This window comes from Coptis chinensis, chromosome 6 (assembly GCF_015680905.1).
Source record: "Coptis chinensis isolate HL-2020 chromosome 6, ASM1568090v1, whole genome shotgun sequence".
NCBI classification, from domain to species: Eukaryota; Viridiplantae; Streptophyta; class Magnoliopsida; order Ranunculales; family Ranunculaceae; genus Coptis; species Coptis chinensis.
The window spans coordinates 63,104,350-63,248,528 of NC_141461.1; the positions used below are offsets into that span (position 1 = coordinate 63,104,350).

At 36.2% G+C, this 144,179-nt stretch overlaps 4 protein-coding genes and 2 long non-coding RNA genes across 15 annotated transcripts; 5 read left to right on the forward strand and 1 right to left on the reverse strand.

Moving 5' to 3' along the window:
- Positions 1–24,704: 24,704 nt before the first annotated feature.
- Positions 24,705–27,403, forward strand: LOC147493892 (uncharacterized). Its single transcript, XR_015200317.1, has 2 exons — positions 24,705–24,776; positions 27,188–27,403. It is a non-coding gene; the product is annotated as an uncharacterized LOC147493892 (long non-coding RNA).
- Positions 27,404–32,260: 4,857 nt separating this feature from the next.
- On the forward strand, positions 32,261–36,809 carry LOC147493893 (uncharacterized). Of its 4 annotated transcripts, none has more exons than XR_015199828.1 (5): positions 32,261–34,568; positions 34,688–34,979; positions 35,055–35,257; positions 35,398–35,477; positions 36,587–36,809. It is a non-coding gene; the product is annotated as an uncharacterized LOC147493893 (long non-coding RNA). The 4 variants fall into 4 exon arrangements; XR_015199826.1 differs by having other exon boundaries at positions 32,261–32,493; positions 34,485–34,568; positions 34,688–35,257; XR_015199827.1 differs by having other exon boundaries at positions 32,261–32,493; positions 34,497–34,568; positions 34,688–35,257.
- Positions 36,810–63,349: 26,540 nt separating this feature from the next.
- LOC147493894 (uncharacterized) lies at positions 63,350–64,360 on the forward strand. The gene is made up of 2 exons (XM_086567969.1): positions 63,350–63,611; positions 63,696–64,360. Exons 1-2 carry the CDS (start codon positions 63,350–63,352, stop codon positions 64,358–64,360), a joined length of 927 nt encoding a protein of 308 aa, XP_086424095.1.
- Positions 64,361–65,783: 1,423 nt separating this feature from the next.
- On the forward strand, positions 65,784–66,664 carry LOC147493895 (uncharacterized). The gene is made up of 3 exons (XM_086567970.1): positions 65,784–66,194; positions 66,236–66,327; positions 66,400–66,664. Exons 1-3 carry the CDS (start codon positions 65,784–65,786, stop codon positions 66,662–66,664), a joined length of 768 nt encoding a protein of 255 aa, XP_086424096.1.
- Positions 66,665–66,757: 93 nt separating this feature from the next.
- On the reverse strand, positions 66,758–75,778 carry LOC147493896 (uncharacterized). Its single transcript, XM_086567971.1, has 2 exons — positions 75,445–75,778; positions 66,758–66,834 (listed from the first exon to the last, which is right to left on the reverse strand). The coding sequence occupies exons 1-2, from the start codon at positions 75,776–75,778 to the stop codon at positions 66,758–66,760; spliced, it is 411 nt and encodes a 136-aa protein (XP_086424097.1).
- A 46,018-nt stretch (positions 75,779–121,796) lies between these two features.
- On the forward strand, positions 121,797–124,916 carry LOC147493897 (uncharacterized). Of its 7 annotated transcripts, none has more exons than XM_086566346.1 (8): positions 121,797–121,935; positions 122,150–122,238; positions 122,407–122,563; positions 122,812–122,864; positions 122,971–123,023; positions 124,314–124,417; positions 124,501–124,716; positions 124,849–124,916. In XM_086566346.1, the coding sequence occupies exons 1-4, from the start codon at positions 121,931–121,933 to the stop codon at positions 122,843–122,845; spliced, it is 285 nt and encodes a 94-aa protein (XP_086422472.1). In that variant the 5' UTR covers positions 121,797–121,930; the 3' UTR covers positions 122,846–122,864; positions 122,971–123,023; positions 124,314–124,417; positions 124,501–124,716; positions 124,849–124,916. The 7 variants fall into 7 exon arrangements, with proteins under 7 accessions (XP_086422472.1, XP_086422471.1, XP_086422470.1 ...); XM_086566345.1 differs by having other exon boundaries at positions 124,318–124,417; XM_086566344.1 differs by having other exon boundaries at positions 122,407–122,547.
- Positions 124,917–144,179: the final 19,263 nt, after the last annotated feature.

The window sequence follows — 144,179 nt, forward strand, 5'->3', positions numbered from 1 at the left end:
TTTATAGTAGGACGACCCGGGGGTCCTTGTACTTAACAATTCCATTATTTTCGGATAAAGTTGGGAACCGTCGGGTTAAAAGCGTCTTTAGGTATGTTTGTCTTCGCCTAGTAGTAGTGCCAACTCTTTAAGAAACTTAGCGTGGTTAGGTAGCTTTTTAATAGCTTCGAGAAAAGGAAGGTTTATCGTTAGATTCTTGAAAACGCGTTCCTAATTTCCTCAAAGTTTGTATCCCCGGGTTAGCATGGCTAATTTTTGAGGAACGGTGGTTTCGCTCTATATTTTCGCGATATGGCTCTACTTGCGTGTAACCTTGGCTTTCGGTTTCTTTGGTTGTGATTTAACTAGTACCTCTACCGTGGTAGGCTCCTCGGTTTCTATTGCGGTATCTAGTTCGATATCCGGTGTAGGAGAATCTTGATGGGGTAACTATATAGCGTAGTTACTTTGTTATCAACCACTCTTCTTAACGGAGAGTGGTGATGGCATTTAGGTTACCTACGATTGTAGTTTCCGCATACTAGAATTACCGTTTACCTCAAAGGTTTGTGTTTCTTTGTTTTAGGGTTTGGTATCGCTTGTCCCGAAACACGCCTTTTGGTTGGGCTTTAAGCTTGGGCTAAGCTGTTGTATGCCCCGATTTATGGATTGTAAAAATGTTGGTTTGATTGAGTCATTATGCGGAAAAGTTGTTGGGTAACTTGTATAAAGGCGTCGATACGATCCGGTTGTGTAGGTGTAGTGGTCGCGGGTGGTGCGAATTTGGAACTATCTCGTTGATTATTTATGGGTGGGTTGTGATAGTTATTATTATTAACCGAACGATACCTCTATTGGTATTATAATTATTATAATTATTTCGACCTTGTGCTTGACCTTGTCGTGGGTTGGCGCTTTGGTTGTTATAATTATAATTTATAATTCCCTTGACCTTGTCCTTGTCTAGGTGGAGCTTGGTTATAATTGTTTGCTTGCCTAACGTTTTGATTATTGTACCACGGAGGTGTTACTTGTTGATTATTTCTCCAATGAAGTTGGGATGTTGTCTCTCGCGGGCGTTAGGAATAGGATAGTTATTAATAGAGTAAACATTATCTTGTTCGGTGGTTGTTGTTCATAAGCTAGAGGACAATAATCGTCGTGGTGCTCTGGACTCAAACAGAAATTACATGGGTTGGAGTTTACATTCATGACGGGGATAGGCTTTTGTTGAGAGAAATAGCCTCTACTTTTTAGTTAGAGATTCGATTAGATTTTTAAGTTTCGGATCGGTTTTCTTCTCAAACATACCGTGACCTTGATTGTTGAAGAAGAACTAGCTCGGCGGGGGGATATCATCACTACCCCCAATTATTATTTCGTTTAGTTTGGTCTTCTAAAAATTTGTAAGCCTCAGGCTCCTTTACTTAGGAAACTACCCCATTCATTATGTCAAGGACTTCTTTATGGTGGTGTAGAAGACCTTTGAAAAGGCCACGAACTAACGTGTCTTTAGCTAAGTTATGATGTGGACACTCTATAAGGAGATCGGTGAAGCGATTCCATGCCTCGAGAAAATGATTCATGAGGATTACGCCGGAAAAAATGAATCTTTGAAAGCATCTCATCCGTCTTTAGGGGTGGGTAAAAATGTTCCATAAACACTAAACAAGTTTAGCCCACGAGTCCACAATTAAAGGCCAAGGTTAACCAAGGCGCCTTTATCGGCTAATGTGAAAGGGAATACCCTCGGTTTAATTTGTTCCGCACCTACCGTAGGATGATGGAATGTTGTAAGGACTTGTTCAATCCTACGCGTGTCAGCCGATAAGGTTTTTCATGGTCTAACCCATGAAAAGCGGGTAACAAATTAAATATGTTTGGGGGATTCGAAAATCCCCCAATCGGGTGCGCTAGAGCGATGCACGATTTAGGGCTATCGCCAAGGCTTTGTAGAAGTCGGGAGAGGAGTCTCTCTTCTTTCCCCATTATGTCGGTGGTGTGTGTGAAATAGTAGCTAGAGGTGTAGTGTGTGGTATACTAGATAGACTTGTTTGTTGCCGTGTAATTACGTTTGTTGTTTTGTTCGACTGCACCTTAATCTCATGCAAGACTAAGTTGAGCTTAACTAAACATGCAACACTCCAAACAATTCGATATACTAGTAGAAAACCTCTAAGCGGAAATGCGAGGTATGGAAGAAAGGAATACTTGATAAGCGTCCTTGCTTCGCTTATGAATAGCGTCTTGTTAATGCGGCGTGTTAGGTGTATATAAGAGATTAGAACACTGAAAAATATGAAAGATCAAAGTTTGAATCAAACCGCCGAAATCCGAAAAATTTAACCATTGGGCGATTCGGCTCGCGTAGATAGTGGTGATCGCTCGAGTAATTGTCAAATTACAAGTGTTTTTTAGCTGGTCGCGCCCAAAATGGGGCGGTCGCTTCGGTGTAAATTCAATTACAGTGTTTGAGTGTTTGGTCGATTGCTTGGTATGGGCGCTGGCGCTTGGTGGTAGACGGAATTCCGATAACTTAGCGGCGGAATCTCGGTATTTAGCGCTCCGTATTTTCTCGCGGAATTTGTCAACGCTGAAATGGGGAACCACAGTATGAAACAAACAAGGGTGGGTGGGTTTAATGGGACTTAAAAATGACTACTTCTACAAGGAAAACAATGCTAAAGTGTAACTAAGATGGCAGCGGCGCCATTTGATAACTGTAAAATGAGTAGTTTACCTACGAAATGAACGATGGATTCAAAACGTAAGTAAACTAAAACTGGACTTTTACGAGTCTCAATTATCAAAGCTTCTACTCTCTATGCGAATTGCACTAAGTGGAGTAGGAAGTTCGTTCCACTCCTAGTTCCCTAGCATGGATTGTCTTCTAAGTCTAAGAAATCAGTCTTAAGTCAATGAGAGCTTTACGAAATGTTATGCTAACAAGACGCGTTATTTTAAATTACGAGATATAATAAATAACAAGATAAAATATAAACTAAAGTTAATCTACGAAAGCTACGGAAATACGATTGTTGAACCTAGATAAATAAATTAGAGGGGAATTGAATCCACCTCGAATCCAACTTAACGACCTAGCGTAGAATGTTGTATCTCAATTCTCACGTTCTTACGGCGAGAATTCCGAGTTCTAATCCCTAGGGTTCATGGCATTCCTACCGGATACTAACTAGCATGTGAGGTCGTCCACCCATTCTCATGGCGAAACACGACCTTCTAGAGTGGAATAGATTCTACAACCAATTCTATACTAACCACTAAGTTTTCATCAAGGCTTCATCAACCCCTCTAATGGAGGTTTTAGCCTTGAGTCATCAAAACATCATTTCCCATATTATTAGAACTAAACATAATATCAAGATTCGAAATTTACTTAATCTAACAATAATGAATCTAATTTAATGGTTTGGAATGAAATAAGAACAAGAATTGAAATCAGATCTAGAATGGAAATAACCAAATTCAAATTGACAAACTAAATATTTTATTTATCTAATCAATCAAGAACAATGATTCAAGAATTTAATCTAAAAACAGAATTGAAATGGAACTAACACTTAATTAATTAATAAAACTAGATCTAGAATTCTATATATTAATTTAGGTCTAACTAGCTACCATTAACAAAGAGTGAAGCTTTTGTTTTTATACATCCAGATCCAAAAATCGTGCATGGGCTTGGAGCCATGTTTTGGGCCAGAGAATCAGGCCCAAAACCCAATTCTTTCAGTCCAAAAAGGCCTCTTCAGCTGCAGTTCGCTTCAACAGACTTTTCATCCACTTCTGCTCCTCTGATTGGGTCAAGGCTTGAACCATTGGAAAGCTCTTTCCGAGCCGGTCGTTTTGACATAAGGTAGGCCCAATTCCGAGGTCTGAGTCTAAAGATATGGTATTCGGAAGTTCTGTTGACTTTTGCATTTTTACGCACGCGTGGACTTTGACTTTTCATCTTTTGACCAGGCTTTACAAAGGCTTTGTCTTCTTGAATCTTGGCTTTTAATCACCGAACTCCTTAGTAACCAACCATTGCTCCTTTATCTCATCAAAGTGGCACATTCCTGCACATAATTGACTTTGAAGCCTGAAATACATAAAAACACGCAGTCAGTCTTAACTCTTACTTATTACTCACATAATTGGTCTAAAAGTATGACTGCTAAGGGGTTAAAACTACAGTTTTGGGCTCTTATCACATAGCATGAGGCATAAGTTCCTTCTTATGCCTGTTCTAGTTTCCCGTATTATGCTTTGTTTCTTTCCTGTTTTTGGTACACGTTTCACGGATTGGATTACGATCGCGACCTAATGTCGACCCACCAATAGTATTATTCGATCTTTCCGTGCAATGACTTGGCATGGGTGGAGGATACAACCTCATCAGGTTGCACCCTACACCCCGTCAGACCAAGTGGCTCTTAATAGGTTAGCAATAATAGATGATAAATGGCGGGAAGCGACAAATTATCATGGCATGGCAGGGCCTTGAAATGAACCTCACTTCTTTATAGAAGAAGAGGATGAGGAAGATGATGAGTAATGGGGAGATAAGGTAAGTTTTCATTCTAGTTAGTAATGCGCTTATGTCCCAAGCAATTTCATTCTTGTTAACCCCATAATGGGTTGAACTTCGTATAGAGTTAAGCGTAAGTTTTATTTCCTATGTTAGTATGCGTTCTAACTTTATTTTGCGAGATGTTCCGAATTTCACACGTTTCAATGGTATTTTTCCTACCCTCTTTATTTACAATACTTTGAGGATAAAGCATGCTTCTTGTTTTGGGGGCATAGAAACACATTATAATTAAGGCATATGTTAGGATATAGATATGTATAATATGCATTTGTTTTCTAGTTAAAATTTTAAAAATTCAAAAATATAAATAAATAAGTTCATGCTATACACTTAGGAATATTGAATTTGTTTTCCTTCTCTATGCTCTTTACAGTCTAGAAGTCTCACGTAGCTTTTGCATCAGAATAATTGTTAGAAACTTAGGTTAATATGTAGGTAATAATCTTTGCATCTATCTATAAATATATTACATGAGTATCAATGATTATTAGCAGTAAGTTTCTGAAATCTAGGCTAGAGTACTTATTCTACAAATCCTGTGAGAATATAGCCTAAAGCCTTATATGAGCGAAACATTTGAGAAATGACACAAGGGAGAAGTAAAATCCGGATAGAGAAATCACATGTCCACTTGCTTGATCACTAAACCATATCCTAAGCGAGAATTTAGGCCCTCTTTGGATCGATATAGCCATAAATTTAAACCTATGAATTATTTTCCGCTAGTCGCCCCTCTGAGCCTTTCTTTAGCCTTTCATAAACCACAAATCCTTTACCCTGTTACAAAAACAAAACAAAATAAAAAATTCAACCTACCCAATCTAGAATAAGTCTGAGAATAGAATGAGGAAGAAAGAAGAAGAGAAAAACCTGTGTAAACAAAAGTTAGTTAATTGCTTCAGAAAATAAAGAAAAGAAGTTTCCATCCAAAGAAAAGAAAAATAAAAATAGAAATAAAATAAAAACTCAAAAAAAAAAAAAAGAATAAAAGGAGTCAAAAGCCAAAGAAAAAGAAAAAAAATATGGCTAAGGATGAAAACAAAGTATAGAAGCAAAAGAAAATAACAAGGTTTTCTCTAAGTTACATAATATGAAAACTCTATTATCTCAGACTTGTCCTTTTTGAATATCCATTTCTTTCCTTCTTAAACCATCTCCTAATCCCCCTTGACACCTAATAAAGACCTCTAGCTCAATTAGGAATAGGTTAGTGTGATAGTAAGTGGCAGATGTGTTTGATCGACTCGGCTTCCTTGTTGTCATTGAGATTGTAAGGTAAAGTGTGCCCACCTGCGACAATCGGAGTAAATGAACTTGAGTGGAAAAATTAGAGTGTTGTATCTTGACTATTATTGTGAGAACCTATTTAAGGACGCTATTCCGAGTTTCAGAATCGAACCTGCTAGGCATTTCATAGTATTACTCATTGTATATATGTTTATTGTAGATGATTGATTATTATGCATATATTAGCTTAGGTTTTGACTTGATTACTCTATATGCATTGCTAGTGAGAGGTATAGTTAATTTAGAGCATGCATAAGGAAACAATAGTTTTATTTCTTAGTCGTTGTAGTATAGATGAAGTTTGTGAGTACCTTCACTGGAAAACTCTCACGAGGCTATAACTCGTCCACTAGGGAATTCCTAGTGGTTTAAGGCCTTGTTGCATATGGTCAATGCAATCGCGACTCAGTAAACGAGTAGATAGAACTCCATTTTTGGTCACTTATTCTAATTTCTCATCTTTGCTTGAGGACAAGCAAAATGCTGTTTGGGGTGGTTTGATAAGAGCCCAAAACTGTAGTTTTAACCTTTATAACTTGATCATACTATTAGACCAATTATGTGAGTAATAATTAATAGTTAACACCGATTCACGAAGTTTTTATGCATTTACGGTTTCAAAGTCCATTATGTGTAGAAATGTGCCACTTTAGCGAGATAAAGGAGCAAAGGTCGGTTACTAAGGAGTTTCGTGATTAAAGGCCAAGATTCAAGAAGACAAAACCTTTCTAAAGCCCGGTTAAAAGCTGAAAAGTCGGCGTGGGCGTAAAACAAAGACACAAAGTCGTGAGAACTTCCAAAGGCCATATCTTTACACTCAGACCTCGGAATGGGGCCTACCTTATGTCAAAACGACCGGCTCGAAAAGTGCTTTCCAATGGTTTAAGCCTTAATCCAATCAGAAGAGCAAAAGCAGACGAAAAGTCTGTTGAAGCCAACTGCAGCTGAAGAGACCTTTTTGGACTGAAAGAATTGGGTTTTGGGCGGATTCGCCCAAAACATGGCTCCAAGCCCATGCACGATTTTTGGATCTGAAAGTATAAAAACAAAAGCTTAGCTCTTTGTTAATGGTAGATAGGAGGTTAGAAAATAAAAGTAGCTTAGAATAGAAAGTAGCCATTAGAATAGCTTCTAGATCTAGATTTAATTATTTTTAATTAAGTTTAGTTTCAAATCCAATTCTTGTTTTAGATTAAACTCTTAGAATCATTACTCTTAATTAGTTTGATTAATAAAATAGCTAGTTTGTTAATTTCGATTCTTGTCATTTACATTTGTGTTAGATCTGATTTCATTTATTACTTGTTATTCAATTCTTAGTTATTAATTATATTTTAATTATTGTTTAATTTAGATTAGTAAATTCAATTCTTTATATTATGTTTAGTTTTAATTTAATCGGAAATGATTGCGTAATGATTCTCGGCTAAACCTCCATTAGAGGGGGTTGAGAAGCCTTGATGAAAGCTTGATTCCGATTATCGTAGAGTCGTCATAATTTCCCTCCCACTCTAGAAACGATTAGTTCACTATAAGAATGGGTTTAATCGTTCACATGCTAGTTATGAATTGGTAGGAATGCCATGTGTAATTAGGGATTAGGAAGAACCAATTGTTCTGCAAAGCAGTTCAAGTCGGATTTTGACGATTCGTCGTTAATAAGATTAAGTTGAGTTAAGGAGGAATCAATCCCCCTCTAACTCGTTATCATCGAATCAACGTAGCATTCCCATAGTTATTTTGATAATCGACTAGTTGCATCTTGTGGGTAGTTGCTTCGTAGTCTAGTTGCCACTTCGTAAATCTCTCATTAGACTTTAGAGTTAAGAGTACTTATACGTAGAGAACATTAACATGCAGAAGGACTAGGAGTGGAAAGAATCACTCTACTCCACTATATCTCATAGGATTGAGAGTAGAATCTTTGATAAATATAGGCACATAGATTAGTTTTAGTTTACTTACGTTTTGAGTTTTATCGTTCATTTCGTAGGTAAACTATTTCATTTTATGTTTTATCAGGTTTGATTAGTTGAATTCGATTTAAGTCTAGAGAGTTAAGAGTGGACGAATCCTTACTCATTATATTGCATGATTATGTTTTGAGAGTAAGAATATTGATATAAACACGTATTTACGTAAAATGATTATTTGTGTTTACGCATAGATAGTTAGAATACATAAAATAACTTTTATCAAATGGCGCCACTGCCATCTTAATCTCGTTCTAGACAAGAATTCAATTGCTTGAATCCAAGGGGCAATCCCCCATTCTCTACCCACCCACCCTTTTAATTTTTCATTCTTATTTTTTGAATTTTCGAACTGTTCACTGTTTCAGGCATAGGGGCTGCGGATTCACAGAGAAAAACACTGCGGTGAAGATATTTCTAAATTTTTGAAAATTCTGAAAATTTTCATACATAATATTTAATGTGTTGTTGATTTACTGGAATATTTTCAGATTTTTCAAAGTTGGTTTACCTTGTGAAAAAAATACGATCTTTACAGTGCTGCATTTCAGTTTTCACACCATATGTTCTTGAAAAACAGACAAGTAAGGTTACTTAGGGAGTTCTAAAAATTCTATAATTTTTACAGGAGTATCTATCCTAAGTCAGGAGTTTGTAGTAAAAATTTGACGAGTTTTTGATTTGTTTTGACCACCTAAATAGTAGAGTGTTTCCAGTGTGTTTCTGCAGTGTTGCAAACACTTAATATCTGGAACACCAGCCGATAAGGAGAGGTTGTAGAACTCCAATTGCTCTAAAAGTTTTACAGGACAAAGTAGGATCTGTCAGGAGTCTCCAGTAAAAATTTAGCAATTTTTGGCTTTGTTTTATGGGTTAACCATTCGGTTGTTTGTATTGTGTTCGAAAACTGTTTCACAAACTTTGCAGGGCAGTAGAGGGACTTTTATAGCTCCGATTCATCTGAAATTTTACAGGCTACTTGATAGATGTCTTATAAAATTACTGTTAAAATTTCAAATTTTTTGGAGTACGATAAAAGGCCTAAAACTCGAAAACCCTGAAGCGCGACCGCTTCAACCCGACCGCCCAAAAACACGGACATTCGAAAAAACAGAGGGCACCCGCGCCCTCGAAGGAAAATTCAGCGTGAACAGCCCAATTTTCACAGGTTAGTTCAAATTTCTATTTCTTAAAGTTATTCAGTGTTTCTAACTTGTTAAATACATTGAGATTGCGTATACAAGACGCTATTCAAACGCGTAGCAAGGAGGCATTTAGGTACTCCTTCTTCCACTCCTCTTCTGTCAGAGGAGTTTTAATTCTAGTATAATTAGGCTTGTTTTCATAGAAATAAATACAACACGCCTATCTAGAATTTCACACACTACACTTGCATCAATGGCTAAAGAACAAGAGACTCCTCTCTTTGATTTTTATAAAGCCCTAAACGATGGCCCTAAGTCGTGCATCGTTCTTGCAGACCTAGTGGGGGATTTTCGAATCCCCCCTAATATATTTAACTTGTTACCGGTTTTTCATGGTTTAGACCACGAGAAGCCTTATCAGCACATGCGTAGGATAGACCAAGTTCTCACTACATTCCATCATCCTAGCGTAAGTCCAGATCAAGTTAAACTGAGGGTATTCCCTTTCACCTTAGCCGATAAGGAGGCGTCTTGGTTAACTGCCCAAACGCCAAACTCTGTGGACTCATGGGCTCAACTTGTTCAATTGTTCATGGAACAATTTTACCCACCACTAAAGACAGATGAAATGCTTCAAAAGATTCATTTCTTCTGCCAGAATCCTCAGGAATCCTTTTTAGAGGCCTGGAATCATCTCACTGATCTTCTCATTGAATGCCCGCATCATAATCTTGTGAAAGACACGCTTGTTCGTGCCTTCTTCAAGGGGATTTTACATCGTCATAAGGAGGTTCTAGATATCATGATTGGGGGTAGTTTTCTTAGTAAAAGAGCCTTGGAGGCTTATAAATTCTTAGAAGATCAATCTAAGAAGAACAACAATTGGGGAGGTAACGATTCCTCCCGCTCCTCTCCTTCTTCTCTTGAGGTTAAATATGATCCCGAGCTTAAAACTCTTATCGATGCCCTCACTAAAAGGTAGATGTCATCTCTGTTCAACAACAACCCACTCCAGTCATGAACATTAACTCTACTCGTTGTAATGTCTGTTATAGTTTTGAGCATTCCGACTTCTATTGTCTTCTTGTCTATGCACAAACACCACCACAACCATCACACTTTAACCAGTTAACTCAACATCAAGGACAAGGGAACTTAGGTGACCAGAATAGAGGTTTAGTACCCATTACCCAGAACTATCAACATCAAGACATGAACGCTCAACAAGCTTTAATTCCAATACAACCATCTACAGACAAAGTAGTAGTGACCTTGTTGGAGAAACAAAATCAAATTATGCAACAAAACTCCAACTTGATGAAAGATCGGATGATTAAAACTCTAATATCAAACCAACCGATGCAAATGATGCAGTCTTTGTGCCAAAAGGTTATTGACATGTCTTCTAACCAAAATAATAACCAAACCGGCGTGTTTCGAGTGTCAAGGCGATTGCTCGATCCTAAGTCAACAAAACATCGCCGAAATAAAAGTATTCAAAGGTAATGGTAATATAAACCAAGGGGACCTGACATGATCCACTACCCCCTTCGTTCAGAGCGAGTAGTTGATAACCAAGTGACTATGCCTAAAGATTACCTGCTAACTAAAAATGATACCATACCAAATACTATAATAGAAACTGAAGACCCTACAACTGTAGAAGTACCAGTTAAACCACAACCAAAAGGGCAAACATTACAAGACCCAATAATAGAAAGTGAAGACTCTACACCTGTAGAGGTTCCAATATGGATACCTAGATGGAAAATAGATAGAGATAAAGCAAAGACTAATAATACTTTTATCCCTTCTGTTAAAAATAGCGATAAAGCACCATATCCCCAAAGACTAGTTGTGTTTAAAAAGGACGAGAATTTTGATGAGATTAGGGAAGTGTTTAAAAATTTGACTATAAACCTACCTTTTCTAGAAGCTATAAAAGTCTACCGGACACGCTAAGTTTCTAAAAGAGTTGTGCACCAAGAAGAGGAAAACCAACATACCCCACGAAGCATTCTTAACTAAACAATATCCCTCTTTATCCGAACATAATAGAATTGTTAAGTACAAGGACCCTAGTCGATCTATCTTGACAATGCACCTTAGGTGATACCTTCATAACAACTGCTTTATTAGACACGGGGAGTGTTAACTTACTCCCTTTTTATTTATATAAACAACTAGGTCTAACAAAACTTCAACCAACCAAAATGACTTTGCGGTTAATGATCGTTCTATTAAGTATATCAAGGGTGTAGTTGAAAATATTCTCGTTAAAGTTCAGGATTTTTACTATCCAGCCGACTTTGTTATTCTTGACACAGAAGTTGCTCATGATTCCATTCCCATCATCTTAGGGCGTCCTTTCTTGGCAACCGCTAATGCCCAAATCAATTGTCGGGATGGCTCAATGACTCTTTCTTTTGGAAATCTTTCTGTAGAAGTTAACATGTTTAGACAAAAAGAGGGACAACTAGGTTTGCCTGTAGAAGGGGAAGTGAATTCCATTGAGAGTTTTGTACCTCACATTAGTGCGGCTAACACTTTAGTCCCCACACTAGTAGATACCCCTCTTATGGAAGAAGACAAGGATCACAATTTCTACTCCCTAGACGTAGATAACATCAAGGAGGATTTCCTTCAACTCTTTTGCAACCCTTCTTTGCCGCCTCGCGAGTTCTCTCCTATTGACATCCATTCATCTCTTGACGCCATGACGGAAGAAGAATTTTTCGCCCTCTATCCCAGTGATTCTTCTTACCCACCTATTGAGGAATGTCTTGCATATCTCAAGGCCTCTGATGATATAGACCTAAGAACACTAGTTGAACACCATTCACCCACCTCACATCCTCATGTCACTCATTCACCTTCCATCACGAATGTTCCTCGCCCTCTACCTTTTCAAAGAACCATTGAGTTTGTCATTGACCTTGGCGTTTCTCCTATGCTTTATAACTATCTAAAACTAACTGGTGAAGAAGTAACACCCAAGGACAAGCCACCTGACACTTTTTCATTTTTTCCATTTTTTCCTTCTCAAAATTATCCACATCCTACGTATCTTCCACAACCATCAATTTTCTCACGTTCATTTACTTGGCATCCCCTTCGTAGGAGGACAAAGAAGAAACCTGTATGCTTTCGATTAGGGTTTTAGATCTATAAGGCTTTGCTCTCATTCCACTAAGCTACGTCATAGGAAATCTTGGTGCTTAATTCTATTTGATGGTGCATTCCATGTTAATTATTTGTGGAAAGACCCACAACTTTTTCGATTGTTGATATATGGTAAACTGCATTTTAATACACATATATTAGTAAGTCTAGGGAATCTGACTTTAAAAGACCCAAGTTTTCATACAAGAACAACTTTCTGGAGTATAGGCCAAACAAAATTTTCAAACTTAAAAAGAGTTTTCCAATTTTGTTTGGGGGTGGCGTATTTTGGTATTCATTTCAAATTATGTTACCACCCTAAGCTTTGTCATGTTTACTCGGTAGAGTTTGTTGTTAGTTAGTACGCATACCGGTTTAATTGTGCTTCATATTATCATATCATCTTTACAATATTTTCATTCACAGTCGCCAATTTTTGCCACGTTTTCTATGGTAAATTCTTTCCTTATCTCTTTTTACACTTTGAGGACAAAGCGTTTGATTGTTTGGGGTGGGATAGAAACATTTGCAAAAATTAGACACTTTTAGGATGTAAATTACGACTTTTATTTATAAAATGTTAAAAATTATAAAAATTAGTTAGTTACATAATTTAATTGTGCTATTGAATTGTTTCATGAACCCCTTCTTCCAAATTGTTTGGGGGTGGTATAGAAACACGATGTAAATGTTAAGCACATATTAGGTTGTATATTACGTATTATTTGTCTTAAAAATAATAAAAATAAAAATAAAAAGTTAATGCTATACACTTAGGAATATTGGTATTGTTTCTTTCTCTATGCTCTTAATAATCTAGAAGTCTCACGTAGCTTTTGCATTAGAATAGTTTTTAGAAACTTAGGTTAATATGTAGGTAATAATCTTTGTATCTATCTATAAATATATTATATGAGTATCTATGATTGTTTGGCAGTAAGTTTATGAAATCTAGGCTAAAGTACTTATTCTATAAATCCTGTGAGAATATAGCCTAAAGCCTTATATGAGTGAAACATTTGAGAAATGACACAAGGGAGAAGTATATTCCGAATAGAGAAATCACACGTCCACTTGCTTGACCACTATACCATGTCCTCAGAGAGAATTTAGGCCCTTTTTGGATCAATATAGCTAGAAATTCTAACCTAAGTATATTTTCCGCTAGTCTCCCCACTGAGCCTTTCATTAGCCCTTTCATAAACCACAAATCCTTTACCCTATTACAAAACAAAACAAAATAAAAAATTCAACCTACCCAATTTAGATAAGTCTGAGAATAGAATTAGGAAGAAAGAAGAAAAGAAAAACCTGTGTAAACAAAAGTTAGTTAATTGCTTCAGAAAATAAAGAAAAGAAGTTTCCATCCAAAGAAAAGAAAAAGAAAAATAGAAATAAAATAAAAACTCCAAAAAAATAGAATAAAAGGAGTCAAAAGCCAAAGAAAAAGAAAAAGAAAATATGCCTAAGGATGGAAACAAAGTGTAGAAGCAAAAGCAAATAACAAGGTTTTCTCTAGTTACATAATATGAAGACTCTATTATCTCAGACTTGTCCCTTTTGAATATCCATTTCCTTCCTTCTTAAACCATCTCCTAATCTCCGCAACACCTAATAAAGACCTCTAGCTCAATTAGGAATAGGTTAGTGGGATAGTAAGTGGCGAGATGTGTTTGATCAACTTCGGCTTCCTTTGTGTGTCATTGAGATTGTAAGGTAAAGTATGCCCACTTGCGCTTGACAATCGGAGTAGCAAAACTTGAGTGGAAAAATCAGAGTGATTTTTGTCTTGACTTTTATGTGAGAATCTACTTTAAGGACGCTTATTCCAAAGTTTCAGAAACGGACACATTCTTGCATTTCATAGCATTACTCATTGTATATATGTTTATTAAGTAGATGATTGATTATTATGCATATATTAGCTTAGGTTTCGACATGATTATTCTGTATTCATTACTAGTGAGAGGTATAGTTAATTTAGAGCATGAATAAGGAAACAATAGTTTTATTTCTTAGTCGTTGTAGTATAGATGAAGTTTGTGAGTACCTTCACTGGAAAACTCTCACGAGGCTATAACTAGTCCACTAGGGAATTCCTAATGGTTTAAGGCCTTGTTGCAGATATGGTCAATGCAATCGCGACTCAATGAAGCGAGTAGATAAAACTCCATTTTGGTCACTTATTCTAATTTCTCATATTTGCTTGAGGACAAGCAAAATGCTGTTTGGGGGTGGTTTGATAAGAGCCCAAAACTGTAGTTTTAACCCCTTAACAATCGTACTTTTAGACCAATTATGTGAATAGTAAGTAAGAGTTAATATTGATTACGTGTTTTTATGCATTTCAGGCTTCAAAGTCCATTATGTGCAGAAATGTGCCACTTTAGCGAGATAAAGGAGCAAAGGTCGGTTGCTAAGGAGTTCTGTGATTAAAGGCCAATTTTCAAGAAGGCAAAGTCTTTGTAAAGCCCGGTCAAAAGCTGAAAGGTCAAAGTCCACGCGGGCAGAAACAGTGCACAAAGTCAGCAGAATTTCCGAACACCATATCTTTGGACTCAGACCTCGGAATTGGGCCTACCTTATGTCAAAACGACCAGCTCAAAAAGAGCTTTCCAATGGTTCAAGCCTTGGCCCAATCAGAGGAGCAGAAGTGGACGAAATATCTGTTAAAGCCAACTACAGCTGAAGAGCCCATTTTGTACTAAAGAAATTGGGTTTTGGGCCCGATTTTCCGGCCCAAAATATGGCTCCAAGCCCATGCACGATTTTTGGATCTGAAAGTATAAAAACAAAAGCTTGACTCTTTGTTAATGGCAGTTAGGTTAGGAAGCTAATGTTAATGGAGTTTAGGGTTAGAAAAAGATAGATCTAGATTAGTTTTTAGATCTAGATCTAGTTTTTACATTCATTCAATTAGTTAGTTTAGAATCATATTTAGTTTTTAGAATAAAGTATTAGTTCTTCATTTCTATTTAGATTATTGCTTAAATTCTTATTTAGATTTAGTTGTCTTAAATTCATAATTAGTTATTCACAATCTTAGTTCTAAATTAGTTTTAATTTCAGTTTAATTTAATTATGTCTTATTGTTATTATTGTTCTTGTGTTGGGAATGGTAGTATAGAAATTTTACATCAAATCATTACTCTCACTATTGTTCCTTTTGGGTTTGATTAGTTGAATTTGATTTAAGTCTAGAGAGTTAAGAGTGGACGAATCCTTACTCATTATATTGCATGATTATGTTTTGAGAGTAAGAATATTGATATAAACACGTATTTACGTAAAATGATTATTTGTGTTTACACATAGATAGTTAGAATACATAAAATAACTTTTATCAGTAGTGTACTCTGAAGTCCAGCAATTGAAGTAGAACCTTAATATCATGGGGAGCAGATACTTTATAAAGCAACAGCTCTTGAGGATAGTGTTATTGAGGATGATCTATTGGAGCTGGAGAAGGATTTCTTTAATGATGAGCAGCTGTAACATGAAGTCTCACCAGTCTTTCTTCCCCGGCAAGTGGCAACAAGGTCGGTCTCAGACCAAGGGATGCAACTCAAATGAGAAAGGGAAGGATAAGAACAAGGGTTCTAGAAGGAAAGGGAAGAGCAAACATTAATCACGTCTAAGTTAGCAATATGGAATGTTAGGGGACTGAATGACCTCAATAAAGCTAGGTATATGAGTAAATTTTGAGTTGAGAATAAATTATGTCTTTTTGGAATGTTGGAGACTAAGGTGAAGATAAAGAAGTTATACATCAACAATCTTTGTTGTCCAGCATGGTCTTTTGCGAACAATTACGACAGCAGTACTAGTGGGAGAGTTTAGATATCATTGGATCCTGGAATAATTTCGTTGGTGAAAATTATGGAAACTGACCAGCTCATTTACTGTAAAGTGGATTTACTACCTACGATGAAATTATTTTTCTTTACAGTTGTTTATGGTAGTAACTCGAGGGTAGATAGATTGAGATTATGGAGTGATATCTGCCATATTCACACAGGGATACAAGGTGAGTGGTGTGTGGCAGGGGACTTCAATAATGTTCTGTATTCTTTTGAAAGAATTGGGGGAGAGGCTTTGCATCATAAGGAGACTGCCCCTTTTTCTGATTGTCTTGTTCAAGCTGAACTTTATGATCTGAAAGCTACTGGGGGGTTCTATACATGGACCAACTTTGCCAGAAAGTGGTATAAAATTGACAGATGCATGGTTAATAGTTACTAGAGCGCTACATTCTCTTTCTCTTATGCTGAATTCCTTCCTCCTAGAACCTTTGATCATTCCCCAATAGTTGTATCGATTATGCATAGAGTTTCTGCTAGTCTCCCGTTCAGGTTCAGTAATTTCTGGATTCTTCATCCGGAATTCTTGACTATGTTTCTGACCTGCTGGAATGTATTAGTGTATGGCAACCCCATGTACATTCTTACCCAGAAGTTGAAGCTGCTAAAGAGCAAACTAAAGGGATGGGCCAAATTCTATTGCTCTGACTTAACTAGGAAGACAGAAGCAGCAAGGAAAGAACTTAAAAGCATACAGAAGGAACAACAAAGTAATCCCATGGATGGTCTTTTATGTTTAAAGGAAAAGGAAGCCAGGACTACTCTCTGTCGGCTTATGATTATGGAAGGGGAGGACCTCAGGCATAAAACTAAATGTGATTGGATGAAATATGGGGATAAATGCACTGAGTTTTTTCATAAGATACTCAAGGAGAGAAAGGGCAGAAATATAATCTGGGTTTTACAAGATGCTGTTGGAGTTCGAAGGGAAGGTCAGGAGGAAGTTTCGAAAGCCTTTGTTGATTATTACAAGGGGTTGCTTGGACAACCTTCACTAGCTAGCTGTGATACTACATTCCTTGAGAGCCTCCAAGAGTCCTCACTATAGATGAGGCTAATTCTATGGTCTAAGAGTTTTCAGAGGCTGAAATCTAGAGAGCTCTGTTTGTGATGGATGATAATAAAGCACCAGGACCGGATAGGTTTAATGCTCACTTCTTCAAGAAGAACTGGCTATATGTGAAAGATGAGTTTGTAAAAGCTATTATCTTTGTATTTTCTTTGAAGTCTATTCATCGAGGCGTGAACTTAACACACTTAAGTCTCATTATGAAATGTGCAAATCCTTCAAGAGTTGAAGAGTTCCTCCCTATTACCTGTTGCAATGTTATCTATAAGTGTGTATCGAAACTACTCACTAATAGGATGAAGCCTTACATGTCAGAAATCACCTCCATGCATCAATCTACTTTCATACCCAGCAGATCAATCCAAGACAACCTCCTGGTGGCGCATGAATTGGTCAGAAGTTACAATATAACTCATGGGACTAAAAGAAACTCCTTAAAGATTGATATTACCAAAGCATATGATACAGTTAGTTGGGAAACTATTAAGAAAGTGCTGGTAAGATTTAGATTCCCAGAGAAATTTGTTGAGTGGACTAAGATGTGCTATTCCACACCATACTATTTTGTCTTAGTCAATGGTACACCCCAAGGCTATTTTGCTGGTAGTAGAGGGCTCAGGCAAGGGGACCCCATATCCCCGTACTTATTTGTCCTAGTCATGGAGGTGCTTGGTGGTATGCTGAAACGTAATGTGATGGCGAAAGAAATTTCTTACCACCCAAAGTATAAGAAATTAAATATTACACATCTTTGCTTTGCAGATGACATCTTGATGTTCTGTAAGGGTGATGAAACAACTATGAGGGCAGTGAAGAAAACCCTTGATGAATTCACTAAGTGTATTGGGCTGAAGTTGAGTATGTAGAAGATTACACTCCTGGCTGGAAGTATGAGCTATCATGAAGCACAGGAATTGGTGGACATAATGGAAGTGCAACTGGTATAGCCCCCCATTACTTATCTTGGGCTCCCACTCACTACATCTAGAATGAGGATCAAAGAATGTCTTCCTTTGACAGAAATGGTTACTAAGAGAATTTCAAACTGGAAGAATAAGTCTCTCTCTCATACATGAAGGCTCCAGTTGATTCAGTCGATCTTATCCTCTCTCCATGTTTATTGGGCAAGAACCTTCATATTACCCAAAAAAACTTTGAACGACATTGGTAAGATTTGTAATAGATTCCTTTGGGCTGGTCCGGATATGACACCCAAAATGCATCATGCTAGTCACTTTCTCATTCGTCTTAGGAAAGATCAGGGTAGACTGGGGATAGTAGACCCGAAGACATGGAATAAGGCTGCCTACTGTGGCCTCGTGTTTAAGATTGCAAGCTATGAAGACTCTTTATGGGTTAAGTGGTCAGTTGAGCATCATATCAGAAAACAACACTTCTAGACTATGAAAAGTCCAGCTGATTGCTCGTGGGTCTGGAGGAATGTCTTAAAGCATCGGAAAGCTATCCAGAAGTTAGTAAGACACCAGATAGCAAAAGAAGAGCAAACTTATGTATGGCATGACCCTTGATGCCATGATACTCCTTTACTACAGTAGCCTGAAGCAGTGCAACTCTTACAAGTACCGGAGAACGCTCTAGTTAGAGACCTTATTTCTGATGGGAGATGGAACTACCTAGTTACTAGTCTGCCAACTAGTGAATTAAAAAAGAGCATCGAGGATACTGAGTTGAACCCTATGCTATAACAAGACCAGGTCATCTGGACTCCAACAATCTCAGGAAGATTCACAGCCAAATCAGCTTAAATGGCGCTGAAGCAGACTAGAACAAAAGTCAAATGGTATAAAGTGGTTTGGGGTAAGCTAGTTGTTCCTAAGCACTCCTTCACTGGTTGGCAGCTGTTTGTGAATTGTTTACCAATGTAGGATAGATTGGTTTGGAAGAAAATTATTACCCAATCTACTTGTAGTTTCTACAACTCATCCAGGGAACACTCTAAGCATCTTTTTTTTATATTGTATATATACTAAAGGTGTTTGGGCAAGGGTGAAAAGATGGTTGGGCTTGAGCACGCAAGTTAAGTCATCAACTGTCGAGTGGTATAACATTATGCGGATTTGTAGAGCTGCCACTATGGAATCTGAAATTGTCAGAGTTGTTGTCTGCGCCACTATTTATGCCATCTGGGTTGAAAGGAACTTGAGGAAGTTTCAACAACAGTAGCGTAATGAAGATCAAGTCTGCGAAAAGGTGAAGAGGGATATGAAGTTATATCTGCGGACAGTGTTGAAAGAAGTCCCGGACACGGTGGCAGCCAGAATTCTTCTCGATAGGATGGGGATACAAGCTTCTTTTAAGTCAAGTGTCCCAATCTGGTGTAAATGGTTTAAGCCTAAACTAGGTGAGTTAGTAGTTAATACTGATGGATCGGTCACAGAAGAATTTAATGGGTTTGGAGGTGCGATAAGAGATGAAGCTGGAGTTGTTCAGCTAACGTATACTGGGAGTTCTGTAAAAAAGTCGATCATTACCCAGGAACTCTTAGCTGTTGAAGCGGGAATGAAGGGAGCTATTTGTATTGGGGCTCGACGAATAACAGTTTGTTCTGACTCTAATATTGCAGTAGGGGCGATAACTAGACGAGAAGAGCCTCCTTGGTATTGTCTTAACATTATTACTTCCATTCAGCTCTTGAAATAATAGTTTGATCTGGTTGATTTTAAGCATGTGTATAGAGAAACAAATAGGGTAGCTGATTACTTCTATAAGTTATGTAAGTCTCATAAGGATTTTGTTTTCTATTTTCTTCCTCCTTTAGACAGTGATCTAACTAATATTGTAATGGAGGATGCGCAAGAAAAAGTGTACTTGAGATCTTGATTAATACAGGTTGAGGTCTGCCTAATCCCTAACTTCTTCAAAAAAAAGAAGGCCAAGCTCTGAAAGCTAACCTTCATTAGTTTAATTTTAATAAGCTCTCACCCATTAGATAATAAATTAGTTTTCTTCTTTAGTTTTAAACCTAGTTATTATTTTATTAGCCTAGCCACTATTAATTCAATCCAATCAATTTCTAATACAAGTGTTCTTTAATTATGTCTTCTTATCCTTATTATTATGTCAATGATAGTCTAATGAATCATAGCTAAACCTCCATTATAGGGTTTGATTAAAGCTTTGATGAAGACTTGATGTGTTAGTATTGAATAGTTATAGTAAGATATTCCACTCTAGAGGGTAGTTAATTCACCATGAGAATGGGTTTCAATTGCCTCACATGTTAATTATTAGTTAGTAGAGATGTCATAAATAATTAGGGATAAAAAGACCTAACCTTTATGTGAAAACATAAAGATTAGGGTTACAACAACTCCGTACTACCATATTAGGGATTAATCAAGGTGGATTTCAAATCTCCCTAATTCCTTCTCATTGCCATAGTATAAGTTAGAATATCTTTAATATTAGTTCTCACCATATTAGTTCTATTAGAATTATTACTCTCATCATATTATTGAATTGCTTAAGTTAGTGAAATTATTACATTCTAAGCGATTAGGAGTGAAACGAATCTTTACTCGAGTTATTGCATGATAATTGAGAGTAGAAACTTTGATAACAGTAGACTTTAAATATTTTTTACTTCTGCCTAAGTTTAATTAGTTAAGTAGTAGTAAAAGCTTGTTTTTCGTATTATCAAATATCATATAGTAGGTGAGCGCAGTAGTAGCTCTAACCCACCTCGATTTCGGCATCTAGGGAATATGGCCATGGGAGAAGACAAGTGCAACTGACTGTGAATCTATTTCAAGCCAAACCCTTGTCCAGTTTCTTGCTGCCGCACATTCCACTGCCAAAATTAATACATAACACTCCGCATCATAGTTAATAACTATCCCCAGTCCTTAGGCAAGTACGCCGAGCAGGTCACAATGATGGTCTATGAAGGTTAGACCCACTCCCCCATGACCAGGATTACCGAAAGAGCTACCATCATAATTGCTCTTGACTACTCCTGCCTCTGGTAGGTACCAGTTGACTTGTTGAATTTCTTTTATCGGTTTGGGCTTGCATTCAATCTCTAGTAAGTGCAGAATTGCTAATTCATTGACAGAATTGAACATGAAGCTCTTGGACAATCTATCCTTCGTATGGATTCCTTGCCAGACCAACTTTCTAATATAGCGATGATTGAAGTTTGAGTCCTTCTACCTCTACGAGTTTCTCATCTTCCATATTGCTACCATCATACTCAGTACTACTGCTGTCCATAATTCTTTGATCAGTAGGCTTACTTGATTCTCCACTTTTAGAATTTATTTCATGTCGATGTTTCCACTAACTAAAAGTGCATTCAACTGGAATAAGTTTTTAATCCATTCCCAAAGAGCCTGAGAGTTTTGACAGTTCCAGAATAAATGATCAAAACTTTCTTCATCTTCCTTGCATCCGTTACAGTGAGAGGCTAATTGAATACCTTTGCTTGTGACTTTGTCGTCTGTTGGTATGATTTGATGTAAAATCTTCCAAGCAAATCCAGCAGTTTTGGGGTGGATAAAATTGTTCCATATGATGTGATGCCACCAGACAACATTCCCCTTTTCCCTGATGGTGTCATAAGCCGAGAGAACAGTGAACTTGCCTTCCTTGTCAGGCATCCAAATTTGGCAATCAGCAAGCTCAGCGTAAGGTGGTGGTAGAGAGAGAAGTTGCATGCTCAACATGTCAAAGAAATGGAGAGTTTCAGTAGGGAAGTTCGACTCGCTATTCATAATCAAGTCCTTGACTCTAGATTTGAGATTTCTCCAGTTGATGTGTGGAAGCAAATCTAAAACCAAACTAGGCCCAGCCTAAGCATCTCGCCACATGTCAACTGAAGTGCCATTTCCAATGGGCCAAGAGAGGTGGTTTCTCATGGATTCCAAAGCCCACTTAATCCCAGCCCAGATAGAAGAACATTTATAGTAGGCAAGCCATTTGCCATTTTTCATTTTATACTTCTGTTCCATGTACCTAGAGCAAGAGTTATCCATGGTTAGAAGTTCCCAGGCTAGTTTCATGAGCAGTGACAGATTCAACTCCTTGAGAGACCTGATGCCTAGCCCTCCTTCTGTCTTTGGTTTGCAGACTTTTGCCCATTTGAGAGTAATGGACTTCCTTACTATGGGATTACATACCTGACCATATGAAATTTCTGATGGCTTCTTCTTCTTCTTTGATGCTTTTTCGAGGCCACTTATAGATTCCCATGTTGTAGACGGGGATGCTATTCAAAATAGATTGTGTTAAGACAACTCGACCTGGAAAGAGAGTAGCCTTCCAGCCCATCCACTTGATCTCTTTTTATCTTGTCCACCAAATTTTGGTTGTTGGCAGGAGAGACTCTATCCTTGAAGAGAGGAACACCCAAATAGTTTTTAGGAAGGTGTCATTCTTTCATATCAAACAAGCACTACTAAAAAAAAGGGGTTGTTGTGTCGATTTTTGGTGTGTTGGGTATGTGGGAAACCAACACATCAACTTTTTGTGTCGGGTTGAGGTTCATTTGTATTAGGATCAGGTTTGTTGTGTCACTTCATCGAAAACCGGCACTACAAGTTTTGCAATTGTGTCAGTTATACTAAAACTGACACTACAACGCAAGCTGTTGTGTGGCTTGGGTGAAAAATTTGAGTGTAGTGTTTTCTATCTTAATCAGACCGACACATCAAAATTTTGTGCTTCCCAAATTAAGATCTAACTTAATTTCGCGATCCAAAAACCTAATTTCAAAAAAAAAAACAAGAAACCCAAAAACCCAAACTTGAAATCTCAGGGTCGCGAAATTGAAACCCACTTCAAAAACAGACGGTCTCCTTTCTCACACCCACCTCCTCCACTCTCTCTCGCGTTCGTCGATCAATTAATCCCTCTCTGAATTGGGCATGCATTTTTCTAGGCTTGGCACCCTCCCTCTCTCGTTCTAGTGCTTCAAGTTCAAGAATTTCATAGGTGAGTTGGTTTCTATTTGAAGAAATCACTTTGTATTTTATCATGGAATTGTTTTTTCGAATTTGTGGAGTTTATTTTGAGGTGATAATGTCTTTAGCCATTGATTACATTGTCGAATTGATTTTTGAGATTGTGAAAGGTTATACCTTTATTGTTGTGTTGTGTATTGAATTTTTCTGCGAAGAATCCGAGTGCACAACTTGAGTGCATAAACCTTTACTGTTTATACTATTAAGAGCTAGCCATAGTCTGTAGGGTCCCTCCTGATTAAAGCTTTGAAGCCTTCCTAAATCAAATGTATAAAATTCCGTGGTCAGTTCCTAGACTATTTAATTTACAGTTATGAAACATTATAGTGAACAAAAAGTGGAAACCTAAGATAAGATACTCACAAAGTTCATCTATACTATAATGACTAAGAAATAAAATTACTGTTTCCTTATTTATTCTCAGATATCTATACATCTCACTAGCAATGAATACAGAATAATCAATTGGAAACCTAAGCTAATACGTGCATAATAATCAATTATCTATGGAAAAACATATATATAATGAACTATGCTATGAAATGCAATAATATGTCTATTTCTGAAACTTTGGAATAGCGTCCTTAAGTAGGTCCTCACAAATATGTCAAGACAAAAACACTCTGATTTTTCCACTCAAGTTTTGCTCACTCTAGTGCGCAGTGGGCACACTTTACCTTACAATCTCAATGACGTACAAGAAAGCTAAAGTCGTTCAAACACATCTGCTACTTACTATCACACTAACCTATTCCTAATTGAGCTAGAGGTCTTTATTAGGTGTTGCGGGGATTAGGTGATGGTTTAAGAAGGAAGGAAATGGATATTCAAAAGGACAAGTCTGAGATAATAGAGTCTTCATATTATGTAAGTAGAGAAAACCTTGTTCTTACTTTGGTTCTACACTTTGTTTCCATCCTTAGCCATTTTTTTCTTTTTCTTTGGCTTTTGACTCCTTTGATTCTGTTTTTGGAGTTCTAACTTTTTATTTTATTTATTTATTTTTTTCTTTTCTATGGATGGAAACTTTCTTTTCTTTTCTTATTGAAGCAACTAAAAAATTCTTGGTTTTCCACAGGTATTTCTCTTTTCTTTTCTTCATTTCATCTCTATTCTCAGACTCATTCAAAAATAGGTAGGCTGATTTTTATTTTGTTTTGTTTTTGTAAAATGGTAAAGGATTTATGGTTTATGAAAAGGCTAAAGAAAGGCTCAGAGGGGCGACTAGGGGAAAATAATTTCATATAGGTTTTAATTTACACAATAGTTAGTCTAGTTTTTTAATGGGTATAATTGGAAGTAGACAAAAAGTGTGTAGAATTATCGAGATAGGATGGTAATACTTATGAGGATTTCTATTATTATATTAGATTTTTATTGGACTCGTTTTGTCAATGTGAATTCATTAATATTATGTACGCAAAGATTGGACCCAATTATCACAATTGGTGGAATAGTGCGCTTAGTGAATGTGGGGAGCATACAAGCTTAATTAGTTATGATATTAGTTATGATAGCGTCTTAACGAAACACTGAGTATATTAGTATATGGTGGATAAGGTAAGGGTGGTTGAAAGTAGAAACGGGTTAACAACACCTTAAGTATTACTAACAAAGGGGTGCTAAAAACCGACATTACTAAAAAAAAAGGGTTGTTGACGACGAAGCGAAGTGTGAGAATTCAAATTCACTTGTAGGAATTGGTTTTGCTTCTCAATTTAAGGTGAGTAGTCTATAAATTTTAATGGATTAACAATTGATTTTTTTTTTTTCTATTTGTTAATTGTTTGACTTAGTTTATTTGGATCTATGAGATGAAAATATATTAAGTTGCTCGTGAGTAAGCTTGGATTTTCGATGGTAACCCCGTGTGAAAGTCAATGTATTGCTTGAAGTGTTTATATGCCTGATTTTTATTTGTTTTGAAGTATCTTGAATAATACATATATGAGAACTATAAATTTTTATGTTATTGATGTTAAGATACTTTGGTTTTCCTTGGTGTTTCTATGGTCGAGCATCGGCAAGGCTTTATTTGCTTGAAGTATTTCATGTTAGAACCTTTGGATTCTGGGAAAAGTTGTTTATAGCTATGGGTTAAAAAGCTTGCAGATTACAATTTTAACTACATGATATTGTTTGGATTGTTAAGCATGGGATAGCTACTAGCGCCAAGGTTCTCTTTTTATGTGTATGAACATAGTTTAGGAAATATTCCTAATTGTATGTTTGTGTGTTAATCCCTAGTCCGCCACAACTCCTTTGATATGAAAGTCATGTAATGACTGATTCTATTGTATGAAAATTCCTCGGGTGAATCTTTTGAGGTGTAGTGAGTAGTAAAATTCTTTGCTTGATCACTAAGGTGTGTAGGGTTAGGAAATTCCTTGGTTACGTTGTATTGCCTGAGGTGTGCTTATATATTTTTGGCCCAAGTGTTGCTCTTAGCCCAAGAGTGGCTGTTGTAATATTTAAGATTTGATATATAGTGCGCCAACGTATAGATCCTGTCTTCTCGGCGTTCTGTGGTCCTAGTCGATATCCTGACAACGATGGATGCCTGTTACTGAGAGTGGATTGGGTTATATAGGGAGACACATGGATATATGTGTCAGTCACAGCCGTGTGTAGAAGTGACTATCGTGGTTGTGGCTGGGGATATTTGTGTATAATAGCATAATGAATTTGGATATGTTAACAAGTTTCACTTGTTTAAAATATGCTTTATAGGATGGTAAGTATATTAACCTTCCTGTAGGGGTGGATTACCATATAAAGATTTTTGGACAAGGTAAATCTATTTTATTTGTTGGATTACTTTGATAAAAGGACGCCTCACACTGTATAGAGGAACTAACAGTCATGATGTAAATTATACAATGTTTTTAGTACATTTTAGACGCGCTAGAGAAACTAATGCCTTCTAATGGAAGGAATTAAATTGTCTTGAGGCGTAAGGGTTATTTAACTGTTCTGGCATTCGTCGAGACGGTTAAGTAACTGGGTTAAACAATGAGATATCTATATTGTTATGATTTTCAGGTTATTACATGATTTAAGTTTATGAAATGTTGAAAATACAGAGGAGACTCTGCCGAAATATTTGTAAGATTTTTCTGTCTTTGTTTAGTTTTAGTTTTGCTTAGTTAGTCCGATCACGTCCCGAGTTTCATAATGACTGTAGATGCCACGTGTCTTTGGTAATCAGTCATTATGAAATTTAGGGTATGACAATTACTTACTATTTTCTAAACATGCAAAAGCTACATGGTTTATTTTGGATGCATGACATTCAACGAAGTCCATTGGTTTTGCTTCTTGTCTCGCAATGTGAACCTTTAAATGTTATCAGTGCTTGGGGCATATACCATATTCTATTTATTGTTGTCTGGTCTAGTGTATGAACCTTCGTTCTTCTATCGTCCTAAGTTATCAATTTCAATGTTCAAGAATTGCGTGTGTTTGAGACTTATTTGCATTTGTTGTGTTTTAATTGTAGTTTAAGTTTGTTGATTCATTATCATGAGTTGATTCTAGGTCTAATAATTCTACATTTCTTGTTTTTTTTTCTAAGGTGTTTTTGATTGTTTTGCTTCCCAAACATTGTATCCGACATAGAAGCTTTTTTAAAAAATTGTGGAAAAGTATTTATTGTCTACATCATTTTTACAAGTTTCTAGTTCTTGAATTTAATTTTGTTACCTTGAATATATATATTAGCAACTTAATAGGCCTTATTAATTTAGTTCACGAACATTTTTTTATGAGTTCATCGACTTTAGTATTTTATGTCTAAGGATTTATCTACTAGTGTATCACGACATAGAAGCTTTTTGTATCCTTATCTTTGTAGGCACGAAGGGAAGAGTTCTTATAGTCTAGTTCAGCCTTGGTAATATTCTCATGGATGAATTGTTATCATGAGGAGTTTTCTAATCCTTATTGGTTGGTCGTAAACTTGGGTTGCTAAGAATTGATGTCTAATCTTGAGGAGTCTTCTAATCGTTATTGGTTTCGTAGTTTTATTGTTACCAATTAACTAGTTCTTCTTGATGTACTATACTGGATTTTGTAGCTTTACGATATATTGAATCTAAATAGTTCTTTTGTTTGTTTTTTTTTTCTTTTTTGTAGATTGAACTTAATAGAACGGGGCTATGATGGCTGAATGGATGCATGGATATACTAGACGTGAAATCATTTTCTCGCATGGTGTTAGGCTAGGTTGAATAGATTTTATTTTGCAGGTTTTGTAAACATTTGAAGTTGTATTTCGGTCAGTTGGTTGTTTGTAAACTGACGTTGGATAATGAAATTATTTATTAATGAAATGAAATTGTTTTTGAGATTGTTAGTTATGTTATATTGATGTGGATGGCAAGTTGGATAATGAAATTATTTATTAATGAAATGAAATTGTTTTTGAGATTGTTAGTTGTGTTATATTGATGTGGATGGCAATGATTTTATACAGGTCAATTGTTGTTCTCCATTTTTTTTTCAACAGGTGATCCACTAAAACCGACACAAGAAGGGATCCAATTTTGTGCGGTTTAAAGAATAAACGACACAACAACTCTATTTCTTGTGTCGGTTTGTGTTTTCCCCAGAGCAAATTTACAGTTGTGCAAGGCTAATACCGACACAAGTAGTATACCTGTTGTGCCAGTTTATATTTAAAAACCGACACAAGTACTATATCTATTGTGTCAATTTGATATAAACTTGTTGTGTCACCACTACTTGTGTCGCTTTGTAAATAAAAAAAACCCGACACATCAGACTTGTTGTGTCCCTTAAAAACCGACACAACAAGCCTTTTTTTTAGTAGTAAAGGCTTCCACCTTTCTTCTCTTGGTAGCAGTCATGTTACCGAGAAGCAACTTGCTTTTACCTTTGTTAATAAGCTGACCAGCCGCCCTTTGGTAAGAATCCAATGTGTTCCTCAAGTGCGCTAGGCCTTTCAAGCTTCCATTTGCAAATAAAATGATATCATCCGCAAAAAAGGGGTGAGAAGGTGACAAACATTTCCCCACAAAAGCCATAGGGTGATTCTACCTAAGAATTGTAGCCTTATTATGGATCTGCTAAGCGTGTCCTCGGCAAGAGCAAAAAGAACAGGAGACAGGGGATCTCCTTGTCGGAGTCCTCTCCCTGTGCCAAAGAAACCACAAGGTCCTCCGTTTATCATTATAGAGATTTTTGCGCTGTTGAGAACATTCTTTATCATGTCGCTGAATTTTACGCTGAATTCGAATTTGTGGAGAGCCACAAAAAGGAATTCCCAGCTAAGTGAATCAAATGCTTGAGAGATATCCAGTTTGATGACTGCATTTCCGCCCCTTCTTTTGATATGCATGTCATTGATGAGTTCTGATGCCATGTTAATGGCAGTGCTACCTGTTCTTCCGTTCAAGAAACCATGTTGCTCACAACAAATAATTCTCGTGGCAATGGAAGTTAGCCGGTTAGCAAGAATTTTTGTAACAATCTTGAAAATGAAGTTACTAAGGCAAAGAGGCCTAAACTGACCAATTTCCACAGCATTTTTTCACTTGGGAATCAAAACTAAAAAATTTGAGTTCATGCCTTGAGGGATGATATGATTTGAGAAGAATGAGTAGATGGCACGACACACATCAATTCTAACAATGCTCCAACATTTGTGAAAGAACATGCCCTAGAATTCGTCAGGCCCCAGAGAGCTGTTGGGATCCATGCTCTGTTGTCGTGATCTCCGTCCAATCAGGGATTGCAGTAAGATATTCATTTTGGGTGTCTGTGACCAGATGTGGGATATGGTCCATAAGCTTTTGATTGTGCTCTACCGGTCTTGCATTAAACTTTTCTTCATAAGATTGAACTAGGAAGTCCTTGATGGAATTTTGGTCTTGCATAATGGTGCCCTCAGTTGTTCTTAATTCCTCGATGAATACTTTGGCTTGGCAAATTTTTGCTTTATTAGCTTGGAAATAGGCAGAATTTATGTCTCCCTCAATCTCCTCTTTGATGCATGATCTTTGTTTCCAAATGTTGGCTTCAGTTTTCATTAAATGATCAATCAGTTTCTCCGTTTCAAGTTCCCGAAGATGCATCTGAAAATCCAAAGGCTCCTATTCTTGCTGTTTCTGAATCTCTTTGAGTGATAGATTTGCTTGCTTGAGTTTGTCTTTGGTACCCCAATAAGTTATCTTGTGCCATGCCTTCAGAGCGATCTTAAGTCTCTTAAGTTTGTGCATCACTAGTCAAATAGGGCCATCAACAATAGGCTCATTCCAACTCTTTCTCACCACGTCCATGAACTAGGTATGTTCCAGCCCTATGTTCCTGAATATGAAAGGAACATTCGAAGGTCTAAGATTTTTGTTGCACCATCCGATGACCGACGAATGATTAGAAAACTTCCTTTGCAGAATTTTGCATTTCCAATTTTGATTATCTAAAAGCCAGCTGTTATTAACCAAAGCTCTGTCTAGCTTTGCCAGAATCCTCTTATTCCCTATCCGCCTATTACACCAAGAGTACCTGAGACCTAGGGGTGGTGGTGTCAAGAAGTGAGTTGTTATTAATGAAGTCAACGAACTCATTCCTGGCTCTCTGGTTCGGATGTCGACCTCCTTTCTTCTCTCGTGCTTGTAGCAACAATATTAAAAGTCCCCAATGGCAATCCAAGAACTCATTAACCATACAACTAATTGAGGTGCCATAAAGAATCAAATCATCACACTAGAACACTAAAAACTAGAAGAAAAGAATCTAGGGTTTGTGGTATTTGGCTCTACACAATCATGAATTACCCTAAGACCTCCTAACCTCCACAAGGAGTGTTAGATCAATAAATGAATAAGAAGAAACTCAATCGGGGATTTATACTAGAATATGATAGAAGAAAAAAATAAACTAAAACATAAGAAAAAGGTTTCATCTCCCCTCCCAAAAGAAGAGAGATTAGCTCTTCATACTATGATATGAACACAATATGAAAAGGAATAGTCTTTATTGATCTAATGGTGAAAAAGGCCTGAACTTTCTTCTCTCTTAATTTTAGATCTAAGATGCAAAAACTAAATTTCCTAGATTATGTAAACTAAGGTTTTTGTGCCTTATATATTGGCTTACATGGTCGTTTGGATAGAGATTCGAATCCTATTTTTATTTGGTGTAAAACTCTTTGGAATATTTCTAGAAGCAATCCTAAAAAAGTTGAATTCAATTGGCCAAAAGTTGGAAGTGGCCCACTTTGGCTTGTAGGCTATTTCCCAAGCTGCAGATTCTGATAGCTTTAAGTTTCCTAATTCTTGTGAAACTATGAATTCTTTTCCATGTTGATCTCCTCTTCCTATGAAGTTGAAATTAAGGCTTTGAGATCATATTTAAGACTCTTCAAACTCGTTTATTATCCTCTTTTAGAGTCCCATTAGGCTTGGCACTTATGGAGACAAATATGACGTTTTTGCCATAGGCCTTTAGCTATAATTCCCAGTGCTCCTTTTTGACTTCTTTGACTTCTTTTCTCTCCATATTTCACATTTAAGTTCTTTGACCTGCAAAAACTAAAATTACATCATATTAGAATATTTAAATATAAAATGGAGACTAACATATACATAATTGGGGATATAAATCATTACTTTTGAGCACTTATCACAGCCTCCAACTAGCATTTTGCTAGTATCTTAGAAGTGTTCAAAGCTCACAATACTAATTAAATAATAAACTAACTCACTTAGAATTTTTTAAGTAGCATGTGATTTGCATTTACCATATGCAACAAGGCCTTAAACCTTTAAGTTACCCTTAAAAGACGAGTTATAGCCTCGTGAGGGTTTTCAATTGATATACCCACAAAATCAATTTTACATATGAACTATGGTGAAATCTAGAGAAAACAATTTTTTTAGTTAAAATGTCTAAATCAAAAGGTTACTATTTATCACACCCATGATCATAAAATATTAGGTTAAGATTCTATTAATAAAGATAGAAAAGACTGACTAATCATCCTAACTAGAGCTTATTCATTTTTAACCATGTTGATTCCTTTCTATTTAAGCAACGATGAATTCAAAATTGAAGTAAACTAAACTTATCCTTTTACGTGGTTGATTAAATTTCTACCTCACCTTTGGATTGGATTAGTATTTTGACTTCAAATCTTACAATTTCATACACTCACAAGAAAATCTCTCTCAGATAAGTTTTCTATTTACCTCCATATGCAGGGAAATGAGTAAAAAGTAGAACATCCCACATATTTAGTCAGAAAGACGGAAATTTGCAAATATATAAATAAAGTCTCATGGAAAGAATGTCAATCACATTTGAAGTGTCAGGTCCTTCACTTTAGCATCCTCTCACCTATTCTACACTTCATATTATACTTTAGTGATAAGTCTGGGTATTAAGACGGGGATTAGGACAGGTTAACAAGAAAAGGTAAAAGGGATTCAAATATTTCAGAGAATATACTAAAGACCATTTTGCTTTTGACCTTCTTTGAAAATTTCTTCACTTGTAAACTACAACACTTGAACTCTATCACTACTTCTACTCAATTATTTATATTTCTTTTCTTTCTTTTTCTTTTTTCTTTATTTTTCTTTAAGCAAAAGGAATGATTTTCTTCATTTGACTTTGGTAAAATTTCCTTCAAAATCTCCTTCGTTCTAGCTTTCTCTTTAGTTTTTTAGAAATCCTCAGAAATATGGGAAAGGCTAATAATATGGGGTATACTCCTTATCTGGAGTTTGGTTTAAGATGATTGGTTTAAGAATAAAAGGCTTAATATATAAGGCACAAAAGTGGTTAACATGATAATCCTACTAGGTAGGATAAATTTTTTCGATTGGTTCACTACTTTTTGCACTAAGGGAAAAAAGGGTTTTTTGTGATTTGTTTTTAAAATATTATTTGATTAATCGATTCTATTCGAAACGGTCACAAATGGCAGAAAATGGTTTTTATGACTGTTGTAGAAGCCCTTTTGTCACGTGCACCCTGACAACTGTGACAAATGGCATTTTCATTTTTTGGCCAAGCACACAGAACCTAACCCGGGCTATTTGTTGTTACTATTAGGCCGAAACAGTCACTAGTGGTATTATTTTTCGTCACTGTTCTAACTTCTAAGCCCATAGCCCATGAAGATAATTAGTTTCTTTTGAAACTACACTAAAACCCACTATCTGTAAATAAACTCATCTTATCGTTCATAGCCATTCAGTCATTGCTCTCATAACTCATGACTCTCATCTGGTCCATTAATTTCGAAGCTGACGATCAATTAAAGCTCTTCGATTCAGATCTCATTCTTTCGCACTCAATGCTACTCTCGCTCTCTCTTCTTTGCTTTAGGGCATGCCGATAGGTGAGAATTTGGTTAGAGGTAAAGCTTCAAAGCTTTGGACTTTATGGTTGTTATCTCCAGATTCCATAACCAGGTTAGCCAATTGGATACAAATCCATGTTACTATTTCGAGCTAATTATTTATTAATAATTGTTCTTGACTACTGTGTTAATCGTAGTGACACAAGCAGACCCTATGTAATACCTGGTTTATTGATTTATTAATTTAGCTATTTAATTAATTGCAAGAATTCGTTGGTACTATTTTCTTTTGGACTTATCTAAGTATCATTGGTATTGGACTATTGGAATCTATTCTTTGGAATTGATAATGTACAAAAAGTACATTTGTAAATAAGTGATTTGGATGAGATTGTGTTGGCCTTAGTTCCTATTGACGTTTTGTAGAATAAAATGGTTAATTAACTGGTGTACCTTGTACACATGGTGACAAGTTGTTACCTTATTAAGTTCTACATGTTTCATTTGAATGAAAGTTGTTGATGATGTGGTGGTTTCTCACACGTGAACAGAGTATGTTATGGAATTGGTCAATGGTATAAGAGTCATGGTCACTTAGCTTGGGACTTTTGCAAATGATAAGATAAAAGTGCAAAAGAATGTTAGTGGGAGTTGTGCATACTGGGCATTTTGCTTAGAGGAACAACTGCAATATATAACTTCTTTTAGTGAGTGATTCCATTAAATATTCATTTCATACATTGAGAAAGAGAGAGAGGTGCTTAATATAGTCAGTTCCATTTCATTTTATTTGAGTGCGAAGTGGTAACTTAATAAGACGTGGCTGATATGGGTGGAATTGGACTAGGGGAAATTAAGTACCTCAGTTTATTGAAAGATATATCATTGCCTCTCTTAATTAGATTTGACGAATTACATCACCTTAGATGACTCGTTTTCAGTGTTTTATTTCTTTCTTTCTATCCATCAGGTCTGCATATATTATTTATTTTCTCTGATTTGTTGAGGATGACTTATGTCCTTTTTTATTTATAGCTGTAAAGTGGTTGTGCATTTATCTTCTTTACCTATTTTGCACAGGATTGAATACTTCCAACCATCAGTCATAGACTTCTCTTTGAAAATATCATTTTATCATTATCTGGTAGTGATCGAGGTAGAATAGATATCAAAGTTTAAAGTATAGTCTCAGGTTTCAATTTCAATCTCCATGGTGGTATACACCACACCTCGTATCATCTTAAAGCAATGTTACTATTTTTAGTGAGTTTAATCAAGAACTTTTACAGTCTTATTTATTAAATTATAATCAAACACTTGTATAGTACTGAAGGAATAGTGATTGATGGTGGTGGAAGGTTATATTCTAACTATGTGCGTAATCATCCACACAAAAGCCTTGGTCCTAGTGACAAGTGTAGTGTACTACCAATTCTACCATTAACGTTGAGGTGAAAGGTGGATAAGGCTAAAATATTCATTTGCCCAATTAGAGTTAAGTGGTTATCTCATCCATCCATCATCATCAATAAGTGAAAATTATCTAACTGGGTATCTCTTATTATCTAACTGAAGATGTTATTGTGAATGAGCGATAGTAATGGTGCAACTTTTTACTATGAGATTCCATACCATATTTATTAATTTTCTTTACTAATTTGATGTTTAATTGTATGTGAGAGGTGAAAGTTTATTTATTTTGTGTTTGAAAACCTATTCTTTAGATGCATTTTAACTATCTCATGTGTTGTTATTTATAAATTAATTTACTTTTTTCATTTTTTCTCATATGATCCAAGTTTGTAGGTTTTAGATCTATTTTGGATTGCTCTACTTTTTGGTTTTTGTGCTTTACTTTGGAAACTTAAGACACAAATATGGCTTTAAACTTTTATGTGGTTGTGGTTGCATTACCATGACCTAGAACTTTTTGGGTGTGTTGTCACGCCTTGAAAATTTTCTTGTGGTTAGTGTTTTGGAATCTTAATTTTACATGACAAGTCTAGTAGTAATAAATAACTCTTTAGCTGCCAAATATTTTTATTGGTTATATGCTATGACTTGCTTTGTTGTAAACAAATCAAGGGCTTTTGTGTATTTAAGTTTCTAGTGCAGATGGCAACGTGGGTAGAGATGACGAGATACTTGGAGCGGTTAGTAGTCAGCCAGGGGACGCGTAAACCCCTAGTTAGTTATTTTTTTCTTATTCTTCCTATTAGTTTTTTTTTTTTTTTTTTTTTTTTTTTTTGAAGTTATTACTTTCATTTATGTAACTAATAAATGTCTAATTGTTTGATGCATGTGAGGTTCATATGTTGGAACTTCACTGTTGGCTTTTTGCTACTTGTGATTATGCGCAGTCCGGTACATACTATCCTTATAGCTGTTTTCTTCTTATTATTTTTGCCTTTTTCTAGTATATGAGAACAATACGTAACTGTTACATTTTGTGGCTATTGCGAGCATATGCTATGAGGACCAGACCCACAAGATAGTTTCCTTGATGAAGCTGATGTTATGAAACCCAACTTGATAGCTCCTGGAAATTGTATATGCCTACTTGGAGTTCCCTAGGGACTGACTCGGTTGAATTTCAAGGTAAACTTTTGGTTTTCTGTTTTGCTAGGTTATATTTTGTCATTGGTTGATTGTTAAAATGAGGGCATTCCTTAGAAGTTTACTCAAAAAGAGATGTTTGAAGGACTTGGTTGATCATATATGGAGGATATGCTATTACTGTTATTACAAAGAAAAATAGTGGAAGGTTATTCCAATGAAGAGAGCAGTACCAACAATTCTATACCACTATCCATGCCCATACGGAGCATTCGCAACCCTGGCTACACACCTCTACTTCTCTGTAGCATCTTATCATGGTATCTTTTTTTTTCCTTCGTCTTGCACACTTCTATCACTCTTTATCTCCAGCAGAAGGGTATTTTTTTTTCCGTATCTTCAATCTTCTTACCTTCTACTAATTTTTAGAAACCTAATTTGTAAATCATGGGGTTTGTAGATTCGTTGGGTTTGTTTAAAAATAATGTTGAAAGCTCTAAACTCTGCCAAGAATTACTCTGCATCCATGCTATTCATCAGGTTTGTTAACCTCAACTGACCACGATAATTTGAAATCTAAATGTACAGTAAATACGAAAACCAAGTTGGATTGGATTTTTTTTTCATATCCAATTGTTAGGTTCTTGTTTGCGTTTATTTGTATTTGTTTTCAAGAGCTTCTTGCACTTTAATATGCACATCTCACTGGTAAGGAAGGAACTATCTCTTATATTGCCTTTACTTTGTTTGGTCATGCATGAGTGGTTGTTCTTGAATTAGATCTGCTTAAAGGTTAAATCAATATGAAGTAGAAGTGGGCTTTCGTGATCTTGATCTCTTTGTAGTTTAATACAATATATGAAGGTGGTTTTCATGGTCTAGATATTTAAAACAAAGTGTTCTTGTGACTGGGTGTTGAGTTTTTTGAGTGTTAAGCTATAGAGTGTTGAAACAAAAAAGTTGAGCGAGGTTCCTGATATGAAGTTATTAGAGGTAGTTGGGTGTTCTTGTTTTCTGTATATGGTTGTTGGTAAACACCTTTTCTGGTGTAGTGTTGAGGGAATGACTGCAATTTATGATAGCGGATGTTGAAAAATGCAAGTGATTGGAAAGCCGGGATGTGCACTCCAATTTTGTTAAGTAGTATATACATGTTCAGGGAGTTCTAGTGTTCTTAGTAGGGTATCCAGTTTGTAATTAATAACTTTTTAACGACTACTAGCTTTACAACTTTGATAGAATTAAGTAGTGTGGCTTAACCAATACTCATATGGCCACCTTGTTTTGCATTTAATATAGCTAACCTTTATTTTTAATACCAAGAAGTGTCTTCAGTATATATAATAAGGATATCACTTGGTTAATAGAAAGGTTCCATAGTGTCGCTTCACCTAGTTAGCTATGTAGCAGCCACTTGATTTCTGTTTGGCAAACGTATCAATCCAATGACACTTGGTAGTTGAGTCTAGATTAGATTTTTGTTGAAAGGATTCTATTGATTTATGACATTTACCTAGTGGTTCTTTCGGGGAATTCAATTAGTAACAGGTCTTAGTTGCTTGACTACATACCACATAAAAGTAAAATTCTAAAAACAAATAATACGTTGATTTGATTTCTAATAATTTTCTTTTGTTTCTTTTTCCAAGCTGATTGTGAAGATCAGTAGTTGCTCGCGCATTAGGCCATGCCACTTACTTAGATTCAAGCCATTATCCTCAAGATGAACCACTAGCTGGCTGACATACATGTGACTTTGGCGAGATTGGGATTATTTTTCTTTTGAATTCAGATGTATCCTTTTATTGGATTAGAATGATTTGGAATTAGTGTTTATGAATGCTATTTTGAAATAAAGTGGGTTATTCAGTAGTTTGTGTTTGTTCAGAGTTGAAGTGCACTAGTACAATTTGAGTTCATTGTGGAATCTTATGGTTCTAATTTTTTTTAAAGAAAATTAAATCATTTATCATGCTTTTAAGACAACTGTCATGAAAAGTGTCTCCTTTTGTGACACTTATGAATTCAATTAACTATTGTTTTGCCAAAACAGTCACAAAATCTATGTTTTATGGTGACGGTTTTCCAATATTTGTCACCATTTTTTGTTGGTGGATAGGCTTCTCTAGAGGAACCATTTGTGACGGTTTTGGGACAAAAATAAATGACCCCCACTCTGTTACGTTTTTGGAAAAAAATGACAAAAGACTTTTTGTCACTAGTTTTTAACAGTGACATAAATCCTTTTTTCTTGTAGTGTTGACTTATCAGTATGATATTCCGCTTTGAATAGACTACAAGACCTAATGGCTATCTCCCCAATTGATGCCACTTCGTGATTGACCAAATCAAGAATAAATGAAACTATACAACGAATTTAAGCAAAGAAAAATGGTTGAGTCAACTTGGACTCAGATTTACGTAAAGGCTCAAGTCTCACAGGTCAAGTCTTTGTATTAATTCTCTAGTTTGGTAGAAGTTTAAGTTGCTTTTTCATTTGAAATTCCTCTAGTGGTGTATTATATGAACTTACTCTAGACTAAGACTTTTATCATTGAGATCTATTTCTAGTAATAGAAACTTAGTCTAAAAGACTTACTAATCCTGACTATGACTTATAATTTCCAATTTCATTAGTCAGTTTAAACGATAAAAAAATAGTTTTCACCTCGAATCACCATAATTCACATATAAACTTTCCAAATATTGTTATTAAAATATTGCAAAATTTTAATTCTCACCCCTAACTAAATTAGGCATTGTCCTCAATGACTAAATAAAATAATTGAAAGCTTACTATAGTTTAAATGATTAGAGACGGAGGGATATTACCTTCAATGCGTACAAAATTACATCAGCTAAAATCTGTAGAATTTATATCCTTAACAAAATAAATAAGAGTAATAATTCATGAGGATTAAAATTACTATAACGACTAAATATTTGTCATGTGCTCATTTCATAGAGTTTCACGTCTCTGAAAAGGCGGAGAAAAAGTGATAGAGTGGAATAATGAGTCATATGTACAAATGACATGATTGAAAAATAAAAATAAAAATTAAACAATGAATAATAATAATAATAATAATAATAGCTTAAATCAATAGTTTCATTGTTGAACGGAATACAAGATTTGTCTCTGCCTACAAATAAGAGTGATAAAACCATAATAGACAATCAAGTACATGAGTGATCATATTATTTTTGAATAAATACTGGAATACATAAGCCTAGATAAAAGACTCTATTTCGATTTTGGACGACCTCTCTTTTGAACTGATGTTTCAGCTTTGTTATTCTGGAGCATAAGAATATGTTCCATCAACTCCTTATGTCACTGAATACTCATCTCCTCCTTGTTTTTCTGATAATTATACAATTTGTGCATACCCTAAATAGTGTTAAACCCATGTCTCGCACATTTGGATCCATTTGAGTATCAAAGACACTAGTGTTTTCAAAGTAAGGAGGTGGGGAATCAGGGTCGTGATGAGCTGGTGTCATACCAAAAACTGGTTAACCCTCGTCTGTGAGTAAACTAAGGTCCCAAATTGGAGCAACGGGGTAACTTAACACTATTCTAATTCCATGGTAGAGTTTCCATGAATCTTGCACGCAGCTAAAATACTTCTCCACAGGATTTAACTAGTTGAAGTGGCATTTCAATTATGAAGTTATATGCTTCTTGTAACCTCCCCACTCTACCAAGGAGATCGACAATACATCCATAATGTTACAAAACCCATAATAACAATTGTCAATTTAATGACAGAAAAGGAAGTTGACATAGAGGAAGTTAATACATAAAAAGGTACCCGCAATTTGAAATAGAGCGCCTGTAGCTGCATAGCTCTGTCTTTTTCAAGCTGAGGCAATAGCATAGGAAGCATAGTGCCAAATGATATACGTCTTTTTCGGCACCTGACTTTGTTCCCTCACCAGACCACTTTGTTGCACCTGATTTCAGATCTAGATCCCTGTTGCATCATATCCACTTCAGATGAAGTCTGAACTTGGTTCTGTAAATTCTTTACTTATTCCTCTTTATTTTGAAAACAGACATTTTCTTCTTGGTTAGAAACTTGCCATTGAGGGAACGATTGATTTGCTATAGAATTATTTTTCGTGGGGCAGTAATCCTAGATAATTTTCAAATGCAAATTATATTATAGTTCTTGGGTGAAAGCTTATTTTGTAGCATTAAACTTTGCAGGAGCCTCAACTGTTGCCATATCTTGCTGAAAAGAACTCTAAAAACTATGACATTTCTTTGGAGGTAGTATGTTCATCTTATATAGTATATTCTTATACTCACACGGCTTCATAAACCCCCTCTAATGGAGGTTTAACCTTGTTTTATTGGATCCATTAATCTAAAATAGTGAATTAAAAACATAAATAATAAAACAAGAATTGAATATGATGAACTAAAGCTTTATTTGATAAGGTTTTAATGGAGGCCACAATGCTAACCTTAATTTACTTTACTAAACCTAAACTAAACTAATTAGAGACTAAGGGGAGGAAGGAGAGAATAAGTTTAGCCTTAACCCTCTTTATACAGGAGAGGGTTAGAGTTACATTTTCGAGCATATGCCAAAAAAGAGAGACTTTGGGCCTCTAAAGTGAGCCCAAAATCCATTAGGTTAAGTCTAAAAAGGCCATAACTGTTGGAAATTATTTTAGTTCCCTTTTTGTCCACTTTTATAGCTCTGATTGAAGTCTAGGTTCATTCGAAAGTTTATTCTGAGCCGGTCATTTTGACATAAAGTAGGCCCAATTCCGAGGCCCGAGTCCAAAGATATGCCCATTTGAAGTTTTGTTGACTTTTCTGTTCTTTTTCTACTTGAATTGACTTTGACTTCCCAAGTTTGACTAGGCTTGAAAAAGCTTTTTCTTTTCGATTCTTAGGCTTTAATCATAGAACTCTTCTAGCAATCATCTTGACTCGTTTTCCATGCAAAATGACATCTTTAAGCACATAAATAGCTTCAAGACCTAAAATACACAAAAACACGTAAATAATACTAAGTCTTATTTATTATAAACATAATTGGCATAAATATAATACTATTAAGGGGTTTAAAATACACTTTTGGGTGCTTATCAATTAGTAAGCCTGATTTAAGTGAGATCAGTAACTCGTTGATGCTGGCGGGGTTCGAGCCCCTGACCTCTGGTATCATTACCCAAAGGTTTTACCGACTTTGTGCTAGTCGGCACCTGCAAGAAATATATATATATATATATATATATATATATATATATATATATATATATATATATTTTTTATTATATACTATATATGGCAGGCTGGTTCGGGTCGGATTTGGGACTAAACCGACAGCAGAACCGACCTAAAACTGATCGGTTCGGTTTGGTTTGATCAGTTTTGTCGATTTGGCCAGTTTTATGCATACCCCTACATAGAGTAACAGGAAAAAGTGCTAAAAAGTCAACGGTCAAAGTCAAAGTCAACGGTCAAAGCCAACTCAAAGGTCCAAAAAATCCAAAACTCAAGAAACACTCTATGGCTTCAAGGACCAAGGACTAAACCATTTGCAATACAATGACTAAGCACAAAAGCCTCAAAAGACCAAAGGGCTCAAATTCCCAAAGACATGGGCTTGGGCCCAACAAAATTTGATCTTATCTACTAAAAGAAGGCACATGAAGGTTCTAGATTAGGTTAGATCATGGACCAAAATATCGCCGATATATCCGATATATCGCCGATATATATCGGTATTTTGGTATACCGATATCGATATTTCGACATATATGGATAAGATTTGATATGAAACTTTATATCGCCCGATATAATCGATAATATAATCGATATATACATCTTTTTGACCATTTTAAAATATAAACCGATACAATATACCGATATATATCCGATAGATATTATATTTGATATATCCAATATTTCCGATATTTTAAATAGTTTGTACTTGGTTACCAAAAAAAAATAGATATATAAATATCCCCATATATTTAAAATAGGTATGATTGGTTAAGGTGGGAGAGGGGATCAATCCTCACATATATCGTTTTATCCCAAAATATGTAATGTTCAAAATGTTTTTATCCCCTTGTAATGTTTCAATTTAGTCAAATTATATGATCAATAATATAGAAAACTCTTATTCTTATTGCTTTTTCAGGATACAAGCCACTGAACCAAATATCTTAAAAGATGTGTTCTAAAGCCAAAAAGGAGACAAAAGGAACCTCATGGAACAAAGGGGAGACAAAAGGAACCTCATGGTTCGGGGGACTAAACCGCCGGGTTTGGGACTAACCGCCATCTGGAATTCTATCGGTTTATATTTTTTTGGAACCGAACCGAACTAACTGGGTTATACTAACTGAACCGAAATAAATTTTAGCTGAATCGATATCCGAAAGGAACCGACTGGGTTACGATTTAACCGATATTAACCAACCGGTTTTCATATATTTTAAATTCAATCAATTAAATATGTATATTTTAGTATATATTATATATGGCGGGTCAGTTCGAGTCAGATTTGGGACTAAACCGACGACCAAACCGACCCTATCGGTTTTCATATATATCAACCCAAACCGAACTATAAACATAACCGACCTAAAACCAACCGGTTCGGTTCGGTCTGGTCGGTTTTGTCGGTTTGGCCGATTTTATGCATACCCCTACATGGAACAACTGGGAAAAAATGTCAAAAAGTCAACGGTCCAAGTCAAAATCAACAGCCTAAGTCAACTCAAAGGTCCAAAAACTCAAAAGCTCAAGAAACACTCAAAAGCTTCAAGGACCAAGGACTCAACTCTTTGCAAGACAATAGCTAAGCACAAAAGCTTCAAAAGACCAAAGGGCTCAAATTCTCAGAGACATGGGTTTGGACCCAAAAAGGCTTGATCTTATCCATTAAAAGAAGGCAGAAGAAGGTTCTATATTAGGTTACTGATCAGTCCCCAAATGTGCGTTTTATTACCTTACAATGCTTCAAATATGCCCTTCTTATGCTTAATGAACAAACAACTTATAGCTTTTGCTATCGTTTGCAGGATACATGCCATTTAGGACGTATATTCCTAAAACGTGCATTTTAGAGCGAAAAGGATTGCTATTGACGCTGCTTGGGAAGATTCCAGCTTAGGAGCAAAAGTGCCGAAAAGTCCAAGTCAATCTCTGAAGGACTCAAAGCCAAAAGCTGAAGACTTAAGGACTTAAAGCCAAATCAAGAATTCAATTAGATGGGATTAAGTCAAAAGCCCACAAAGCTTAATCTTATCCTCAATAAAGGGCAAATATGTAATTGGTGTCCTATATAAATGAAAGAGATATAGAGAATTAGTTACCAATGTTTTAGGGTCCAAACCATTTGGTTTGTTAGGAGTAGAAACCCTAGAGCTAATCTTTGGTCATTAGGAGTAGATAATATAATTTAAATTAATAGTGTAATTTGTTATTTACTTGTTTTCCATTTTTATGTTCTTCAAGCTTTAAGTGATTAAATCAAGTTCTTATTTTCTCTAATACAAGTTTTCAGTATTCTCTTCAATACAAGTTTTCTTTACTTCTTTATCTTTGATGCAATTCCATAAACACTACTCATACTCATTTGACAAGTTTAAATGAATATAACTTTGTGAGCAAAATATCCATAAAAACCAATTTTATTCCATGTTTTGATTCAACAACAAGTTAAAATCAAGTTTTAAATACATCTACCAATCAACCAAGAGTTTCACATTAAGAAATCATTTCAATAAACATTAGAAAGTAGGAGAGAAGAGTTAGAAGTCTAGTTTTTACACCATCAATCCATTCCTTCTTACCATAGATTCAAGATGAACAACACACACTACAAGAAAAAGGGTTTTTACCAATATTTTTATTACCGACATTTTCATTTCGTTCCAAAAATATACCTTTTGGCACGTTTAAATCATCGCTACTAATCTGTTGGTTTCAAATGTTAAAATGTCGGAAATAGTACTATAAATTATTTATCATACCAAATTACTCTTTTTATATTTGAAACAGTGCATTGCCGACGATAAAAACGACGGAAATAAGTATGTACATAAGGCGACGCTTGATTTCGCCACTAATTGTTTTAAATTGGTGACGCTTGTATGAATCGAGGGAAATAGTGATATATTTACTGATGTTTTAAAATGTCGGGATTTATATTTTCGATTTCACAGGATTTTGATTATAACCACCGTCAAAGTTTGATTTTTCACGAAAAATAGAGAGGGAAGAAACACTTTTTTTTTTTTTTCAAAATTATTAAGAGAGAAAAAACACCCAAAACACAAATACAGTAGAATGGCTCTAACTGTCGTTCTCCATTCTCTCTCCAGGTACTTTTCTCTTGTAATTATTCTTCTTTCATTTTTTGATTATTTTTTTTCTTCCCCTTTCTAATATTCTCCAAAATTTTCAAGTTCAATTGTTAAAGCTAAAGTTTTGGTGTAGGTGCTTCATTTCGAATTCGGTTTGTGCTCCTTCTTCCTTCATTGAGGGAAGGGAAATCTCTGGTAAGTTATCGAGTAAAAGTCATTCATTGAACTTGGTTATGAAAAAAAGAAATAGAAAATAGTAAAGTTATGATTTTTCTTTTCTGTTTCTTATTTGTAGAGACAAAAGAATTATCAATCAAACTTTAAAGAGAAAAGATTCAATTTTTTTTTCTGGAACAAAAGATCTAATTTATTTTTTATTGTTAGTTTATTAGTGAAAGGACTCTGCAAGCGGTAGCCATTAGCTCAAGTAATTATTTTTTTGCTAGTTTCGTTTAGTAATAAGAAAAGTATGGTGTTTTCATGTACTCTGAAGATACTTTTTTTGTGCGCTTTATGTATTTTGAGTTTTACTTGTTGAATTGGTGTGTTTATATTGGTTGATGGTTGTACTTCTTGTTAACATGTGTTGGGTTTGTTGGTCTGTGTAATTTTATACAGTGTAGTTTTTGATTCGGGACTTGAAGTGATCTGATGATTATTGAAATAGATATTAATTACATTTGAACAAAGTATGATAGTATGGTTTGGAACTGCAAGTGTGAGGTTTTGTGTGAAGAATGTATTAGAAGTGTACCATAAGATATTTAAGATGTGTCGAATTAGAGGTCAGTATGAATGGATGGGTTGGGGTGATGGTTTGTTTAGCATTGGACATTGTTGGATCTAGTTAGAATGGCTTGTGCGTTTGTGTTTAGGTTAAAAAAGTTGCTACCTACTGTTTTAGTTTGGAGGACTTTACAAAGTTCCATCTGTTACTGTTTCGACACTTAAAAATAATGATGATTAAAACATTGCATTCAAACAAAAAAGATATATAGTATCTCCAGTGTGAGGCCTCTTTGAACCTACTCGGGCCGGAGTGGGTAGGGTAGGGAGTGGAAGGCACTCAAATAAAGTTCATGCTACATCCATTCAGGGCTCTCTGAGTTGGGGCAAAGCTCTTTCTTTTTCCCAAGTATCCCTCTTACAGTCCTCACTAGATGAGTGAGGGAATCCAAAAATAACTCTTAGTGCTTGAGGATGAGGTTTCCCTCGTTGTTTTAGGAACAAAATGAAAAACTGGTGATGTAGATTGTGTTGTGCTTGTAATATGTACCTTGTTATATGTTTCACATCTAAAATTGCACCAATAGTTAGTTCCTTTATTAGACAGTTTAGGTATTGATTATTTTCCGTAGTATTAGAATGTTAGAACTTAAGTTAACGTGTTTTGATGTGATCTAATGAATAGTCATATACTTTTTACCCACTAATTTTATCATTTTGTGCTTGTAATATGTACTCTACTGTATGCTTTTCATTTGAAATTCCACTAATAGTTGTCCTTCCATTAGACAAATTTAGGAATTGAAAATTTAGGAACGATACTTGCTTTTAAGAGATGCAAAGAAATATTAATTATTATTATTTTGAATACCTTTTTTGCATAGGAATGAATATGGATAAAAGTTGGATGAATACGCCGCATAGGCCTGAATACTTTCAAGGTCTTAAAGATTTTATTACGCTTGCCGCCAATCATTTAGACAAAAAGAGTAGATGTCAGTGTCCATGCAAGAAGTGCAATAATAGGTACTACTTGCACATTGATGTAGTAAAAGATCATTTATTTGATTCGGGTATCGACAAAGATTAGACTTGATGGGTACATCGTGGTGAACCTTTTGAAGTATTGAGCGATGATGATGACAATGATGGTTCGGGTGGACATTTTCATGGGTTGGACGACTTGCTTGCAGATGTAGCACCGACTCCTAGGGACATTTTGGAGCCCAGAGTGCAACATTCAGAAGCATTTTATGTTCCTAATACAAGAGATGGGAATCCATAACCATTTTCTAAACTTTTGCATGAAGCTCGACAGCTTTTGTATCCTGGTTGCAAGAAATATAGCACTTTGGATTTTCTCGTAAAGTTGTTTCATCTAAAGATAATTAACCGTTGGAGCAATAAATCGTTTGACATGGTTCTCAAGTTATTTAAGGATGCATTACCAGATGGTGAAACACTCCCGAAGTCCCATTACGAGGCTAAGACGTTATTGCGAGGCTTAGGACTTGGTTATGTTGGTATACATGCTAGCATCAATGATTGTATGCTCTTCTAGAAAGAAGACCAAGATCTTGAAAGTTGTTTAGTTTGTGGTGAACCGAGGTACAAAATTAATCAAGGGAAATGTAAAAAGATACCACAGAAAGTCTTGAGGCACTTTCCACTAAAACCAAGGCTTCAGAGATTGTTTATGTCTAGAATTACTGCTGAAGACATGAGATGCACAAAGACAAACGAGTTTGGGAGGACAATGTACTTAGGCATCCGACAGATTTAAAAGTTTTAGAGGATTTTGACAAGGAACATCCATGGTTTGCTACTGATCCTCGCAATGTTCGTCTTGGTCTTGCAAGTGATGGGTTTAACCCTTTTGGTGACATGAGCAGTACTTACAGCATGTGGCCCGTAATGCTTATGTCGTATAATTTGCCGCCTTGGAAATGTATGAAAGAACCATTCATTTTCATGTCTCTGCTTATACCTGGACGCAAAGCACCTGGAAATGATATTGATGTTTACTTGCAACCGTTGATAGAAGAATTATTAGACTTGTCGCAAAATGGGGTGGAGACATTTGATGCTGCGACAAATAAATTTTTTGTAATGCGTGCAGCAGTATTGTGGACAATAAATGACTTTCCTACATATGGAAACTTGTCCGGTTGGTCCACCAAAGGTAAGATGGCTTGCCCGAATTGTAACAAGGATACATTTTCTTTGTACTTGAAGAATGGGCATAAGCAATGTTACATGAACCACTGACCGATTTTTGTGGCCAAGACATCCTTTGAGAAAGCGTCTCAAGCAATTACCTAGTGGTATTGGTGGCAGCAAGTCTGAACCAAAGAAATTAATTGGTGAAGATGTGAGGTTACAACTTCTGCATGTCTAAGAACAAACATTTGGAAAACATCCAAATAACAAGAAGAGAAAGCGTACTGAGGTCGAGTATAATTGGACAAGGAGGAGCATTTTTTTTTGTTTACCCTATTGGCGAAGTCCTAATCTATGACACAACCTCGATGTTATGCATATTGAAAATAACATTTGTGAGAGTGTTATGGCAACGTTGTTACACCTAGAAAAACAAAGGATTCAGTGAAAGCTCGAATGAACTTGGAAGTGTTGGGTATTAGACTAGAGCTACATCTGATTCCTAGGGGCAATAAGTTTGTTATACTTTCTTGTTATACATTGTCACCTGTCGAGAGAAAGAGCTTTTGCGAATGGTTGAAGACGGTAAAGTTTCTTGATGGTTATGCATCAAACATTTATCGATGTGTCAATATTAAAGAATGCAAAGTATCTGGAATGAAGAGTAATGATTGCCATGTTCTTTTACAACGAGTTCTCCCAGTTGCACTTCGTGGTTTCTTGGCTAGTGATGTATCAAGTGCATTAACCAAGCTGGGTTTTTTTTTGAGAACTATGTTGCAAGACATTAAAGCTAGAAATGCTAGAGAGATTAGAAAAGGATATTGTTGTGATACTCTGTAAGCTTGAGTTATTATTTCCGCCAGCGTTCTTTGATGTCATGGTCCACTTAGCAATGCACTTGCCATATGAGGCGATACTTGGAGGACCAGTTCACTATCGGTGGATGTATCCAATTGAGAGGTGATGTTTGTTAGCTATAATTTAATTTGTTTGGACTTATATATTTCTACTTGGAATTCACTTGTTTAAAGTCTAAATAGGCTTTTGAAAACTCTCAAGCAATATGTTCGTAATAAAGCACACCCAAAAGGAACCATTGCTGAAGCCTACATTGACACTGAATGTCTCACATTCTTCTCAATGTATCTAGAAGGAATTGAAACACGTTTCAATCGTGAAGAGCGGAATTATGATGGTGATCATTCTAAACAAGTCAAAGGGTTGCATGTTTTCACACAGAAGGTTCAACCATTAGGAGATCCCCAAATTATCAAACTTAGTGTGAAGGATTTCAATAAGGCTCAATACTATGTGTTAAAGAATTCATAAGAAATATCTTCACATTTGAGTAAGTCCCCAACTTAGTTCTTCGACATTGTATTTATTATATATGAACATATATGTAATTTTTTATTTTAAATACACAGTCAACACATGGTTAGGCTTAAAAGACAAAGTCTGCATGAATTAGACGAAAGGCAAGAGCGACACTTTGCTGAATGGTTTAAAAATCGCGTAAGTATTGGTTGAGTTTTTCAAGTAGTTCCTTTACTTGAGTTTGAGAATTTTGTATTTGTATTATTTTTTTTTATCAATATAGATGCAAGTAATGTGTAGAGAGAAATCTTCTTAAGCAAGCTACGAACTGTATTCATTAGCATGTGGGCCTAATCATCGTGTGACCCGGTATAGTGGTTGCATTGTTAACGGAGTTAGATTTCATACCAAGGACCGCGAGGCAACACTCCGAACCCAGAATAGTGGCGTGGTTGTAAACGGCGAACACCAGTAAAAAGAAATGGATTTTTATGGTGTCCTAACTGATGTTTTAGAGCTAAATTACCTATTTGGAAACCGAGTTTTTCCTTTCAAGTGTGAGTGGTGGGATGTTGAAAATAGAAGGACGGGAATAAATATAGATGACAATTTCACTAGTGTTAATGTCTCAAAGAAGTGGTATAATGATGATTCATTTGTGTTGGCGACCCAAACAACTCAAGTTTTCTATTTGGAAGATACCAAATTGCGTGGTACTTGGCAAGTTGTGCAAAAGTAACTCATCGAAATGTGTATGATGTTCTAGAGAAAGATGAAGTAACTATTCCAGAGAATAATGATGAGGCTTATCAACAAGAAGAGCAGCTTGGAAGGGAAGAAATCCAAAGCGAAGGTGTTTCACTTGTACAATTAAACAGGGAGGATGTGGAGCCTGATGAAGTTGATGAGAATGTGGTAAATCAAAATCTGATGGTTGTGGGCAATGACTTCATTGATGATGATTCTGAGGTTGAAGAAGATGATACATTACTAGACTATTACAGTGAAGAAGAAGGGAATGCTTCTAGTAATAGTGATACCGACATTGATTAGAAGTTCATGTAATAACATTATAAATCATGAATGAGTATAGTATTATTACTTCTAATTTTTATTATTATATTAATTTTCTTTTAGTTATTCTTCTTTTTATTTATCATTTATGGTTTTCACCATTGTTATTTGTCAATTTATTGCTTATTGATATTATGGGAATGCATTACTGACACTTATTGAACTAATCTATATTTCTCGCCCTAATTTTTTGTTCTATTTAACATTGTGGTTTTATTATTTGTGATTAACCCTTCATGTCTCTTGTGTAGTTATGGGACCTGGTCGTCTTCGACGTCCATATGCTAGTGAGCAGCCTCAATCCAGTCAGGGTGGTTCTTGTATGGGAGATAAACTCATTCTTTTTATTTGTTTTAATTTACTTTTTTATTACGTACAAATACCTTACCTTCATTCTAACTATTTTTTGTGTTATAAATAGCTTCTCCAGCCAATCGTAAAAGGGTTAGAGGAAGGGCAAAAAATAAATATCTTACAAAACACATCAAGCGGGGTGGCGGGAAACCAAGAATAGAGATTCTTCATGGGAAAACGAGGCCTATAGGCGATTGGAGCCAAGAATGGATTAATGAGCTTGGCATGATATCTAAGTATTACATGCCCCCTTTTGCCCATAAGTGAAAAAAAGCAGTCTATTGTTGCTCGTCTCCAAAGTGGCATCTAGGGAGAACTCTCTATGGGTAAGAAGGAAATAGGAGCGACAAGTTAGAGGTAATCATTTTTCGACTATGAAGATCCCAAATGGATGTTCATAGGTGTGAAGATTGTCCTTAAAACTAGAAGGCTTGCAAAAAACTTTATCAGCCAGAGACCGGCTAATGGTCTAGATACTTACCTATGGCATGACTTCTTGTGCAGTTCAAAATTTCTCTTGTACAACCAATTTGTAATTCAAGCTTGGAGTCAGCTTATACGCGTCCTATGGTATACAACCCTTGGTCATCCCCATATTAGATACTATCATTATTTGTATTTTTAAGTATTTATAGAATTTCAATTTAATTAGTACTTTTAGGTGTTTTAGGATAATTCTAATTTTAGGGTATTTATACATTTTACGGTAATATTAAGATATTTCGATTTAAATGTTTCTATTTGCATTAGAATTGTTTTTACTTTTACACTAGGTTTTCTATTTTGGAAGTTGTATTAGCTTATAAATTGAGTTGTAGCATTTTAGGCCTTTAACAATAGTCAGAGTTGATGATTAAAAAAGTTTTAGTTTAGAGAAAGGTTTTCTCTGTGAAATTGTGAACTCTTGTGTGAGAGAGTTCATGGTCTTCGCAAGAAACAAGGTCGCCGAACCCCTAAACTGACAGTCATATCTTACACATATGTGTCTAGTGTCCATCATAACAGATGGAAATCTTAACCACTTTCTTTAGATCCCATTTAGGATCAATCTCTTTTCTTTTCTTTTTTCTTTTTTCTTTTTTTTTTTGGATAAGAAAAAATTTCTTGATAGCTTCTCAAGAGATTACATAATTTTGTCATGGGGACCCTCAACAATGAAATTACACCACTTACCATGCCCAAACTACACCACCCGTAGCATATTCCACATATCTGCACCAGATGCGTACACTACACACTTTTTTCTTGGATATTATTTTCTGGAAGTATGCTAACCCATGACAGTTTGATCCAACAGAAAACTCTAAACTACACAAAATGTTGTTTATGAAACAACAGTAGAGAGAATTCAAGCACTTGGTTCTATGGATGTACCTACTAAAGTTCTCAAGAGTTGTATAGAGTTAAGTCAAGAGTCTATAGGCATTCACACTAACACTAGGAATGCTAATAGAGAGTCGAGTATTTTTTAGAATCACAAGGGTGGTCAAGAATAAATAGGAAATTCTTGTCTGTTGATCTCTACACTTTGTGGCAATAAGATTGATTCTCGTTTCCGTTTGGTGTAGATTCAAGTCCTTACTCACGTCTTCGTGTGTCTAATTTGAGAAAGGATTCGAACCAACCTAAATACTAGGACAGCGTACAACTTTATTGTGCTCTAAGTAGGGAACTAGTGAGTAAGATTCAATTTTAGATTACTAACTAGGTTTAGTTATGTCATGTAAATCCTAACGAACGTTTAACTATGCGGAATACAAAAGACGGTAAAAACTAAGATGTTTCCTAAGATATTTAAAGAGAAAGAAGGGGTGGAGAATCATGCTGCTTATGCAAGGTTATATTATCCTATCTTAGTATCGGATTATCACCATCTCTAAGCTGTTTGGGGTTCATTATCAAACCCAAACCACTTGAGTGTCGATCCCTAGCGAAATGGACTCATCTCTAAGTCCATTTCCCTAGCTTAAGAATTTGAATTGGGGTTTCATCTCTGAAATCCCATCTCAACTCCTGGACTCATAGAACTTAATCCTGTCAAATCTGGAAACAAGAAGCTAAGTAAGACCAACACGCGCGGCTAGCCCAGGCATAGAAAGGGAGGTGCACGCGAGTTGTCCTTCACTTCCAGTCCTCAAGTTTGGCCGGACACTACCATTTTGGGGTAGTGTGTTAAATGCGTCCTTAAGTGTAGGCAATGAATCCTACTACTACGAAATCTATACGAACCCTCACGTGAGCATCATTAACCCTCCACCTTGGAGGGTTTTAGCTCATGATCCTTGGGATTAAGATGAAAATTACAAAATAGATATGTAAATGAGAGAGAGAGAGAAAAGATAAACAAGATATAACAACCTGTTTTTCTAATTAAGGAAGAAAGAAATTTAATTTCAAGACTAGAAAGTGATGTCCACCATTAACATATTACAAGTTTTTTCTCTAAAACCCAAAACTAAAACAAACTAAAAATTAAAACTAAGTATTAAAATGGAACAAGAGTCAAGGGAGTTAATATAGTGCATCCCCCTTTGTTTGTTTTCTTCTCTATTTGAGAGAAATCTCATTTCCTCCCACGTGAAACAAAAAATCCCATTTACTTCCTTCTTACTCCACAATCCAAAAACTTGACACCTTGCATCCTTTTGATTATTAGCACCTAATCTCATTAATTACATGCAAGGTGTCAGTTTGGCACCAATTATTTGCATTTTTGTCTTGACTTGCATGATGACTCATCAACTCTCGCGGGCCCGCATGATGGGTCCTTGTGCTGTGTCCAGTGGCGGTCCGGTTTTTTGGCATTTTTGCAACTTCCTGCCACTGCGTAGAGTTTGCCGCAGTAATCGTCTGAGCAGCTCACTTGCCGCATTCGGAGTCCTGGTTCAAGAGATATGAGCTTCGGCAGTTTGATGCTTTTGTGCACGTAATCCCATTTCTGACTAGATTCTGCATTGTTTGAGTCTTTGGGTTTTAGTCTGGATTTGTTGGGATTTACATGGGCTTGATCGGAAGGTTTATGTATACTCCATATTCCGTGCTTAAATGCTGGCTTTATCATCATTTTTACATTAGTTGCTCCATCCTGCAAAAAGCATGAAGATGCGATTATTTCATGATTATTAAACACAAAATTGACCGAAATATTACGTCTCTACGGGGTTTTATAATACAATTTTGGGTGCTTATCATCTGTACAATAGTCACTACAAAATAAATAAGCTGAGGGAAATGATGCGGTTTCAAGGCCTTCATCAATAAGATCCTCAGGTTGCCCAGAAATTGATAATGGATACTAAGCTCTATACTAAAACAGAGCTCACAGAGGCAGCTCAATCAGTAGATACTAAAATTTTTCTAAAGAGAATTGGTGTTATCACCAACTGAAGACAAAGACTACCAAGTGCTACTCGTTGCTGAAAGAAGGGATGCATACGGTGAAGATAATGGTGAATTAGTGATACCCTCTTAGGTTTTACAGGTGGACCTAACAAAAACTCAGTACTGGTACAAGAGTTGCTAGGTATCAAACATTGTCTAACGGGGAGTATTCCGATCCACTGGAGCTATAGTTGTGCTTGACTCATTGGACAAATAAGGTCGAACCTCCATCGTATTGCATAAACTTGGCAAAGGAGATACATCATTTATGCACATGTTTTCAGCAAGTGAGTTCTACGCATAGTAATAGGGAATCTGTAACAGAGTTGCAGGCTACATTGCATCTTTTGAAGTCATCATTTGTCCTCTAAAATTGACTTATTGTGTCTCCAGTGTTGCCTTTTGATTCCCCTTTAAATGAGATATGAACTTCTATTGTAAATGGATGATAGTACAGGGTTATGAAGCACCGACACGTCTCTAAGGGTGAAGTATCGGTGTCCGACACACGTCCGATATGTGTCAGATACGCGACTTGGAGTATCCGATTTTCTAATTATTTTTTTAATTTCTGACACGCCGGGGACACGCCAGAATAGTAATCTCACGCATACAAGAGATTTTTGAGAGAGAAAAGAGGACGACTTAGTTAGGTTTCAGCCCCTCCTCACACTTTTCTTATATAGGAAAATAGTTAGTTTACAATATAGAAAGCCCAAAAAAATCCGGTTCATGCTTCCGCTGGCTCCGTGCCCTTTCTGTGATGGCTATACATATATATTATTCAAACGTGTCCATGATGTATCCGTGTCCTATATTTTTGAAAAATGTCATGTCCGCATATCCGTGTCTTGTCATATCCGTGTCGCGTGTCAATATCCGTGCTTCCTAGTTGGAGCATTGATGTTCAGTTCTATTCTCCTGCACACCTGCTCTTGAAAGGGGGAGGTGCTTTTTCTCGATCTTATCTCCAATCTCTTGTTTTATTCCTTATAACCGCCGCTTCAAAATAAATGGAATTAATGCAATCCCTCGGTGCATGTTATGCGTTAGATGGAATAGCCTGTTTTTTCTAGCTATTAGTTTCCTTCATGCAGGTATGGTGGCTGGGGTTCTAGTAGGCTTTGTTTGAGAAGGTGAATGACGAATCCGAGTGATCGAAGGTTCAAGAACTGAGCGAATATTCAAATGTCTATTCGTGTGATAATTTCTTGCACTTTTGGTTGACACTACCTTAACCTTAGTCAGTAAGGAAGGGGGGTGACTATTAGATAGGGACTCCGAAAGTTCATGTGAAGAGGTTAGTAGAAGAGATCATGTTTCCGGGGTTGGAGTCACTGAAGTGGACGATAGGCAAGAGAAGACCTAGGAGTGGACCTGACAAGCATCAGATTCATATTCTATAGCCAAGCCGGAGAGTCCTTCACCACTCCAAAGTACTAATAACTAAGTTAAAGAGAGAGCAGGGCAGGCCATATACGAAAGTGAACTATAAACTACTTACCAGAGACCATAGGCAATGGACGAAAGACCAGCTGAAGAGCATTAGTCGCTGAGGAAGCTAGTGCGCGTAGACCAAAGCTTAGTGGAGAGACCATACATAGGCATGTTCCAAGACCAGGTTCTTAACAAGGGAAGAGGCGGTATGGCAGGTTCGATTAGGAGAAGTTAATAATCAATGATTATGCGGAAGGTCAAGCAGTAACGAATGACACAAGCAAAAGGGTCAAGCCTATTAGAATTTGTTATTGGAAATGAGGAGGAAGCCATCTGTCATAGAGGGCAATCCTAAAAGACTGATTTAGACCTGATGGCTTACCATTCTTAGCTTCTGATGGTAATTCCAGTCCATCGGAACCATCAATCATAAGATTAGCCAATTAGAAAGTGTGTGCTCTTCCAAAGCCTCGTTAGCACGCCAAGAAAGATAGCAGACTCTTTCCCATCATCCACTGTTTATGCTTACTTTTTCCCATCATTATTATGTAATTATAAAAATGTTTATGATGATTATCCTCAATGAGTTGTACTTTAAATATATTTTGCCATATCTTGCTTGGTTTGACATTTCAGTGGATATGAACTAAATGTTGTCATATTTTGTTTGCAGGTTCTCTTGCGGTTTGGAAGAAGCAATTTATATGGGTTTGTTTGGGCATATTTCTTTTGGGATATAAAGTACTATGTGATAAATGTTAGATGTTCAGACAATTTCTTTTGATGTTATATATATATATATATATATATATATGGAGAAAGTGAATCATATTACTCTTAAATATGGAGAAAGTGATCTTTATAAATTACTTTTGGGAATGTTGTTAGTTAAATTTGGCGTGGTTGGATTTAAATTATTTATATGATTCTTTTAGATTTTGTGATTGAAAGAAATGAATTCATGTAAGTATATAATTGAATAAAAACAGGGTAAAAAAAAAAAAAAAAATCGGCGCTTTGTCAAAGCGTCACTAAAAATAAATATATAGTGACGCACAAAAGCGTTCCTACAAGCATATAATTTGTGACAAATTTAAAAAACGTCGCCACAAGTTCATTTCCAGTGACGGTAAATAATGTCGCTATATCGATTTAGTAACAAAAAATATGGTATTGTTGCCATGAAACAAAATGTCGATAGTAGAAGCTTACAACGACAAGAAGCACAACGTCATTAAAAGTTAATCTTTAGCAACGATAAATAACATCGCAATATTAATTTAAGTAGCAAAAAATTGGTGTTCTTACCACAAAATAAAACGTCGTTACTAAACCATCTTTACCAACGATACATATCGTCGCAATACTAATTTAAGCAACGAAAAAACTGGTGTTCTTGCCACGATATAGAACGTCGGTAATGTTCAGCATTTCCGACGTTTTCTTGAATCGTAGCCAGAATATAGTTTTTGCCACATTTTAAACAATCAAATACAAAATATATATACCGACATTTTTTTGGGCATTACCGACATTATAAAATGTCGTTGATGCTTAACCTTTGTCGACGGTGTTTTTTTGTAGTTTCAAATCTTTTGCGACTGTACTTCTTGCGACGACCGAGCGACGATCATAGAAACGTCGCCACTAACAATTACCGACGTTTTTCTTACTTTTTCCGACAGTTTGTTTCATCGCTAAAACTCTTATCTGTTGTAGTGACAACGCTACACTTACCACTTTACAAATCTTCAAATGGCGCCGTCGTCATGGATCCCAATGGAAAAAGGAAGATGGAGAAAAAATTCACTCATTGAACTCTTTTTCTCAATCTTATTTTCAATTTTTTTAAAGTTTTTTTTTTCCTTTATTTCGTTAATGATGTTTTTTTTTGCTGTTTCCAGTACACTTCTTAGCAAACGGAGCCCGAGAATAGCACGAGATGAATAACCGAAAACTGCTAGAGAAAAACGAGCGTAAACGGAGAAAATTCACTCGTCTTTGCGCTTTGTCACCCACCTACACGTGTCCGCACATGTCGACATTACACCACAAGATATCATTCATTCCGTGCCTGCGTGTGACAAAGCGCCCGCTTTATTCACCCACGCCACGCCTTGATTTTTTCAGAAGAAGATTCCGTTGGTTCAAAATCTTCGTGTGTAAGTCACCTAGAATTCCCCTAGTCTTTTTAATTCACTTTTAGTAGATAAAAAGTAGATAGATTTGCAAAGTTTTGAGTTTTCAAAACCAAAAATTCAATTAAAAAAGCAATTTAAAAATAAAAAATGTTTATTAATTAAAATGAATTAGTAATCCATCAGCAAAGTTAAACATTAAAATTAGTTTAGTAGCATGTTTAGGTTTAATTTTCTATTAATTGTTGTTTATGCATGATTACATTAAGATAATATCATATAGTTAAGTCAAAATACAAAAATAATTAATTAGGATACACTACAAAAAAAAAGTCAATAAATGACGGCTGTTATCTGTCATTTTAACACAAAAACTTGTGCTTTCAGCTGTTGCTAGGGCTGTCATAAAAATGGCTGTGGTTTTTGAAAAATGACAACTCGGGACACTTGGTTTCATATAAAAATAAGGACGGCTTTTAACACTTGTTTTGTTATAATGCAAAACAATGGCCCCAGACACTTGCATATGTAAATTTCATCCCAAGATTTTATTATTAATAAACAAGATCTTATGGTCGTCGTTTATAATCATATCTTCATCTTGCTAGCATCTTCAGACCTGAAATATTTTTCTTGTTTTTTTTTTTGGTAAAATATACTAATATTCATTTCCACTAGCATATAAAAGCAACATACTTAAAACTACTTAAAGTGAACACAGTAACTGAAAAGAAGTAAATATTTTCATTTCACACTTAAAGAATACTCGAAAACTCGATCCCAAGTTACATTTTTCTATACAAGCAATTGTTCCAAAGAACTTAAGAAAAATAATTCAAAACACATAACTTGTGCTGGAAGCCTTCCATGCGCGTGTACATCCCATTTCGACATTATGAAAGGTCTTTCGTCTCAACTTGGTGTGAAAGTCTTGAATCGCAACAATCCGGCATGCATTTTCAGATACATCACCAAGCAATGTTCAACAACAAGAACTCTACCACCACGCTTTGCAACTCAAAGATTTGAAGAGATTGACACAAGGGAACCAATGGTTGCCTAGATGCGTAGTTGCCTACAACAAAAAGAAGGTGAAGTAGTAAGGAAACTTTGTACATTTTACCCTGCACTATGAATTCATGTCAAACTCGACAACAATCGAATTCATGTCAAATACAAGAAGTTATCTCAAAAGGTTTATAAATATGGTCTCAATAGACAACAGTCTCTTCATGGAGTCATGTCCCCACATCATCTTTCTTGACTTTATAGACCTAGCATACCAAGGTTACATACTAACCAGGAACTTTGTATCAACACTTGACTTTGTAAATTAGTTCCTTGGGGAAATTAGCTATAACATAAAGACAACCAATACCATAGGACGGTTCTAGTTAGGTTCATGTTTGCATCAACCCAAGTGTATAACAAATCCCAATGAAGGAGAAAGATTAAAGACAAACATATATAACTAATCCAAACTGTCAGACTTTTTTCAGCACGGCCCTAGGGGAAAATTCTAACTATAAATATATTTATCCCTTTAGAACAAACTTTGCAAACTGTATGATTTGCATTACCATTAGGCTTTTAGTTGAAATCCCAGGTTTGGTGTGCGAGTTTCAAGTGTCATAACATGGTCAAAACCTTGTATGAGTCAGTAAGTGTGTGACATGGAAAATAGCACAAGAAAGAAAGAAATAACATGCACACACACCAGAGATGGGATTTAGGTGCCAGAAGTTTATAGAATTATTTCTAGTATAGAATTGCAAGTCCATAATATTTAATTTCTGTTCCTTCAATTATCATTGCATGCTAATTAAAATAATACAAGGTAGCTACAAGTAGAGAATCATTTCAAAACCAATTCAAAACCCAGCGCAAAACAATACATGCATCAGTCACGGAGTCAAAAGTAAGAAGTGTGACACAACCTAAGATGCAGTAGAAATTGTATCAAACAAGAGATGAGTACATAATAGAGAACAAAATATTTAAAAGTACCTTGCTCTTTGATGACAAAGGAATGCAATATAAGGGGATAACCAATAAGAGCAACGTCTTCGAAAAATGAATGTCATTGTTGAGAAAGTTTCAGCCAAAGCTTCCACATTCTTCATATTAACTGCAACTGATAGATTAGGGTCCCCTTTCTGGATTTAAACTCCACATCTGCACTCAAGATATAGTATCACAAAAAAAATACAACAAACGGTTAATAATTAATAACATGAGAATTAAGGGAAATGTACCCCCCCCATCCCCCCCCTTCTTACTAGTAAAGAATGAAATTGGGAAAAATAACCTTTGAAAAAGTCAGAAGTAATGGGAAAATCATGGTAGCAACTCCCTCCGACTATTCATGCTGATCTTGGAAGTTCATAATTGCACAATCGAGGCATGAGATAGCAACATTGCAAACGTCGGATGGGACCGAAGATGGACCTAGAAAAAGAGACTCTCAATTAATTCACGGATAAGGATTTGTTGGTGTTTTCAATTGTCATATAAACATTGCTCAGACTAACACCAATTTCTCAATTAGGATTGCTTGAAGACATCAAAATTCCATGCTCATCCCTAGTTCCCGACTCCATATGCCGTACTTTTCTTTTTGCTTATTCTAGAACATATCCTGAATATAGATATAAACCCTTAATCCCCTACTTTCCTGTTAAAGATGGGAAGTGATAATGAGAATAGAATCCAACACTTTCCATCCAATGATGGCCACATTTTAACAAACATAACTTAATTCAAAATGGGAATTGATCACGAAATATGCGGCCAGGCTACCATGACATCCCAAATTGACACCCATACCAAAAGGTTAACCTCTATCATGGAAAGAATGTCCACAAAAGACCAACTCATTTCAGTATGTATACCCTTGTCAAAAGTCCTTTGCAAAACTAAAAGATTCAGGACCGTTAAATAAATGGCAAATTAAACACAACTTTTGACAAGGCTAGACCCAATGGATAGCGTTGATTTTTTTTGTGGAGGTGATATCTTTGATAGTAACATCATATCCACCAAAAACAGTAACTAAATGGTTGTGCAAGTTCATTTTTTGGTATGGGTGTCAATTCGGGATGTCATTTAGTGGAGAGATAGAGATGCATTCAAGTATAAGCTACATGATCACCTAGAAAGCTACACCAAGTATCCCGTTACACACTGCCCAACAATGGTCTTATTTGAGCCCAAAGGCACCAAAAGGCATGTCTCTCCATTCCGCCCAAATTTTCGACTAAAGATAGATAATAACTTGATTTAGATAAATGACGAGCGCTTGTTGTTTTAACCCGACACAAAGCTATACTCCAATGATATGATCTATTCAACTATCACTATTTTATCTTATACTTTTCATAGGAGACTTCAGATTACAATCATATAATCAAATCTATTAGTGGAGGTCAATTAATGAATCAAACTATACTATACCAAAAATAATATTTTTCATGTAATTTCTCATTAAAGTCGTCACTAAACAAAGTTAATATAATAGGACTAAGAATTGAAATATACCTTCTCAGCTTGGATCCCAATCATAGGATAAGCAATGGCTTCCTAATCAAATAAGCGCAACAAGCCGACAATTAATCGAGAGCACACCCACGCTGAATGGGTTTAATGATTCTTTGAAGATGCATTGATTTAAGTGTCAGAAAAAGAGAAAATAGAATTTAAGGTGGAATATGAGTTCTTGAGAGCATACGATGATCCCTTTATCCGAGTGGTTGAAAAACCCAGTTTGCCATATGTCGCATCATCTACGCCTCATGAAGAACAACTACTATCACACTCATACTCTCTTGGACAATTCAATGACGGGTTACTACATAAGTTTCATGATGGTTTACATAAGCTTTCTCTTATCATTCTGCATCTTACATTCCGCATGCATCATATCATTCCGTTTGGGGGTAAATGCTCTACTATGCTTTTCTGTATTGATCCCCAACTATTTAGACTATTAGTATATAATTAACAGCATATTATCCATCTCATATGCATAGTCTTGGAGAATCTGACTTAAAACGACCCCACATATAATCTTGAATATCTAACTATAAAAGATTCATATTATGTATTCTTGATGCATTCCTAGGAAGTGCATCATTAAGGTAACTGGACCACTCCACTTGGAGTGTGTGGTTGTAAGTGTCGGAGCTTTGAGTCCGCGTATACTTGTATATTCATTGTTAGTACTTTTACTCGTAGTTTGAGTAGTGCTATACAATTTTCTTTTTCTTTATTTTACACTTCTTTTTAGAATAGCTTCTCTATTCCTATCATTTACGATTCCTATTATTGTTTCCATTTCCCTATTTTTCTGTTTTTACATAAACATTTTTCTTTCAATCTCACCTTTGGCACTGAGTAGTCTTTCCTCTATAAAGAAGAGATGTGAAACAAAGCAGAGGGCGATGGGGATTGAGTGAAGGTGTCTTACAGTTGTCTCTCATGGTTGTTTAGCATGCTTTGTCTTATATAGGCATGCCAAACCATGGGATGGTTAGCAACTGTGGCCCTTTATTTTCGAAAACTTTTTCCTTCTGTGGGCAATTTCTAATTGTTTCAAGTTTCGTCTTACAATCTAGTTGGAATGGCTTTAACTAAGACTAACTAGAGAGTAGGAGAGGAGAGACTAGATTATCTAGAAGTAGAGCTAGTCCTCTTCACTAGATTTGCCTACTTGCAAAACAAAAGGTGGAAGATCTAGGGAGGCCAAACCATGGGATGGTTTGCGATTTGAGTCACCTAAATTCAAAAATCTTTTCCTTGTATTAGGAGGATCACTCTCCTCATAGTGATTTTTCTTAGTAGTAGTTTCCTCTTTTTCTATTATTATTTTAAGTAATTTAGGAACAACAACCCAAAAGGCCAAAAAGAAAAACCCATCTCTTACCCTTTCAAAAATGTTTGTTTTTGTCCGTTCTCATAATAGATGATTCTCGTTACAACAATAGTTAAATGATTTATCAGCTTTACCCATAGAGGAATGGAGTTTTAGTTAATGGCGACCTTAAATGGGCGATTATATCATTAAGGGTCAGATGGAGAGAGAAAAAACACGAGAGAATGAGAGCACAACCCCTAGAACACCTTCTAGGAATGTAACAGTTGATGAGGAATCAAAGAAACAAGAAACTGAATTTGAAAGGCTTTATGGGAAAGGATCAATTGAAAGACTTTTCCAATGAAGAATGGTCAAGATTCACAATGACCTATTAGTCCTACGAGAGGAGGAAGAAGATGCCAACATGACTGTTGACATCACACATGAGAGAAATATCACCGGAACATGAGGGCTGAGCCCTGAGAAAGGAGAAACTGGTGAAGTAAGCCAAGGAAACACGCCATTGCAAACCCTAAAAGTAAGATCCGAGAAGCTAGGATCTGAAAAAAAGAATGATACAAGTACTGAAGCATTGACAATCAAGTATGTGGAAACAAGGCAGCATGAAACATCTCGAAGTATAGAGAAAACTGCTTCAGATGTACATAAGGCGCAAGATGGTACCTTCAAAGCCAGGCAAGTTGTTATGGCTGAGTCAGAGATAATCAACTCTGGAAGCATTGGTGTGGAACATGTCAATGGTGCTCTCTGATTACTAAAAGCTCTTGGATAGCAGCACAGGGAACCAAAGAAACGCTCACGAAGCTGCAACAAGATGTTGAGACATCCTTCAAAGAGCCTAGGGGAGCGGGAGTGGAAGAGACCAATGCTTCAATGAGTATCACAGTAATAGGATCTAGAACAAGGCAAACGGCCAAAAGTGAAACTACACTAGATGCCGAAGCAAAGAATCCATCGGAAACGAAGAGCACGTGGGCTGATATGATTGGTGGGAAGTCAGTGGGTACTGATGAACTAACATATATTCCCCCAGTGATTGTCAATCGTAAGGCTGTAGTACATGTCAACAGCTCCCAATTTGAAGATCTTAACAAAAAATTCGAAAAAATCATTGTTGGATCCTTTGTTGGGAAGAGACTCAACTATAACTTTGTCAAGGGCATAGTGAGTCGTACATGGAGAACAAAGAATTTTATCATGAAACCATATGGCGAAACTATGTTTACGTTCAAGTTTATGAATGATGACGAGAGGATGGCAGTGCTAGATACGGGATCATTTCATATAGCCAGCCATTTGTTTGTTGTTAGGCCTTGGAAGCTTTTTGTCGAGGCAGAAACACGAGAACTAAAGACAATTCCTATATGGGTTGTGATTAAAGGCTTGCCGATGGAAATGTGGAACAAGCAAGGCTTTAGCCAAGTCGAGAGTGCTATCGGAGTGCCAATGTTCACCGATCGATTAACACAAAACATTTCTCGAACTTCCTATGCTAGATTATGCGTGGAAATTAACACAAGCTGCAAGTACCCAGATGATATACCTGTGATCTTGGATCAAAGAAGAGTGTATAAAGTGACTTCCGAATACAACTGGAAGCCTATGAGGTGTACAAGCTGTGCGGTCTTCGGACACTCTGACCAAAGTTGGCCTAAGAAGAACAAGGGGGAGAGAAATAGTGTTGAACAAGTTTGGTTGCAGAAACCTCAAGCCAAAGAGGGGGAGTTGGAGTCAAAAGGTGAGATGAAAAAAGATCAAAAGCTTAAAGGAAATATGGTAGCGGACAATGAAGTTCAGGAAATTCATGATGTTGAGAACGAGTGGATGACGCCGAGCAAAAAACATAGATGCAAAAGCCCCATGATACAAGGAGAAGGGTGCTCAAGACCACCTGAAACAAGAGATGAGCAGAGTGCTGGTGGAGAAGAGACTAAAGAGGAAGAGAATGAGAAAATACTGAGACAGAAAGTGATTGAAGCAATAGATGAAGGCAATGAGTGTGGGGAAAAACAAATGCAGATGAAACAAGGGGAGATGCAAGTGGTAAGAAATGATGAACAGGGTATTGAGGACACTACAAAGCAAGGGGTGAATGATAAGTACAGAGAGGAAAAAAAATCAGAGAAAGGGTTGGGCAGTATGGTCAAAGAGAGACTGGCAGAGAATCAGATGGTAAAGTATGGGGAGAGCAGACTCAAGGTTAGTACTAAAATAGACAAAAATATGATGAAGAGAGGAAGCCAAGTTACAAAGCAAGCAACAAGAACATCACAGAGAATTCTCGGTAAAGAAGGGGCAATGAAAAGCCCTTTGAAACTTTCTTAACCTCTTAAATGATAAGTTTCTCGTGTTGGAATGTAAGGGGATTCAACAAAGCTTTTAAGCAAGTTGAAGTCAGAAAAATGGTTAGAAAATTTGAGATAAGTGTAATGGGGCTGGTAGAAACGAGAGTGAAAAAGAAGAATCAAGACAAAATTCTTAACAAAACTTTCACAGGATGGAAAATGGAGGGAAATACAAATGGAGATGAATTGGGTAATATATGGTTCTGCTGGAACCCTAGAGATTGTGAGGCAACGTTATTACAAAAGGACTCATAGCATATTACTATGGAAGTGGCTACAATTGCAGGTGAGGAGATCATAGTTTTTGTTATGTATGGGAGTACAGACTTGAATACTAGAAGGCATCTATGGAGGAGCATGGTAGAGCTGTCATGCATTACACAGAAGCCATGGATAGTATTGGGTGATTTCAACTCAATCTTAAATGCTCAAGAGAAGGTAGGGGGAGTTGAAGTGAGAAGTTCTCATTTCGCAGACCTGCTAGATTGTGTTAATGCGGCTAGGCTAGTGGACATCAAGTTCAAAGGTAACCTATTCACCTAGAGTAATAAGCAAGATGAAAGAATAAGTTGTAAACTTGATAGGGTGATGGCAAATGCGGAATGGATAGGGGAATATGGGGATCATGAGGCTAAATTTTTTAATCCAGGAGTTGTCTCTGACCATTCTGCCGTAGTGGTAAAACCGATTAGTATAAGAAATAAAAAACAGAGAGAATTCAAGTTCTTCAATTTCTGGTATCGAGAAAGAGAGTTTATGAGTACAGTTGAAGAAGCTTGGAGGAGTGAAGTAGTGGGGAACCCGATGTTTGTATTCATGAAAAAACTAAAGATAACCAAGGCAACACTCATACATTGGAATAGAAGAAGAGTAGGGGATATGGTTAACAGAGTCAAAGAAACAAAGCAAGCTATGGATGTGATACAAACTGAACTACAAGTACAACCTTTGGATCGAGTACTAATCAGGAAAGAAAGAGAAGCTATCCAAGTACATGTTACAACAGTTACATTAGAGGAAGACATGTTTAGACAAAAATCACGAGATCAAGAGATAGGATCAGGAGACAATAATACCAAATACTTCTTCAAATCTATGCAAGCCCGAAGAGTTGTAAACAAGATCTCATGTATAAAAGATGGTACTGGGAATGTCATTCAATATATTAATGACATTGGTGATGAATGTGTGGCATTTTATAAAGCTCTATACAGCCCAAGAAACATGCAAGAAGTTAACTTCTTAGGGTACCAAGAGATAGGGTCACGCCAGTAGATTGACACGGTTGATTATGAGAGATTGCAGAAAGAGGTTACTAGGGATGAGATCATAGAAGCCTTGGCTTAAATTGGTAATGACAAAGCTCCGGGGAGTGATGGCTTCTCCTCATTCTTCTACAAGTGCACTTGGAGAATCATTGGAGATGATTTCATAAAAGCAGCTAAGAATTTCTTTCACTCCAAGAAAATGCTGAATGAGGTAAATTAAACGTGTATTACACTTATACCAAAAGTGCAAGTCCTTACATAACTTGGGGACTATAGGCCTATTGCATGTTGTGGGGTGATGTACAAATGCATAACAAAAGTCATGACAAAAAGAATGAAAGACTTGATGCCTAAAATGATCAATCCTAACCAATCAGCTTTTATAACTGGTAGGAGTATACAGGATAATATTTTGCTTTCTCATGAAATTATGTTTAATTATCATCGAGATCATCATCCACCTAGATATGTTGTAAAAGTGGACTTGAAAAAAGCTTATGACTTTGTGAGATGGGAAGCCATAGTCTTTGTAATGAGAAGAGTGGGTATACCAGAGAGATTCATTGCTTGGGTGAAAGCTTGTGTGGAAACAGCATCTTAGTCTATAATGATTAATGGCTCATCCGATAGATACTTCAGAGGAAGTAGAGGGATTCGATAGGGTGACCACATATCACCTTCTCTATTTGTTCTTGTCATGGACTTATTTTCTGACATCATGCTGCATAGTGTCAGGATTAGACAGTACAAACTACATTACAAGTGTGTAGATCCTGTGATTACTCACTTGTCTTTTGCAGATGATCTGATGGCCTTTATGCATGGTGATGTACAATCTGCTATCAAACTCAAGGAGAATTTACAAGTTTTTAAGAATACATCAGGGCTAGAAGTTAACCTATAGAAGAGCAACATTTTCTTTGCAAGACTGGATGATGCTACAAGCATGGAGATTGAGCAAATTTTACAATTTGAAAGAGGAGTGCTGCCTGTAAAGTACTTGGGTTTGCCGTTGATTACCACAAGGTTAAGATAGACTGATTGTTGTCCGTTAATTAATAAAGTTTCTAAGAGAATACAGAGCTGGAAAGGGAAGTTACTCTCTTATGAAGGAAGGCTGAAGTTAATAAAAGCTGTGTTAAATAATTTGAGCGTGTATTAGTTGGCCTCATTCACTATACCATAGAAGACTTATGATGATATCAATAGATTGTGTAGGAATTTTTTATGGTTAGGGCTGGAATGTGGGCAGTCCCACGCACTCATTGGGTGGGATGATCTGTGTCATCCTTATGAAGAGGGAGGATTGGGCATTAGGAATTTGGCAACAGTGAATCAAGCGGCTACTATGAAACATATATGGAGGATTGTAACAAGGGCTGACAACTTGAGTACATAAGAACTTGATCAAAGGGAGAGACTTCTGGATGATGAAGGTTCCACAAGACTGCACGTGGAGTTGGAGACACATACTCAAGGAAAGGAAAGAGGTAGCAAACATAGTGAGATACCATATCAGCAATGGGAATGAGACAAGTTTCTGGAATGAACCTTGGTACCCTACTGGAATTCTGCGAGCAAAGTTTCCTCAAGCCTTGTTATACAGCAGTACATGTCATGTGAATAATAAGGTATCTGATTTCATTGAGGAAGGAAGATGGAGTATCCCTCAGCACATACAAATTCACCTTTCTGAGTTTCTTGGGGAAATTGATCAAGTAGAGATCATGGGCCAGGAAGATAGAGTTATATGGACTGCATCAAAGCATGGTGAGTACTGTACAAAAGAGACATATGATAACTTGAGGAGTGTAAAACAAACAGTTCAGTGGGGTAAGTTGGTCTGGTTTTCAAACAGAATCCCTCGCCACTCATTTATTAGCTAGATGGCTATGAGAGGAGGGCTCAAGACCTTGCAGAAGCTCCAGGAATGGAAGAAAGTACCAACAGATACCTGCGTGCTATGTTGGCAAGGTATAGAAACAGGGGCACATCTCTTTCATAACTGTACGTTCGACACTCTGTGTGGAGTGCACTATTACATAGAATGGGTTTTGTTCGAGTAATGGACATCACATGGCAGGAAGAAATTCAGTGGATTGAAATGGTGACACGAGGTAAAGAATTTGAAAAAGATGGGAATAGGCTTGTGTGGAATGCGTACATGTATATGATCTGGAAGACACAAAATGATCGCATTTTTAACAACAAGCATGCTGACGCGCATCAGGTGATTGATGAAGTGTGGAGAGATGCTAGAACGAGATTAATGGGAAGGAACATCAATATGGAGAAAGGACCAAAGTCATAGAACTTTATGGAGAAGTGGAATATACAGATTGGAACAAAACAGAGGAAACGAGAATACTGCAGATGGGTGAAAGCAGACAAAGGGATATACAACTTAAACACTGATGGCATTTGAAAGGTACGTAGGAGGATGGGCAGCTGCGCTTCGTGATGACCAAGGAAGAGTAATAGCTGCAAGTCATGGAAACTCAGATATGCAGAACATAGCACTGATAGAACTACAGGCGGTAGAGAGAGGTTTGGGGATGGCAATGAGAAAGGGTATTAAAAAAATCGAGGTACAAACTGATTCAACAAATGTAATCTCATTTTGAACAAGACCAGCAAGTATCTTTGGGCAGCAAAAAAGATGATACGGATGATCCAAACTCTCAAGGGACAGCTAGAACACTTCAAGATAACTCATGTTTACAGGGAAACTAAAAGATTAGCAGACGCTTTAGCAAACAATATTCCTGCTGTTAGTTATATAGATTTAGTGCCAAGCTCTTTTTCTGAGGATGTAAAAAAAAAAATTTATGAAGATGCTAGTGGTAAACAATATGTACGGTTGTAACAAGCTTTTCCTATTTATGAAAAGGGGTAGGGCACCTCTCTAAAAACCTTGCTTACCAACCAAAAAAAAAAAAAAAAAAAAAAATAGTTAAATGATTTTCTAAAACATAGGCAATGGATTCCACATAGACCAACCCTTAGAAGTACGCAATCTCCATTCTTCTAAGGGTTGGAACCTTTGATTTGGAAAACTTTTTCCTTCTATGGGTGATTTCTAATTGTTTCGAGCTGCACCCTTCTCTCTGGTTGGAATAGCTACGATTAGGAGAGGAGAGGCTAGATTATCTAGAAATAGAGCTAGACCTCTTCACTAGATTTGCCTACTTACAAAACAAGAGGTGGAAGATCTAGGGAGGCCAAACCATGGGATGGTTTGCAATTTGAATCACTTAATTTCAAGCATCTTCTATTGGGAGGATCACTTTCGTCATAGTGATTTTTCGTAGTAGTTTTATAGCTTATATTTTTCTGTCATAGCATTTAGGAACAAAACCTAAAAAGCTAAAAAGCCAAAAAGAAAAACCATTCTCTCACCCTTTCATAAAATTTCTTATTTTTCCTGTACTTATAATAGAGTTTCTCAATACATCAATAGTTATGTGATTTTCCAAAAACAAAATGGGCAATGGATTCCACATGGACCAACCCTTAGAAGTACGCAATCTCCATTCTTCTTAGGGCAGTTTGATGATCAGTTATGTGTTACTAAGGGTCACCCATATTACCATGATATTCGTACGAGACATCTTATGTCTTGCACACTAAATCCCCCAACACACATAACTGAAGCCACAGTTTGATTGGATTAGGTTCAATAAGAACCGACACAAAAGTTGCCTAAGATCACCTGTTAGGGGTTGTTTTCAAACTTCGCTTTAGAAAATCACAACTTTTGTATGAGTTATCTTTATACCATCTCTACGTAGTTTTTCAAAAACTTGAGGATATAAAAATTAAAATCTTACGTAGCTTAGGACTAAGGACTCATCCTTTGCAAGACAATCGCTAAGCACAAAAGCCTCAAAAGACCAAATGGCTCAAATTCCCAAAGACATGGGCTTAGGCCCAACAAAGCTTGTTCTAATGCACTAAAAGAAGGCACAAGAATGTTCTAGATTATGTTACTTGTTGGATAAGATATGAGAGGGGTAATTATGTACATCTCTACACATATATAAGTGTAGAGATGCCCACAAAATAGGTATGTTGGTTAGGGTGATTAGTCCTCAAACGATATGGGTACCACGCTCATCGAGCGTGCATATTTGCTACTACAATATATATCACTCTTTCTTAAATACTAGCCACATACACGCACATTGTGTGTTTTGTTTAAAATATAAAAAGGGGTAAATTCATCAATATAATAAAAAAATAGGGGTAAAACAGTCAAAAGAAAAGGCACTACACATTTTATTATAGGGACCCACCACAAAGGATGAAAAATCTAATGTAAAGTGGGATAGTGACAACTCACTCAATTCATTTACAATTTTACCCCTATCCCAAATTGCCATTTATATATATATAATTTATTGTTGGACTTTAAATTTTTTTGATGGAGTCAAAACCGTCATAAAAAAGTGACGTTAATGTTGGATATGATGGTGACAACTCACTAGCCGTCACTTGCATGTTTACTGTATCTCAAATTTTATACAACTTTTTATATATAGTTTATTGTTAGGGTTAAATTTTTTTTGATGGGGCAAAACCGCCACAAAAAAATGACCAAGAAGAGATAAATACAAATTATTAAAGGGCCATTGTAGGTGAGGCCGGAAATTTTAAAATAGTAGAGATAATCCCGGCCTCACCTACGATTATAGTACAATGATTTAATTTTTTTATGTTTATCTTCTTGGTCACTTTTTTGACAATTTTGCCGCTATAAAACGCTAAACTCCAACACAATAAATTGTACAAAAGATGGATGGTATTAAAATTCGGAGGACAAGGGTAAATATTTAATTGAGTTCGAGTAAGTTGTCACATCACATCCAACTTTATTAAGTGACAATTTTTCCATCATTAAAAATGTTAAACTTCAACAATAAAGTATACAAAAGATAACAACAAAATTTTGAAATAGGGGTAAAATTGTAAATGAATTGAGTGACTTGTAAGGGCATCTCCAATGGAGGGTTTTAATTGTTTAAAGTGTAAAATTTACACTCTAAACGTCAAAAACATGTTTCCAATGGGTGGTGTAAATCCCAGGTGATAAACTAATAGCTAATAGAGGGGGTGGGGAATTCCCCATCCGGCTATTAGTTAATAAACATCTCGGGCGTCACTTGAAGTAACGTCCCAATTAAAAAGAAATTCGGACGTCACTTAAACTCACGTCTGTTTTATTTATTTTTAGAATTGTAACGTTTCCAACGGGTAAAGACCGTCATTTATTGGTTGGCCCAGTTTTAATAAACTACGGACGTTACTCAAAGTGACGTGCGTTTTATTTTTATTTTGTTAAATCCCTTGCGACGGACTTTGACCGTCGGTTTTTCTCAGTTTTTTTATTTTACAAACTCTTAAACTTTGTTGTATTGGATACCATTTTGGATGTGGAAACTATTAATGTGTAAGAGGGGCCATAAAATCCAAGTGACACCTATGTGGCACTTATGTGGAGGTGTATATATACACTCTCTATTGGAGATACCCTAAGTTGTAACTTGTAACCATCCTATTTTTACATGGGTTTTTGTCCTCATGGTGGGTCCCTATAATAAGACACGTGGATCAGACCAATATATATTATGTTTGGGTAAGAATTCACTCAAACACACTAACAAATATGTAAGGAAGGATGTTGAGAGAAAAATGAGACTGTGCCTTCAATGGCTGCCTACGTATCCAGAATATGTTTATGGAATCAAGTCCCTAGTCCAGTATATATATATATATATATATATATATATATATATATATATATATATATATATATATATATATAGGAGGGTTCTAGGGACATATTTTATATTAACACGTAAACAAACTCAAAATGGTTAGGGTATTTATAAGTTTTGAATTAGACTAATTTTTTGTAGATATGATCTCCTAACTATTCTAAACATTGTCACAAATAATAATAAAAAATTAAAAAATTCCAAACTTTCCAAATTCGAAATATCTGGGTCGTTAAAATAAGTTCAAAGTTGTCAACAAGTTTTAACTAGGTTAGAGGTTTCCAAATGAGCCAAATTTTGGTGGAGTAGCTATCCATAGTTAGTAGATCATATCCACAAAATATTAGCTCTTAACTCATCTTGGAAAGGAGCATGGTATAAACCATGGTATAAAAAATCATGGTATATATAGAAACCAAATATAATATAATGTGAAAGAATACCTTTCGATTTACCAAAAGTCGAGGAAGAATTAGTAGCAGGTTATCAACCTGAATAGTCCAGTATAAAATTTAGTTTATTTAACGTTGTTTCCTATCTAAATTTACTAGTTTTTTCATTATTTGTAACAGTTCTTTATTTGGGTGGTTGGAATTTATCTATTCCGTACATATTAATTCCTCAGCTTTTTGGAATAAATGAAGTAGGCGGAGTCTTTGAAACGACAATTGGTATCTTTATTACATTAGCTAAAGCTTATTTGTTCATGTTCATTCCTACCACAACAAGATGGACTTTACCTACGATGAGAATGGATCAACTATTAAATTTTGGGTGGAAATTTCTTTTGCCTATTTCTTTAGGTAATCTATTATTGACAACTTCTTCCTAACTCTTTTCATTGTAAAGGCACAGGATATTCTAGATTCATAACTTCTCTCAAACAAAAGAAAGAAACATCAAATTATTTATAGATATTCAAGATATGTTCCCCATGGTAACTGGGTTCATGAATTATGGCCAACAAACGGTACGGGTTGCAATGTATATCGGTTAAAGTTTTATGATTATTTTATTCCATGTGAATTGTTTACTCATAACTATTCAATAACCTTATGATAAATGGATCACATCAGAACGTTTCCGCGGCTGATTCCACTTTGAATTTGATAAATGCATTGCTTGTGAAGTATGTGTTCGGGTATGCCCTATATATCTACCTGTTGTTGATTGGAAATTGGAAACTGATATTCAAAAGAAACGATTACTTAATTACAGTATTGATTTTGGAATATGTATATTTTGTGGTAACTGCACTGAGTGTTGTCGAACAAATTGTTTATCAAGGCTGAAGAGTATGAACTTTCTACTTATGATCGCCACGAGTTGAATTATAATCAAATTGCTTTGGGTTGGTTACCAATATCTATCAATAATTGGAGATTGAAAACATCTTCATATATATATATATATTGATGGTTTCGAAATATTATATTTATATAAAATAATATAATTATATTTTGAATAAATATATTTGAATAAAAATATTAAATGAACCTTTCAGATAGAGAAATCGCATTCAATTAATTAAGTATATCTAGATCAACCGGAACCCCATTAGATTTAATTCAACTAGGAACGTATCAATTATAAGGATAACTTCTTTTTTTCCCGGTTTGGTCAATTAATAGGGTTATGAAGCATTTCGACTTAATTTATCATTTTTTTTTACATAGAATGGATTTACATGGACCAATACACAACTTTCTTTTAGTATTTTTGGGATTGGGTCTTATAGCGGGAGGTCTAGGAGTGGTATTACTTACCAATCCAATTTTTTCTGCCTTTTCATTGCGATTGGTTCTTGTTTGTACATCCTTATTCTATATTCCATCAAACTCCCATTTTGTAGCTGCCGCACAACTCCTTATTTATGTGGGAACAATAAATGTACTAATTGTATTTGTTGTGATGTTTATGAATGGTTCAGAATATTACAACGATTTCCATCTTTGGACTGTTGGAGATGGAGCCACTTCACTGGTTTGTGGAAGTATTTTTTTTCCCATAATTACTACTATCCCAGATACATCATGGTACCGGATTATTATTTGGACTACAAGATCAAACCAAATTATAGAACAGAATGGTCAACAAATTGGGATTCATTTAGGCTTTCGCTATGGGCACCTTCAATTTCAAGTTTGCCATTGACCTAAAAACATGTTTTGTGTTGGGCACCCGCCCAAATATATCAAGTTAACCTGTTGGCAACCTCTTATAGCCATTCTCCCCCCATATTTAAAACTCAAAGTTAGGGTTTACATAAACAAGATGAATAAGAATGATTATAGTCAAACATTTGCAAATTTCAAATAATATCTAGTTTTAAATATAAACTTGTTATTTTCCATTTTATTTTGTGCAATAATTGTAAATCAACAACTAGTTTAGGGTTTAGGGTAAACAAATTTCGTACCAAAGTCTCATGTAAATTATTCTTAATAGCTATCTTAATTTCAAAGTTTACTCAAAATTTCTACAAATGTTTAAAATTTTGTACAAACATTAATACAAAATTCGGTGATAATTTGGTGAATGGAGTTAGAGAGTGCTTGAAAAAAAAAAAGAGACACGAAGGCTGAAACTAGTTAGTACCGGTTTCTCGATTCTTGGTGAATTGGGTGGGGGTGTACAGGACTTTGCGTAGTGCTCAACATAAGTACAGACCTCGGCCAAATTGGGTCGGGGTCTGCCCAACACAATTTGGGGGGTGTCAATAGTAGGACCCCTTCATTTATCAACATATTTTTTTTCTTCCATTTAAACTTATTTCGATAATTCTTTTAGTTGCCTTGATAAGTGCAATTGCTATGGCTTGTTAGTACTAAATACTTAGAAATAATAAGTAATTGTCTTGCTATGTCTTATATAGGGGTGACTTTGGATCGGATCGGATAAAGGGTTTTCGGAAAAAAATTCAATTTTTTTCGAATGGCAATATCCTTTCCAAATCTAATCACATTATTTTTCGGATGACAATTTTTTTTCCGAATTCGAAAAGTTCGGAAAATCGAAAAATTTTCAGACATTTCGGAATCCACAAAATAAAGAAATAATAAATCGGAAATTTGAATTATATAATCAGATTCTCTTTTAAGATAACCATTTTTTATCCAGTTAATACATTCATTTAGCAATTATTTTGAAATGCATTAATTCAGTAAACAACTAAACAACTTAGACCTTTTAACACGTTCATTCAGCAAGCATTTTCTTCGATCATGTTAATGCATTACTTCAGTAAATAGAAAGATGGGAGAAATTGAGACATGTACTAGAATGACAATATTGATTTTTTAAAGTTGTCAGAGAGACAATGTTCTACTTCTCTAGGGTGTTTATTAGTTTGTATTTTTTTTTTTTTTTTTTTTTGCATGCAAGTAGGATATTTTATTAATAATAGATTATAAAGAATACAACTCTGACAAAATGGGATTACAACAGACTCTAAGAATCAAATCTGTAGAAAGTCCGGTGAGGACATTCTAAAGACTTAATGAAAGGAGGTCTATTAGGACTCCAAGAGAAAACTCTTTTACTCAAAGTCGATCCATGTTTTGCTGCCGCATTCGCACCAAAGTTTGATTCTCTGAGTGTATGTGAAATTTTCCAGTCGATAAGCTTTGAAGCTCTATACCATCTTGCTATCAGCCACCATGGAACCTCACCTCCTTTGAATGCAATAACTACGGCCATTGAGTCATGATAAGCATCCAAAATGTAATACTAAACCCCGAGAGACATAGCATTTTAGTTAATTATGTGTTTAATAATCATGAAATAATTATATTTTCATACTTTTGCAGGTTTTCACAGTTAACGTGAATATGATGATAAAATATGCATCAAAGTACGGGAATACTGACATACTTGAAGTATTCCCACTCAGCCCCAGTGAAGCCTAACAAAGCCTGACTAGAGCCGAAGATTCCAAAGGGACAAAACCAGTGCAGAACGGGTCCACGTGTAAAGAAGCAGCAAACTTCCGAAGCTCACGTCTTTCAAACTTGGACGCCGATTTCGACAAGTGAAACTGCTAGAGCAACCTGGGCGACGAGCTCTACGCAAAGATAGAAAGTTGTAAAAATGCCAAAATTTGAGCTGCCACTGGACACAACACGGGCTCGGGACCCACTCTACGAGCCCACAAGACATAATGAGTCATCATGCATCGACAAGTGGAAAGACACTTGTGTGCCACCTTGCAAATTGGAAAAAGACAAAACAAAAATCAATGCATGATTTGATGTTGCAAATGAAGAAAAAAAAACAAAACAAATTAAAACATGAAAAGACAAACTTTGTAATGGATTGTTGCAAATTGGAAAAAAGACAAAACAAATAAAGAGGGGGCTTCACATGGGAGGGGCTATATATTTGAAATATGAGAAGGGGACCTAAGTTAGACTTTAGCTTTACATTCCTGCTTTCATTTCCAGTATGTGTTTTTGTATTTCCCTTCCAGTAGCTTTTCATTCCAGCATCAAGTAAGTCTTTTACTTTAATAAAATTCATTTCTTTTCAAGTTAAATTCATGTTCTTCATTTACTTATTTATTGTATACAGCAAGATCAATTAATCATCCAATGACCATGAGCTAAAATCCTCCAGGGGAGGGTTAATGATGCTCATGTGAGGATCAGGATTGATACTTTAATGTTCCATAATCACTACTTATGAATTAGGTGTAGATTATGCATCCGGTCCCAAAATGATTGAGACTGGCCAAGTTTAGAGTGTTGATGCTCCAGAATAGTCTCGCGCGAGACCCAGTTTACACTAGGTCTAGTCTCATGCGAGACTCTATGGTGGCAGTTAGCTATCTGGTTTGTCCAGTTGATGTAGAATCGAACTAGGAGCTGAAATGATATTCTAGAGATGGAATATTAGTTCAACTCTTTATGCTAGTGAGATGAGCTCAGAGATGCGTGCATCTCACTAGGGATCGATACTCAAAGCCGTCTCGGGTTTGTCTAACTGTTAAAACTGATTTTGCATGAGTACGGTTAACCCTTTTCCTATATTTTTATCCCTATTTATTTTACGTAGAAATCAATCGTTATTATTTTACGTTACTTGCATTACTGTTAATTTATCTAAACCTGAGAAATAACCTAAAATCATACTCACTAAAAGTTGTAAATCCAGTTGTGAACCTTGCCTAGCCCTAAGGTATGGACGATCCTTTACTCGAGTTATCCTACCAACCCACATGAGTAAGGTAACTTGACTAATCAAATGTTTATGGACTTTGGACTTTGGACTGCAGACTTTAGACTTCGGTCTTAAGAAGGACAAAACCATAAATTACCGTTTATCAAGTCACTCTCAATCCAGAGTTCATGCCAGCCTTTATCCACGGCAGCTTCAGCAGCCAAAACCACTACCAAGCTTTCTGCCTCATAGTTTGTAGTAACCCCTAGGCCTTGTACTAAGACACCCATAATTTCCACCTTGTTGTTTTTTAAGATAATTCCCGCACCACCATTGCCTGAGTTTCCTAAGGCCGAACCATCTGTGTTGGCCTTCACTACCACAATATCAGGTGGAATCCATGACACTTCTTTGATTTTGTTCAATGGCCTCACTCTTCTTTTAATGTTCAGCTGGTTTAGAAGCTGAAAATCGATGGTAGAGTTACTCATTGTTCCAGTTAGCAGGAGACCAACTATACTTACCCCTTTAAGAACTTCGCATCTTATTCTCAGAGGATTCATCTGCGCATCTTCGAAGAAAACCCTATTCCGAGCTTTCCATAGTTGAATCATGAGGTGGACAGACGCAACATTCCAAAGCTCCCTTCTAATTTGGTTGTGTCCTCGTCCTGCTTCTATGACCGATTTTAAGTTAATGCTTGTGGGCTTGACTCTAAAATAGTTTGAAGCATATTGCCACAGCGTCCTAGACACCTCACACTCCCAAAGGATATGATTTGCACTTTTTGAATCCTTTTTACAGAGTCTACATTGAGAAGCAAGGTGAATGCCCTTCTTTTACACTTTGTCATCTGTTAGTACCATGCGGTGAATCAATTTCCAAACAAGTCCAACTTGTCTAGGATGGATGTTTCTTGCCCACACCCACTTATGCCAGCTTATCTTAGCTTCTTTTTTCCTAATCACCTCGAACCCAACCTTTATTGAGAAAACACCATCGTGAGAGGTTTTCCAAATTTTAGTATCATGCTCTTCACCTGTTGGGGGGTTTAGGTGGTTTACATTGATGCCCACTTTCAATAGAACTTCTTGAATAGGAGCTGCTATGTGGCACTAGTTATTAATGATAAGATCTGACACCTTTGCAGAGAATTCCCTCCAGTTTATACCTTGTACAATATCATTCACTGCTATTCCTGCCCAAGGTTCCTGCCACACATTGATGCTTCTTCCTTTTCCCACAATCTACCCTAGGAAAGGCTTCATTTCTGTTAAAGCCCAGCCAGACTGATGAATGTTTGTGGTAGGTTAAGTAGTTGCCATCTCGCATTGTGAATTTTTTCTTCATGAATCTACTCCACTCAGTCTCCTCATTCAGAAAATTCCAAGCGAGCTTCATAAGAAGTGCAAGATTTAGCTTCTTGAGCCTTCTAATACCGAGGCCCCCTTCATCAAGTGGCTTACAAACCTTCTCCCATTTTAGAGTGACTCCCTTTCTCACCGTTGGATCCCCAGACCAGATGAAATTTTTGATGGCAAGTTCACATTCCCTTATGCATTTTACTGGCCATTTATACACTGACATGTTATAAACTGGAAGACTGCTTAATATGGACTGTGCCAGAACCACTCTACCTTGAAAAGACAACATCCTACCAACCCATCCACTGGGCCTCCTCCTGATTTTGTTCACCAAAACTTGTATTCTTGCTTTAGTAACTCTACCTTGGAATATGGGAGCTCCAAGGTACTTTTTTGGCAGTTGGTTGAGCTGGAATTCAAATAGGGATGCAGCTCAATGCTTCTTGGAGTCAGACATGGTTCCCAAGTAGAGTTTGCTCTTTGAAGGATTAAAAAACTACCCAGCTGAAAACTGGTAAAGATAGAGTATCTCTTTAAGAATTTTAAGTCCACAAATGTCTCCATTTGAAAATATGAATATATCGTCAGCAAAAAGGATGTGCGTAGGGCTACAACAATTCCCAGCTGTTGTCATACACTTAATTTTCCCCATATGGAAGAGCCAGTTTATACCTCTGCTTAAAACATCTTCTGCTATGTCAAAAAGGATAGGAGAGAGTGGATCACCTTGCCGCAAGCCTCTGCCAGCTCTAAAGAAACCACAAGGACCTCCGTTAATCAAACAGAGATATGAACACTTTTTAGCAGAGTAGAGATCCATGAGCACCAAGTATCATTGAACCTAAACCTTGAGAGGACTTCAAGAAGGAACTCCCAACTGAGTGAGTCAAATGCTTGGGTGATATCCAGTTTCATTGCCACATTTCCACCCCTTTTCTTTAGTTCCAGCTCATTCATCATTTATGAAGCCAAAGCAATGCATGTTGTTCTTGTTCTTCCTTTAATGAAAGCTAATTGCTCTCCACTTATAATGTTGCTTATGATGTGCTTGATTCTCAAAGAAAAAATTTTAGTGATAATCTTGAAGAGAAAGTTGCTTAAGCATATAGGTCTGCAATGGTTAACTGTAATGGAGTTGGCTATTTTTGGCACTAGGACAAGCAAACTAGAATTCATACCTTGAGGGAGAGTGTTGTCCCTAAAGAATGAAATGATAGCTTTGCTGACATCTTCCCCTATTATACTCTGTTAGCATCCATGGCAAACACAACATCTTTGACCTCATCAATGGTGGGGATGGCAGTGAGAGTAACATTTTCCTCAGCTGTAACAAGCTTTGGAATGAGATTTAACAGGATTGGGCTTATGTTAACTTCTGAATATTTATATTTTTCCTCATAAGCCTCCACAATGAATTTCTTGATCTTTGCCTGTTGCATCAGCGTGTTTCCTTGTGCATCTTGGATCTCCACAATTTGAGATTTATCCAATATCATCTTTGCTGTGGCGTGGAAATATGTTGAGTTTGTCTCCCCTTCTAGAGCTTCAGTAACTCTAGCTTTCTATCTAAGAGTCATAATTTCCACATCTTTAACAGCTTGGATCTCTGTAGCCTTTTCCACCTCTAGATTATGTAACTTAGAGTTAAAAGGATCTTGTTCCTTCTCTTGGAGGATGTTCTCAAGCTCATCCTCCAGTGTTTTGAGATGTATTTGCGTATTGCCATAGACCCTCCAACTCCATTCCTTAAGAACTAATTTGAGTCTTTTCAACTTTTTTACCACTATTCTCATGGGAGCATCATGCAAAGGCTCCCTCCAACTCCTTTCTACCACTTCTCTCAGGTTTTCATGTTGAACCCATGATTGCTTAAATCTTAAGGAAATGTTTGAACGTTTTGGCATTTTTGTATTCCAACCAACAATCGGGCAATGATCGGAATGTCTTCTTTTCAGAATCATACTTCGCCGGCTGATATCCGTAAAAATAGTAAAATCCTAAATATTAATGTTAACAATACTAATACGTAATCCTACCATTCTTACGTTTAAATCAATTCTTCTTACTCTCAAAACATAATCATGCAATATAATGAGTAAGGATTCGTTCTACTCTTAACTGTCTAGACTTAAATTGAATTCAACTAATCAAACCCAAAAGGAACAATGGTGAGAGTAATGATTTGATGTGAAATTTCTATACTACCATTCCCAACACAAGAACAATAATAAGAACATGTCATTATGGAATAAGTAATTAACTTTATAAATCTAATAGAACAATAAGAACAAGATATGATTGAATGAATAACAACTACTTATTAATCTAATGAACAATAAAAACAATGATTCAATACTCAAGAAATAAACAAATCAATTAATGTAAAACTAAATAATGTAAAACTAGATCTGGATCTAAAAACTAATCTCTAATGGCTACTTTCTACCTAACCTAATTTAACTACCTAACCTCCTTTTTTTAACAAAGAGTCAAACTTTTGTTTTTATACTTTCAGATCCAAAAATCGTGCATGGGCTTGGAGCCATGTTTTGGGCCGGAAAATCGGGCCCAAAACCCAATTTCTTTAGTCCAAAATGGGCTTTTCAGCTGCAGTTGGCTTCGACAGATATTTCATCCACAAACACGTCTATCTAGTATACCACCCATTACACCTCTAGCTACTATTCCACACACACCACCTGATATAATGGCTGAAGAAAGAGAGACTCCTCTCTCTGACTTCTACAAAGCCTTGAGCGATAGCCCCAAATCTTGCATCGCTCTAATGAATGGGGGGGATTCGAATCCCCAAATATTTTAATTTGTTACCCGCTTTTTCATGGTTTAGACCATGAAAAACCTTATCAACACATGCGTAGGATTGAACAAGTCCTAACAACATTCCACCATCCCACGGTTGGTGCGGAACAAATTAAACCGAGGGTATTCCCTTTCACCTTAGCCGATAAAGGCGGCCTTGGTTAACTTCCCAAACGCTAAAACTCGTGGACTCATGGGCTCAACTTGTTCAATTGTTCATGGAACAGTTTTACCCACCATTGAAGACAGATGAAATGCTTCACAAGATTCATTTCTTCAGCCAGAATCCTCATGAATCCTTTTTAGAGGTCTAGAATCGTTTCACTGATCTTCTCATTGAATGCCCGCATCATAATCTTGCGAAAGACACGCTTGTTCGTGCTTTCTTCAAGGGGATTTCACATTATCATAAGGAGGTTCTAGATATCATGACTGGGGGTAGTTTTCTTAGTAAAGGAGCCTTGGAGGCTTATAAATTCTTAGAAGATCAATCTAAGAAGAACAACAATTGGGGAGGTTAAATATGATCCCGAGCTTAAAACTCTTATCGATGCCCTCACTAAAAAGGTAGATGCCATCTCTGTTCAACAACAACCCACTCCAGTCATGAACATTAACTCTACTCGTTGTAATGTCTGTTGTAGTCTTGAGCATTCCGATTTCTATTGTCCTCTTGTCTATGCACAAACACCACCACAACCATCACACTTCAACTAGTTAACTCAACATCAAGGACAAGGGAACTTAGGTGACCAGAATAGAGGTTTAGCACCCATAACCAAGAACTATCAACATCAAGACATGAACGCTCAACAAGCTTTAATTCCAATACAACCATCTACAGACAAAGTAGTAGTGACCTTGTTGGAGAAACAAAATCAAATTATGCAACAAAACTCGAACTTGATGAAAGAGAAAGATGATCAAAACTCTAATATGATGAAACAAACGATGCAAATGATGCGTCTTTGTGCCAAAAGGTTATTGACATGTCTTCTAACCAAAATAATAACCAAATCGGCGTGTTTCCAAGTCAAGCAAAGGCCTAATCCTAAGTCAACAAACACCGCCTTTGAAATAAGCGATTTTCTTGTGATGGTAATATAAACCAAGGGGACCTCTGTGCACTCACTACCCTTCGCTCGTATGCAGTAGTTGATAACCAAGTGACTATGCCTAAAGATTACCCAAGAAACTAAAAAATGATACCATACCAAATACTATAATAGAAACTCAAGACCCTACAACTGTAGAAGTACCAGTTAAACCACAACCAAAAGGGAAAATATTACAAGACCCAATAATAGAAAGTGAAGACCTTACACCTGTAGAGGTTCCAATATGGACACCTAGATGGAAAATGGCTAGAGATAAAGCAAAGACTAATAATACTTTTATCCTTTCTGCTAAAAATAGCGATAAAGCACCATATCCCCAAAGACTAGTTGTGTTTAAAAAGGACGAGAATTTTGATGAGATTAGGGAAGTGTTTAAAAATTTGACTATAAACCTACCTTTTCTAGAAGCTATAAAAAGTCTACCTGGACACGCTAAGTTTCTAAAAGAGTTGTGCACCAAGAAGAGGAAAACTAACATACCCCACCCCACGAAGCATTCTTAACTGAACAATATCCCTCTTTATCTGAACATAATGGAATTGTTAAGTAGAAGGACCTCGGTCGCCCTATCAGACAATGCACCTTAGGTGATACCTTCATAACAACTGCTTTATTAGACACGGGGCGAAGTGTTAACTTACTCCCTTTTTATTTATATAAACAACTAGGTCTAACAAAACTTCAACCAACCAAAATGACTTTGCAGTTAGCCGATCGTTCTATTAAGTATCCCAAGGGTGTAGCTGAAAATATTCTCGTTAAAGTTCAGGATTTTTACTATCCAGCCGACTTTGTTATTCTTGACACAGAAGTTGCTCATGATTCCATTCCCATCATCTTAGGGCGTCCTTTCTTGGCAACCACCAATGCCCAAATCAATTGTCGGGATGGCTCAATGACTCTTTCTTTTGGAAATCTTTCTGTAGAAGTTAACATGTTTAGACAAAAATAGGGACAACTAGGTTTGCCTGTAGAAGGGGAAGTGAATTCCATTGAGAGTTTTGTACCTCACATTAGTGGGGCTGACACTTTAGTCCCCACACTAGTAGATGCCCCTCTTATGGAAGAAGACAAGGATCACAATTTCTACTCCCTAGACGTAGATAACATCAAGGAGGATTTCCTTCAACTCTTTTTTGCAACCCTTCTTTTGTCGCCTCAGCGAAGTTCTCTCCTATTGACATCCATTCATCTCTTGACGCCATGACGGAAGAAGAATTTTTAAGCCCTCTCTATCCCAAGTGATTCTTCTTACCCACCTATTGAGGAATGTCTTGCATATCTCAAGGCCTCGATGATATAGACCTAAGAACACTAGTTAAACACCATTCACCCACCTCACATCCTCATGTCACTCATTCACCTTCCATCATGAATGTTCCTCGCCCTCTACCTTTTCAAAAACCATTGAGTTTGTATTTTGACCTTGGCGTTTCTCCTATGCTTCATAACTATCTAAAACCAACTGGTGAAGAAGTAACACCCAAAGACAAGCCACCGACACTTTTTCATTTTTTCCATTTTTTCCTTCTCAAAATTATCCACATCCTAACGTATCTTCCACAACCATCAATTTTCTCACGTTCATTTACTTGGCATCCCCTTCGTGAGGAGGACAAAGAAGAAACCAGATGCCTCGATTAGGTTTTAGATCTATAAGGCTTTGTTCTCATTCCACTAAGCTACGCCATAGGAAATCTTGGTGCTTAATTACGTTTTGATGGTGCATTCCATGTTAATTATTTGTGGAAAGACCCACAACTTTTTCGATTGTTGATATATGGTAAACTGCATTTTAATACATATATATTAGATAAAGTCTCAAGTATCTGATTATAAAAGACTCATTTTATTCTTGGGTGTACTCCATTCCAATCTTATGTTATGGGAGTGCACCATTAAGGCAATCGGACCCTCCTTTTGGAGTGAGTGGTTATAAGTGTCGGATTCTTAGTCTACGTTTCATGTGACTCACGCATTTATCTCTTGCACTTTTTCTCGTGGATTGAGTAGTGCTTCTCTATGGAGTGAGTTTCATTTGTATTTCTTTATCGTAATTTTGTTTTGTTTTTCTAAAAATCAAACATATAAAAACTAAATAAAATAAAAACATAAACATATATTAGTAAGTCTAGGGAATCGACTTTAAAAGACCCAAGTTTTAAGACAATAATACCAACTTTTCGAGTATAGGCCAAACAAAATTTTCAAACTTAAAAAAAGAGTTTTCCAATTTTGTTTGGGGGTGGCGTATTTTGGTATTCATTTCAAATCATGTTGCCACCCTAAGCCTGTCATGTTTACTCCAGTAGAGTTTGTGTTAGTTAGTACGTACTAGTTTAATTGTGCTTCATATTATCATATCATCTTTACAATATTTACATTGTGTAATCGCCAATTTTTACCACGTTTCTATGGTAAATTCTTTCCTTATCTCTTTACACTTTGAGGACAAAGCATTCGATTGTTTGGGGGGTGGGATAGAAACAGTTGCAAAAATTAGACACTTTTAGGATGTAAATTACACACTTTTATTTATAAAATGTTAAAAATTATAAAAATTAGTTAGTTACATAATTTAATTGTGCTATTGAATTGTTTCATGAACCCCTTCTCCCAAATTGTTTGGGGTGGTATAGAAACACGATGTAAATGTTAAGCACATATTAGGTTGTATATTACGATTATTTGTCTTAAAAATAATAAAAATAAAAATAAAAAAAAAAAATAAAAAGTTTATGCTATACAATCGAGGAATATTGGTATTGTTTCTTTCTCTATGCTCTTAATAATCTAGAAGTCTCAATGTAGCTTTTTGCATTAGAATAGTTTTTAGAAACTTAGGTTAATATGTAGGTAATAATCTTTGCATCTATCTATAAATATATTACATGAGTATCTATGTTTGTTTGATAGTAAGTTTTCAAATCTAGGCTAGAGTACTTATTCTACAAATCCTGAGAGAATATAGCCTAAAGCCTTATATGAGTGAAACATTTGAGAAATGACACAAGGGAGAAGTATATTCCGAATAGAGAAATCACACGTCCACTTGCTTGACCATTATACCATGTCCTAAGAGAGAATTTAGGCCCTTTTTAGATCGATATAGCTAGAAATTTTGACCTAACTATATTTTCCGCTAGTCGCCCCACTGAGCCTTTCATTAGCCCTTCCATAAACCACAATTCCTTTACCCTGTTACAAAAACAAAACAAAATATAAAAAAAAAAAAATCAACCTACCCATTTTACAATAAGTCTCTGAATAGGATGAGTGAAGAAAAGAGAAGAGAAAAACCTGTGTAAACAGAAATTAGTTAGTTGCTTCAGAAAAGAAAAAGAAAAGAAGTTTCCATCCTAAGAAAAGAAAAGAAGATTCCATCCAAAGAAAAGAAAAGAAAAAGAAAAATTGAAATAAAATAAAAACTCCAAAAATAGAATAAAAGGAGTCGAAAAAGTTTAAAAAGAAAAAAGGCTAAGGATGGAAACAAAGTGTAGAAGCAAAAGAACAAGGTTTTCTCTAGTTACGTAATATGAAGACCCTATTATCTCATACTTGTCTTTTTGAATATCCGTTTCCTTCATTCTTAAACTATCTCCTAATCCCCGCAACACCTAATAAAGACCTCTAGCTCAATTAGGAATAGGTTAGTGGGATAGTAAGTGGCAGATGTGTTTGATCAACTTGGGCTTCCTTGTGTGTCATTGAGATTGTAAGGTAAAGTATGCCCACCGCACACCGGGAGTAGCAAAACTTGAGTGGAAAAATCAGAGTGATTTTTGTCTTGACTTTTATGTGAGAACCTACTTAAGGACGCTTATTCCAAAGTTTAGAAACGGACTCATATTTGCATTTCATAGCATTACTCATTGTATATATGTTTATTAAGTAGATGATTGATTATTATGCATATATTAGCTTAGGTTTCGACATGATTATTCTGTATTCATTGCTAGTGAGATGTATAGATAATTGAGACATAAATAAGGAAACAATAGTTTTATTTCTTAATCGTTGTAGTATAGATGAAGTTTGTGAGTACCTTCATGGAAAACTCTCACGAGGCTATAACTTCGGCCTACTAGGGAATTCCTAGTGGTTTAAGGCCTTGTTGCATATGGTCAATGCAATCGCGACTCAGTAAAACGCAGAGTAGATAGAACTCCATTTTGGTCACTTATTCTAATTTCTCATCTTTGCTTGAGGACAAGCAAAATGTTGTTTGGGGGTGGTTTTATAAGAGCCCAAAACTGTAGTTTTAACCCCTTAACCATCATACTTTTTAGACTAATTATGTGAGTAATAATTAAGAGTTAATCGCGATTCGTGTTTTATGCATTTCAGGCTTCAAAGTCCATTATGTGTAGAAATGTGCCACTTTAGCGAGATAAAGGAGCAAAGGTCGGTTGCTAAGGAGTTCTGTGAATAAAGGCCAAGATTCAAGGAGACAAAGCCTTTGTAAAGCCCGGTCAAAAGCTGAAAAGTCAACGCGCAGAAGCGATTGCACAAGTCGTGAGAACTTAGAAGGCCGTATTTTTAGACTCAGACCTCAGAATTGGGAGTATCTTATGTCAAAACGACCGGCTCGGAAAGAGATTTCCAATGGTCCAAGCCTTGACCTAATCAGAGGAGCAAAAGTGGACCATTGGAAAGCTCTTTCCGAGCCAGTCGTTTTGACATAAGATACTCCCAATCGAAGGTCCGAGTCCAAAGATACGCCTTCGGAAGTTCCGCTTAACTTGTGCAATCGCTTTCGCCCGTGTTGACTTTTTAGCTTTGGCCGGGCTTTACAAAGGCTTTGTCTCCTTGAATCTTGGCCTTTATTCATCGAACTCCTTAGCAACCGACCTTTGCTCCTTTATTTTGCTAAAGTGGCACATTTTTCGCACATAATGGACATCAGCTTTGAAATGCATAAAACACGTAATCGCGATAACTCTTAATTATTACTCACATAATTGGTCTAAAAGTATGATGGTTAAGGGGTTAAAACTACAGTTTTGGGCTCTTATCACCAGCCTTCACTGACATCAATCCACCCTTGGTTTACAAGCATTCTATCAATCTTTTTGTACATTCTTCTATTCCCCATTCTGTTATTGCGCCACGAGTATTTGAATCCCATAGAGGTGGAGTCGAACAGAGCATTTGAGTGTATAAAAGAATTAAAGTCTGACATAGCTGCTAAACTAGGAGTACCCCCTCCTTTACGCTCACTTACTGCAGAAACTATATTAAAATCCCCCACAACAGTCCAAGACTCAGCAACCAATCCTAGTTGTCTAAGCTCTGATCAGAGTGATCTTTTGATGCCATATGCACTATTTGCGTGAACAAAGGACAAAACAAGGTTTCCAGATTTCACTGTGATATGCTGTTGTGAGAGAGCACACAGAGTCACCACATTACACCCCCTTCAACAAACCCAAATATTTACCACTTTACTAGGAGTATCATTATGCAAAAACATAGAGTTGAATCCTAATCTACCAAGCTCTAGAGGAAGCTTTGCAGGTGGTCTTATTAGTGGCTCCTCAATACACAAGAATTCTGGTTTATATTCTTTGACAATTTCCTCAAGATGCGTCCAAGGATTTTGTCTTCTTATTCCTCTCATATTCCAGAATAGTGTATTCATGATTTCTAGTTATTTGGAGATTTTGGCCCTAGTAGAATGTGGGGATAGGACCTGCACCTACCACATAGGCTTATAACCTTTATTGTTCTTAACTTGCTCCTCTTCCTTTTCCAACTGATCCGCCCAGTTTCCTGACTCCAAGAGCTTTTTACTTCCTCCAGTGCTTGAAATCTATTACCTTGTAGGTTTGGATTGCGCTCTTCAAGAGTGTTCTATTGGTTCATGTCATCGGGATCTCTCTGTTCATTTTCTACAGTCTCAACCATTTCCATATTGTGTCTCTAATTGGCATCCTCAATATTTTGTTCCTTATTCATATATTTTTGCATTTCAATCATTTCAGTTTTGTGTACTGGTGAAACAGACACCATTTCATTTTAGTTTGTAAACTATCTGTAGTTTTAATTTAGTAACTATATGAAATAGACCGCTATATGTTAAAAATTCATAAATTAATTGAAAATCGGATCAGATCGGATTTTGAAAACACATCCAATTTTGATCCAATTATTTTTCAGAAAAATCGATATCGGAATTTCGGATATCGGAACACAAATAACATTGCTAAATTCGGAAAAATATAGGATCGGAATTCGGAAAAAAGTGGCACCCCTAGTCTTATACCATAAATTTTATTGAAATTCTATTTAATTTATTGTTAATGTATAAAATAAAAATGTTCTTAGTTCAGTCTATTATGTATTACCAATACCTTCCTTTATTACGTACTTTTTATATTCTTAATATAATATTTTTTTGAAAAAATGGACGTTTTGTACTATGAACTTTGTTATTTTTATCAATTTGGGCCAATAACTTTGTTTTTGAGCAAATTGGGCCATGACCTTTCTTTTTTGTATCAGTTTGGGCCACTGGTGTAGTTCCGTTAGAAGATTTGCCTATGTGTACAAACGGCTGCCTATGTGCGCTAACGGAAGATGACGTGTCGGTATTCAAATTGATAGCTAACAAAATCTGATGTGGCGCTTACATGACAAGCAACATCACGCTTGTTGCACGTGATGTTATCTCCTTCCCAAATACGAGAAGTTTAGTGCCAACAGTAAAACGAGAAGTTTGCATAATGAAAAAAACAATAAAAAACAAAATTTGTCTCTTACTTACTATGCTACCTTATTGCAAGCCAATTTCCTCTAAAGGTATTCCGTCAAATGTGATTTCAAGTTTGTTTGAACTGCATTTTACAGGATGGGAAGTTATGCCAAGATTACCACCTTTCCAATCCAACACTATAGAAGAGACCTTTCTCTGCTTTCATGTAGATAAAGAACAATTCTGAAAATGGAGTCCTTCAGTACACCAAATAGTATAGGATGCAACCCAGAGACTAGATATCAGAAGGTTGGCCACAGTCCATTTGAGTCATTTTCAATGCACGTGAATGAGAGTGAACAGAACCTATGGGTCTCTTTGAATGCTTGTTGTGTCACTCAATACATCTAGAAATGATTAGTAAGAGAGATACATGCTAGAAATCAATTGTTTCATAGGATCCTTGAGAGTATGGTATGCATACACGCCACACAAAATTTGGCAAACATGATTGGTCAATCCGGTTGTGGTGGATAAATCAACTACGAAGAAAACATAGAGTAGTCAAAAATTGTCAGAACTAGATTCTCAACAGTGCTTGAAGAACAATCCATTGCGAGTAGTTCCTGTTCAAACTGCCAATGCTTGATAAGGGAAGGAGGTCTATAAAGAGGCCCGGCCAGCTTTATTGGTGGAGTTGGTTATTAGGGACGACGGTGGTGTAAGTAGTTGTTGATTAGATAAAGAAGATGAACAAGGATCGTCAGATTAGATTAAATTGTAGTCGTTGCATCGTGGGTCATCTGTCTTTCTCATAACAACATGTGGTACTAACTTAAGTGTTCATGGGCCACATTAGTTGGTGGAATTTTAGAAATAAAAAAGCATGGGCTTTTTCGTCACTTTTTTCTAGTAACAAAAAAAAATAGTAAAAATAGTTGGCTTATTAGGTGTGCACTTCAACAGTGCCACATGAGCATTTGGCCGGACACATATACATCCGACACGCCACATAAGCGTGTGAAGTAACGGAATGGTAACGGTGGCCTAACTTGATAAAAAAAAAGAAAGGTCATGGCCCAATTTGCTAAAAAAAAGTTCTTGGGCCAAAGTGATAAAACTAGCAAAGTTCATGGTACAAAACATCCATTTTTTTCTAATTTTTTTGGTCAATCGAATCAGTTAAATTGGTGGTTAATGATGCTCGAACATGTACTTGTTTTGAGTGCCTATTTATTATCAATCGGTATATATAGATTGATTACAAGTCGAAATATGGTTCGAGCGCTTATGTGTCTTGAGCTTAGACTAAATGCAGCTCGGCTAGAGCTTATATTAGGTTTATATATAGGTCGGCTCTTAAAAGGACCTTAAATAAGGACCAAATCTAAAACAACCCACAACTTCACCTACAAAATGATTTAAAACCTAACTTTTGTGCATATGATCTACTCACCATAAAGAACATCTCTACAAAAAAATTCAATTCGTTTGATATCCTCTAACTTAGATAAAAATTGTTGTCCACTTTTGAAAAAATATCTAACGGTCCAGAAATGTCTAGTTTTTGCAATCATCTTTTGCCAATGTTAAAAATTGTCATACGAGTTGAATTTTTGTAGAGATGTTCTTTATGGTTAGTAGATCATATGCACAAAAGATTAGGTTTTAAATCATTTTGTAGGTGAAGTTGTGGTTGTTTTAGATTTGGTCCTTATTTAAGGTCCTTTTAGGAGCCGGGCTATATATATATATCCAAAATATTCGTATTTTAGCACCTCTACCCTCTACAGTCTAGAGTGGAGTCTCTACTAAGTGAGAGGAATTGTGCCATAGGTACAGGAGAGTACGTGATTAGTTTGGCCATGTCAACTTAACTATTGTTTGGCCTCTAGGCAGATGATTAATTATGAGAAATCCAGTGTGTTCTTCAGTAGGAATGTCACTTATAGACAAAAAATCAAGCTCAAGAGATTTTGGAAGATCAGAAACTTTGCTCCCAAAGAGAAGTATTTAGGGGTTTCTATTATGTTATATAGGAAAAAGTCTGAGGACTTTGACTATCTTGTTGACAAAATCCATAACAAGATTAAGGGCTGGAAGGCTAAGGTGTTGTCCCAGGCTGGAAGAACCCTTATTCAAGCTGTCATTCAGGCTACCCCTTTATATGCCATGTCAACTTATTTCCTGCCTATTTCCACTTGCAATAAGATTGACAAGGCATGTAGAGAGTTATGGTGGTTTGGAAAGGAAAAAACTAAATGTCTCCATACCATTGGGTGGGATCACATATGTCAACCCAAGCAAACAAGAGGTTTGGGGTTAAGAAAATCTAGAGCTATGAATGTGGCTATGTTGGCCAAATTACCTTAGAAAGCTGCCACAGACATTATGTCTCTTTGGACCAGAACTATGTTCAGTATATGACAAACATTAGATTGGAGATATGGAAAAACCTCCTGATCAAGCCTCTTACTTTTGGAAAGGTATACACAAAACTTTCAATGCTATAAGTAGAGGGTGGATATGGAGAATTGGGAAAGGGGATACTACCTCAGTTCTAAAATATCCTTGGCTTAAGTGCCAAAATAAGCCAGTTACTTTGGAAGAACTGGGGGTGGCAGGATCCTCTCTGCAGAATCTTGTGCTTTCTAACTTGTTCATGCAAGATAAGAGTGGCTGGGATGTGGCAAAGATCAGCCAACATTTTGTCCCTTTTATCTGTCAAAAAATTCTGGAGGTTAAAGTTAGACCTCAAGCAGGTTCTTGCTGACCAGATGAAGTGGGGCATGGATAAGTTTGGAATATTAACAGTAAAATCTACTTACAAATTCTTTAAGCCTAAAGATGAAGTAGGGCAGAGCTCAAGTTTCAATCCCCTTACTATCAAGCATATCTGGAAACCTCATCTCCCAGCTTACCTCTAAATGTTTATTTGGAAGATGTACATGTATATATTGTCCATGGCTGATATGCTAGCAGAGAGGAGGATTAAGGTGGGCTTTTCATGCCCATTTTGCTACAAGAAAATTGAATCTACAGAGCACCTTTGCTTTACTTGTGACTGGACCAGATCTGTGTGGTTTAGTTCCTAAGTAAGGATGAGAACACACCACACCAGTAACCTAGATTGAGAGAAAGGCTGGACCTCTATATGTCATGGTGCCTCAGTACAAAGAGGGAAAAAAGCCTAGCTGGAACACACACAACTTTCTTGCTACAACAAATTTGGAAAACCTGAAATGAGCTCATGTTTGAAAACAGAAAGGCAAATAAGGAAAGGCTTATAAGAGAAAGCAGAGTTCTGGCAGACAAGTGCTATTTGGCATACAGAGAAGAACATCTCACCCCTATCCCTTCTTTCAATATAGTAGACAATAATATTGAAAGTTTATTTCCTATTATTCCAAATGAAGGTATAGTAATTAGATTTAATGCTTCCTTCAGGCAGACTGGATGGGCTGGGGTTGGGGCTATAACTTTTGACAGTGAAGGGTGCATTGTGGGAGCTGTAGTCAGACAGTTCAGAATGCAGGAGGCTGAAGAAGCAGAGTTGGAAGCAGTAGAAGTTGCATTCTTGCTGGTAAAGCAACTCAGTTTCCAACATTTTATGTTTGAAGGAGATAACATGGAGGTGATAAAAGCTTTTGAGGGCTAACCTTGCAGATGGGATTGGAAACTTTAAGAACCTATATAAACTCCTTAGTTTTGAGTTTCAGCTCCTATACTTTTAGGTGGATAAGTAGGGAGTTTAATGGGGATACAAATTCACTAGCAGTTTGGGCTAACCAACAACTAGGGAATTCAGCTCTTCCAAGTTGTATGTTAAGTATGAATTGTGTTTTTGTTTACGTTTAAAGTTATGATATAAAGTAGTATGAATTGCAAAAAAAAAAAGAAAAAAAAATAGTACTTCATAGGCAGAGTCAAAAGTCATCCCCAGTAATCAGAGTATCTAACAAGATGACATTGTTAAACGTTCTTAAACTTCACTCAAACCCAAAACACAAGCCTAAGCAGTAGCCAATAAAACGTACTACAAAATACTCAAGACAAGCGCATACAACCCAGTCTACTATTTCAGGACAGCCCATTGCTACTTAGCTAGTGTGTATCATGTCGCTAGCGCAAGATTTTGTTTTCAATGGTGGTCAAGACAATAATAAAATAAAATGTCAATAGAAAGAAAGAGATCAAGCTCTAGTTTTGTTTTTCAGGGTCTTCGCAATTGTAAATTCCGCAAAGTTAAATGCTTCACAGAGAAAATAGGAACAAGTCAGTAGAAAAGATAACCCTGCTGATCCAATGGAATGCCTCTAGCAAGTATAGATGGGACACAGAGGTTGTTATACACATAAAACATTCAGTTTTGAGCCAGTATAATCACTAGCAAAATGCACGTGATCTGCACATGGAGTATATGAAAATACTGCCTAACTCTCTACTCTACACTAAAACATGAAATCTTTGTGGAATTTGTCTAAACTCAAACAAACAAATATCAGAGTACGGTATGATAGTCCATGGAATTCTCACTAAGATGGAGATGGACGGTATCAATAGGTACATTATTTCATGGCCAGAGTATCATGCCTTCAGATAGCAAGAGCCAACATAATTGAATCCATAATTTGAATACCAAATATTGGAAAGTGTTTCAAAATTCCATATTCCCCAATTGTTTTATCTAAAATATATTGAATCAAATAGGGAACTTTTATATTTTACCCGTGCTGAACCTTATATTCAAGTTAAACTTATATTGAACAAAATATATACAGCAAGATTGTGGACATTCCACTCATTTGACATTTCTTGATAATTTGGCCAACGCAAATTCATTTGGTATCACTTAATAGAAAGTTGTGCAAACGAAGTGAACCATTGTCCTACATTGAAGATTCACTACTTGATCGTGCATGTACACATCCAAAATCAGTTTAAGACAACTTTCTCATTAGAGAAGTAAAGATTCAATAATAATGAGAGAAGAAAAAAAATACAAAATCCAATTGGAGCTCACAATGATGGACATGCTCATAAAAATATGATGCACTCTCGTGCATGTACATACAAACATAATACAAATATGAAAGTTTCGTTTCTTCTTCTTCTTCTTCTATTTAAGAAAGTAGTTAATGATAAATACAAAAAATGGAAATACCCAAAAAGAGCATGAGTCTTAGAAGAGGTTTTGAAGCGGTTTCCGATCCCTTCATCACAAACTCTCGAAGAATGTTGGTGTGTCGAATAAAAGTTAGCAATAGTTACAAAAGAACACTAACTTCACAATGAAAGTTGAAACATTCTACTAAACTATTGTTCAATTTCTCAAGTAACCTGAAAAACCAGCAAGGGTGACAGGCTAATTAATATGCTATTTACATCAAGGACAATTCTGAAACTGAAGCTTTAGTGACTACCAAACCTAACAAATCCAGTCAGCCTCTTCAAGTGTAGCACAAAAGAGTTTTTTGAATATGCAAATACATAAGTTTAAAGTACAATGTCCAGTCTATGGTATTGGAACAACTGCACCAAAACCTTGAGTAAAAACTTGGGAAATTGGTTGATATTTAAGCATACTAACAGCTAAATTTCTAATAAATCTTACAATTATACTCAGAAACACAAAATTGAAGCTCTTCTATATCATTATGTTTGATAGTGGTTCGTAAGGATACAAAATATAGGTCCCGACCTATTTTCGTAGATATTTGCAAAAAGTATAATCAGATTCTTGGCTTCTTCCATCTCTTTACCTTTGAATATAATTTTGTTATTAATGCATTTGTATAAGATTGCTATGAACATGGTGTGATCTTAGAAGATGTATATGCAAACATGGTGTGATAATCAGGCATCCAAGAATAGTAAAGCCTGAGCCTTAACATTGGAATAGCAAAACATTAACTAATGAGCATAAAGGTTCATGGGTCATACATCAGAGTTCAAAAACCATAAGCAACGCAAGAGCATTATAAACGGTTTGATCATAATGATCAATCCCCTATCCTTTATGGAATGCAAGACATTGACAGTGACTAATTCCTGGCAATTTGTGTGTAAGTCTACTGACAATACAAAGAATATGATTTGGCAATACATAAAATACAAACAAAAACGGTGTTTTAACAAAGATTGTCAATAACAACTTTCTTACCATAGGGATGATACACTCATTTGCAAGGCAAGGGGTAGCTGCAACATGAAAACTAAGCTTCTCTTGTAGAAAAATCCCTTTTCTGGAGCAAACGGGTTGCATAATTCACTCTGAAATTTCAGGGAAAAAAACTAAGTTCAAGTCTTATAATCAAGTAATTGGGTTTTTGATTCAAGTGTTACTGCTTCACCCATAAATCCAACCGTATTTACATAGAATGAAGTGGAGTTGAATAGAACATTTTTAAGTCAATCATGAATAAACCTGTAATATGAGACTCACCTTTTAGAACATTACATGATTGCATCCCTGTTAAGTTTAAAAAACAATATATATTCATGATTCCAAGTGTAGTAACTAAGTACAGTACTGTGTGATGATCTAAAAGATAAATATTTTGTTAATAATCAAAGAACAGTGAGAAATATTGGATCAAGAAGAAGAAGAGATCTAAAAGATGATGAGTTGAAGCATGTTCTTTAATGGCTGCCTACGTATCCTATGAAGAGGAATCAAACTCAAAGCGTAGTTCAACTATCCTATTTATAAAAATAGATCCAGTTTCCATAATTACTTGTGAATTAAGTAATTAGTGTTTAACTAGGAAACAATCTCTTGTCAAGTCCTATCCAGACGCTTCTAGAAGCTTATGTTTCCCAAGTCAATAAGTTTTCTTTATTGACTTGAACAACAAGAAAACATGATCAAGTTCGGATTTGGAGTTGGAGTTCCGAACTTGGTAATTCCAGATTTGGAGTTCCTAGTCAGGAGTTAGCAATCCGAACCTACTACTTAAACCAATTCCAAACCTCCTCTTCTTAATTGACTCCCGAACCTAGGAAGTGAGTTAGTCAGGACCTTGACTTAAAGTGTGTTTTGATACTTCATACCCACACTAAGACCATACCCGAGCATTAAAAAGATGTTGCCATATATAATATATTTATTTGCTAAAATATGTACACACAGATGCCCCCCTCTTTTCTTCATGGGTTGTAATTTAAACCATTAAGAAAAAAGGGTAAAAAGATAGGCGCTCGTCACGTCACATAACCGTATAAAAAACAACAAGAAATATGCCTCAATTTGCTCTTGAAATTTACACACAAAATCTCACATTATTTCGGCTCAAGGAACTGTGTTATCCGAACATGCCATAACCGTGACCCGGACCTTGTATAATAAGTCTGGCCTGCTTGCATATTAGAAGATGTCAAGGGCAGGCTGGGCGGCAAGAAATTGAACTATGTAGTGTGGAATCCGGACATGCCTTACTAGGACCCGGATTTGGGAAATCAGCACATGTCAAGGCAAGTAATTAAACTTTCTCAAATCAGGACATGTTTTGCCATGAGCCAAACTTGGGCTAATCAGCACATGCCATAAACCCATTATCACTCATTCATAATTGACAAATAAAAGGTCAAAGTGTCAAAACCACACTCATTCATCCGGAGTTGCCTATTCTCGGTTGCGAAATAAGAAATCAGGCTCCCACACTTACCCATTCCGAGTTGGTCTTATTTCCTTTTCCTTATACCCTTCGGCTTCTATTAGATTTACACCCAGTATTATTCCTCTGGAGTTGAATTTGATAGGGTTATATACTAAAAGCATTACTTTTGTATTAACTATAATTCTTTATATTTTGAATGAGAATCATATGGCCAAATGTTATGCATATTATATATGTTATTAGTTATATGCATGTGTCTAATACTTTATGTTGTAGATGATATGGTGTGAACACACAGAAGATCATATCATCAGTACCTTCTAAAGTATAAGTAATCGTTCACAACCTAGATGGATTTAGACAAACCATTATTACGGTTGTAGTATAATCTGGTATTAGTCTATCTTGACTATAGGATTACACTAGTACACTTTGTGTGTATTGAACAGGACCAAGTGAGGTTGTTTCTCCTTATACTGACTATATAAGAGAACAAACGCCTCTGATATTATGGATGCTTGTCCTCCTAATCCGGATATAATAACGGACACTTACATGCATTGTACATTGTTTTAAATCATCAATGAGTGAGATTCATATGTGAATCAACAAACTCGATAGATTGGGTAATGACATTGTATGTAAGGTGTGCTGTTGATTATAGAAGGAATCTGTGTCCCGCAAGAAGTCGGGTTGATGATGTCCCCTTAAGGAGCTCAAAAAGATTGTCATGTAAACCCTGCAGGTGGATTTATTCCGACATGACAATGAGGTTGAGTGGTACACTCAAGGACATAAGAAGTTGATTAATGTAGTTGTCAGTAACTTGACTTAATCAACGGACATTCGATATCTTAAACACGGGGAGATCAACGAGCATATAATATGGAGCCCATAAACGCTGACACGTAATTTGGGATTAGGGCGGTAGTGCAACAATGGCCTTTAGTGGAATAAGCCATTTGTTGATGGACTTAGGTCGCGTGTTTGGGGCGAACATGGGAAGCCCAAGCCCGTCAGGAGGCCCAACCCTAATTTCTCCTCATGGTCCCTATTGTAGCCTATAAATAGAATACTCTTTCTTTCTGGCTGAAATTCACTATTCACTGGTTCTGAAAAAGAGGCAAGAAAAGTAGATCTGAATTCGTTTCTGATCTTGAGAGAAAGAATGGGGTTGGTAGATCGTTGTCCACACAACGTCCAATCTATTCTAAAGGAATACAACAGAAGATCAAGGGGTTGATTGCTAATTTCAGATTTGATAAAGCTTGGATTCTCAGAGTTATCTAAATTGGATTCAAAGGTATGTTTTCCAATCACAAATCATGGACACCCATTAATTCCGTTGTGCATGGTGTTCGCGGTTTTTAGAAATATTTACATTCTAAATAACGATTCCTACAGAATTCACTCAATCAGGAACTAAACTTTTGAAACCCGGACTTCACAAGTCTCACCACGAACCGGACTTGGAGTCTTAGACAAAACAACGCATGTCAAGTCCCGAATCACTTATATGGAGTTAAGTTATACTTGTTCAAGAAGTCATTTTGCTTCCTTATTGAACTCCTTTTCTCTTTCTATTTGTATATCATTGTTCATTTCTTGTTCTGTCTCTTGTTCTGTCAAGACCACTACTATAAGTGGTTGAAGGTTTTGGTTTCCATTCAACACACCCAATATAAGAGGATTTCTTGAACAGGTATATACCTCTTTATCTTTGAGTGCTATAGATATGGAAACCATAGTCTGGTAGATGAACTATGACTGCTTGACCAGAGCATGATTGATTTGCCACAGGAGTGTATGTTGTCAGGCTCTCTATTGGCAGTAGAGAGGGTCGTTCTTAGTACTTTGGTGGCTTGTTGGAGTAAAAAGCCATATTCGGCCATCACAGCATCCATGATGGCTTGGTTGGTTATGGCAGATTGGGGAGTATCGTTGTTAGGCTCATCTTCTTCATTCCCCTATCCAAAACAACGATCTCCACTACGTTTAGATTGTTTTTAAAAAGTAACATGTTGGTTATTAATCTCGTTATTCCCCTCATTACCTTGATTCGTGTTAGCTCTTGTAGTAACCATGATTTTGAATCAAAGTGAAGAAAGTTTTTTTTTTTAAAAGAACAACAAACCCAAGAAAAATTGGTGGGTAGGAGAACCTAGAACGGAAAAAAAAAAATTCAACCAAGAAATCAAATCAATTCTGTATTGTTTCCCCACATATTACACCAATTGTGTGATGATTTTTCCTAATCTAGAAACACAAATATTTTGTTGATGATCAAAGAACAATGAGAAGTATTGGATCAAGAAGAAGAAGAGATCTATAAGATGATGAGTTGAACCACGTTCTTTAATGGCTGCCTACGTATCCTGTGAAGAGGAATCAAACTCAAAGCATAGTTCAACTATCCTATTTATAAAAATAGATTCGGTTTCCATAATTACTTGTGAATTAACTAATTAGTGTTTAACTAGGAAACAATCTCTTGTCAAGTCTTATCCAGACTCTTCTAGAAGCTTATATTTCCCAAATCAATAAGTTTTCTTAATTGACTTGAACAACAAGGAAACATGTTCAGGTTCGTATTTGGAGTTGGAGTTGAGTTGGAGTTCCGAACTTGGTAATTCTGGATTTGGAGTTCCTAGTCAGGAGTTAGCAATCCGAACCTACTACTCAAACTAATTCCGAACCTCCTCTTCTTAACTGACTCCCGAACCTAGGAAGTGAGTTAGTCAGGACATGGACTTAAAGTGTGTTCTGGTACTTCCTACCCACACTAAGACCATACCCGAGCGTTAAAAAGATGCTGCCACGTGTCATATATTTATTTGCTAAAATATGTACACACAAGTATTATTGCTGAATGTGAGGTTATACAATTAAGCTGCCAAATTCAGATGAAAATAATAATAGCCCTAAGACAACTCACCAGAAGCAATGTTAGTTGTATGGATAATGTGGTACCATATGTCTGTAATGTTTGCACCTTATGTTCTAATAATTCTGACATATATCTCAATTAGCGTTCCTTAGAGTAAGCAGTTGAATTGTTTGGCCTCGCCTATATGTGCCACGTTAGTGTCTGCGTATTCGTATTGCAATCGAAGAAGCTATGAATACAACCATCGAGACGATTCCTTGATAAGGTATAAGTAATTCAATATCCTCATACTAACATGTAAGCTCATTTATACTAAGATCAATTACATTATTGGATAATCTCCCGAGCAAGCGAGCCCACTAAAATACTATTACTGAAATCCAAATTTAACAATTGTTGCAATCTTCCAATCTCTCTAGCAATATCCAAGGGAACAAAAGCCAAATACAAATTCTAATTACACAAATCTAACAGCTTTAACATCTTTGGATTGGAGGTATACTGCCATATTGACGAAGACACTACTTAGTAGCATTCAACCAATTTAAACACAAAGGCCTTAACCAGACCATCTTTAATGTTCAATGGTGTCAAGATTTTACTGAAAATCAATTGAATCAAATAACTAAAAGTGGAGTTGAATTACCGAAGACAAATACAATTTCCACACAATCTGAAGTAGAAAAATTGAAGGAAACTCACACTCAATTGAAAATCATAACACAATTGTTTAACGGATAAGTAAACAACCTCATATGATATGATAAAGTTCATATTTGTATTCGAAACCCAAAAGAAGCACACTAAAACAGACAAATATCAATAAATAAAAGATATATGAGTTTGAATATTTATTGTCACTCAGTCCTTGGAAATCAATACAAAACTTTTGCACACCATTGTTGATCATCTCCACCTTTGTAGTCATATGTCATCCTAATCATCAAAAGACAAAGAAAAATGTCTTAAAAAAACACCAAATAGATGAACAAAATAAATTAGAAAAGGAGCAAATTGAAGAGTTTTTTAAAATCCATCTCTTCGTATTAGTTTGTAGTCTAAAGACACAAATACACAATGATGATTATTTGGTTATTTTTTCTACTTTTCCATTATTTTTTCTTCTTAGTAGGAGGAATGCTTTGGTGGCTCGACAACTGTTGCCGAGAAAGACAAATGTTGGCGATAGATCAGAGGCTCTTTATGTGTTCTCTTTTTTAAAAGTTTTTGTATGCTACTATCGCAACAACTTTGACTTAATATATAAGTAATGACACAGTTATTTTGCCAACACTTCCAATACATTAGTATATGAATCAAGAAGATACAAACAATAGAACACATAAACCAGCCTAAAACCTAATAACTTTTAAGAAAAACCCGAATACTACATGAAGTACTAAGTCCTGTAATAAAAATAAAGCTACATATTCAAACATTCCACACACTACTTTCATAAAATATATTGATAAGCATTAGTAGCAGAACATATGCACAAGCACCCCACACATAATGTTATATAGTTATCATGGATTTTTAACACTTAGATACCAAAAGAAACCACTAATCTAAACTCAATACAACCTAATTCAGAATTCATCAGCAAAACCATACCGACAAAAAAAAATTAAAAATAAAAAATAACCAAAACCCACACACTATAATTTCAAATTCACGCAAAGATATCGTATGTAAACAACAACTCCAATGAAAATTAAGCAACTCCAATGAAAACCATAGTTTATAGCTAAGATAAAATAGCATACAAACATACCTTTCACCAAGAGCAATGAAGTCCTCCTCAGAAGAAGTAATATTGTATTTACTAAACCTCAACTGCCAAACAAACCAACAAAAACACATGAACTTCACATTCTCAAATCTCACGCAGTGAACACAATAGAATCCAAAAACAAAAAGTCGGGAAAAAAAATTGAGGAAAAACTTTCAGATACAATAGGTTGAAAACAAAACCTGAAACCCAATTTCACGCTTCTAGAAAAAACCACAAATCTTCAAAAGGCTTCCAAGCATATACCAGATTTTATGAAGAATACAAAATGAAATATCTAAGTGCACCAAAACTAACTCAAGAACAATAGATATATATAAAATGTAGGGAAAAAAAAGGCAAGAGCGGTTACAAACATTTTACATGGAAGCTAATCTAATGTAAAGATATGATTACTCACTGGAGGTTCAAAGCAGGGTTTCTCCACTGGCACTATTTCAAATATTTCCCGAAGATCTTCCTTGTTCCACAAAAACAAATACCAATAAGGTGAGAGAAATTACTGGCAACCAATGCGTATTTGCATAAATAATTAAAAATAATAAAGTATAGATGGAAATGTAGAATGCAGAATAGTACAAATTGAGAAAACACACACAAAGAAAAATGAAGCAAGAAAGCTATAGTTTAATCAAACCAATTTAGGAAATGGCTTTTATAATGAGTAAAATGTTTATGTTTAGAAACGATGGAGCAAAAGGTTTTTTTCTAGGCTCCCCTTGTTTCTATTTCTAGGTATTTTAATCTATTTGGTTTTTTCTAGTTTTAGCTTTCTCATTGTATTACACTGACGAAGGTGAACAAATCCGAAAACCACAATTTCAGTAATACAAACTAGAGGACTAAAAATGAGTCATTGAAAGCAGGTCACTTATTTCAAGCATGATGAAGCACAGATGGACCATATGAGTTATTGAAAGCAAATCACTTATTTCAAGCAAGATGAAGTACAGATGGAGTACATAGGTAATCTAAGATAAAGGTTAACAATGTGAAATGACAGCAACAAATCTACGGAAGAGCTTCCTCTTCTGGCCATTTGAGTTATCGATTCCAATATGACAAATACGAAACGGCAAGTATCACATTTAAAAGTAGCACCACCGCCTGCACTCTCACATTCTAGGGTGTGTACCTGTTTTTACAACAAAAAAAATCATGTTAGTCTCAAACTTCAGAAACATGATGTATAAGAAATTGGATATAAATGATTTCATAAGTAAAATTTCCACAACCTCAACTCAAGACATAAGCATAAACAAAACATTAATCTAATTCTATTTGGCGTCATTCTAAATGAACATGCAACATAAGCAATAGAGGTAAGCAATAAACAGGTTCACCAAGTACCTAAAGCCTCATGAGGAGATCTGAAATATGTTTCATCTCAAACCAGCATGCAGAGCTCTTGGATGCAATTGCTAGTTGCTTCTGCTGAACATAAAAGAAAAGACAGAGTAAACTAAACTAATATGAAGAGAATTCATGGTCCAAAGAAGCAAGATCAAGATATGTTAACACAACTATAGATCTTAAGAAAACATTTTAACCCCCAACAAGGTCCTTTGGCCATCAATTTCTAAGCAAACCCAAGAACCATGCATTTGTCTTTAGCAAAAATAAAACCTATTTAAGACTTTCCAACCACTTAATTAAGAACCCAATTAAGCTTGTCTTTCAACAAATACATAGGTGGACTGCTTGCAATTTCAAGAACAATACAACACATATTATGTCATTACAACGCATCACTTGAAAGAGCACTTCTTTAGATCTGAAAATACTTTGTTTTCGCCCTATAAAGATGACCAAAAGTAGCAAGCATACATTGATTTTCTACAAGAACTTCTCATACCAGAAAACTAAAACCGAAAAAAAATAGCTTCAATTTCAGTTGATTCACTCAATTTACGAACATGAAACCTTGGTGATGTACTGATGTCCCATCTAATGCCAAAAATCCTAGAGGAAGACAGACCAAACTTGTAGATATGATTCACTACAAATACAAATACTGCCTATTATCTAAAAAAGATGGCACAAATATTCAGAAGGTTGGAATTTGGAAGATCAACTCTTAATTGGTGTGCAAAGAACAAACCAAATATCGATAATGCAATTATTCTCCAGTAACGTACACATCACTATACCATAGATAATTATGCAGAAGAAGAAATAAAATATGTATCTATGCCATCAACAATGAATTAAACTGTATGTTTGAACTCCTTAGAGCAATCATAAAGGCGCGGGCACCGTATTATAGTTAAGAAAAACTATGTTGAAACCTTCAAAGTTTTGAAGCAGAACAGAGACTGATGAAGCTTTATTTGCATGTTAAAGTGAGTATCCCATTACTATATAGTAAAACTGAAACTGCAGTGTCTCACCTTATCAATTATCTTCTCTATCTCTCAAGGATACCAATTTAATACTTGCATAGTGCATCCCAGAAGTAAGTCAATTTTCATCGATGATATATGAGAAAACATTATGTGCATAGCTTACCTGGCCATTAACAAATCTGTTAAACATCAATTTTTCCAGCTGTTTACCGTGTACTTGAATTGTGTCTCCATCCCAAGCAACCATGTTGCAATGAAACACATACATTATGTACACCAGTTAATACAATAACATATACATCTCAGTGATGGAGAATTCAATTGTCATTGCAAAAACATATGACTACGCATTCTTTACAGTCAAATGAACAGTAGGCATCATAAAAGGTTTTCAGATTGACTTACATTTTACATACTTTACATGTGCAGACTTGAAAAACCTCCCAACTAATAGGGTTATATACTAAAAACATTACTTTTGTATTAACTCTAATTCTTTGTATTTTGAATGAGAATCATATGGGCAAATGTTATGCATATTATATATGTTATTAGTTATATGCATGTGTCTAATATTTTATGTTGTAGATGATATAGTATGTGGTGACACACAGAAGATCATATCATCAGTACCTTATAAAGTATAAGTAAACATTCATAACATAGATGGATTTGGACAAACCATTGGTACGGTTGTAGTATAATCTAGTATTAGTCTTTCTTGACTACAGGATTACACTAGTACAATTTGTGTATATTGAACAGGACCAAGTGAGGTTGTTTCTCTTTATACTGACTATATAAGAGAACAAACACCTCTGTTATTATGGATGCTTGTCCCTTTTAATCGGATATAATAACAGGCACTTACGTGCATTGTACATTGCTTTAAATCATCAATGAGTGAGATTCATTTGTGAATCAACAAACTTGATGGATTGGGTAATAACATTGTATGTAAGGTGTGCTGTTGATTATAGAAGGAATCCGTGACCCGCAGGAAGTCGGGATGATGATGTCCCCTTAAGGAGCTCATAAGGATTGTCATATAAACCATGCAGGTGGATTTAATCCGATATGACAATGAGGTTGAGTGGTACTACTCAAGGACAAAAGAAGTTGATTAATGTAGTTGTCAGTAACTTGACTTAATCAACGGGCATTCGATATCTTAAACACGGGGAGATCAACAAGCATATAATATGGGGCCCATAAGCGTAACACGAAATTTGGGATTAGGGTGGTAGTGCAACAATGGCCTTTAGTGGAATAAGCCATTTGTTGACGGACTTGAGCCGTGTGTTCTGGGCGAACATGGGAAGCCCATGCCCGTCAGAAGGCCCAACCCTAATTTCTCCTCATGGTCCCTGTTGTAGCCTATAAATAGAAACCTCTTTCTCTGGCTATTTTTTCTCAAGGTTTTGCTCAAGAAAAGAAGATCTAATCGGTTCCAAATTTTGTGAGTGAGAGAGGCCAAGAGAGAAAGAAGAGAGTGGTAGATCGTTGCCCACACAACGTCCATTCCATTAATAGGAATACAACAGAAGATCAAGAGTTTGATCCAGATTCATAGATCTTGGATTCTCAGAGTTATCTTAGCCGATCTAAAGGTAAATTTCTAACCAAAACTATGGACACCCTTTATCCCACTGCGCGTGGGTATTCGCGGTTCGTAAATCATTTGGTGCAACCATAATGGTTCCTACATCAACCACTAGCTGCTTCCGAGAATCAAGACATTGAAACGTTGCTAAAGATTCTACAGAAAGTAGCTTTTAACCAAGCTTTGCAATAGTCGGACAGTCGTTAACACATATTACCATAACCATTTTCTGTTTTCCCTCTCTCTCATTCTTCCTGTTCACTTTTTGTGTAAGCCGGCTTTCTCGTCTTTTTCCCACATTATTTTTGTCACACTTAACCTTTGTGTATGTGATGTAGTACTATGACATTGTTTATCAATGTCTATGGAACAACTCTTAACCTAAAATATAAGGAAATATTTGAGAAGCTGGACATGATAGAGTTAGCTACCTGATAAACGAAAAATTGAATAGTTTTACCTACGAAATAAAGCGATGAAACTCTAAACGTAAGTAAAACTAAACGATTTTTTAAGTGCCTATATTTTATCAAAGAATTCTACTCTCAATCCTATGAGATATAGTGGAGTAGAGTGATTCGTTCCACTCCTAGTCCTTCCGCATGTTAATGTTCTCTAAGTATAAGTATTCTAACTCTAAAGTCTAATGAGAGATTTATTTTAAAAGGCAACTAGACTACGATGCAACTACCCACAAGATGCACTAGTTGACTATCGTAACAACTATGGGAATGCTACGTTGATTCGATGATAAGGAGTTAGAGGGGATTGATTCCACCTCAACTCGACTTAATCCTATTAACGATTTTAATCGTCGTAATCCGAATTGAATCTGCTTCATGAGAACAATTGGTTCTTCCTAATCCCTAATTATACATGGCATTCCTACCAATTCATAACTAGCATGTGAACGATTAAACCCATTCTCATGGTGAACTAATCGTTTTCTAGAGTGGAAAAGGAAATTTACGACGATTCTACGATAGTCGGAATCAAGCTTTCATCAAGGCTTCTCAACCCCCTCTAATAGAGGTTTAGCCGAGAATCATTACGCAATCATTTCCGATTAAATTTAAACTAAACATGATATAAAGAATTGAAATTTACTAATCTAAATTAAACAATAATTAAAATCTAATTAATAACTAAGAATTGAATAACAAGTAATAAATGAATCAGATCTAACACAAATGTAAATGACAAGATTCGAAATTTAACAACTAGCTATTTTATTAATCAAACTAATTAAGAGTAATGATTCTAATAGTTTAATCTAAAACAAGAATTGGATTTGAAATTAACTTAGTTAAAATAATTAAATCTAGATCTAGAAGCTATTCTAATGGCTACTTTCTATTCTAAGCTCCTTTATTTTCTAACCTAAAAATCTACTATTCTCTACCAAAAAATCTACCATTAACAAAGAGCTAAGCTTTTGTTTTTATACTTTCAGATCCAAAAATCGTGCATGGGCTTGGAGCCATGTTTTGGGCCAGAGAATCAGGCCTAAAACCCAATTCTTTCAGTCCAAAAAGGCCTTTTCAGCTGCAGTTGGCTTCAACAGACTTTTCGTCTACTTATGCTCCTCTGATTGGATCAATGCTTAGACCATTGGAAAGCTCTTTTCGAGCCGGTCGTTTTGACATAAGGTAGGCCCTATTCCGAGGTCTGAGTCCAAAGATATGGCCTTCGGAAGTTCTGCTGACTTTGTTTGTTGTTTCTGCCCGCGTCGACTTTTCAGCTTTTGACAGGGCTTTAGAAAGGCTTTGTCTTCTTGAATCTTGGCCTTTAATCATGGAACTCCTTAGTAACCGACCTTTGCTTCTTTATCTCGCTAAAGTGGCACATTTCTGCACCTAATGGACTTTGAAACCTGAAATGCATAAAAACACGTAATCAGTGTTAACTCTTAATTATTACTCACATAATTGGTCTAAAAGTATGTCATGTTGAGGGGGTTAAAACTACAGTTTTGGGCTCTTATCAAACCACCTCCAAACAGCATTTTCTTGTCCTCAAGCAAAGATGAGAAATTAGAATAAGTGACCAAAAATGTGGTTCTAACTACTCTCGTTTATTTGAGTGCGATTGCATTGACCATATCGCAATGGGGGCTTTAAACCACTAGGAATTCCCTAGTGGACGAAGTTATAGCCTCGTGAGAGTTTTCCATGAAGGTACTTACAAACTTCATCTATACTACAACGACTAAGAAATAAAACTATTGTTTCCTTATCTATGCTCTAAATTAACTATACCTCTCACTAGCAATGCATATAGAGTAATCAAGTCGACACCTAAGCTAATATATGCATAATACTCAATCATCTACAATAAACATATATACAATGAGTAATACTATGAAATGCCTAGCAGGTTCGTTTTCTGAAACTTCGGGATAAGCGTCCTTAAGTAGGTTCTCACAATAATAGTCAAGATACAACACTCGATTTTTCCACTCAAGTTCAGTTACTCGATTAATGCGGTGGGCACACTTTACCTTACAAATCTCAATAACAACAAGGAAGCCGGAGTCGATCAAACACATCTGCCACTTACTATCACACTAACCTATTCCTAATTGAGCTAGAGGTCTTTATTAGGTATTTCGGGGATTAGGAGATGGTTTAAGAAGGAAAGAAATGGATATTCAAAAAGGACAAGTCTGAGATAATGGAGTCTTCATATTATGTAACTTAGAGAAAACCTTGTTATTTTCTTTTGCTTCTATACTTTGTTTCCATCCTTAGCCATATTTTCTTTTTCTTTTTCTTTTCTTTGGCTTTTGACTCCCTTTTATTCTATTTTTGGAGTTTTTATTTTATGTCTATTTTTATTTTTCTTTTCTTTGGATGGAAACTTCTTCTCTTTATTTTCTGAAGCAAGTAACTAACTTTTGTATACATAGGTTTTCTCTTCTTCTTTCTTCCTCATTCTATTCTCAGACTTATCTAATTTGGGTAGGTTGAATTTTTTATTTTTTTTTTATTTTGTTTTGTTTTGTAACAGGGTAAAGGGTTTGTGGTTTATGAAAGGCTAAAGAAAGGTTCATAGGGGCGACTAGCAGAAAATAATTCATAGGTTTGAATTTCTGGCTATATCGATCCAAAGAGGGCCTAAATTCTCGCTTAGGATATGGCATAGTGATCAAGCAAGTGGACGTGTGATTTCTCTATCCGGATTTTACTTCTCCCCCTTGTGTCATTTCTCAAATGTTTTCGGCTCATATAAGGCTTTAGGCTATATTCTCACAGGATTTGTAGAATAAGTACTCTAGCCTAGATTTCAGAAACTTTCATCGCTAACAATCATAGATACTCATGTAATATATTTATAGATAGATGCAAATATTATTACCTACATATTAACATAAGTTTCTAACAATTATTCCGATGCAAATGCCTACATTGAGACTTCTAGATTGTTAAGAGCATAGAGAAGGAAAACAATACCACTATTCCTAAGTGTATAGCATAACTTATTTATTTATATTTTTGAATTTTTAAAATTTTAACTAGAAAACAAATACATATTATACATATCTATATCCTAACAGATGCCTTAATTACACGTGTTTCTATGCCCCCCCCAAAAAACAAAAGCATGGTTTGTCCTCAAAGCATTTAAATAAAGAGGGTAGAAAAATACCATGGAAACGCGTGAAATTCTGGAACATCTGCAAAACAAACTTAGAACGTACTAATATAGGAAATAAAAAAAAAAACTGACACAACTCTATACGAGTTCTACCCATTATAGGGTTAACAAGAATGAAATTGCTTGGGACATAAGCAGACACTAACTAGAATGAAAACTTACCTTATCTCCCGCATTACTCATTATCTTCCTCATTATCTTCTTCCATAAAGAAGTGAGGTTCCTTCGCTGGCGTCTGCCATGCAATGACAATTTGCCGGGCTTCCGCCATTTATCATCTATTATTGCTAACCTATTAAGAGCCACTTGATCCGACGGGTGTAGGGTGCAACCGATGAGTTTGTATCCTCCACCCCGCCAAGTCATTGCACGGAAAGATCGAATAATACTATTGGTGGGTCGCAATGCGATTGTCGACCGTAATCCAATCCGCGTGAAGCGTGTACAAAAAAGGAAAGAAACATAGCATAATACGGAAATTAGAACATGCATAAGAAGGTACTTATGCCTCATGCTATGGGATCGAAGCTAAACTAGACATCAAGGTTCGGGAAGGTCATGACACATACGTCCGTGGCTAAAGCAAGGAAGACGCTACAAGTGGCATCATTCACAGAAGAAAAACGCCATTCCCCTAAAATATTTAGCATGATCCAAAACATAACAGTTCCTATATTCATGGACAGGCTACCAAAGGCGACGTTATATTCCCCTTGGTCCTCTATACGGAAAATGCCTGCGCCATACGACTCATGCAAAAACTCGTAAGTGTAGACATACATATTATCTACCCAATAGCACCATGGGTCTTGTATTTCAGCGGGCATAGCAAGTCCAAGAACAAATGCTAGCAAGAACCTGGTAATTTCCATTGGTTCATTATCAATGTTGATGGAGAACACTTGTTCTCCATCTGGTCTTTCAAAGAAAATGCAGTTATCGTAAAAATAAGATGCTAGTGTTGGAGAATAAAGTGTATCGGTCTTACCATAAGCGGCTCCCCAAATTAACGTATGTGATCGCCTCACAAAACCAAGCACCATAAGTAGTGCTTTGGAACAAATCTTTGAAAGACTGTTCGGTATCAATGTTGGAGATGTCATCTCAAACTTACGCCTGGAATAGGCTGCGAATGATCCGGATACTTCCCGCGAAAAACTGGAAATTTTTTCTGGTCCACGGAAGTCGGCGCTGAAGCGCGATAGAGCCTTGAGCGCGCTCTGAATAGTTGGAATTTCCAGTGTTTGAGCTGGTCGGCCGGCCGAAGCGAAGCGCTCGACAAAAATTCAAAAAAATATATGCAGAGCGAGTCGCTCTGAATAGTTGGAATTTCAGTGTTTGGCGCTTGGTCGCTTCGGCGCTGAAAAGGCGCTCTAACAAAATTCAAAAAAAAAATATGCGAGCTTGCGTCGCATTTCGGAGTTCTTTGAAACTTCGGAAAATAAGCCGAAACGTGGGAATCGTGGGAGTGAAAGGTGAATGATGGAGTTTAGGTGTAGTGTGAGTTGTGAGTGTAGAATGTATGAAGTTTATATATGTTTTAAGTTGTTAAAACGGATCGGGAAGTTGCCAAAACTAATTACGGCAGTTTCCAGAAATCCTAAAATTTCCAAACCCAAAAACGGAAACAACTCATTTTCTTGATTCTAATTCAAACCTAGTATCTTTTAGGTTGAATTTATGATAGAATCTACCTATTTAATCGAGATTTCATCCTACCCTTATACTTATTCCTAGATATGCCTAAACGGCCATCTTTTCACCTTGACTCCGCAATAAATTCTAACACGAGGGTTATATAAAAATCATGCTGGAATAGATAAAACCACCCCCAAACAATTTGGGAAGGTAGGATAAATATGAGACAACCACGCATAATAAAAATAACCGCATTATATTAAAGTTTTCATTCGAAGTACATTTCACTACAAAATTCAAATTACGGAAATAAAACTTACATTAAAATAAATAACAATAATGAAACTACAAATAAACATAAAACATCAAACGATGCTATCCCTAACAACTCCCGATCGGTAGCGGAGGGGCACTTCGGGGAGATGGCTCTCGAGCTCTCGATGGGCCAGCACCATCCGTCCCTTCGGCGACGACGCCGTGCCTGCCCACCGATGGTGTGTCCTCGGAAGGAGAATCCCGTGAGGTGGGAATCATGTAAGCATCTCGCCCGGGCGGCGCCGAGCTTCTAGCTCGCCCTCATCTGTTTCCCACCTCTCATCCTCTCTCTCGGTATGCGGATCTCGGTTATGATGCATCGTTGCTGTCAAGTCCGGAGGTCTTCGCAGATAGTGTTGAGTTTAACGATGCCACGATGAATCACAGCCATGCGTTCAGCGTCTGAACAACACCTCTCCAAGGCATCCGCATCAAAACAAGTCACATCCTCCTCATCCTCCGAGGCATTCTCGTAACCACCGTCCTCCTCTTCTTCTCTATCCTCAGCCAACCTCCAAACTCGTTGGACACACTCCTTATAGATGCGAGGGTTACGGTGTAGGGTGATGTAAGTCCTATCAGTCGCCTGAGCTGCTCTCAACTTCAGCATGATCTTGGTTATCAACACAGGGAGAGGTGCAACAGACTTCCCTACTCCCCTAATCATGCTAAGTAAAAACTCCAAGATGCAGAACTCGTACTTCTGCTCCTGGAGTATCCATAAGATGTGGAGGCAGTTCAGGCCGATGTCGCTGACCTTCTCCTTCCCCAGGACGTTCCGACCAATCCACTGAGCTGCAGCCAGCTGGTTGGTCCTAAGGGAAGCCTGACGAACACAATGCGACCTCGCATTGTAGTTCCCTTCAGTAACTATCTCGTTCATCAATGGCTCTACCCCATTATGTTGGGACTCCTGCAACGTGACATCCAGATGGATTCTAGGCGGAATGCCTAGAATCTCAGCCAACAAGCCAGTAGTCACTTCCTTCCTCCTCTTCGCCACCACAACAAAAATCCTAGTCCCTTCCAACTCCCTCGTATTGTAGAACCGTCGGACTAAGTCCTCGTGGTAATAGGCTTCAGTCGAGTACCACAAGCTATTCCAGTCTCTACTGATCATTTCGTCACCGTAAAACGGTGCGCGAAGTGGTCGCCAGTAAAAGCTTGCTCTGGTAAAATTCGGCGTTGTTGAGCCATTGGTGTTTGGAATGTAGTGGGGGTTTAAATGGAATGTGGTGGTGGGATTTGAATCGACCAACTGAAGCAAACAGTGGTGGTGGTGGAGTGGTGGCGCGGCAGCACCAAAATTTGGAATTTTCAGTTGGTTTTGCTTATTTAATTTGGTGGAGGTGGTGGTGGAAAGCTTTTAGATTAGATTTGAAATCGATTTGAATTGGGGGCGTAGGTTAATTAGGTTTTCTTTTTATTTTATTTTTTTTAGGTTTTGTTTGAAGCTTTGGGCATTAATGGCGGTTTGTGGAAGATGATCGCGACTGTTATGCTAAGGTAAGGGCGCGAGTGCGCTGCCTATGGGCGCGGGTTGGGCCCAAGCCCAAATCGAAATTTGTGATTTTTTTCGATTTTTCGCAAAACTTCAAATCAAAATTGCCGCTTCGTTACAGGTCCGATTTTTGTGAATGAGATATGGAAATGATCAGGAGAGAATTTCCAATCCAATGATCCATAAAACACTCTATTCCGACCGTAGATGACATATAAGATAGTGGAAAATGGCTCGAAGTGCGTGCATGACGTATGTTATGCGAACAATTGAACTCTAAATTCATGGATTATGTCAACCCGAATTGTAATACAATTAAACGGCCTAAGCAACTGTAATGGGACATAAACATTCTAGGGCGGAAAACATTTAACACCCACCCCAAACAATTTTTTACAACGGAGCTTAGAAAATTTGTTTTTTGTAATGGTCTTTTAAAGTCGATTCGAGACTTCCTATATTACTATATTTATATATATATATATATATATATATATATATATATATATATATATATATATATATATATTTTTTTTAATTTTAAAAATAAAACAATAAACAAGAAAGACATAATTCACCCCATAGAGAAACATGACTCAAAAATCCGAGAAAACATGCAAGAGTGGAAAACGTGAATTATGTTTAAACGTGGACTTAGGATCCGGTACTTATAGCCACACACTCCATAGGGAGGGCCCGGTTACCTTAATGGTGTACTCACCAATATATGGAAATGAAAGAAAATGCACCAAACACAAAAGTTGAGTCGTTTATAGTCAGATACTCGAGAATTATCTAAACATATGTATGAACATGCAGTTTGTCATATATCAACAACCGAAATAGTTGTGAATCATTCCATACATAAATATCATAGAAAACATATCCAAACACAATAAAGCACCAAGATTTCCTATGACGCAACCTAGTAAAATGAAAGCGAAATCGGATAACCTTATTATGTAACCTAGCATGCACTTTCTTTTTCATTTTTGAATGAGTGGGTGTTCTAGTGAATAAGTGTGGAAGAGTGAATGGTTGTGGAGAATATGGTGGATATGGGTAAGTTGTAGAAGGAAAACATGGAAAAAATGAGGATGTGGGTTTAGCACAAAACTCATTCATAGTGTAGGTAGGGACTGTCTCCAGTCTGAAAATGAAGGTGTCAAACACTTTTGTCTTCTGAAGTATTTGTTTACTAGGTGAATTTAAAAAATTATGAAGCACAGAAGAAACAAAAGGATCGAGTGCAAACTCGAGATTCCTTTGAAAGGGTGGAAGGAGGGGAGTCGAGGTGGATGTTGTGGAAAGTAGTTCTTGATAGGGTGAATTATCACCTGCTCTAAGAAACTCATCGAATTGCTCATCTAGATTGGTCATATCCTCGTTACTATGATAGTCCTCTACATCTTTGAGAAAGTCATCTATCTCATCCTCATCCGTAATATGTGTATCGACTAGTGTAGGGATGCAAATGTTGGAGTCTGAACCTCCAAAGGAAAGAAATTTGGGCATATGATTATCAGGGAACGTGTTGTTGAAATAATCTCGAGCAAAGCTCTCGATCATGTTTACCTCTCCATCCATAGATGAATCGGGTAACTGTGTCTTTGTTTTAAAAACATTGACTTCAACAGCAAGATGGCCAAAAGACATGGACATTGAACCATCGCGGCAATTAATGAGTGCATTGGCAGTTGCCAGGAAAGGACGCCCTAAGATGATCGGGACAGATTAGTTAACGACTTCTGTATCGAGGATGACAAAATCAGCCGGATAGTAAAAATCCTGAACTTTTACCAGAACATTTTCGACGACACCCTTAGGATACTTAATAGACCGATCAGCTAATTGCAACATCATTTTAGTGGGTTGCATCTCGTCTAGACCTATTTGTCTATACAAATAAAACGGGAGTAAGTTAACACTAGCCCCTAGGTCTAATAACGCGGTCGTCGTATAAGAATCTCCTAAGGTGCATTGTACGATAGGACGACCAGGGTCCTTGTACTTAACAATTCCATTATGTTCAGATAGAGTTGGGAATTGTTCGGTTAAAAAGGCGTCTTTTGGTATATTGCTCTTACGCCTAGTAGTACACAACTCCTTAAGAAACTTAGCATGGTGTGGTAGCTTTTTAATAGCTTCGAGGAAGGGAAGGTTTATAGTTAGATTCTTGAAAACATCCCTAATCTCCTCATAATTTGTATCCCTAGTTAACACGGCTAATTTTTGTGGAAACGGTGGTTTCTGTTTGTATTTAGCAATGGTATCACCTGGATGTTTAACCGTGGCTTTGTTTCTTAGGTTGTGTTTGTAACCGGGTACCTCTACAAAGTGGTAGGCTCTTCAATTTCTATTTCAAGTATCTAGTAAAATAGCGAGGTGTAGGGGACTCTTGGTGGGGTAACTATAGGCATAGTTACTTTGTTATCAACCACTCTGCCAGAATGGAGAGTGGTGATGGCCTTTAGCTCACCTACATTTTCATATTCATTACTAGTATTATCGGTTACCTCAAAGGCTGTGTTTGTTGTTTTAGGATTAGGTATTGCGACCGGCAACACACCTTTGGTTTGGGCTTTATCTTGAGCCAATTTGTTGGGTTAAATTATTAACGGATTGTAGAAGCTGTTGGTTAGATTGAGCCATGGTTTGGAAAAGTTTTTGGCTCACTTGTATGAAGGTGTCAAGACGATCCGGTTGTGTGGGTGTAGTAGTCATGGGTGGTGTGACTGGAACTATTTCACGTGAATTATTTATGGGTGGATTTTGATAGTTATTATTTATCGGAACGATACCTCTATTAGCATTAAAATTATTATAACTACCTTGACTTTGTGCTTGACCTTGTCGAGGTTGCGCTTGGTTGTTATAATTATTAAAATTACCCTGAACCTGTCCTTGTCGTGGTGGAGCTTGGTTAAAACTTTGTGTTGGCCTAACATATTGATTATTGTACCCTGGAGGTGTGGCGTGTTGGTTATTTCTCCAACCCGAAGTTGGGATTTTGTCTCCAAGGGGTGTTAGGTTCACTATTAATCGAACAAGCCTGTTCATAGGCTATAGGACAGTGAGAGTCGGGATGCTCAGGGCTCCAACAGAAACTACATGGATTTGAATTTACATTCATGAAGGGGATTGGCTTTTGTTGAACAGAAATGGCCTCTACCTTTTTAGTGAGTGATTCAATTAGAGTTTTAAGCTCGGAATCGTGTTTAATTTCAAACATACCGGCGGCCTTAACTGTATTAGAAGAACTAGCGGAGCGGTGGATATCATCACTACCCCCCCAGTTGTTATTTCGCTTAGTTTGATCCTCTAAAAATTTATAAGCCTCCGAGGCTCCTTTACTTAAGAAACTACCCCCATTCATTATGTCTAGGACTTCTTTATGGTGGTGTAGAAGTCCTTTGAAAAAGGCACGAACTAACGTGTCTTTCGCTAAATTATGATGTGGACACTCTATAAGGGGATCGGTGAAACGATTCCAAGCCTCTGAAAATGATTCATGAGGATTTTGTCGAAAGAAATGAATCTTGGAAAGCATCTCGTCCATCTTTAGGGGTGGGTAAAAATGTTCCATAAACAGCTGAACAAGTTTAGCCCACGAGTCCACAGAATTAGGCGTTTGGGCAGTTAACCAAAGGCGCCTTTATCGGCTAAGGTGAAAGGGAATACCACGAGTTTAATTTGTTCCACACCAACCGTAGGATGGTGGAATGTTGTTAGGACTTGTTCAATCCCACGCGATATGCTGATAAGGTTTTTCATGGTCTAATCCATGAAAAACGGGTAACAAATTAAAAATATTTGGGGAAATTCGGAAATCCCCCACTGGGTCTGCTAGAACGATGCAAGATTTGGGGCTATCGCTTAAGGCTTTGTAGAAGTCAGAGAGAGGAGTCTCTTCTTCGTCGGGCATTGTGTCAGGTGATGTGTGTGAAATAGTAGTTAGAGGTGTAGTGGGTGGTATACTAGATAGACTTGTTTGTTGACGTTGTTGTGTAATTACGTTCGCTGTTTTTGTTCGGCCAGACCTTAATCTCATACAAGGCTAAAACCAAACTTAGCTACTTACATCAACACTCCAAACAATTCTGATATACTAGTATAAACCTCTAACAGGAGATGCGAGGTGTGGAAGAAAGGAATACCTGATTGCGTCCTTGCTTCGCTTATGAATAGCGTCTTGTTTACGCGTGTTCAGTGTATATAACAAGTTAGAACACTGAAAAACTTGAAAAATCAAAGTTCGAGTCAAAACTGCAGAATTCCGGAAAAATTAACAAAGGCGGCGTCGCTGGCATAGAAGCGTGATCGCATTCGGGTAATTTTCAAATTACGGTGTTTTTAGGGTGGGTGGTCGCTCGGTTATAGCTATTTTCGGTGTAATTTCTCACTGAAATTTTCAACGATGAAATAAAAGCCACAGTATGAATCAAACACGGGTGGGTGGGTGAAATGGGACTTTTAAGAAAAGTACTTACACTACGAAAACAATGCGAAAGTGCAACTAAGATGGCAGCGGCGCCATTTGATAAAAGAAAAATTGAATAGTTTTACCTACGAAATAAAGCGATGAAACTCTAAACGTAAGTAAAACTAAACGATGTTTTACGTGCCTAATTTATCAAAGAATTCTACTCTCAATCCTATGAGATATAGTGGAGTAGAGTGATTCGTTCCACTCCTAGTCCTTCCGCATGTTAATGTTCTCTAAGTATAAGTATTCTAACTCTAAAGTCTAATGAGAGATTTACGAAAAGGCAACTAGACTACGATGCAACTAACTACAAGATGCACTAGTCGACTATCAGAACAACTATGGGAATGCTACGTTGATTAGATGATAAGGAGTTAGAGGGGGACTGATTCCACCTCAACTCGACTTAATCCTATTCTGAATTTAATCGTCGTAATCGAATGAAGCGCCCTTCGTGAGAACAATTGGTTCTTCCTAATCCCTAATTACACATGGCATTCCTACCAATTCATAACTAGCATGTGAACGATTAAACCCATTCTCATGGTGAACTAATCGTTTCTAGAGTGGAAATGAAATTACGATGATTCTACGATAGTTGGAATCAAGCTTTCATCAAGGCTTCTCAACCCCCTCTAATGGAGGTTTAGTCGAGAATCATTACGCAATCATTTCCGATTAAATTTAAACAAAACATGATATAAAGAATTGAAATTTACTAATCTAAATTAAATAATAATTAAAATTAATCTAATTAATAACTAAGAATTGAATAACAAGTAATAAATGAATCAGATCTAATACAAATGTAAATGACAAGAATCGAAATTTAACAACTAGCTATTTTATTAATAAAACTAATTAAGAGTAATGATTCTAATAGTTTAATCTAAAGAAAGAATTGGATTTGAAATTAACTTAGTTAAAACAATTAAATCTAGATCTAGAAGCTATTCTAATGGCTACTGTCTATTCTAAGCTCCTTTATTTTCTAACCTAAAAATCTACTATTCTCTACCAAAAAATTTACCATTAACAAAGAGCTAAGCTTTTGTTTTTATACTTTCAGATCCAAAAATCGTGCATGGGCTTGGAGCCATGTTTTGGGCCAGAGAATCAGGCCCAAAACCCAATTCTTTCAGTCCAAAAAGGCCTCTTCAGCTGTAGTTGGATTCAACAGACTCTTCGTCCACTTCTGCTCCTCTGATTGGATCAAAGCTTAGACCATTAGAAAGCTCTTTCCGAGCCGGTAGTTTTGACATAAGGTAGGCCCCATTCCGAGGTCTGAGTCCAAAGATATGGCCTTCGGAAATTCTGCTGACTTTGTGTGCTGTTTCTGCCCGCGTCGACTTTTTAGCTTTTGACCGGGCTTTAGAAAGGCTTTGTCTTCTTGAATCTTGGCCTTTAATCACGGAACTCCTTAGTAACCGACCTTTGCTTCTTTATCTCGCTAAAGTGGCACATTTCTGCACCTAATGGACTTTGAAACCTGAAATGCATAAAAACATGTAATCAGTGTTAACTCTTAATTATTACTCACATAATTGGTCTAAAAGTATGTCTGTTACAGGGTTAAAACTACAGATTTGGGCTCTTATCACTACCCCAGGAGGCTGTCAAGTTATAATGATTTATTCTCTCAAATTGAAAGTTTTTTTCAATTTGAGAAGATAGATCATTATAATTTGACAACCACCGGGATAGCCAACTCTATCATAACCTTCTTTTCTTATATGAGGTTCCTATATTTCTATACCTATTAGGCCGTGCTTTGAATGTGAATTCAAATAATAGGGAAATGGCATAGTGAAACCCTCATACCTTTAGGTTAATTGTTCAGTAATAGAAAAGTTAGAGATAAAAATTGTCACAGTATTACATCACATAAACGAGTAGAGGTTAATGACGCACCACTAGCACTACCCAAATCCCCCATGTCATAGGCTCCATCCAATAGATAATGATTACCGTAACCACTTTCTGTTTTCCCTCTCTCTCATTCTTCTTGTTCACTTTTTGTGTAGGCTGGTTTTCTCGTCCTTTTCCCACATTATTTTTGTCACACTTGACCTTTGTGTATGTGATGTAGTACTATGACTTTGTTTATTCATTTCTATGGAACACCTCTTAACCTAAAATATAAGGAAATATTTGAGAAGCTGGACATGATAGAGTTAGCTACCCCAGGAGGCTGTCAAGTTATAATTATTTATTCTCTCAAATTGAAAGTTTTTTTCAATTTGAGAAGATAGATCATTATAATTTGACAACCACCGGGATAGCCAACTCTATCATAACCTTCTTTTCTTATATGAGGTTCCTATATTTCTATACCTATTAGGCCGTGCTTTGAATGTGAATTCAAATAATAGGGAAATGACATAGTGAAACCCTCATACCTTTAGGTTAATTGTTCAGCAATAGAAAAGTTAGAGATAAAAATTGTCACAATATTACATCACATAAATGAGTAGAGGTTAATGACACACCACTAACACTACCCAAATCCCCCATGTCATAGGCTCCATCCAATAGATAATGATTATCGTAACCACTTTCTGTTTTCCCTCTCTCTCATTCTTCTTGTTCACTTTTTGTGTAGGCCGGTTTTCTCGTCCTTTTCCCACATTATTTTTGTCACACTTAACCTTTGTGATGTGATGTAGTACTATGACTTTGTTTATCCATTTCTATGGAACAACTCTTAACCTAAAATATAAGGAAATATTTGAGAAGCTGGACATGATAGAGTTAGCTACCCCAGGAGGCTATCATGTTATAATGATCTATCCTCTCAAATTGAAAGTTTTTTTCAATTTGAGAAGATAGATAATTATAACTTGACAGCCACCGGGATAGCCAACTCTATCATAACCTTCTTTTCTTATTTGAGGTTCCTATATTTCTATACCTATTAGGCCGTGCTTTGAATGTGAATTCAAATAATAGGGAAATGGCATAGTGAAACCCCCATACCTTTAGGTTAATTGTTCAGTAATAGAAAAGTTAGAGATAAAAATTGTCATAGTATTTACATCACATAAACAAGTAGAGGTTAATTACACACCACTAGCAGTACCCAAATCCCCCATGTCATAGGCTCCATCTAGTAGATGATGATTACCGTAACCACTTTCTGTTTTCCCTCTCTCTCATTCTTCTTGTTCACTTTTTATGTAGGCTGGATTTCTCGTCCTTTTCCCACATTATTTTTGTCACACTTAACCTTTGTGTATGTGATGTAGTACTATGACATTGTTTATCCATGTCTATGGAACAACTCTTAACCTAAAATATAAGGAAATATTTGAGAAGTTGGACATGATAGCTACCCCAGAAGGATGTCCGGTTGTAATGATTTCCTCTCAAATTGAAAGTTTTTTTCAATTTGAGAAGACATCATTATAACTGACTACCACCGGGATAGCCAACTCTATCATAACCTTCTTTTCTTATATGAGGTTCCTATATTTTTATACCTATTAGGCCATGCTTTGAACGTGAATTCAAATAATAGGGAAATGACATAGTGAAACCCTCATACCTTTAGGTTAATTGTTCAGTAATAGAAAAGTTAGAGATAAAAATTGTCATAGTTTTACATCATATAAACAAGTAAAGGTTAATGACACACCACTAGCAGTACCCAAATCCCCCATGTCATAGGCTCCATCCAGTAGATGATGATGTTGAGTGTTTGTTGGAAACTTGGAATCAAGTGATAGTAAAAGCTGGACACATGCCCGCACCAATCAAAATTACCATTATTTTCCCTCATTATCAACATAAACAAGGAAAACCAATAAATGAGTATTCTCGAGTATTCCACTTAAGTGTCATAAACACGAGTATTCCACATAAATTGTCATACACTGGACTATATACTATATAAGATGTCATATGCAGGATTACTTCACAATTTTAACATACTAATATACTACTCAATGTGTTTTATTCACAACTTCTTATAACTTATTAATGTTATCCTAGTTTAAATGTCATAATCTAGAGTAGTTCGTTTTGTGTATACTAACACAGTGCAATATGCAACATGAAGTGTCTTTATCTGGGGCAAGTTCTCATATAGTTAACATACTGAACATATTTGAATATGTAAGCCTGGAAAAGGATAACATCAGCCCAAAATTTTCACCAAGTAGCCCAATTTAAAGTACGTATAAGACAAAAAAGAAAAAATGTGTTAGGTTTTACATTGGATTGAACTAAGGATGTATGCTGATACTAATTTTTGTATAGTGACATAAACCACCTCAAGTCTCACAATCAATCTCATAGTCGGTACTAACAAGACATTTGTAAAAGTTAGCTCCAATGGCAACAAAGAAAGGATAAGAAAAACTGGAGAAGATAAAAACAGTGTCCCCATACCATGTATGAGGCATCAATGAATGGATTATTAACAGCTACAACATCGATATCATCTCTGCTTGTTGCAATACGTAAGACCAACCTTCCAATCCGGCCAAAACCTCCACGATAGTAATTTTCAGATAGATTGGAAGACCAGATGCATTCTATGCTCTAAAACTAAACTGCGACATTGCTAGTCTAGATGGAACCTAAAAGATGCAAATAAGTTAATAATAAACAAGTTTTCAAGAAAAAAAAGCTCACCGTTGATCCCAATATTTGTCTTCCCACCACTCCATGACTCTATACATGAGCAAAAATGACACCAAATAAGACAGCTTCACAGAATTAAAAACTAATCACCCTAAAAGTCCTATAATACAGCTCTTACTAGGAATGGTAGGGGGGGCCTCTGTGGCTGTGGCTTTGATAGGCTGAATACTTCTTCCACTACATTTCCTATACAGTTCAAACAGAGAATCATGAGATTTACTGTGAAATTAAAGAAAAATTCACCACAATGTCATAGAAACCAGTGTTTGATGACTCAACTGTAAGGATAATGAATCAACTTGAACTGAGTTACCGAAAACGCTCGTCTGGACCTTAGCTGACTTCAGACTGCGATTGCCACTGAATGATTGCTTAGAAAGACAAAAAGTAATAGATATCATTGTAAATTCAAATAAAACAACAAACACGCAACAATACAAAAAAAACCTTACTCCTCTCTTTGAGACCATTTAATTCAAACATGCCCATATGATAGGGGCATATGAGCATAAAAAAGCATGTGAACTTTTTACTTGTTTATGCTCTAAATAGTATACTTGCGCTCTAAATAGTATACTATCATAGAGCTATAGGCTAGTTAATCTTTCTTTTTGTTTTGCCCATATTTGATTATTTAATTACTAGTAGGATCTCACTCTCAACTCTCATGACATCTATATAATGAGAACAAAACAGAATATTTAGGTTCTAAAGCCCAAAGATGCAACGTATTGTCCAAAGTCTAAAAGCACACACGATGGACTGGGAAAACTCAATGAGAGGCTAAATGACATGTAAGTGCAGAAAATGAAAATAAATTTGGTCGGGCCATGTGAGATTTGATATTGGTAATGATATGTGAAATAACTAGAGTATCCAAATAAAGGGCAAATCTGGGAGTGCCCCCCACCCCCAAGACATTGTCAGAAAAAAAATGTATATGTAGTCACTGAACTTTCTACTTGCTGATACTCTAATTAGTATATTGTCATAGGGCTATAGACCAGCTAGCTAATCTCTCTCTCTCTTTTTTCCCAATATTTGATTCATTAATTAATAACTAGTAGGACCTCCCTCTCAACTCTCATGGCATCTGTAATAATGAGAACAAAACAGAATTTTTATGCTTTAAAGCCCAATGAGGCAACACATTGTCCAAATTCTAAAAGCACAAACAATTGAGGTTGCTGTCAAGTGCTCATGCAGTGATTAAATTAAAATGCTCAAGTATTGCCACTGAATGATTGTTGAGAAAGACAAAAAGTAACAAAAATCATTATAAATTCAAATAAAACAAACAAACAACAATAATAATAATAAAAATAAAAACTTATTCCTCTCTTTGAGACAATTTAATTCAAACATGCCCATATGATATTTCCTCCACTTGATGTAAAACTCACAAACATTGTAATGACACTATCACACTATGAATCAATAAAAGTTGGGGATGCAACTTAAGCAGTTTCGACAAACAACACCAGCAACAAGAAAGGTGATAGTATCGAAACTTCATTTATATCTCTACTCATAACGCAAAATACTACCTTTAACCAAATAACCAATACTCATGTCCAAGCTAAAAAAAGTCAATCATTCATTAACAAATTATTTCCACAGTTCAGCTCATCAAATCATACCAAAACAAGCAAGTAATCATGACTACATATATAAAAAAAAAATGAAATAATATTAATATTTAAAGATATATCACTTTGGGAGGTTCAATGAAAGAAGGAGGTGATGCTGCTACAGTTGATCTAATCATAGTAGAGAAAACTATGTCTTTTTCTTCTTCTCTCAGATCTACTACGAGTGAGCAGAAGAAGACAGAAACAAGAAAACAGGCAGAGGAAAAAATTGTTTTTGTTCGGTTTTGTCTTTTCTGATTTTTTGGTTTCGAACATTAAAGCACAACTCTTTTTTGTTTAGAAAAGAAGGGGCATTTACGTTTTTACCCTTAGTGTTACTCAAAACTTAAAACCCGATCACAAATTTTAAAATGTGTGATTCACATCCTTGCGCACAGATGCACTCTGCGCACCCTAGCTTTCCGGTTAAGAAAAACACAAAACAAAATAGTAAACTACCCTTGGAAATAGTAAACAAAACGGGAAAAAGGGGTGAAGTGTTTGCGCTGGTTCTCGCTGCCAGTGCCAGATGAGGTCTTTTTCTTTCTTTTCTTTCACTTTTCCTGTCTATCAATCTCATCAGTTATGAAATAGAATTGTTTTTTTGGTCGATCTGCTAGGTGTTTTGAAGTTAGTTGGTTTTGTACCCGAAAGGACAAACCTTTATCAATTATTGCTCGATCTATGGAAGAAAAGCTTGCTTTATCAATTAAAAGTGTTTTATTTCTTTCCGTTCTCCACTTTTCAGTTCACATTTAATGACTTGTGGAGGGAAAACCCAAACAAATGGTCATCACTTCATATTTATTCCGGTGACAAGTTCTTATTCTCTTGACAGTAAGTGTCAGTTGCAGTTTCAATTTTTTACTTTATTTTAGATCTGTCCCTCAATTGTTTTTTAATTTTTCAATCAATTGGAGCGATTGTTGGTCTGATTTGACACCTTTGTAACATAATTTAAGATTTAGAAACCTTGTATTTGATGTTCTTTACATGTTATGGCAGGAATGTATGATAATATGGGTGGGGCACCGTTAAACCCTCAGCCGAACCCGTTTGGCAATGCGTTTGCTGGAGCTAGTTCAGGACTCATTCGAGGTGGTCTTGGTGCCTATGGAGAGAGAGAATCTTTGGTTCGAGCTCCGAGTATGTGCAAAGCAATGTATGTTACCTAGAATATTGGTTTTACTTTTTAGCATTTAGCCATCCACTCCTTGACAGCGTGGGCATTTGACAAATATTGGCTAGTTACTTAACAAATTTTCATTAGGTTCTTCCAATGTGATTTTAGTACATGAATGATTTTGTGGCAATTTTTCTCTCTCATTTCTCCAAAATATGTGTTGTTTCTCTTCTTCTGATAACCACTTGTTTAGTTTCTAACAGTAGCTTTTTCTTCGATGTCTTAAGCCATTTCTACGGATCCTGTTGTAAAGAGGGATAGTTCTGAAATTGGCCTTCTGGTATGCTGATCTTCTTATTTCTCTTACCATTTTATAATCTTCCTTCTTATGTGCAAGGTTTGGTGTATCTGAGAATGTTTAAACCAAGTCGACACTTTCCTTGCAGCACTCAAAGGGGACTAAGGAGAGAATCAGTGAAATGTTCAAAAATTAAGTATGGTGCGTGGTTCAATTTTTTGAAAATGGGTGTTTGGCTAAGCATAAAAGTCAATTGTTGTTTGTTATGCTTGTTTAACCTTAAGTTCGGTTATTTATTATAATTTTAAGATTATATTAACTTCGAATTAGTGTGCTAATAGTACAGATAAGTTCTTCACTTTTACTTCAAATATCAACTTTTTTTTAATGTTTCATGATCTTGGGCTTGAGTGAATCAATGAAACAAGATAAAAAATATACTCTTTTTATCAAATATACTATTTTGGATTGATTTGTGATCTGGGTTTTGTTCATTAATGCTCAAGTTGTTCTTTAGATGCATTTTGGCGACTTTCGGTATTGGTTAATTGTTGTTAGTTTTCTGTTATCTATTGTTGTAACCTTGTAGGTTGTGTGGTAGGTGAGTTTTCTGGATTTGGGTGGATCTCTGTTTCCATATTTAGTGTAAATAAATTGAGATTCATTCAATAATATTGAAGATTTTGTACTCTCTTTTGAGATATTTTCTGATTCTCTCAAGAGATTTGTGCTTGTGTTAAACGTACAAACAATTGTTTATCTGTGGATTTTTTTTTTCTTAATTACACCCACCATTTTATCTGTGGGGATTATACTGTTAACTCAATCTTGACTGTTTTTTCTTAGAAAATTTTGATAATTTATATTGGTTTTCCCTTAAGAGCTGAGATACTTTTAGAGCAAGGAGAAGAAGTAGAGGAAGGAGAAGGAAACTTTGTATTATGTTTTGGAGCAGTTCTTTTCTATTGGAATATATGAAAAAGTTGATATTTGAAGTAAAACTGAAGAACTTATTTGTACTGCTAACATAATCTTAAAAGTGATATTTAACTTCATTGCTGACTTTGGGGACTGATGGAACTCTCTTGTTGAAAGAGTGCATAAGCCATGTGCTATATCCTTCCACTGGGAGGTGGTTTTCAGAGGTTTCATGAGAAGTTGCACCTAACCATGTTTTTGACCATATCATTTGGTCTAAATGCGTGAAAATTTGAACTTTGTTGTGTTATCATATAGTGAGATGGAGTGAGATAGGGGACTCTGTAAAATTTCACCGAGTTGCCTCCCTTTTTTTTGTCAACTATGACAAGGTTGCTTGAAAAACAAACTTTTTAGTGTCTTTTTTGTGGTCTTATGTGCTTGTGTTTTTAAGAATACACTGTTATTGAGTAAGTTGAAGCACTTGCAAGTTTTTGAGATGGTTATTTCCCTAATTAGCCATATTTCTTCTTCTTCTGATTGCAACTTTTTGTGATCTGCCATTTGTGAAAGTAAGCCATGCATACAACAAAGGGAGGACACTTGTTATCAGCAAAGTTCCATTGCCAAACTATCGGGCAGATCTTGATGAACGTCATGGATCAACACAGAAGGAGGTGCAAATTGTGTAAAGTACTAATTACTTCAATTTTCTTAGGCATCAGAGTTACACTTTTACTTCATATGATCCTTCCTACAGATTCGGATGTCTTCCGAAACCGAGATAAAAGTAGGAAGTCTATTGGCTAGTTCGTCAGGGGCAGCACCTGTTAATGGTTCCTTTAGTTCCTCAATTTAGGGAGAAAAACAAACATTACCAGCTCTAGATGAAGCAAATTCTGGTCCTTTGTCTTACATAGATACCGCCATGGAGAATCTCAGTGCTGAATTAAAGGAAAAGCAAGATAAAATGATGGTATGTTTGGTGATTCAACTCAACATCCAATTTAACGATTTGCCTTTAAATCTAGAAATGTTATCCCCTTGAACATGTAGTTGAGTATTTCATATATTTCTATTGTTTTTGTGAACATAATCATTTTGGCAGGCAAATGGAAGCTCAAAAGCGATGATGTCTTTCAGGGAAAAGCTACTTGCATATAAAAAGAAAGCCGAAGTTCGTGGAAAGCCGCTAGTCGACAACAATCGTATTGTTGCTAATTTAGATAAATGCATGGTTCTTGACCTTTCTTGGTGACAACTATTTTCGTTGACTGTTCTTAAATGCACACATATACTACATTCTGAGAACCATCTTTAAAAAAATTCAGTTAGTTTTCCACAATGATGTAAGCTGGTTCAGTTATATGTAATCAGAGTATTTGTTTGTTCCCATTGCCTAACAAGTTCTCTTGTTATTTTTCCATTTTTATTTATAGCTATTAGGCTCTTAGCTATATTTTTAAATGGTCATCATGTTGGGGTTTAAAAATGTAAGGCCTGGGCATACATTTTAAAGACATGTAACAGCCCAAATCTGAAATCTGGCCATAGAGTATAGATGACCTGTACCTTTCAATGAAGGAGGCTTTTCACTAATTTTACTGATGTAACATATGGTTAGATTTAGTAGTTGTTGTATGTGTTTGGTACCCATGCTTATGGCTTGCTTGGTAATATAGGTTTTAGTAGTCTCGGGAGAGACTGGTTGTGGAAAAACGACACAGCTTCCGCAATTTATTCTGGAAGAGGAAATATCATGTCTTCATGTTGCGGATTGCAACATAATATGTACTCAACCCTGTCATATTTCTGCGATCTCTGTCTCCACTAGGATTATTGGCGATATGGTTGGCTACCAGATCCGCTTGGAAGCAAAGCGCTCAGAACAAACTCGTCTTCTATTTTGTACCACTAGAGTGGTTCTTAGGCAGCTGGTAAATAAATGGTTATTTATTACATTATTTTTCTATGCATTAGGGTAGAGCTAGTCCTTTGCTCCTTTCAGTACGAACTTAGATTGAACTCGTATGGATGTCCAGTGATGAGCTAGATCTGCACCGCTTTGTTCTATTGTGAATTCATAAAGTCAAAGACAAAAAGAAAATGAGTTTTCAGATATTTTTGCTGTTAAATTGATTAAGTACATAACCAGATTTTAAATGCAATTAAGGATCATGGTTGTAGTGAAAACTTTAGCGGTGAGTTGTTGGTATGGTGGACCTTTCGCATCGCATGAACTCATGGTGTCTGCTGTTTGAAAGTCAATTATTTAAACTAGTTTAGAAGTTTAACTTGGTAGTGTTTGATGTTGTGAATGTCAGACTTATATTTTTTATTATCACACTTTTCTTGTCAATTTATTTGCACAGTTGTACATCTTAAAACCAATTGGTGATGAATGGAGAGGCCCATGAACTTTTATACTATAATGCCCCATGTGGGACTGTACTAAACATTTCAATAGTTCAGTTAGTTAATTCACAAGCAATCTCATGTTTGTTTGTACACCACCATATAGAGCAAATATATATTGGAAAATAATCACTTTCTCAAAAAAATTCAGATTGCTGTCTTTTCCATGTACAAGACGTTGTCTTGTAGTTAATGAACTATTTTGCTTGTAACACACTTTCTACAGCTGGGATTTTATTTTGTCATGTTCTTTTCTTCCTTGAGTTCCAAAAATTTCTATTTACTCATAGTAGTTTCTCCTTGGTTTTGCATTTTTCTTCTGTCGTCTGTCGATATAGTTATTGTTTTATTGAATAAATATAATCTATGTATCTTAAGAGTGAATAGTCAATACTCAATAGACAACAATATAAGAATCTTTTGCTCTACTGTTGATCTCCTTAACTACTGATTTACGAAATGTCGGCTAACGTGAAACCATGTTTAATACTTGTCCTCATTCTAAAGTAGGATGCAGGCAAAAGTGCTAAAGGAGATCTTTTTAACTAGGCCCATATTCAATTACATATTCAATTACTCTAGAGGGCCAAATATCTATTGAAAATCTATTGTTCCTTTTGTGTGGAGATTGTCAAACGTGCTCCACTTCGATTTCTTAAAAAGCCAAGCTTGTCTTTCGAAAATGGAAAACCACTACAAATTTAAATTCCTTCATAAAGGAGCACGCTTTGAAGACAAGATCATTTCTAGGCTACATGATAGATACAGAAAGAAGATGGGAATCCACAATATCTTTTGCCTCCAGCATTGAACAGAATCCTGCAATTCCAAGCCTAACTATAGACTTCAAACCATATGGTACCTCGGTAATTATGTCTTCATTCGAAGGTATTGTTCTCTTGAACACCCCATACGAGAAAGACCAAAAATTTTACGTGTGGAAACCAACGACTAGACAAGTGAGTTGCCTGAATTATCCTAGGATCAAATTCTTCACCGAGTGTGTATGAATGTTGGTGAAATCGATGGAACCTTTATGTATCACTATTGTTCGGATCTCTAAACCCAACTACAAGAAGGTAAGGCAAAGCCGAGACAACAATAACGAGTTTTCTATCGTCTATCATGTTGAATTGTTTGATTCACAAACATTCAAATGGCAAAAGTTGAATGACTTGGCAGTATCCTTTAATGCTGAACACATAAACAGGCAGCCCGGAGTGGATGCAACTCCATTGGTCTCTTTATGATGAAGGCATTTTGGTATTTAATATTGGCCGCCAACAATGGACAAAGATTATGCTACCGCAGGCCGAATCCCGGCCAAGTGGTACAAACTGTTTCGCTTCGATGGCACTATTGCTGTAATGTTCTCCTTCTGGGGTGAGGACAACATTACTACTGAACAATTAGAACTGAAGGTTTTACATCAATACCAGAATAGGTTGTGGACTCAACCGAGGACGTTTTTGTTGGACAAATTGTATGAATGCTTCAGTCATCCGAAATTTGTCGACCTACTATCAACAGACATTGGAGTTTTCAGTTGGAACAACAGGATCATATGGTACAGTTTCAAGGCGAAGGAGGTGCTATCAGAATCTAAAATCCCAACAATTGGTGTTCACTCTATTCTACCATTCATGTCAGGCTTCATCGAAACTCAGTTTAGCCCAACTCAGTATAACTTGTAATTGATATAAGGGACCGTTGATATATATTTGTATTTTTATTTGGAACAAAAATAAGATGTTGTAATAGAGCACCATGCATGAATTATTAATAATCTTATAAGACAATGTAGATACCGTACACGACATTATGTATACCATGTTTTAGTCAAATGGAGAAGCAAAGCTTTTTATGTTAACCAGGCGGTAAGATTCAAATTAACAATTAGAGTAGTATGAACATGATACGTTCAACATAGGCCAACATAATATCCATATAAGCCATTATGTGTACCATTCTCTAGTAGGTAGAGAGATGCAATGGTTCTTGTGTGAATTACGCAGTTAGATTCAAATTTTAAATTAGAGCACCCTGAATACGACACATTCCAGATATTTTAAATTAGGTTTTATAGAAAAGCATCGGTTTTTGTGTTAATTAGGATGTTAGATTCAAATATCAAATTAGAGCTTCCTGAACACGACTTGTTCCTCTGATGACAACATAGTTGCCCAATAGACTATTATGTACGCCATACTCTAGGTAGTTGAGATAAGGATTGGTTGTTGTGTTAATTAGGCGGTTAGATTCAAATTATAAAATAGAAAACCCTCAACACGACACGTTCCTGATATGACAACATAGCTGTCCGATAGGCCATTCATTATGTACGCCATACTCTAGTCCGTAGAGAGAAACATCGGTTTTAGAGTTAATTAGGTGGGCAGGTTTAAATTTGAAATTTTAGCACCCTCAACACGACACCTTACTCATATGACAAGATAACACTTCTATAAGACATTATGTATGCCATAATCTAGGAATAATTGAGAAGCATCGGTTTTAGTGTTAATTAGGTGGTTATATTCAAATATCAAATGAGATCTTCCTGAACACGACACGGGGATCAATAGGACACCATAACTTCACTATACAATGTTATGTATGCCATACTCTAGTAAAAAATGGTTGAGTTAAATATTAAATGCAGTCATTGCCATTTATTAGGCAACTTCTAAGCATATTGAGAGAATATTAAACCGAGAAAACTTGACACGTGAAACTAAACACACCCGAAAGAACAACAATGGAGGGATCTACTTCATATGGAAAGAATAACAACAGCAGCGACCAAACCAACAACACCAACAAGGACATGCCACCAGAAATTTGTGAAGAGATTTTCAAACGTGCTCCACTTCCATTTATCAAAACAGCCAAGTTCGTATGCCGAAAATGGGCATCCTTTACAAGTTCAAGTTCCTTCACCAAGGAGCAAGCGTTGATGACGGGATATTTTCTTGGTTACATCATAAATACGGAAAACAAATGGAAATCGACGATATCTTTTGCATCCAGCATTGCAAACAACCCACCAATTCAGGGCCAAGTTTGGACTCCAAACCTTATGGTACATCGGTCATTGCGCCGTCAATGGAAGGTATTGTTCTCTTGAACACACATTACGAAAAATACCAAAAGTTTTACGTATGTAAACCAATGACTAGAAACTTTTATCGCCCAAATAATCCTAGGAACAGATTCTTCACCGAAAGTTTGGGCATGGTGATGAATTCTGTGGAACCTTTGTGATTCAATATAGTTTGGATTTTAATACCGAGGTACCACACTGTCAGGCATTCCCGAGATAACAAAGCCCGGACATGTGTCTTTCGTCTTGTTGAATATTTTGATTCCCAAGTTGACAAATGGAAAAGGTTGGACGACCTGGAGTTGTCTTTTAATGATGAACACATTAACAGGAATGCCAGAGTTGTTGCAAAAGGAATCCTGCATTGGTCTCTTTGGCATACATAAATATTGGTTTTTAACGTTCGCTGGGAGCAGTGGACAAGGATTTGGTTACCGGAGACTCAACGTCCATCTGAATCTTACAAGGTATTTCCCTATGATGGCTTCATAGCTATTATGTTTTCCTTGTGGGCCGAGGGCAACACCTCTACTCAAATATTAGAACTGTGGGTTTTGCAACAGTACGAGAACAACCAGTGAAGTGAACCCAGGAGGTTTATATTGTATGAAACTTTCCGCCATGCAAATTTCATCGACCTACTGCCATCAGACATTGGAGTTTTTAGTTGGTACAACAAGATCATATGATACAGTTTCATGGAGAAGAAGGTCCTATCAGATCATGTAATCCCAGCAAGTGGCTTTCAGTCCATTTTCCCATTCATGCCAGAATTTGCCGAAACCCAATTTAACTAGTAGTTTATAATAGGGTTTTGTTTATAATATGTATTTCTTCTTCTTTATTTTCTGTTAATCAATACGTTTTGATAGACTGGGTACTTATGTATCAAGTGCAGGAAGCACTGCATTGTGTTATAGTTGTGTTAAATTATTACTTATTAAACATGTTATTTCCTTTCCTCAATGGTTACATGCACGACAACATAACTATATATGAAGACAACATAGTGTATCTCTAATAGATTAACCTATTTAATCTGGAAACACATGTATTTGTCTAAAGGACCTTTTGTCTATTTAATCTGGAAACACATGTATTTGTCTAAAGGACCTTTTGTCTAATTACCCCTTTGTTGAGTTCTTGTTGTTTTTCTATGAATTTTTGTAATTATGTGTATGTTTCCCATTATGTTTAAGTGGAATTAATGTTTCTTGAATCATTGCCCATTATTATTTCACAGTTAAAATACATCCAGTACATCATTTCACAGATAAAATACATCCAAAATGTTCACTCATTTCAACTTAAGCTATCAGTTGATCCATTACAGTTCAATCTACAAACCCTAAAGACTTAACAAGTGCAGAAATATCTTCCACAGTCCCTTCCATGGTAATTTTAGCGGTATAGTTCCCCTCCACTGTTACCTTCACCTTCCCTCTTTCTGTGACCTTTTCTTCCATAGTTGTAGTTGCTTGATGGCTGGCTTCATAGCTTGCTTCATCCAGGAGATCAATCCATTAGAATGCACTGCATCTAGGTTGACTTCTACACCTTAGGAAACCTGTGACCTTTGTTTATCCCTTGCTTACAGAAATACAGAGTCATTGTGTTTGACTTGCACCCCACCCATGAGTAGTGCAAATAAGGATAGTCTCTCTTGCTATGGTCCGTATCAGCACAAAGAAAGCAACCCTGTACCTATAAAATCACAACAAATTCATGGTGTGCATGCTATAAAACAAAAATTCCAAAATTCTAAAATTGTTTCGATAGTTAATTAATCCAAAAGTGAATGTGAAAACAGATAGATAAGGTTTACCTCGCGTTAGGAAGATTCTCCTTCTTTCCCTCCACCCATTTCCGAACAGTAACTGAGAGATTGTGAGAGAGATGATGCCCTAAAGATTGGGTATTTTGTTAGGGTATACCTATTTATTTTAGAGATTGGGAATAGGGATACTCAATTGAGCCCAACGAAAACAAAACTCATATTGTTGAGCCCAACGAAAATAAAACTCGTACTGTTGAGCCCAACAAAAACACAATTCGTACTGTTGATAATCATCGGGATACTCATTTTGTTACGGTTAGATTACATGATGATATGTTGTTTCAACTACTGATAGTCCTCGACAATGGTGTGATCGATGATGGATTTGTTCATTTTAAGAAAATAATCAATACTTATTTGTGATTACTGATCCAAAGACAGTGTATCAACTGGATAGAACATTATAATGTTCTACGTGATTCACCATGTGTGGTGTCTACTTGTAAGATTCCGTTCATCACAAAAAGACTACAACACATGATCAATGATAAATTAGTAAATACAAATTAACACAGATTGTAACACATGGATAAACTAATAACCCTTGACATATATAGAAAAAGTTGTCTAACTTGGTAAGAAGATAAGTGTAGTCACTGGCATAACAGTTAAACGACCTAGAATAACAGAACAAAAACTCATCTACACATAGCAAAATGAAAAAGGAAAGGGCAAAGAAGCCACACCTAAATTGAATTGCTTTCATCTGAATGGCACACACAAGGGCACCTAGGCGGCCATGGCATGGGTTCAAACTCCTAAGCCACCATATACCGCAAATGTTTAAACTTGAACTTCTCATACCTAAGATTTTCCATATCTTGGTTTGCTTCTTCCTCCTGTTCCATCTACGCCTTAGTTTCCCTCAAGTGTTTCATGACCTCAACAATGATTAGACGCTCTCCGCGCTTGTTGTCAATGAACAACTTCATTATGTGCTTGTCTTTAGGAGAGAAGGGGATGCCTGGCTTCAGAAGAGCTTTGATGTCGGTGCTTTCCATCAAGGAAAGGGGAGACATGTTCAAGATAGGATTTTGCCTATGCTAAAAGCGGAAGATTGTGAAAATGGAGTCGTGGTTGAGATATTGTCCCAGACATTTGAGGAGATGTTTTATGAAGAACGCTTGCCGTTATCTTAGCAATAAATCTGTATTTAATATTGGGAGACTAGGTGTTGCTTTGACCAGTTTCAAAGCCAAAAACTTGAAACTTCCCTTTGACTATCACTTTACCTGAATTAATTGCACACAGTTAGAGCTTAGAGCTTGAAGTGATCAATGTTTAGATCAAATTTACAAGATAATATGCAAATTTCAACATAGTTATCAAGTATCCAAGATGAAGAAAACAAGTCACATTAGACACAAAAAACGTACATCATGGAAAAAATTATTCATGTTGTTGGCATGTTATATATACACTAGAAAATTGCCATTTAATTTGGTAATCTAAGTTGGTATCTCATTTTAAATATAGGAGGGGTTCTATAGACATGTATTAGAAAAACACGAAAACAAACTCATGATTTTAAAGGTATTTCTAAGTTTTAGATTTGGCTAATTTTTTTGTACATATGATCTTCCAACTACTATAAACATTATCACAAAAATGGCTAATTATGGACTGTTCATTTTCACCATTTTAAAACTATATTTGGCAAGTTTAGAAATTTTTAATTTTTTTGATTAGTTGTGACAATGTTTAGAATAGTTAGGAGATCATATCTACTAAAACTTAGCCTAATCTAAAACTTCTAAATACCTTAACAATTTTGAGTTTGTTTACGTGTTTTCTTAATATACGTCCCTATAACCCGTACAATAAATATTAACTTACAAATACATTGTAATTTAATCGATTTGATGTACTATTCCAATTTAAATTGTTTTGGCTTCTTTTAGTTGCCGTGTTCAAATGATCGTGTTCAATTTGAAAATTTTCAACAAAACATTGCATAATTGTCAATAATATATGTTTAATTATCTAATAAAATTCATATTTGTATAGCTACAAATGATCATGTGATTTTGTGGTTCAATTGCAATTGTTTTTGGGTCTAATTGTTTTTTAGGATTGTTTTTTATGTGTGTTCGAAAGAACCAATTGACCATAAAGAGCTTCATGCATGTATTTCCAAAAACACAACCCGTGCATTAGCTCGTCGGTATTACTCCACTTTAGCTCATAGCTCACAAAATTTATAAAAGCTATATTTACCTTTGATATTTTATGTTAAATTGTTAAGAAAACTCCATATTACCTAAAATATTAATAAAATCAATCTGCACAATTTATGTGAATTACAACAGTATCTGAGTAAGGACTCTTACGTGAAACCTTAAATTATCCATCAAATACGGATTTTATTTCCTTAATAGTTGCAACTTCCTGAGCACAATTGTACGTCTGTTATTAAATATGAGTTTGTATCCTCTATAAACTCTGATTGTTTTATCCTATTTTGAATCCCTGGATTTTAGAGTCCTAAATTATTTGTATACATATCTCGAGACATTAAATTAAATATAAGCCACAAATTAACTTTGGAAGTTTCAATTAGGACCATTACTTAACACTCAAATTCCTCGATATCAGTCTTCTCGATTATGTTAGATTGATGTTCAAGATGAACTACCTGATTAATCTATCATAATACATTTTAGTTATTTTAATTAACGTCTATGCTTAAGAATACACTCATAAACCAGTTCCAATTTTTTGCGTGGGTTATTTTCCTTTTAGAAAGCCTTTAGAAAATGATATCAGTTTCGCAGGCAAATAAAATGTGCTTGCCATAGAGAATATCTAAGCTCTCAACCCTCGGAGGACCTACTTCCGTTATCAACTTACTTATGGACATCATAATGTCCCAAAAAATACTGACAAATAGATTTGGCAAATAGGATGACACGGAAGTACAATATGAGAGGACCGTCTTAGGGAACCTAAACTTCCTGTTGAGGCATCACAAAACACGTATACGACAATCTATAGCTGAAGTTTATAATTCGGAAACAGGCAAGTGAATATCCCTTTAAAATATGATAATAGTAAATAGGACAATGTCTATTATAACCTTGTCTGGATTGGGTAAATATTTGCTCCCATATTTGCTAAGTTTACATGTGAAATCACCAAACTATCTTGAAGTCTAATCCATGCAATTAATACAAAAGCTTGCCAACTCTCTCATGTACGGAGCTAATAAGAACCTTTTCCCAATATCAATTTCGAAGCAATTTTCATCTCTTCCCAATAAAACACTGTGCAAAATTTCCTAGATATTTTTTCTTTTCCTGCTTCATGCTTGAAACAAATTTCCAAACCAAAATTTGAAGTTTCCATTGGCCAATTACAGAAAAAGGTATGTACACCTTGTAAACATTACCTTAATTATTATATTATACTGTTTTGAACATAATATGGGCTAATGTTTGTGTTGGTGTCTGTGTGGAAGTTAATGGTACCACCAAGAATTTGTGTTCAATGTTGCATCTTTAATTTGATGTAAAAGCTCGCAACTTTAAACATGGAACATCAAATAAGCATACAAGGACAATAGATTGGGGTTGTACAATAAATGTTATTACAAGTGTAAAGTTGAATCGTCATACAACCCAAGCAAGACATTAAATGTGCATATAGTGGCAGTTCATACAATAAAGCTCGCATCTTGATACTGTTGAATGAAAGAAAACCCGCATTTTTTAGTGTATATATTTGGCGGCTATATTTGGACTCATTGACACTAAAATTCGAAGTATAAAGTCGATATTATATGGGTTCCGATATTATATTGTCTGAGAAGAGTGTAAATAAAATAAAGAATTGACATGTACCATGTCTTGTACAAGATATATAATGTCTTACAAGGACAAGCTGGATTATGTTGAAGTTGAACCCGAACAGTTCGATATTGAGCAAATACCACTTTAGTACCGCCCGATTATTCCTGAGTTACATGAAGGTAGAGTTATTGTAATGGGGTTGGGAACCCAACATATTCCTCTCGAACTTAACGATCCATCTAATGGGGAAGACGGTGTATATATACCAGAGCTACCTTTAGCGAAAGTTAGTAACTGAAGAAGAAGTATTGGTAGTGGTGAGAAGGGTGTTGAAGTTCATCTTAGACTCTTTGTTTAGAGGAAGGTTTGTGATGGATAAAACACTAACTTTTGTAACTCTTCTCTCCTACTTGGCTTTTGGAATTACTCTCAATCTTAACTTGTATTGAAATGATTTAAAACTTGGGTTTACACTAAAGCTTGAAGAACATAAAAATGGAAAAGAAGGAAATAACAATTTAATTTAAAAACATTTAAGCTACTCCTAATGACCAAATATTAGATCTAGGGTAATGGTTTCTCTCTACAACTTTGGTTTATATAGGACACCTTTTACAATTGTACCCTTCCTTCTAGAAACAAACTTATGGGCCCTTGACTTAAGCCCACATAAGAGAGGTCTTGATTTTTGCTTTTGGTCCCTGGGTCTGTAGCTTTCAGTCTTGAGTCCTTGACTTTGACAGTTGACTTGACTTTTGATTTTGACTTTTCGGCACTCTTACTCCTAAGATGGAATCTTCCCAAGCAGCATAAATAGCTATCTTTTTTGTGCCAAAATGCACGTATTAGGAATATGAATCCTAAATGGTAGCAAAAGCAATAAGTTGACTGTTCATTAAGCATAAAAAAGGCATATATGAAGCATTGTAAAGGTAATAAAACGCACATTTGGGGACTGATTAACTACCCCCAAACAATATTTTGCTTGTCCTCATGCAAAAGATGAGAGAAAAAACTAAGATCACAAATGTGTGATTTATTATACTAATCTCGTTTCGCAGAGTGCGATTTGATCGACCATATGTGACAAGGCCTTAAACCACTAGGAATTCCCTAGTGGACGAGCTTAAGCCTCATGAGAGTTTTCCAGAGAAGGTACTTACAAACTTCCTCTATTTAGTACAAAGGGTCTTATTTCCTTATTTATTCTCAGAGGTTTATACATCTCATAAGCAGGGGAATAAAGAAAAGCTCCTTTGAACTCAGAATAATATATAAACAGTAGTTTAATCATCTAAAGATAAACGTGCAAAACATGAGCGGTGAAATGCAAAAGCAGAGTCGTTTCCGAAACTTTTGGAGAGCGTCTTTAAGTTGGGTCCTCACAGGGGTGTGTTGCAATCACAACTCTCTGATAGATTCACTCAAGTTTCATTTTCTCAAGTACAGAGGGCACTTATATTCCTCACATACTCGAATGATGTCCAAGGAAACCGGGGTCAATTGATCACAATATCCACTTACTATCACACCATCTTATTCCTAGTTGACCTAAAGGTCTTTTATTAGGAATTACGGGGCTAAGGTAGTGGTTTAGAAATAAAGTGAAGGGAAAACAAACTCTGATAAGTTGAGAAATTGGGTCTTCAGGATATTTGTAACTAGAGAAGAACCTCGTTTTGTTCTTTACTTCCAAATTGTGATTCATTTTTTTTAGCCCTTTGGCTTTGTGACTCCATATGATTTTGAATTTTGGGAGTTCTAACTTTACATTTGTTTCTTTTGAAATTGACTCCTTTTGATTTTGAACTTTCGAGAGATTTCGATCTTTGAATCTTTTCTTTCTTTTCTTTTTCTTTTCTCTTTTGAAACTTCTAACTATTCTATTTTTTGTACAAGGCCTTCTCTTCTCTTTTTAGATTTCATCTAATTCTCAACTCGTCAGCTGGTTAAGTTTTTTTATTATGTGTGGTAACGGTTCAGGGATTGATGGCGAAGAAATAAAAAGGCATATAGAATTGGTAAAGGCTAAAACTATCTTTTTGCGTTTTTAACGTTTATTTGGCTATATCGATCCAAAAAGGGCCTAAATTCTCTCCTAGGATATGGCGTGATGATCAAGCAAGTGGACATGTTATCTCTTTATCCAGACATCCTTGTGTCATCACTCAATAATCATTCAGATGAGGCTTTTGGCTAGATTCTCACAGGATATGGAATTTAACTGTTCTAACCTTGGTCTCGGAAACTCACTGCTATATACAATCAAATGCTGATGCATACCATTCATGAAAAGGTGCAGAAACTATTGTATGTATATTAGTATAAGTTCAAAGAATGAATCTTTACTTAATTGCTATAATGAGATTTCTAAACCTTTTATTCATCATAGAAAAAGCAAAACAAGACTTTTAGTACTAAACAGAAAAAATATTTTTGGTCTTTTTGAAATATTTTAAGAAAGAAAGAAATATAGAAAATCTATCTAATATAAGAATGCTAATAATAAATGCCTAGTTTTTGCAAATGTTAATATACCACCCCCAAACAGAAATATGTTTTGTCCTTAAAGTATGAAGTAAAGGAAAGAGATTACCATAGGAACATGAGCAAAAACGGCAGAAACCTATACTATGTTCTTTGTTATGAAAATATACCACCCCCAAACATATTTGGAGGGTGGGTTGATAGAAATAGAATGAGAAATACATGGTTTATCTAAAAGGTAAAAAACGTAATTATTCTAACATGAAAACATTTTGGCTTTTTTGAATTTTATTTGTAAAACATGTATAGTGTAGAAAATAAGAAAATTTTGGGAATGATGTATTTGTATGTCCTTCTGCTCATATACCACAAATCCTCATACATTCCATAAAACACAGATAAACATAATAGATAATACTAAAAAAAACTAGAAGTGCAGAAAGTAAAAATAGATACTACAACGACAATAAAATACAGATAACTATGTGGACACTAAGGGGTTGCTTAGTCAGATTCCGCGTGGGATAACTAACGACGTCGAGATGAACTTGAGCTACTCTTCTCTCTCTCTCGTCGGGCTCTCGCAGGTGGAGAAGCCTATGGAACTAACTCGTCTCGCAGCTCCTGAAGCATCTAGAGAGTGTTGTCCTGAAAGGTGTGCTGCTCCTACTAAATAGTTGTCAACTACTGATGTAGTAAACGTTTATCCTCATGCATGAATTGCAATGCATCCAAGGGACGCATGAACTGAGACACAGCTCCTGGAGCAAAGTAGTCCACTAGAGGTGGAGGTGGAGCGTCGTCATCGTTAAGAACGTGCTCGATCTCTTGTACAACCTCTAGGGACTAGTTATACTGAATGCAATGAAGGTAGACAGGAGTGAATGTGGCAGACTTGACTACCACAAAGTCAGTCGGAACTGCAGCTCCCCAACTAAGCATGAGCCTAGTTATAAGGGTAGGAAGGGGAGCAGTACTCCGTTTACACTGAGAAAGCTGGTCCCACAGGAAAGAAGCAAAGAATGTGAAGGATCGACTTACTAATATCTAAAGGTTTCGTCGTCCGCACAAGGTTCTGTGCAATCCACATTGTCATTGCCAACTGGTTATTTCTCAGAGAAGTCTGGCTCGCGCAGGTGGAATCATTGATGTACTCGCTCTCTAGCAGCCTCGCATGCATCAAATCGAACACTGTGCCATGAAACTGCTGACTCTTGGGTACCTCGTGTCGCACTTCAATACCCACAACTGTTCCAACTGCCTGCATAGAGAGCACATGAGAGCGACCGCCTAACTATACGGTAACCAAGCCTTCGTTATCGCAAGCTAAGCCATGATAAAAAGCTTGAACAAGAGAAGTGGAGTAATGGGCGGTGGGTTCTAGCAAAAGTGACCTCCAACCTCTTCTAAGGATTTGTGCTCTAAAGAAAACATAAAAAATCCCCGAATCAAAGAGATTAGAAAAAATTCATCTTTGGAACAATCTTTCGATTGGCAGCCATTGGAGGGTGTTTTGGTTAAATTGATGGTGGGTATGAGGTGGGGTGAAGGTGGGCAAATTGCAACTGAAACTATTTTGGATTTGGTGAAGGTGGAGGCGCGGCGCCGGTTTTAGTAGGCGCGGGCGCGAGTCCGACTATGAGGGTGTGAGCTAGGTTTTTTTTGGTGGAGAAGATGTATGTCATGCGGTCGCGTGGTTAGGTTATAAACCCGCGTACGACCAGCCGTTGTTGGGTTTTAAGGTTTTTGAATTTTTGGCCCAAGCCCATATGAAATGCGGAAATGACAAAAAAGGTCCCATCTTGTCTCGTAACACATAAAATGCAAATCCCCACTTCGTTACCTGTCCGATTCTGACAAACGAACTGTCAAAATGATCAGCGCAAAGAATCCTATCTGATGGTATATCATATGCTTCGTTCCAAGGTTATATGACACATAAGATAATAGATGAACGCCTTGAAGCGTGAAGATAGTATAAGTTGTATACACGAATAAGCTCTGAAAAGAATAGAGCATGCCAACTTGAAAACAAAGCACACGAATAGCGGAATGAATCAAAAAGAGTGTTACAAGAGCAAAAGGAACGTATGGTGGAAAGAATATACAAACTTGAAATTAAAGACAAATTAATTTTTTTGGATTTTTAAAAAAAGGGTTAACTAGTATTACCCCCCCACTAGATGAGCCAATTAGGATTTCCCCCCACTAGATGGGAAATTAGGGTCTCCCCCCTAAACACACGGACAACTTGGTTTGACCGTTAACTTTCAAGTCAAACAATTAAAAATTACACAAATGCCTTCATTATTTTCAAAAAGAAAATATTCAATTTTAATTAGGTGGGGGCATTTATGTCATTTTCAGTTGTTTGACTTCAAAGTTAACGGTCAAACCAAGTTGACCGTGTGTTTAGGGGGGAGACCCTAATTTCCCATCTAGTGGGGGGGGGGGGGTGGGTAACACTAGTTCACCCTTTAAAAAAACTGTAAAAAAATGCGAGTCGTTTTAAGTTAGATCCCCCATACTTAAGTCAATCCCAACCAGATGGTCTGATGACTCTATGAAGCTGAGCTCTGTGCTTTGGTGTAAGGCACATGTAAACTGTAAATACTGAACCTTCGCTTATCGGCTGAAGCCTAGGGCAGTCTGGTGTTTGACATCTCAAGCACCAGTTTTCCCTGATAGCACGTCGTCTGCGGGCGTAGGAACTTTTTCCTGTACCAGGCGTGGTGGTGTGAATTCTCTTTCAGATATCATGGTTTATATCAATTGGAAGAGAAGCAAAAACTTTTGCATCAGAGGGTACTTGTCTCCATTGAGCCTTGCTCGGTGGAGAAGAACTGTCCTTAGACATATTGAAAGGATTGTAGAAGGGGTGAGAAGGAGAAAAGAAGTTTTTGAAATTTTTAGCAGCTGGAAATTTTTGCAGAGTTTTTAGAAAAGAAGGGAAATATTTGAATTTTTTTATTCAAAATGAGTCTTTTAACGTCAGATTCTCGAGACAATAATAGAGAGGTGCATGATAGAATTAACAAATAATGGTTTCATTATGGGTTACACCATTTGGTTAATTCTAGAAGTCAACTCCTCGTTTTTTTTTTTTTTTTTTCGGTTTTTCTTAAAAGATATCTCTAACAAGATAGAGGGTTTTTACAAGAAGATAAAATCATACATTAATCCAGTATCATTTTGGTTACTCTGGGACGTAAGATTTTAATTTTCATATCCTCAAGTTTTTGAAAACTATGTAGAGATATATATAAAGGAATATTACAAAAGTAGTGATAAAAATATACCATACCAGATTATCTTAGGCAACTTTCATGTCGGTTCGAGTGAACCCAATCCAGATGGACGGAGCTTCAGTTATACAAGTTAAGGGATTTACTGTGCAAGACATGGACTGTCCTGACCCGTGCGAATAGTGCGGTGATATAGGCGACCACTAATAAGCAAAACTGATCTCAAACCGCCATTAGATTGTGATTTTCTAGGGGTTGGTCTGTGTAGAATCCATTGCCTGTTTTGAAACAAAAACACATGACTAGTGTTGTGTCGAGAATCCTCTATTATAAAAATTGGAAAAACCATGAACTTTTACAAAAACAACAAGGAAAAACTATTTCTAACAAAAAAAGTGTAAAATAAAGAAAAATAAAATTGTATACTTGCTCCATAGAGGTACACTACTCCAAACTATGAGTAAAAGTGCTAACAAGGAAAATGCAAGTATACGTGGACTCAAGGCTCCGACACTTACAACCACACACTCCAAGGAAACAGATGTAAAAGAATGAAGGGATTGGAAATACATCACGGAACAGAGAATTTAATTCTCATAGGATCTTTGATAATAGTTTCTTCTACATCCATAGACCGTAACTCATGATAGTGTTTTAGGCGCTAACCATTAACTTGGAAGGTGTTGTTATTCTTAAGATCCTTCACAGTGATAGCCCCATGTGGGGTGACTGCAGTGACCATGTAAGGACCAATCCATCGAGTATTTAATTTTCCTGGAAAAAGATGTAACCTTGAGTTATAAAGCAAAGCATTTTGACCAATTTCGAAATGTTTTCATAAAATATGCTTGTCATGAATCCTTTTCATGTTGGTTTTATAATCTTTAGAGAGATCATACGCATCATTTCGAATTTCTTTGAGTTCATTTATTTGTAGCTTACGACGCTTCTCACCTGTCACATTGAGATTGTAATTAAGATTTTTGATTGTCCACAGGGCACGATGCTCTAGTTCCACTTGCAGATGACAAGGTTTTCCAAAGACAAGTCTGTAGGGTGACATCCCTATAGGTGTTTTAAAAGTGGTTCGGTAAGCCCATAATACATCATTTAGACGGCGAGACCAATCTTTTCTATTTGGATTAACTGTTTTTTCTAAGATGCGTTTAATCTCTTGATTAGAAACTTCCACTTGACCTTGTTTGGGGATGATATGGAGTGGCAACCTTGTTGGTTACTCCATATCTTTTCATGACAAGTTCAAAAACTTGATTACAAAAATGTGACCCGCCATCACTAATGATGGCTTTCGGAACTCCAAATCTTGAAAAAATGTTTTCTTTTATAAAAGCTATTACAGTTTTGTTATCATTGTTACGACATGGTACGACCTCTATCTACTTGGATACATAGTATACGACAACTAGGATGTAGACGAAGCCATGAGATGTGGGAAAGGGTCCCATGAAATCGATGCCCCAGACGTTGGAAATCTTCACTATGAGAATGGGATTTAAGGGCATCATGTTTCGTGCAGAGATACGATCGAGATGTTGGCAACGAGTACGTGCCTTGCAATAAAGAAATGCATTGCAAAAGAGTGTTGACCAGTAGAATCCACATTGTAAGACCTTAGCAGCGGTTTTATCGGATAATCTGGTCCAGACAGTACTTGAAAAGGTAAGGATCATCCCAATGATAGTACTTGTGCTAAAAACTTCTTCCGCTGGTTTCTATTCCACCAGGGTGGAGTGTCTTCAGTCACCAGATAGTTAACAATATCAACATACCAAGGTGCGGACAGGATAATATAAAGGTACTCATCAGGAAAAGAATCTGAAATGAACTTGAAATCACTATCACTATCATTGGTTAATCTAGAGAGGTGGTCGGCCACCATGTTTTCAACTCCTTTTTTATCTTTAATCTTTAATGTGAACTCCTACAGGAGAAGGATCCATCGGATTAATCTCTGCTTAGCATCCTTTTTCGCGAGAAGGTACCTAAGTGCTGCATGATCGGTGTAAATTATGGTGTTTGAACATACCAAATAAGGACGAAACTTGTCTAAAGCATAGACAATGGCTAAAAATTCTTTTTCGGTGGTTGTATAATTCCGTTAAGCTTCATTTAAAATTTTACTTGCATAGTAAATAACTGTTTGTGCATTATCATGTTTTTGACCCAGTACGACACCAATTGCATAGTCGCTAGCGTCACACATGAGCTCGAATAGTTTAGACCAATCAAGAGGTTGAATTACAGGAGTAGTTATTAAGGCGGCCTTCAAAGTTTTGAAAGCCTGTATGCAATCTGAATTAAACTCAAAGGGAGTATTTTTTATAAGAAGATTGGTTAAAGGTTTAGCAGTTTTTGAGAAATTTTGAATGAATCTTCTATAAAAACCAACATGGCCTAAAAAGGCCCATATATCACGGATGTTCTGCGGATTAGGTAGAGTAGAAATTTTATCTATTTTGGCTTTATAGACCTTTATATCATTTTTAGACACTATGTGACCTAACACTATTTCCTTTTTGACCATGAAATGACATTTCTCTCAATTGAGGACTAGATTCTTTTCTTGACAACATGCCAAAACTTTAGAAAGGTTGGATAGACAATCACCGAAGGAATCTCCATAGAGAGAAAAATCATCCATAAAAACTTTAATGAATCTCTCCACCATATCACTGAAAATGTGTAACATGCAGCGTTGAAATGTGGTAGGTGCATTGCAGAGACCGAAGGGCATACGTGCATAAGCATAGGTTCCGAAAGGGCAAGTGAAGGTGGTCTTTTCTTGAATGGTTTCATCAATTAAAATATAAAAATATCCTGAATACCCATCCAAGAAACAGTAATAAGCATGTCCTATTAGGCGTTTAAGCATCTGATTAGTAAATGGCAGGGGAAAATGATCTTTCCTTGTCACAGCATTCAGCTTCCTATAATCAATACAAATCCTCCGCATGATAGGAACTCGTTTTGGAATTAACTCTCCATCTGCATTAGGGACCATAGTAATCCCGGATTTCCTTGGTACCACATGAATAAGACTAACCCATTCACTATCAGATATAGGATAAATAATTCCCGCATCCAGTAATCGTAAGATCTCTTCCTTCACTACTTATTTCATAGCTGGATTTAATCGACGTTATGGTTCTCTAGAAGTCTTAGAATTCTCTTCTAGATGAATTTTGTGAGTGCAAATCTGTGGATCAATTCCTTTTATATCATCAAGAGACTAACCAATTGCAGAATGATGTTTTTGAATCACCTTGATCAGACTCTTTTCTTCCTTTTTTGTTACCTGGGATGAGATGATGATGGGATGGGTGCCATCAAAATCAAGATAAATGTATTTTAAATAAGGAGGGAGAGTTTTTAAGTCAGATGTGGGTGATTTGGGTAACAGGATTTCCACAGGTTTTTGCTCTTCTACAGTGAACACTTAGGCTGGTGGGTTTTCTATATATTTGGGTGGATCATCATCCGAATTGTACAAGGGAACGGATGCCAAGCTGTTATTGGTTTCTTCCATATAATGATCTGTGTTGA

Excerpts from the sequence above, each read along its gene's own strand:
- LOC147493894 (XM_086567969.1), top strand. The coding sequence starts at position 63,350 with ATGGAAGTGGCTACAATTGCAGGTGAGGAGATCATAGTTTTTGTTATG. Across the intron at positions 63,612-63,695 it reads AGTGGACATCAAGTTCAAAG|GGGAATATGGGGATCATGAG; the intron begins GTAACCTATTCA and ends CGGAATGGATAG.
- LOC147493895 (XM_086567970.1), top strand. The coding sequence starts at position 65,784 with ATGAAGGTTCCACAAGACTGCACGTGGAGTTGGAGACACATACTCAAG. Across the intron at positions 66,195-66,235 it reads CAGTTCAGTGGGGTAAGTTG|CTAGATGGCTATGAGAGGAG; the intron begins GTCTGGTTTTCA and ends CTCATTTATTAG. Across the intron at positions 66,328-66,399 it reads CTGCGTGCTATGTTGGCAAG|AATGGGTTTTGTTCGAGTAA; the intron begins GTATAGAAACAG and ends ACTATTACATAG.
- LOC147493896 (XM_086567971.1), bottom strand. The coding sequence starts at position 75,778 with ATGAGTAACTCTACCATCGATTTTCAGCTTCTAAACCAGCTGAACATT. Across the intron at positions 66,835-75,444 it reads TGAGAGTGACTTGATAAACG|CTATTACTCTTCCTTGGTCA; the intron begins GTAATTTATGGT and ends CATGACTTGCAG.
- LOC147493897 (XM_086566342.1), top strand. The coding sequence starts at position 122,464 with ATGCGTTTGCTGGAGCTAGTTCAGGACTCATTCGAGGTGGTCTTGGTG. Across the intron at positions 122,564-122,921 it reads CCGAGTATGTGCAAAGCAAT|GTTTGGTGTATCTGAGAATG; the intron begins GTATGTTACCTA and ends CTTATGTGCAAG. Across the intron at positions 124,418-124,500 it reads ATGGATCAACACAGAAGGAG|ATTCGGATGTCTTCCGAAAC; the intron begins GTGCAAATTGTG and ends TCCTTCCTACAG.